The 140,670-nt window shown below is 51.4% G+C and overlaps 8 protein-coding genes across 13 annotated transcripts in view; 4 read left to right on the top strand and 4 right to left on the bottom strand.

Moving 5' to 3' along the window:
* The first annotated feature begins 7,829 nt into the window (after positions 1-7,829).
* LOC122371988 (recombining binding protein suppressor of hairless-like) lies at positions 7,830-21,763 on the top strand. 3 transcript variants are annotated; one of them, XM_043348806.1, is made up of 11 exons: positions 7,830-8,013; positions 8,774-8,954; positions 15,703-15,747; positions 16,357-16,636; positions 17,940-18,225; positions 18,547-18,721; positions 18,956-19,093; positions 19,449-19,702; positions 19,934-20,089; positions 20,371-20,556; positions 20,914-21,763. In XM_043348806.1, the coding sequence occupies exons 4-11, from the start codon at positions 16,530-16,532 to the stop codon at positions 21,127-21,129; spliced, it is 1,518 nt and encodes a 505-aa protein (XP_043204741.1). In that variant the 5' UTR covers positions 7,830-8,013; positions 8,774-8,954; positions 15,703-15,747; positions 16,357-16,529; the 3' UTR covers positions 21,130-21,763. The 3 variants fall into 3 exon arrangements, with proteins under 3 accessions (XP_043204741.1, XP_043204742.1, XP_043204740.1); XM_043348807.1 differs by lacking the exon at positions 15,703-15,747 and having other exon boundaries at positions 7,837-8,013; XM_043348805.1 differs by lacking the exons at positions 7,830-8,013; positions 8,774-8,954 and adding an exon at positions 11,251-11,792.
* A 1,107-nt stretch (positions 21,764-22,870) lies between these two features.
* LOC122371987 (spindle assembly abnormal protein 6 homolog) lies at positions 22,871-34,986 on the bottom strand. 2 transcript variants are annotated; one of them, XM_043348803.1, is made up of 14 exons: positions 34,924-34,986; positions 34,256-34,430; positions 31,579-31,766; positions 31,166-31,331; positions 30,667-30,864; positions 30,277-30,434; positions 28,904-29,025; positions 28,422-28,528; positions 28,062-28,205; positions 27,122-27,329; positions 26,788-26,898; positions 26,364-26,479; positions 24,877-24,974; positions 22,871-24,488 (listed from the first exon to the last, which is right to left on the bottom strand). In XM_043348803.1, the coding sequence occupies exons 2-14, from the start codon at positions 34,376-34,378 to the stop codon at positions 24,371-24,373; spliced, it is 1,857 nt and encodes a 618-aa protein (XP_043204738.1). In that variant the 5' UTR covers positions 34,379-34,430; positions 34,924-34,986; the 3' UTR covers positions 22,871-24,370. The 2 variants fall into 2 exon arrangements, with proteins under 2 accessions (XP_043204738.1, XP_043204739.1); XM_043348804.1 differs by lacking the exon at positions 34,924-34,986 and adding an exon at positions 34,867-34,917.
* Positions 34,987-35,862: 876 nt separating this feature from the next.
* Positions 35,863-48,417, bottom strand: LOC122371989 (galactosylgalactosylxylosylprotein 3-beta-glucuronosyltransferase S-like). 2 transcript variants are annotated; one of them, XM_043348809.1, is made up of 7 exons: positions 48,347-48,417; positions 39,137-39,307; positions 38,680-38,875; positions 38,015-38,186; positions 37,404-37,497; positions 36,729-36,932; positions 35,863-36,551 (listed from the first exon to the last, which is right to left on the bottom strand). In XM_043348809.1, exons 2-7 carry the CDS (start codon positions 39,284-39,286, stop codon positions 36,420-36,422), a joined length of 948 nt encoding a protein of 315 aa, XP_043204744.1. In that variant the 5' UTR covers positions 39,287-39,307; positions 48,347-48,417; the 3' UTR covers positions 35,863-36,419. The 2 variants fall into 2 exon arrangements, with proteins under 2 accessions (XP_043204744.1, XP_043204743.1); XM_043348808.1 differs by lacking the exon at positions 48,347-48,417 and adding an exon at positions 48,094-48,139.
* Positions 42,708-45,641, bottom strand: LOC122371992. The gene is made up of 2 exons (XM_043348814.1): positions 45,594-45,641; positions 42,708-45,194 (listed from the first exon to the last, which is right to left on the bottom strand). The coding sequence occupies exons 1-2, from the start codon at positions 45,639-45,641 to the stop codon at positions 42,708-42,710; spliced, it is 2,535 nt and encodes an 844-aa protein (XP_043204749.1).
* Positions 48,418-48,715: 298 nt separating the features above from the next.
* On the top strand, positions 48,716-64,544 carry LOC122371990 (tudor domain-containing protein 3-like). Of its 2 annotated transcripts, XM_043348811.1 has the most exons (15): positions 48,716-48,733; positions 50,260-50,445; positions 50,992-51,073; positions 51,376-51,435; positions 51,904-52,032; positions 52,516-52,692; positions 53,211-53,324; positions 53,855-53,971; positions 54,459-54,572; positions 54,959-55,154; positions 55,427-56,220; positions 56,533-56,646; positions 57,016-57,499; positions 57,554-58,069; positions 63,748-64,544. In XM_043348811.1, the coding sequence occupies exons 2-15, from the start codon at positions 50,408-50,410 to the stop codon at positions 63,810-63,812; spliced, it is 3,000 nt and encodes a 999-aa protein (XP_043204746.1). In that variant the 5' UTR covers positions 48,716-48,733; positions 50,260-50,407; the 3' UTR covers positions 63,813-64,544. The 2 variants fall into 2 exon arrangements, with proteins under 2 accessions (XP_043204746.1, XP_043204745.1); XM_043348810.1 differs by having other exon boundaries at positions 57,016-58,069.
* Positions 64,448-76,107, top strand: LOC122371991 (desert hedgehog protein-like). The gene is made up of 5 exons (XM_043348813.1): positions 64,448-64,460; positions 67,953-68,375; positions 73,821-74,025; positions 74,675-74,938; positions 75,117-76,107. Exons 2-5 carry the CDS (start codon positions 67,977-67,979, stop codon positions 75,359-75,361), a joined length of 1,113 nt encoding a protein of 370 aa, XP_043204748.1. The 5' UTR covers positions 64,448-64,460; positions 67,953-67,976; the 3' UTR covers positions 75,362-76,107.
* LOC122371993 (serine-rich adhesin for platelets-like) lies at positions 76,085-111,295 on the bottom strand. Its single transcript, XM_043348815.1, has 8 exons — positions 111,278-111,295; positions 98,736-98,865; positions 98,217-98,512; positions 94,688-98,184; positions 94,222-94,282; positions 90,321-90,505; positions 84,058-84,979; positions 76,085-76,584 (listed from the first exon to the last, which is right to left on the bottom strand). The coding sequence occupies exons 1-8, from the start codon at positions 111,293-111,295 to the stop codon at positions 76,540-76,542; spliced, it is 5,154 nt and encodes a 1,717-aa protein (XP_043204750.1). The 3' UTR covers positions 76,085-76,539.
* Positions 111,296-125,311: 14,016 nt separating this feature from the next.
* LOC122371996 overlaps positions 125,312-140,670 on the top strand; it is a 23,536-nt gene continuing 8,177 nt past the window's right edge. The window contains exon 1 of the mRNA XM_043348818.1: positions 125,312-126,450. Within this exon, the coding sequence (XP_043204753.1) occupies positions 125,331-126,428 (1,098 nt within the window). The 5' untranslated portion in view covers positions 125,312-125,330 and the 3' untranslated portion in view covers positions 126,429-126,450. The remainder of the gene's footprint in view (positions 126,451-140,670) is intronic.

A 140,670-nucleotide genomic window follows, 5' to 3' on the forward strand; every position in this document is an offset into this window, starting at 1 on the left:
CGACAAATATTGCTTTGTCTTGATCAGCTGGACAAAAATATATAAAAATTATTTCATTAAGTATCCGAGAGCAATAATGTAAAGTAAGAATGTTAGACAAATGGCAATGTTTGGCTAATGTTTGGTTAGAATGACTGCCGTGGGACACCTGGAGACTTAATACCAGACAACAGCCGGGAGCACAGCTTAGGAGTTTGATGGGATTAACGTCGCGGGGTCACTAGCAAGCACGCGGGCGCGACTGCACACTGGCACGTGGACTGGCTGTGGAAATGTGATAACAGCTACAAACGTAAGTTACACAGGAAATGTCGAATTTCACTGCGGTTTTGATCAGTCACCAGTCAACTATTCGCCGGACACTGTATCTGTTATCACTGATGACGTGATAACTGTATCTTTTATCACGTCATCACTCCGCCACCTAGCATGACCCGGTTAAATTTGTTTTACCAAACGATGGACAATGATGCCCCAACATGTGTGAGAAGTTTCATTATGATCCTTGGACTGTGGATCCTTTGATCCTTAAGACTGTGGGTACCAGCGTAAGAAAACCTCTAGACTTTGGCACACACCCCGGAAGAACCGGTCGGAGGCTGTACCTCTTTGGCATCAATAACTCATTGACCTGACATTTAGCGTCCGTCTAGGATAAAACTTGGAAGGGTCGATACGACCCACCTGCCTGTGCGAGGGTTAATTCACCATACTTGACCCGTTTTCGAAATGTATTCCGCTAGCCGCTTGTGGTCAGTAGTGTGAAACGCCCCCCCCCCCCCACATACACACATGCAATTATAAACACCGACAGTACAGGGTGGATTAAGACTCGTAATACGTCACAAATCCATACACCCCTTAAGACCCTTAATAACACTTAAATAGCTGAATAGCTGAATCAAGACCAGAGTGAAACATTAGGACATGATGTGAATATCACATTTCAGGAAGTGTTATATGTTATGTAATGCTAAAGATCAATCAAATATACAGAATAAACAACGCAACATATAAATCATTAATAAAGTTTTTTCCTGTAATGCGCTTAAATCGTCATTTTTTCCCTTCATGCGCTTAAACACGCAATTTATTTGTCATTTTTCGGCGCACTGCGCCGACAAGGGACAAATTTCTGGGACTTAAAAGCGCACATAGGCAAAAGTGCGCCAGAACTGAACCAGCCCAAAATATAAAACTTATTTTTTAGGAAAAGTATGACGAAGTTCTTATTTATTGAAGTGTTTTATGATGTTTTAAGATGAGACGAGTAATATCCAAACACTCGTTCTTCAATTTAACCGTTTTTTTGTTAAATCACTTTTCACAAATTCAGCTTAAAAGTCGAGTGGGGCTGCATGAGTTTAACATTGTCCATACAGCCAGATGGGGCGCAATTTTCCTGAAGTGCGAATAGCTGCTAGCCGAGACCAAAATCTTGATCCGCGCATAAAACACTGGTAAATATGATGAAAAGCATCATATTGTGTACAGTAACGGGTAATTTATCAGCTTTATATTAAAGAAATTCACATTTTAAAAATGTCCACTAGTATTGAGGGAAATTGCTGATTTTCCACTCACGGCGCATTTTGGTCAGTATAAGCGCACTTAAAAACATGAGCGAATTTCGACGCTGTGTTTGCTCAAATTTAATGCATTTAAGTCATATTATTACTTTGCCATGTTCCTGAGCATAATACATGCATATTTCATTCAGTGGCATCGAGCGTTTGAAGATTATGCGGCATTTTACTTTCTTTCCAGTCCAGGCGCATTTTCCTGTGCAAAAACGCAGGAAAAGCGCAGTCCAATCTAAGCGCACCGTGTACATCGGCGGCGCACTCGTTTCCTCGTAAAGCGCAATCCGATTCCCGTATAGAAATCGGCGCCGCACGCCGCCCCGCCCCGCCGCCGCCGCCGAGAGGCCAGCCTGCCGTGATGGATGGCGACCACGCCGGTCATGTCGGGATGTCCGTGTCGAGTGGGCGGAGCGGCGACGGGCGCGTCTGACCGGCGAGAAAGTGCCGCCGGCATGTCGCCAGCAGCAGCACCCCGAGCGAGGGTCGAGGTGGCCCCAGAGGGCACGGGGATCCGTAGCTCACTAATATCAGGAGGCGGAGCGCACGCCCGCCTCTGATTCTATTGCAACTCTCGCCAACGCGGCGCGGCTTGTTGCCTTGGTGTTGCAACGCCGCAGCGCCTTTCTCTTCCCAGCCGCGTCCGGTCGCGGTGGCGAATGTGGTGGCCCTAAAACGTGAGCGGTCGACCCGCGGCACGCGCCGGACCTCGCAGAAATGGCGCCGTCCCGGGGCGCCCGCCGACGGCACTTGGAGTCGCTCCGGGGGGTTCCCAGTCGCTGATGGTTTCGTCATTCGGCGCTGTTTGTGCTCCTCTGATGCAAGCTACAAGTGGGCCGCATTCTGCGCCTTATCATGCCACCAACTGCCCCCGCATGCTCCGATCATCGACCGTTGGATTCGCACCAGTTGTGTTTTCAGTCCGGTCATGATTCCCGTCTATCTGTCGATCGTTTTCTCACCGTCTCGGTCTAATGATCACCTCCCGGACTGCGGCTCCCTTCTGCGGCCGCTAATGACGCCTCTGTCTCGCCCATCAGCGCCGGCTGACGCGCGTGTGAGCGCCGCGCGCAGGAAACCCCGGCCGGCCGATTTCCGCCGTCTTCCATCTCTGTCCGCCATCAGACTCACTCTTCCTTCTTCTCAGCGACTCCTCCACTTTGTCCGTCCTCCGTGGCGGGCGCTGATCGGTCCGAGGCCGGCCGGCGGCGGTCCCCCGCTGCCTCCCGCGGCGGCGCGGCGGCACGCGTCCCCGTCCGTCCGCCGGGACCCGTGCCTTCCGCCGGCGGCGCTTCTCAGGCGGCCGGTGAGAAAGGCGGCCCGGCCGGCCACGCCGTCGCCCGGGGCCTCCGCCACCGCGCCGGTAAACAGTAATTTCTGGTAGCAGGCGAATCGGCGGCGGCGACGTCGTTCCCAGGCCTGCCGCGGCCGGCACAGCGCGCGGCCATTAGGGCAATTTGCTGCGCCGCCGCTACCGGCGACCGTTGGCGGCCGGTCAGGAGACGCGCTCGGGGCTCTGTTATCGCTGCACCAGAGATGGTGCGCGCTGTTAGCGACCATTGTGTCTGGTAATGATGTGGAGCCGGACCTGCGCAGGGCTCCGATCAAGGCTGGAGAGGAGCGCCGCTCTTCGGGGGCCGTCTCCGCGCGCCGCCGGCCCGCCGGCTTTGTAGGCCGCCGGAGCGGCGCGGCGCGGTTTTTACGTGCGCCGAGGTGCGTGACGCCGCCGGGACCCCGTGGCTATTTATTATGGGCACTCCCCCTCGGTTCCCAGGGCTTTGTCTCCGGCGAATTCGCCGCCTTGTCTCCGGGTCTTCCCCAGAAGACCTGCGCTGAATTCACTCGTATAAAGAGGCGGTCGCGCCGGGGGCTTGAACTTCTAAAAGCTGCTATTTGCGTTTGTGATTAATAGATTAGCGGTCGGTTTTGTCTCGGCGCACGGCGCTGCGGTCGCGGTCCGGAGACGTCGCTGGCTGCCGGACCATTCAGATGCTGCGTCGGCAGCGGCGCGGCCGGCTTCTGGCCGTTCCCAGGCCGCGCGCCGATGAATGCCGCTCTGTACCGGCGCACTTGATGTAACGTTGCTATTATTTTCTTTATGTGCGAACGGCGCGCAATCGCGGCGACCGCCCGGCCGCCTGGGAATGGCCGCCGAACGGTTCTCGGTCCTGGGAACGTGGCTGTGCTTCCCAGGCCGGCGCCGGCAGGTGCTTTAAAGCCCGGCGCTCGGCGCGGCGGTCGTGACGCGGTGGCGGTGGTGGCGGCGCGGTCCGCGGCCCGGCGGCGTCTGTGCCGCGGGCGGTCGGGCCGGGTGGCTCGGCAGCGCTGTCCCTCTGGACAGGTGTCCCTCGCAGCTCCCCCGGCTCAGCCCGGCCCTCTGAGCCGCCGGTCCCGCGCGGCACGCCTATTGCCGCTCAATGGAGACCGTGCCGCGCTCAATGGCCCGCCGGCGGCGGAATGCGGCGCGCGCCGCTCCGATCGCATGCGAAATCGGTGCGGCACCTGCCCACATTCCGACGGTGCCCCCGACGCGCTGACGGACGCCCTAGGGACGCCCCGAGGTCTCGGGCGGACGGGAGCCGCTCTGTGCAGCGGCCCGGCCTGCGCCTCCCCGACGGCGGAGTGCCCTTTGTTGGCCCTCCGCCGAGGCGAGATGAGCTCTGAATGCCCGGCTGGAGATGCGGCGGATTTCTCTCCGACCGACCGACCGGCGGCCCTGCCGGGTGGCTGACGGGTCCGATCGGGCGCTGGGCGAGTCTCTCGCCCTCTCCGCGGCCGCCGAGTGTTTCGAGTGACTCCGCTCCGGTCGGAGTCGGCCGGTCCGGTGTCGGAGCATCAGCTGCTCGCCGGCCGGTTACCGACCGGCTCAATGGCGGCAGCTGGCCGCCCACCGGCCGCCGCCGGGCCCACAATGCCGGCCCGTGCCGGCCGTCTTGGGTTTAAAGGGCCGTCTCGACCGCCGCCACCTGGAGCCAACGGTTTTCCTTTTGTGCGCGAGACGCGGGACGCGCGCCGGCCGTTGTCGCCACGTGCTCCATTGTGCGTCCCCGGTTTAAAGTCCTGCCGCGGCCACTGAGAACGCGCGCGGCCGTGTTCGCAGCACCTCTCGCACGACCCTCCAAGGGTGGGAGCCGGCGGCGCGGCGGCGGCGGCGGGATGCGCCACGCTCGGCGACATGTGGTGACGCGTGACGCTTCTCACGCGGAGCTTCCTTCCGAGCCGGCTTCCCACGGACGGAGGTGACCGACGGAGCTGACGGACGGAGCGGCCGCCGGACGGTGTCGGCGACCGCTGACGGACGACCGCGCCGCGCGCAGACAGAGATGAACTACTGGGGAGAGACGGGAGCAGAGAGGGCCAGAGATGGGACACGGGTGGCTCTGCTGCACTGCTTCGTCTTCCATGGATTTTTTAATGTCTCAAAGTGTAACAAAAAACACCTTTCTCTCGAAGAACGCGTACTGTTCAAACAGTTTTGTTCTTTTAATAGACTCTGAACAGCTCATGTTCTTTACAACTAAGCAGTCGCGCCGGGTGCAGGAAGAAGGCCCATGACGGCCGTGGCCCGAGATTCGCCCTCTGCGTGCAGCTGTCTGGGGAACCTCGTCGTCTCCCACCGGCTGCCGCCGTCTCCCAGGCGGGCACGTGTGTGCTCGGACGGTGTGAGACGCACACGCGGCCACACTCGCACGCCCGCCCGTCAGTGGGAACTGGAGTACGCTTTATCCCAAGTTGTGAATGGTGGGTGCCTCCTTCCCGGACTCACTGATCGGATACCACGACGGTGGGACCGTACACACGCGTACTCACGTGGCCGTGACGTGGTCCGGCTTCCTTCCGGTGTTGGTCCCAGGAGGTCCTGTCCGTGGGATTCGTGACCTCAGCTGTGGTCTGATTCACCTCTCGGGGAGTTCTGTCGTGTCCAGTGGCTCAGGCATCGGATCTGTCTGCAGTGTGGAGACGGCGGGTGCTCATGGGGACTTGCGCTACTAGCGTTTGATCACGTTTTGGGATTTGTACAATGTGTCATATATGTAGGTCGTAACATGACATCGGACCGCACGACACGCCTTCTTGCAGCTAATAGCATAACAACTTTATAAATTTCACTCATCCAGATTTATATTCCAGAAGAGCACTGTGTATCTACATGCCAAACAAGCTAATTCAGCAGCTCAGTGCATTCATCTCCCAAACATCCCACCTCAAACACCTCCAATCACAGAAACACAGTCTGAATCACGGCTCGGTGTTTCTGTTTGTCCAGGAGGACTTAGCCACTGTGTGCAGTCAGCTCAGGCTGTCACATAACACGCCACGACTCGTCTCCGGTGGCGGGGCTTTGTCTCGACCGTCTCCGGCCGTGTGCGGCACCTCCGGCTATCTTATCACGCACATGGCGTTTCTCATACGGCTGCCGTTAGTACTGCGCCTTGGGAGGCGCGGAGGCAGCCGCACCGTCATCCCCCGTCACTGAGACGGTGCAGGCTGGCAGATTGGCGCCGATGTGTGGACTTAATGACAGGTGTTCACAAAGAAAATGTTTCATTTGGGTTCCATGGGGATTCCCGTCTGAGATAATGCACAGGGTACTGCGTAGCATATGCAGTGCGCCTTTGTTTAATTCGAAGATGCACAGCACACACCTCACATGATCGTACATAAATTTGTCGCATGCTGCGGCCGATAATGATACCTCTGTTGTATTCCATCTCCCTCCTTTCCTCTCCTCTGCTCTCATCTACCCTCCCCCTGCCGCGCTGGAGAGTGGGTTCGGTTCGGTGTCGGCCGGTCAACCGCCGCCGGTACCGACGGGGGGACGGTGCGCCGTCCATTTGCCGCCGGCTGCGTGTCGACGGCGACGGCGGCGCGGCGCATTGTGGGCCGGTGGCCGGCCGACCATCGATTGGTGGCCCATCATCACCGTGAGAGCGGGCCACCTGACTGCCCCCCCCCCCGCGCTCCCTCCGTCCCCGCTCTGCCCCCGCCGCGCACCCAGCCACCGCCACCGCCGCGGCTATGGATGCAAATACTGCGCCTTGGTACCGGCACTACGCAGTACGCATCTCATGCATTGTTGATTTGCTGGTGAAATGATAGCGGAACGGGCTGTCGCTGATGTATGTGAGCACTGGCGTGATGTCGCCGCTTGTGTCGCTGCGACACGGCCGTGAAGGTGTCACGCGAGGATCAGATTTGTTCCGATATTCTGCCAAACGGTAGTTATACGCACACTGGACCGAGTGCCGGGCAAATTGGGCCGTTTTATATTTTCTCCTAGACACGCAAATGGACTTTCAGCACCAACAAATGAACAATTATTCTTCTAGTTTCTCTAATTGGTTTCCCATTATGTATAGTCGCTTCCTGTGCATGATGTGTAATTAGCTTCATTGACACTCACCGCCGAACCACACGAATTACTTCGACCGAGAAAGGACAGTCGTGTTAGTGTCTGTTTACTGCACATCAAGGTTTTTGCCGATCTTTTGTCCGCATATAGGACCACCCATCTGAGAGCCTGTCCTCTGCCCCATTACTGGCGTCAGCGGGCGCATATTGCCACTGGCTGGGTGGCGTTAATTGGTCGCGCGGCGGCCTCTTGGCTCGGCGGCTGTCACGGTGCGCCATTCTGTCGTCACCTGTGCGCCACATTGACGTGTCACGGCGCCCTGTGCCGGACCCGGGACCGGGCGCTGTCTCCTCCTGACGCCGAGGCGGCTACAGCCGCCTTTGTCCGTCGGTAATAAGCATCGACGGCTCGACGCGCATTCACAACCGCTCAGCATTGAGTGCATTTTAATGGCCGGCGGCGCTGTCCCGCGCGCCACAATGGTCGCAGCGCGGTAAGAATGCGGCGAACGCTGCGCGGCTGACACTCGGCGGGACGGCTGATTGTCTCCGGCTGTGACGGAGCTGACACGGGGAGACACGAGACGAGGGTAGGACGGAGACAAGAGAGGAGACGCGAACAGACTACGACCTCGCACAGGGAAAACTGCAGTGTGTTTTAATTCGTTCCCGAAAGTCATCATCATAACTTGTTCTCGCTAACTTTGCGACATTATTGTTTGTTAATCACGATAGCAATATGCAAAGCTCCCATCCCCCCTGTCTGGAGCAGGTGCCTCATTCACCGCCGCCGGGGCACGTGCCCAGCTGCGCCGGTGCACCCGCTCCCCTCGCTCACGGTCGGCTGCGGCCGGCGGGGAGCGATCACGCCCGCTCTGACCGTCTCCCCCTCTGTTTATTGCAGGGCGCGTACAGTTACGGCCAGTACGACGAGCGTCCTGCTGAGGTGTGGCCGCCGCAGACGCCGGACGCCGGCTACAGCACACCGACGTCCCTGGCACAGCAGCATCAGGACCAGCAACAACAGCAGCAGCAGCAGCAACAGCAGCAGACGCACACCAACAACAACTACTACCCGCAGGTGAGTGGCGGAGCGAGCAGCCGCTCAGGTGGAGAGCGGACGACTGAGCATGAGCCGCCGGGTGTTTTTTTTCAGTAGGATATCACTGCTAACAGTCCCGTGCGGTGTCAGGCTGACTCGATACCGTTCGTTAGTCCGCGCCGAGTCAGCCACCGTGCTATCTCCCGCGATGTCTCGGTTTCTCTGTCCAGTACGAATACTAGCACGCCGTGACACGGCGGCTACTGTCCGGCCGGGAGACGGCGGCTTATCTGGGCCGCTGTTTGCCCGTCAGCTCGGTAGCCGGCCTATCAGGCCTCCTCAGAGTGGGTCCCTGTGTGCGGCCGGCTCTATCTCTGGTGCTGTGTGTCCGCCTGGGTCGGTCGGTGTTGACACGCGCTCCGCCTCGCGCTGGCCTGTGACGCCCACTGTCTGATGAATAACGGTACAGGAGTCAGGCTTCTGTGGGATGATAACGGCCCCGATCCAGCCGAAACGCGAGTTCTGTTTGAACAACGTATGCTCCGATTTTCTGTTCTGAATGCAGTTATTGTGCCCGTAATCTAGTGCTTAGTTTTACTCACTTGTTATCACAACTGTCCTCTGAGCAGAAAATAGCGAAACCCATCACATTTAGACCAACTACACCTGTGAAATTCGTATAGAAAAGTGTAGCCTGTCCTTCAAACCCAGTATAAGATGACGGTATCCCAGTATTTTACCGCAGTGTTCCCATGCTGTATGCCGTCGCTCAAACTGACCATACCGCGCTCTCCGGCAGACGGACGGTATTCTGACGGAGCTGGGCGCGGGCCTCGCGCCGCCGCCGCCCACCCCGGGCTCCCACCTGCCGCCCGGCTACCCCGACAACCACCCCGTGGACCTGAGCTCGCCGCGACCCGACCTCGACTACCGGCGCGACCCGTATAAGCCCACCGGACTCAGTCTCAACATCCAGGACGGTGAGTACTCGGATCGCCGCAGCAGAGCCGCTCAGTGTCCTGTGTCTGTGTCAAGAGTGTGGGCGCCCCCAGTCCCTACTTCCGTGTACAGAGCCGCACTCCCTGGGGCATGTCCAGTGACCAGGTTTCCCCTGCCTCGGTTGCCGACCGCCACGGCATACTCTCCCAACGGCAGCATCTCACGCGAGCTGGAGCCCATATCGCGCGGTGCTTTCGCTCGTCTTTCCCACCAAGCCGCGTTGCTCGCGTCGTGGTGATGAGGCTGGTGTGAAGGTGCGGCCGGGCGCGTCCGAGTGCCGTGTAACAGGCGCGCCCCGCCCTGCGGAGCCGCTCCACGGCACCGGCTCACACCCATCGGTCGGCGGGCGACGGAGCGAGGTGGAGCCTCCACGGAAGGCCGGCCGGCCGAGACCGATCAGTGTCCCGCTAACAGGCCGCACTGACATGCTCGGGAGGCGGCACGGGGGTCGGGGAGGGGACGGCTGGATCTCGCGGAGAGCTGGTCAGGAAAATCGGGGTATCTGAACCGCTCCGGCCTAATATTAGCGCTAGTCGCCGTCCTTTACGTATCAAGCCAAGTCTATGATTATTTTCATTTCTTTGCGTTGCGGATTAATCCGAAACCGTGGCGCCCTTGCCGTGATCTCCGGCCCGGGTTTATCGATCTCCTATCGGCATCATTTGTCTTCTCCGGCTCGTCTGTCGGTTCTCACCTTCTGGGACCGGATGTCGGGGGCGGCCGTCTCTCCTATCTCCCCATCTGAGCCGCCGCCGTCAGCCCGCCGCGGAGGTTACACCATTCACTCCCGCCCGCCGGCCGGCCGCCGTCCAACTTGGCTGACCGATCGCCGGAAGCCGGCAGCGCCGGTGCGCGCTCCCCGCGGCCGGCCAACTTTTACCAGCTCCGTGTGCGTCGTTAGACCAGTCGGCCCCGTCGGTTCGTACCGGTTCAAGTTGGAAAGTGTGTTCGCCTCACTCCCTCGCAATAGGCGCACTCTGTCGCCTTTGGAAGCTTACTCCACATCACGCGGGCGGTACGAGGTTGACTCTTGCCAACACCTGGGCTTATCCAGCCCTGCCTGTCACCACGTCAAACTTGTCCCGTCCCGTCCTATATGGTGTCGGGAATGGATCTCCCTCCCACGGCTCCTCTGTTTACTCGTGGCTACCTGAGAGCGGTGGCTACCGATCCCGCTCACCCCCACTCTCAGTCTCGGCTGTGTGTTTGGTCAGCTCGCCGCGGCCGCGCGGCTCTGTTGACAGAAGATTGTCGTCGCTGGCTGCGTCAGTGCCCGCGTCAGAAGACTGGGCGGCACGCAGGGCTACCGCACGCGCCACGCGCTGGGAAAGTCTGTCTCGGACCGGAGCTGTGCCGGCGCCCCGGGGTAGTGACCACTTCCGAGTGCGCTATCCCGTGGGCCGGCCGTTTTTAGTGGCGCCCGGCGCTGTAACGAGGTGTAATCGCCGGCCGGCCGGCGGTGACGGTACGGCGCTCTGCGGCCGCCCCGGGGCGCGGCGCCGGCAGTCCCACGGCCAGTCGGGCCCGGCAGCTCCTGACCGGCCGGGAACGGTGACGGGCGCCGCCGGCTGACTTACCGCTGCGAGCCGACCGACGACCACTGACTGCCAACCAACCAATGGTCGTCTACCACCGACCAATCGGCAACCACTGACCACAAACTATTCGCCATCCAGCCCTTGGTCCGAGTGCAGATATTCGCCAGCGACCGGCGCTGAATGATGCGGTGTGTCGGAAGCAGCTGGGTGATTTGAAAGTTGATGACCTGACTTTAGGTCAATTGTCGTTGTGGTGGTGGTTTTGGTTTGGCTCGATTAGCCAGCAAGATACCTGCTTGATATACCAGAGTGTTGGGTGAAAAGATCAAGCATTCTATTTTAATAATATATGAGAAATGAATCTTAAAGTCTTCAACATTCGTTTCTTTATATCTACGAGTTAAAATCCAGCCAATGCTCAGTTAACGATGGAGCTTTATTTTCACTGTCTCCCACTCTGGCACGTCTGCGAGTTCCCAGGGCTCTCAGTGGCGGCGCGGTCAGTTGGGCAGCGATTTCGGTTCGGCGCCGATTTGGCAGTCATTTCTCTCCGTGTCTACGGAGCCGGTGGGCGGCGGCGGTGTCGGCGCGTGCCTCCGGTCGGCGCTGTAATGATCGTCTCGGTGGTCCGCCCTCAGCCGGCGGCCGGCCGCCATTGGCCGGCGAGCGGCGCCGACCGCGCTGGCCACACCCCTCGCTCTGCCGACCTCGGCGGCCGCCGCCGCGGGCACCGCCGGCCGAGAGACGCTGCCCGTCTCCGTGACTGTCCGCTGACCCGTGGTGACCCGTGACGGATTGTGACGAGGCCGCCGCCGCGTCACGGCTCCGCTCGGCGTGACGTCCAGCACAGCGGCCGCCATCGAAAATCATTGCCGAACCACTTACAGCGACGGTCATCGGCGCTGCGGCCGCGTCGGCGCCGTCGTCACCACCGACGTGGGACGGCGTGGGAAAACGCCAGGTGCCCGCTGTAATTAATGGCATGGCAAATAGATGGCGCTGGATGGGGCGGTCGGTCGGCCGGCCGGACCGCCGCCACCGCTAGCGATGGCAGCCAGTCGAGTCGCAGAGCTGACCGGCGCTCTAGTGCGTGCTCTCGGGATGGTGTTGGTGGCGGGACGCGCCCTGGCTCGGGCCGCGCGCCGCTGACGACCCGTGCCCGCCGCGCGATGGAGCGTCCCGGGGCCGGCGGCGCCGAGTACGGTCCGGGCGCCGCCTACTGGGAGTCGCCGTTCTACCCGGTGCCGGCGGCGCACTACGGCCCAGCCGGCAGCCAGGCGGGTGAGTGGGGACTGGGGAGGGGTGGAGACCGGCAGGAGGCACTGGCAGACCAGTTGGTGAGTCTGACACATGCTGGTGGGACTGGAAGACCGGCACTTGTGGCTAGACTGCGAGTCCGCCGACCAAGGAGAACCCACGGAGGAGATTCACCGTATTTCGTTCCGTTTGACCCATCCATTCTCACTGATTTAGCGTAGTAGTTAATAGATTCTCGTGGTTTGAGACTGTTGCAAGACGGAGCTAATTGCTGGGAATGCCAGTAGGCTAGCTTCCGTTCCGTTCCCATAACTCATGACGATGATTAGGACCCGAGTCCGCGGCCCGCTGGAGTCATTAACAGCTCATTTTTCACAACTGGTAGCCGATCCCTAACGGGCGGTGTACATTAGTTCGTCGTTTAGGCGCCGGTATAGTCTCACCGACAGTAGTAATTTCGTCTCAACATCTGGCTTCGTGAGAGGTGTAATAGACAGGTAAGCGGCCAACTTGTCAATAGTCTGTTTCGCACTGTTGGATGATTTCGGTCAAGTGTGTCGAACAATTTTGTTGCTGCTTATGGTTTGTCGGCAAAAAAAAAAATCAAACTTGCTCACACTTTTCCTTCTAAACATTAGATCGGTGAAATCGTAAATGCTATTGCATGGCTAGTTATTCATGAAGTCAGGTGCATACTGCATAATCCTGTTTTCCCACTGTAATGTTTTATGGAGGCGTTTCCCACTGGGCACATGATCAGCAGCTGCTGCCGTGTGTGTAATCCCCTTGGCCGACATTGCAGGACAGGTGTCTGTTTTCAGCGGCCGTGCAGCTCGGCCAGTGGCCGGGGTTCGCGAGCGTGAGAACCGAGCCCGTGTCGGCCGATTAACGTATCTGCTGGCGCACCGCCTCCTGCGAAACACAGGAGCTGGCCTCTCCGGGAAGTGGCTACCAGGGCACTAAAGAGTCGTGGCTACCTTGCAATGTTTGCAGCCTGCAGTTGTCTGCAGTTGAAAAATTGTTACAAAGGAAAACGTAAAAGATAGGACTTTCTCTAATGGAAGCGTTGATTTTTATCACGGCTGCCGAATCAGCCATGTCGAATTGCTGCCGAATTCAACCATGCCGAATCATAAACGTCTCAACTCAACTTCTACATTAATTACGGAGCGAGCGAAGCGAGCGTAGTCTTTCCTTAGATTAACGGAAATTTCTGAGTATGAGCGGCCGGCCGGCCGGCCGTGGTCACGCTTTTGCGAGGCTTATATCTCAGCAACCACTTGACCGATTTACACGCGGTAATTTTTGTAGGGTAGCTTCATTCCTTCTACCAAGTATTGCACTATTCCCGATGCATGTGGGTGACCCCTTATGCACGTGCCACGTGCAAAACCAAGAGGTGTCACTTTTGTAATTGTTGCAATATCTCGGTAACTACTGGGCCGATTGCGCTGAGAGTTGGCATGTAGGTAGGCACCCACTAGGCAATGCATATCCATGTGCCAGAGTTGGGGTGCTGCTGCACGTGCGCACGTGCAGGGGTCGTTTCCAGATCTCGAGAACGGCTGGACCGATTGCGCTCAAATTTGGTACACGGTACGGAGCAGTTAGTAGGGTGCCGTGCACAAGTCAGTTGGGACCCATTTTGCACGTGCGCACGTGCAGGGTGCCGCTTCCAGATCTCGAGAACGGCTGGGCCGATTGTGCCCAAATTTGGCACATCGCTAGAGACCAGTTAGTAGGGTGCCGTGCACAAGTCAGCTGGAGGTACTCCCTCGCAATTTCGCACGTGCAAGGCCCACCCTCTCGCTCGCTCCGTTAGTCGCCCCAAAAGGCGTTATACTGGTACGTAGAATAACGGAAATTTCTGAGTATGAGCGGCCGGCCGGCCGGCCGGCCGGCCGTGGTCACGATTCTGCGACGCTTATATCTCAGCAACCACTTGACCGATTTACATGCGGTAATTTTTGTAGGGTAGCTTCATTCCTTCTACCAAGTATTGGACTATTCCCGATGCATATGGGTGACCCCTTATGCACGTGCCACGTGCAAAACGAAAAGGTATCCGTTTTGTAATTGTTGCAATATCTCGGTAACTACTTGGCCGATTGCGCTGAAAGTTGGCATGTAGGTAGGCACTAGAGATGTCAATCGGATACCAACTTTTTGGTATACCGATACCAAACCGATACCAACTTGGTATTTGGTATTTCAGTCGTAATGTGCTTGGTATTTTGTTGGTATCATGAACCCTCACTAATGTATAAGAGGTTAGGAAATCGGTAAAAAGTTGGTATTTCCGTCATATTCCCAAATTGGTTTGGTTTCGGTATTTCTCCACGGTTTTGGTTGGTATTTGGTTTGGTATCGGTATTCCGATTTTCCGTAATTGACACCACTAGTAGGCACCCACTAGGCACTGCATGTCCATGTGCCAGAGTTGGGGTGCTGCTGCACGTGCGCACGTGCAGGGGTCGTTTCCAGATCTCGAGAACGGCTCGAGCGATTGCGCTCAAATTTGGTACACAGTTAGGGACCGGTTAGTAGGGTGCCGTGCACAAGTCAGTTGGGACCCATTTTGCACGTGCGCACGTGCAGGGTGCCGCTTCCAGATCTCGAGAACGACTGAGCCGATTGTGCCCAAATTTGGCACGTCGCTAGAGACCGGTTAGTAGGGTGCCGTGCACAAGTCAGTTGGAGGTACCCCCTCGCAATTTCGCACGTGCAAGGCCCACCCTCTCGCTCGCTCCGTTAGTCGCCCCAAAAGGCGTTATACTGGTATGGTAAATTGTTATCGAATGAACAGTGAATGATTTAACGCGAAAGATGTAATGATCTTGGTGAAAAGTGGTGCAACAAGAACGTCTACTAACGAATGAAATTGGAAAAGCTACAAATCGGTACTATCTGCGATTTTCTGGATGAGATGCATCAAACTTATTCAATAGCTTACTCGTATGTGCAACTTTTGCGGTCTTGGATATTCTTGGACTCCTCCAGACGTTATTCGAGTTAAATCCTCTGGTGGCATTTGCAGCGCGATTCTGTGGTGTCCGCCCACGCGTCGGTGACACCAGCTGTGCACGTGTCTTCGCCGCGTTGGCACGTGCAGCAGATTACCGAGCCGGGTGGCGACACGTGCGGCTCATGTCGCGGCACGTGTCACCCGTGTTCCCGTGCACGCGGTGACCCGTGCTGAGCCATGGTGACCGTCCTACGGTGTCTGTTTGTGGGCGTGAGTCTCGAGATGAGCCAGCGGTGGCTGCGGCGCCCCGTCCGATCCGCCGGCCCGTCCGGCCCACAGCCGGAGAGAGAGAGAACTATTGATTCGGCGTCGGACCGGTGTGAACGCCGCAGCTGACGGCCCGCGGCGGCCCCGTCGGACGGGCACGGCCGCGCCGCGAGAGAGCCGGCGGGCCGACAAGTCGCCGATCCCCGGCCGGCGGTCAGAGAGGCCGCCGAACGGACTCAGCCGCTCGGCTGGACCGGCGGATGACTGAGTGAAAGAGCCGGTCAGCTGGGGCTCCATACTTGTTCCGCAGTGTTCTGTGGTGCGCATCATGTGCCTTTGTCGCGGCTGAAGTATCGAGATACGGGATTATCTTTGTCAGTCTCACGTATTTGCGTCTTTTTGCAACTTGTAGCCTTTTTGGGCTTATTGGTCATGCTGTTCTTGTGCTTGTTCTGTCCTGCCCTGCGGAGTTTGTACAGCTCTCGATTTTCTTCATCGCTGGCAGCGCAGGGGCTGCTTGGCTGCACATACTGATACGCCCACCCTCCCATACTAACACCCTCCCGTGGCTTGCAGGCATCCCGCCCCCCGTTTCCCAGTGTATCCAATGCCAGCAGTCCTGGGGGATAATGCCGTTTGCCCTGCCCGTGTGTCGCCCAGTGCCGACGTCTATCACAGGTATTCTGTCTCTCTCTTCCGCAGATTGGGCCAACCACGATGTCAAATACAACGGCGCGTACAACAGATGTGAGCGCCTATTTATCTGTGTTAGCACTGGGTCTCTGTGGTAGTCGATGGTGGCGGGTCGGCGGCGGCCATGGACCGGGGCTTGGTGTCTGTTGATTCTGCGGATGTTTCGGCTTCATGCATGATTTCGAGCGGTCGCTTTGCATCCCATGTCAGCTTGCACCCTAGGGGTGCAAAGGCTGGCCGAGACTGTTCTCGAAAGCATGTTGGACCGTAATTGTTGGTGTCTTCAGTGCTGGTGGCTGGCGGGGAAGGATGTGCCTGATGATACGGCTTCGATACCTTGCTGCTGCTTTGGGCTGCCGGTGGTGTTATTAACCCTATTGCATCTCGATCGTAATGGTATTTTTAAGCGATTACCTCTAATCAAGCACGCCTGTTCTTCAACTAGTGAAAACTTTGCGCATTTCGCTAAGGAAAAGTAACCTAAAAAATGTTTCGATACTTCAATATGTTGCTTGTGGCTGTTCGATCTCATATGGCATGGGGCAACGTGAGACTGAACTTGACTTGTATGTCAGCGTAACACGCTGTACCGTCCTAGAGCTGCCGTCACTCCGCTGTGCGCCGCCGGCCGGTGCTGACGGTCCTCCCCTCCCCCTGTTACAGATCTGAGCGGCGGCCCGCTGCTGCCCGGCTCTCTGACGCCACCCGACAAGCTCGGCTCGGAGCTCGGTCTGCACCCGTCGCCGCACCACCCACACCACCCGCACCACCCGGGCGGGCACCCGGCGCAGCTCGCTGCCGCCGCAGCCGCCGCCGCCGCCGCCGGCACCCATTTGATGGGTGTGCCCGGCTCGGGGCCGCTATCCGTCAACACCCTGTCGAGCATGCAGGCACCGCCCAGTCCGCTGCCCACACCGAGCCCGCCAGTGCCCTATCCGATGGCGTGAGTACCCACTTCTGACCGCGAGCGAGCGGAGGGTCGTTTATTGTATGGGTGTGTTGCATTCAACGCAGCAGGTGCTTTATGCAACTCTATTTGCGGTAGCATGGAAATGTGTGCGCTTGTTCGGTTAAGATGCACAGTCATCTCAATGATTTCTCATATACCTACATACTGTTTCCTAAACCTTTCGCTCTTACCCTTTTCATGCTACATATCATTCCTGATTACGATATTGTGACATCCCAGAATGCAAGTTCTTGTGTGTTAATAAAAATTTAGGAGTGTAGGTAGCTTCTTGGCACCCCTCCCGCCCGCTACATTTCTTCCCCCGCCGTTTACCGACCACCGGAGTCGCCGCTCGGTCCCCGTCACGGCCGCCGGCCCGTCACGCACGCCGCTGCTCGGGCGTCATGAATTGTTGACGCCGGCCGCCGGCCGCCGGCCGCGCCCGCTGAGGATGGGGTAATTGGCGCCGATCGTATGGTTAATGCACAGTGTCATCAGGCTGACCGCGCCGCTCCGCGAATTAGCCGGCCCACCGACGGGAACATGCACAGGCTGCGGCGCTGTGGGCGATCCGCACACATGACTGTAAATTACCGGCTCGTTGGACGTCGACCAAAGTGGCCTGTACAATTAGCGAGCCGGTTAATGAGCCGTGTTGATACACGGCTGTGACGCTGCTGTAGGCGGGCCGGGCTCGGCCGGCGGCTGCCCGGGCCGGTTCTTATGTCCGCGTTTCTCGCTCCTTTTCGAGCTGGTATCGAAGTCGACGTGCGGGCGCCGGCTCGGAAAATGATGGATGCTTTCACCACCGACCAATTACGGGCCCACGCGCGCGCTGTCGGCGCCATTTTGCATGCTCGGCCGGTGCCACCGCCGCCGTTGGGACCGGTTCTGCGCGGCTCGGACGTCCTCTCGGCGGCCCGTACCGCCGGCGGCGGGTCGGTGGAGGGCCGGCTTACTGGCACGTGCCGCAGAGCCGGCCCCAGTCAGCTCAGCGCGATAATGGCGGTTGTTGAGTGGCTGGGTGAAGTGGATGACAATTTTGAAGTACTAGACGTCCCTGACGGTTAGGACATAAGTTTTAACGTGCTCTGGGCTAAGCAGTGTTATGCTTATTTTCTGTTGCATTAGTAAATATCAGTATACTTCTAGCGAAGCGGCACAGCCGTTCCATAGCGAAAATCACACCTCATTCTGCTATCTTAGAACATGCTAGAACTTACATGGTAGAGGATGCGGTCTCCCTGTTCTTGTCACTGGGAATGAACCTAACCTCCCCGTCTCCTCCTCTGGGCAGTATGAAGGACCAGCGTCTGACGCGGGACGCCATGAAGCGCTACCTGGAGGAGCACGGTGACCAGGTGATCGTCATCCTGCACGCCAAGGTGGCGCAAAAGTCGTACGGAAACGAGAAACGCTTCTTCTGCCCACCGCCCTGTATCTATTTATACGGCGACGGCTGGCGGCGCAAACGGGAACAGATGCTGAAGGAAGGAGAGTCGGAGCAGGGCGCGCAGCTGTGCGCCTTCATTGGCATCGGGAACTCAGACCAGGACATGCAGCAGCTCGACCTCAATGGAAAGGTACGTGTAGTGTGGTGCGGAGGAAGCGGGGTTGATAGGGGTGACGATGTGGCAGTGTGAATCATCCTTTAGCTAATGATGGACTATTATGCAGCGGAAATGTTTACCCAAGGTGCCGTTTTGCGGGCTAGTGTGGTTCTGCTGTCGGAAATGACTTCCTCAGTAATTGGCTGTGCAGCGTAGGTTTCGGCTTAATGCCTGTTTTCGTTGTTCATTAATGTCTTCCTGTCAATTAGCGTAAGACTGTTACGGCCTGAAGTGTTGTGTATGCGGACAAAGCTGCACTTGTCTGACCTTACTGACGTGTGCGACCATTCACAGCACTACTGCGCGGCCAAAACCCTGTTCATCTCCGACTCGGACAAGCGGAAACACTTCATGCTCAGCACCAAGATGTTCTACGGAAACGGCATGGACATCGGCGTGTTCCACAGCAAGCGCATCAAGGTCATATCCAAGCCCAGCAAGAAGAAGCAGTCGCTGAAAAACGCGGACCGTAAGTAGAGATACATTCTGCATGCTTAGTGCGATCGCCGTTTTACTGTCGGCATTTTTTCCCATGATTTGCATAAAAAACATTAGGTACTTAAGCCGTTACTACGTGCCTTTTCTCCGTCTCTTCGTTCGCTGTTCGTTTCACGTTGAGCTGTGTCCTAACCCCGCCTTTCTCTCTCGCCAGTATGTACCGTTGAGCTGTGCTCTAACCCCGTTCTCCTTTCTTTCTCGCCAGTGTGTATCGCCAGCGGCACCAAGGTAGCGCTGTTCAACCGGCTGCGCTCGCAGACGGTCAGCACGCGCTACCTCCACGTGGAGAACGGCAACTTCCACGCGTCGTCCACGCAGTGGGGCGCCTTCACCATCCACCTGCGTAAGTGACGAGTTCACTCTGACATCAGTCGGACAGGGGATGGGGCCGCCGAGGGCCGGTGTCTAGCGGGCCTGTGGGTCGTGGTTTGCATTTGAAACGGGAGTGTGCTATTAATGTCGATGAGACGCTCATGGGTTGCACATTTTCAAGTTTTGTTAATGGGCCTCGAGACAGGAAAAAAAAACTCGAAAACACCAGTCCGCATGATGAGTGAAAGGTTGGATTCTGTCAAGCCTCCAGGCTGTCGGAGTTATTATGTGCCTGTATCATCTTGTTGCCGTACTTCGGCGGCAGCGGCTTCATATTCTCCGTACTCGCTCCATCCCTGACCGCCCATTTCCTCCTCTCTGCGCAGTGGACGAGTCGGAGTCGGAGTCTGAGGAGTTCACCGTCCGCGACGGCTACATCCACTACGGCAGCACGGTGAAGCTGGTCTGCTCCGTCACCGGCATGGCGCTGCCGCGACTCGTCATCAGGAAGGTGGACAAGCAGATGGCCCTGCTGGACGCCGACGATCCCATCTCGCAGCTGCACAAGGTGGCCTTCTACATGAAGGACACAGAGCGGATGTACCTGTGCCTCAGCCAGGAGCGCATCATTCAGTTCCAGGTGAGGACGGCGCCCGTGGGATGTTCAGGCTTCAGATATTATATAGTGACGTCAGCTCACGAATTAACGATCCTTGTGGAAGTTACGTGCTAGTTTAACGTAACGAATTGTTTGACAGAGATAATGCGGGGCAAGTATCGATAGATTCCTCTCATCTCCCTCAGGACACGGAGGCATAGCATGTAGGAGGCACTCAGTTTTAGCCCTCTGACGTCATTCTCGCCCCCGCAGGCGACGCCGTGTCCCAAGGAAATGAACAAGGAGATGATCAACGACGGCGCGTGCTGGACCATCATCTCGACGGACCGGGCCGAGTACACCTTCTACGAGGGCATGGGCCCCGTGCGGACGCCCGTGACGCCCGTGCCCATCGTCCACAGCCTACACGTGAGTGTCAACACACGACCGGAACACGACCGCCGCCACTCACTTAGTATGGGTTCGATTATAGCAGTTTTCAGGCTCTTTCACTGCGGGTCAAAGTTCTACCGCTTTTGTTTATGGTAATTCGTGGTTCGGTCTTGTAAGTGAAGTTACTTGCATCTAGTTCAATCCAGACGAATATCCATACTGCGTCGGGAACTGGTATCACGCAGTTCCCAACAACAACGTGCCCCTCCACACCCTCCCTCTGATCATCTCTCTGACCTCCGGCCTCTGCCCCTCAGCTGAATGGCGGCGGCGACGTGGCGATGCTCGAGCTGGCCGGAGAGAACTTCGGCCCCAAGCTGAAGGTGTGGTTCGGAGAGGTCGAGGCCGAGACCATGTTCCGCTGTGGAGAGTCTATGCTGTGTGTGGTACCCGACATCTCAGCGTTCAGAGGCAACTGGCAGTGGGTGCGGCAACCGACCAACGTGAGTGCCGAGAGGGAGACCGGACGGGTGGGGTCGACGGCGCTAGGGTTTGTTAGTTCTCTATCGCTTTCATTTCTCGTTCAGTAAGACTCGTGGAAGATGAAATGAGTTGATAGATAGGCTCATGGCGTTGTAGTTACATGGTACATGGGCTCATTGTACTTTAATATTTCATTGACAATGACGAATATTGTTTTGGGTAAAATCTGATTTCTACTCTTGTTGATTCAGTTAGACAGACATTGAAACCGTACCATTACCAGCTGCTATGTTTGCCTGTGAAATCGCCAGCGTCAGGCTGGTGCCTGACCGGTGCCTGAACTGTACCTGACCGCAGCTGTCTGTCCCGCTCCCCAGGTACCGGTGTGTCTGGTGCGGAACGACGGCGTCATCTACGCCACGGGTCTGACGTTCACCTACACCCCGGAGCCAGGGCCGCGGCCGCACGTATCCGGCGTCCACGACGTGATGCGGCCCGGCGCGCCGCCGCCGCCGCCGCCCCCCGCGCCCGCGCCGCAGCGCATCGCCGCCATCGACAACATCATGCCGTACGACACGCCGCCTAGTATGTAGGCGGCCTGCCCCGGCCGGGCCGGGCGGGGCACGGGCCGCCCAGTCGTGGGGACGGCGCTCAGTGATGGGTGACGGCGGCGCGCGTGGACAGTGGCCCGGGACGGACGGACAGACGGCCGACCGGCCTCGGCGCCGGCGCGTTTCATGTGATATTGAAATATTATCGTGGTGCACCGACGCGGCGCAGACTATGTGGCGGTGCGCGCGCTCGTTGACCTGCCGAGTGGTGTGTGTTTGTGTATGTGCCTGTGAGCGTGCGGCGGCGCGCGCCGGACGCGGTCGAGTCTCAGCGCGCGCGCGGAACGGCGGCCGACAGAGCCGTCAACTGTTTGGATGTACAAACCTTGTTATACATAATATGCTAGAAGTGTCGTCGCGATCTCGGTGCGTAGACGTGTGTGTGCGTGCGTGTGTGCAGAGGCCCGCCAGTGCCCAGGCGGGGAACAGACAGCTAACAACCAAAGGTTTCACCAGCTGTCGTGCGGCGCTCGGTCGCCAGAGGCGCCACCGTCGCCCACTAGGCAGGCCGGCGCTCGGCCCCTCTCAGATCCTGCGCACATATTTATTTCATCTCGTTCTGTACATTGCCGCAGTTTTTCTAAGCAATAATAAATGCGATGCGATTGTTTGTGCAGTTCTGTGTTTCGGAAGAGGCCGACCAGCGTGATGACAAGAGACGCTGTGAAGTGGTTGGTGGTTGGAGTTTCTGTCATCCTTTCATGGACATTATCCAGTCACTCAGAGGGCCTCAAGAAGAGGTTTGATGTCACCAGCAGATCACATTCGATACAAATCTAGACCTGGCACTGCCTGACTCTCGGATAATTTGTGCGCCTACAACTTAAGTTAATGAATCAGCCGAAAATAAAGAGTGGCTGCACAATGAACATTCCTTTGTCATGAATTTTCTGACTTTCTGAGGGTCGTGCTGTTGCCAGGTTATCGGCCGGTGGATTTCGATGCAATCATTTATCCCACCCATTCTAGTGAATCTAAAGAATTTCTCGAGGCATCGACCGCAACACTTTTTACTTTCATTGCCTGTTCAGTTAGCTGTTACGTCATCTCCGCCTCTCATCCTCAGTATTTTTGGCGTAGCACCTGATCTTGAAACATTCCATCATAGGCATGTATAAGTTAACGAAATAACCAAATCACGACCGTTGCCTGGTCTCATGAAACCTCGAACGGAAGTGGTGGTAATTGGATCGGATGTGATGGGAATGGGTTCATCTTCGTGGTAACGTCTTTGCGCCCCTGTGCTTCTCGGACCTAACCGACCCTAGCTAGTACTCCATCTACCTCAACAGAGACGGGACCTCCCTCCGACCCCTAGAACTCCAACTATCTCGACAGAGGCAGGCGGGATCACCTTCCAACCCCTAGAACTCCAACTATCTAGACAGAGGCGGGACCTCCTTCCGACCGCTAGAACTCCATCTATCTCGACACTCGACAGAGCAAGGCGACAGACAGGACCTTCCTCCAAACAATCAGGATAGTTGTGAAGTGTGACCGTTCAGTCGTTGAAAGCCACCATCAATGACCAGCCCTTTCATTTGGGCGTTGTTTAATGCCACGCTAATTCGTTTCTGCTTTCTGTGGCACACAGCTCAAGACAAGAAGACGGAACGTACCTACTCCTGAATTCCACCTGTTTCTTTACTTGAATAATCCGTCCGACTACCCCACGACGGAAGCGCCGGATGACAAACTATCTGCCAAAATAACAGTCCGTCCGTATAAATGAGCGTCATGTATTTGGTCGGCGTCGTTCTGTACATGTGCATGTGAGGGCAGGCCCGGTCGCACGGCCCGACGTGACTCCGCAGGCTCATACTTTCAGACGTATAAAATTAGCATAATGGAGCGCCTCCGGTCGTGAGAACAAGTATGAGCTGGATACTGTAATTATGTACACAACCGCAGTAGCGCCGCAGCAATACGGTGGGAACTCGTTTAAAACGAATCGTTCAAATGTACCAGTCAGAAGCAGATTATTTCAGTCAGTTGGATACGAATGCAGGGTTATGGAGGAGCAATGTTTCATAATTAGACTACACCTTTTTGCACTCAAAATAGGCATCTTTTCATTCAATTTCGGCGAATTGCATTCAATTTTAGCGATCTCTCATTTGCTTCGAATAGAGAGATCGCTAAAATTGAATGCAATTCGCCGAAATTGAATGAAAAGATGCCTATTTTGAGTGCAAAAAGGTGTAGTAGCGAGTAATGTTCTGAAGAATGTTGTGGTTATGCAATTTTCAATGCATCGTGGGAACTAAGGCTATAAGCGAACGCCAGCAAGACATCGACAGGAATCAGCAGCACTCTCTCATACAGTCGACAGCCAGCCCTCCCGAGTCCCGAACGCTCCTCGGACCCCGTGGATACTAGCAGTAGGCCTACATACGGTATCCCTGACACACGTCACGCACACCCAGCCGTTGATCTATCCTAAACTCGTCGAGCTCGTATCACAGACAATGCCCGGTCGCAGACACAGTGGCGGCGTTGGTCGCTACCCTCGTCAGTCGTCAGATGATCACCCACAGATGGACCTAGCTGGACCGTACCCGGGCGCCGAGACTCTTATCGTGTCAGTCATCTGAGCGGTTTCGGTCACCATGGGGTCGCCACTGGACCAGACTATTCTACAGTACGATCTCACACTCAACGCCGTACACTAGCGGGGCTCTGCTGAATCAGTCAACTAACGCGCATCACTGTACAACGAATATCCTGCGGAAGACGTTTTGCTTACACAATATACATCGATTAGTGGAAGCAGCGGCATGCACATGAAATATCGCGCAGTTCTAAACTAAATATAACTTCGATAGCATTGATAACGTGTTTCTATAATATGTCGTTCGCATTCATGATGAATAGTTATGAGTGTGATGATGCGATGATGTTGATGATATGAAATTTTCGAGCGACTTTGTGGCCTAACGCGAATGGTCGCATGTTATCGGCACTATGAAACTATTTCGTTAGTCGAATCGCTAGCAGGCATGTTCTCGGTCCCCAACAGTCCTATTTCTTTAGTTTATACAACAACCACTCCCGTTTCTGCTATGCGTCGCACTCCAAGTCCAAGCTGCATCCTAATACAACAATCTCAGGAGAGCCCCCGATCAGACCACTGCACCTTTAGTCCACAGAAGTCCCAGCTCTCAATGAGCCGTCTCACCCAGTCCACTACACACAGCGGCACTGCCGTCGGACCCCTGCCCTCTCACTGTGCCGGGAGCGGTCGCCGCACCAGGCCCGCTATCCGCACCGGCTCGGCTGGCTGCCGGGGCCGCTCCCCCTTGGCCGCCTGCAGGTACCGCGCCGCCAGAGGCTGGTCCGTGCTGGAACACAGAGACGCAGTATGTCATTGACTGGCCAGTGATAAAACACAAATGTGAAATGCGGCAGAAGCTATGCAATATGTATGTCAAGCATCGACTAAAACGGACAACGGTGCAGGAAATATAACTGATTAAGTGAGACTGGCTTTGTCAAGGACATTGGGAGCTACTGCTTTAATTCCAAACCACACAGTCGAACAGTTTCACAAGTTAACTTAAGCTCGACGTTCGGCATTCAACAAATGAGCAACGACACTTCATTATTCATCACATGCTTATCGACTGTTACAAACTACTGCATTATATCACATGAGAACCACACCGGTCAGTCGACCTGTGAGGGCAACCCGTTCGCCGCCGCGTGGTAGCCTGTTCCAGTGCCACTCACTTTGTGGCGTCCTGCAGGGGCGGTCTGGGCGGCATCCCTCTGGGGGCCGGGGCGGTGCCGATACCCTTACTGCCCAGCGTGTCCGAACGACTGGATGTCTGACAAAGGGACAAAAAACGTCATAAAGTGTGAGAACAGCTGGCGATTTACTGGTATCAGAGGCTGGATGGCCGATATCAAGTAACTTTAACGTAACGTAAGCAGCCCAAGACTATGACGGACACCATACTCGTACAATCACTAAAACGGTTGCTAATTCCATTCAAATACAAACACCCGCGCATTTCACCCTCGCCGGACCTATTGGTTTTCTACATACGCGCCGGCCGAGGGGGGGGGGGGCGGGTACGACCCCCCTCGCCGTTTCGCCCCTGGTGGAGCTAGAGCATCGCGAAAAAAAGAGCGTGTGCGCCGTTAAGAGACGCAGAGATTGGTACCCGATTTTAAGGTCCTAGGTCAACCGGTGACCTCTGAGGTCAGGTCAAGTGCCCCAAGGCCCAAGGTACGGTTCAGTTTTTGGTAACTTCGCAAAAAAAACGGCCGCAGAGCCGCGATTTTGGCAGCATCGTGTTCGCCTCGCTCAGGCGCGTCGAATGATATACTTTTTGTTTGGGTCAGGTCAACTTAGGGTGTTGACCTCAGGTCACGAAGTTGGTCGAAAGAGGTCATGTCGCATATCATTCGATTCGGCAGGTCTTCCTGAGTCTATTGGTGGCTTTCCCGACTCGCTAGCTCAATTTGATTGGGAGTTATTGACGAATAACTAATATGACCTTGATGACGCCATAAATGACGTCACGCAAGGTCAAAATTGCAAAAGTGACGCATCTAACCTTGCAAGGAGTGTATCAAATCACGATTCTGTGTGTTTGAGATAGTTGGAGATCGTTCCCGGCGCCAGATTAGCAGTTTTCATTTTTCCCCATTTTGACTTATAATGGTGAGGTCACGAAAATGACCTGACCTCATATTACCTTTGGGAAAAATCCGAGATATACAAGTTGTGAGACTCGTAATGGATACTAGATCCTGCAAGTTTCATTTCCCTGTGAAAGCTCCTCTGGCAGTGAGGGCGTTGCGAAGTTGCGACATCTGAAGACCGTGCAGAGGTTCACTTATGACGTCATAGGTCAGTGACCTGACCTGACCCAAAAATGCGGTTGGTGTCCAAAGAACCGGCTTGAATCAAAGGTCAGGTATGCAAAGTTTCAGCTCTCTATCGCCAGCGTGTTCGGAGCTATCGCGAAAAAAAAACACTATGGGGGGAGGCACCCGCCCAACGACTTTTTGGATTTGACACCATTTAACCCTCGCCGGCCGAGGGGGGGGGGCCCCCTCGGCCGGCGAGGGTTAAATGGTGTCAAATCCAAAAAGTCGTCCAGCAGAGAAATCGCACTCAACATGGGCCCCTTCCGGTCCATTTCACCTGCCCCAACCGGGCTCAGCCTGTCAGCCGGCCTGACGGACAATCAACGGAGCGTCCTCACCTGTTCCCGGGGCGGTGCCGCCGCGGAGTCGGCCGGCGGCTCCCTCAGCCGCGGTGTGCTCAGGGACGACACAGGAGTGGAGGCGCTCGGAGCCGAGCCCAGCGTGGTGCGCAGATCTGTCGGAGGAAGACAGCTCGTCAGTGGGGGGGGGGGGCAGAGGGAAATGGAGGGGGGATTGGCAGCGGCACTTGCATGTGGTGACAATGATGCGGTGATCCCAGCGAGGAGGGAAAACTGTCATTTGGCAGCATGTGCTGCCACAACTGATAAGGTACTTGCTGCCCAGAACTGATACCGTACTTGACAAACAAGTCTTCTTCAAACGCATGTCTCCAACGTAGAGTACAAGCGTCACCCTTACAGTGAAGGCCCGCCAGAAATACACACTGCTCTGACTCCAAAGTGAGGACCTCTGTGTACTGACCTGACGCCGATGTGAGTGACCCGGCCTGTCCGTGGAAGTAGCCGGCCACCGGCGGCCGGCCGCGCGGCTGGGACTGCAGGTCATTCAGCTGCTTATTCAGCCAGTTTATTACTGCCGACAGTCACAGGATGAGACGTCAGTTCACACCCAGCATTTTTGGGGCAGGGATACACACGTAGGGATCGATGACAACTGGGAGTCAACGATCTAGAAATAAACAATGATTCATGCACCCATGCAGACGGCTCCATCAAACACGATGAAGTATCCGCTCGCCAATGCGGAATGCAACACCGATCGACTAGCTCTGCGGCAGGCTGCGGCGGCGTCTCACCGTTCTCGTTGGTCTTGGCCAGTTTCTGGGCGGTCTCCAGTTTGGCCTGCAGCTCAGCCACCTCCGTCTGGAGCCGGTCCGAGTGGGCGGCGGCGGCCGTCTGCCGTTCGGAGGTCTCCCGCAGCTGCTGCTCCAGCTGCTGGCGCTGCTCAGCCGCCTCCGTCAGCAGACGCTCCTGCTCCACGGCGATTTGGCTGCGCAGCTTCAGCTGGAACACGGAGACACGCACAGCTGGGTTACGGAGCCCACCAAATAGACTACGACCACCCGCTCCTGCCTCAAAGTGATCTGGCTGCGCAGCTTCAGCTGGAACACGGAGTGGCACAGCTGGGTTACAGAGCCCACCAAATAGACTACGACCAACCGCTCCTGCCTCAAAGTGATCTGGCTGCGCAGCTTCAGCTGGAACACGGAGTGGCACAGCTGGGTTACAGAGCCCACCAAATAGACTACGACCAACCGCTCCTGCCTCAAAGTGATCTGGCTGCGCATCTTCAGCTGGAACACGGAGTGGCACAGCTGGGTTACGGAGCCCACCAAATACACTACGACCACCCGCTCCTGCCTCACAGTGATCTGGCTGCGCAGCTTCAGCTGGAACGGAACGGCAAAACATGGGTATAGAGCACACACGTAAGAATGTAGCACAAATGCAATAGGTACCCGAAACAATAATTTACCAGGCTTCCAAGTGTTGTAGCTATACGAAAAACGATTAAAACTGGAGCCAATAATGGAAACATCTGGACAGACACACCTTAAATGCCAATGAATGGATGAAGCATGCCTGATTGTGGTGATTGTTAAAAATGCTTACATAAAAAGTGAACCTAACAACGTGCTTTCTACTCCTCAACCTGTAATAACCGATGCTCTTTAAAACCAAGGCGCCCACCAGTAAGTTTGGAAACGGGTGGTCTGACGCTCGCCCACGCCGTACCTTGGCGTGGTGCGCTTTGGTCTCGGCCTGCAGCTTCCTGATGATGTCGTTGGCCTTCAGCAGGTCCTGTGACACCGTCTTCACCGTCTTCTCCCGGCGTGTCAGCGTGCTCTGCAGCTCCGTCACCTGGCTCTCCAGCCGCTCCTGTGGTTGGCGGAGACGGAGAACGGAAAACAGAAGGGGATGGTGAGATCGACGTCGCTGGATATAAGTCGACTGAACAATGTAAGCAAGTGCTCTGAACGTTCTTCGACGAATAGCCAACACAATGACGGCGAAAGTAAATGGTGCTGTGGCCATCACGTCCAGCAGAAATATAGGCCAGGCCACGGTGTTGTTTCAGGATGTGGATATACGTACCTTGGACTGCTGTGCGGCCTGCTGTAGCTGCTCCTGACGCTGCAGCAGCTGCTGCTGGTCGCGCACCTCCGTCTCCAGCACGGCCACCCGAGTCCGCAGCTGCTGAACTGGAGCAATAGACAGAGCAGAAGTCACAATAAACTCAGCTCCAGTCCCACATACAAACTCCGCCTCAGGTCCACAAGTGTTGCAATGGAGTTACACAGAGAACACAGGTCACTAGCGTGAGTCGTGACAGGCAAAGTCAGTCTCCAGCGCGGATATTCGTTCAAAAGATGTTACATCGAGCTAGCACAAACCTAACAAGTCAGGATACAACCAACGTTTCCCTGGCATGAGCGGTGGTACATAGAAAGACGAAGCCTCATGGTGCATGCACGAGTTCACAAACACACTCCAAATGCGTTAAATTCATACCAATCCCGTTACGTGTCCCTCAGACCAGCCACCGCACAACTCACCGCTCAAACCCATTGACCGACCTGATTTGCTTTTTCCGTGGTACTCCTCGTCCAGTGAGGCATTCTGCCGCCGGAGGGCGGCCACCTCCTGTTTGAGCTGACGGTGTTCGGTCTCCAGCGACTTCAGCTGGCTCTCCACCTCTCTGGTGGGGAAAACAAGAAGAAAGTTACAAGTACATCCTCAGTACAGTAGGCTCCCCAATCTCCATCTCCCTAGCAGGGTACCGTCGGGGGAGAGACGAGAGGTTTCTTAACCCTCGCCGGCACAGGCCATTTGGCGTCCTTCGACGGCGCAAGTTGGTACGACCCCCCTCGCGTTTGGCCCCTGATCGAGCTACAGCTTCGCGGAAAAAAAAAACGAGCGTGCTGCCCGTCACGAGAGAAAGCCGATGATACCCAATTTTAAGGTCCTACGTCATAGGTTGACCTTCCAAGTCAGGTCAATGACCCAAAAATCGGGAAAATCGAAACCTGTTAGAAAGTCGTAATTTCGTAAAGTGTGGCTGCTATGGGGTTTTCCGGGGTGCTGATCACGAATATCGTGTTAGTTTTGATCACAGATGATGTCTTTAAGCATTTTGACCAGGTCAGATCAGGTCAGGTCAGGTCAACCGGTAGGGGTCGTGACAGGTATTCGTAGTATGTGTCAACCGTCTCTGACAGCTTCGTAACATGTTACGAAGGCACCAAAACTACTTCGCAAATGTTCAAATGGTTGCTAAATTCGAATTCAGCTCCAAAAACTAGCCTAGAAACATGTAAAACTCGAAAAAGTGAACCGAGGTCACCAAAGGTCAATGACCTGACCTGACCTTCAGGTGACCTTGACATCCACCCTAATGCATGGGAGCAACATCAAATCACATGTTTGAACGTTTGAAACCACGAAAAGCTGGCAAACGCGCGGCTAATGCGAGCCGACATACGCCGAAAGGCCACAGGTCATTTGGGTCAGGGCACAGATACCAGTAGTGTAGTACAGGTCAGTTCAGTAGTCAGGGTCATAAAATTTTTCAGGTACGTGTAAAATTGATTAATGCGAGGGTACCGAAAGTTTTCGTCACGATCGACCGTTTTTTACGCGAGTTATTCGCGAAAAACCTTAGAGGGGGGGGGGGGGGGGGTTGCATCAACCGGCGAGGGTTAAAGTCAGCCTCACTAGCCCCAACTGATTGTCTACCTAGTGAGGTCACACTTGCAATTATGGCTTGTTTGCTTCCCAGCTCTGAAGTCTAAGTCAAAGCTACCAACGGAGTCTATCGAACGCGTCGTGCACTTAGTTTGAACTCGCGGAGCAACGGCCACTGATAGCCCGGTACTGGTCTGGCAGGAGTCCCTTCAGCTCCGGTCGGACCGGGGTAGTGCTGGACCAGGAGTGTTGTCCGCGCACCGACCTGCAGCGGACCTCCTGTTTGTACTTGGTCTCGGTCAGCTGTCGGCACTGCCTGTCCAGCGTCTCGGCGCGCTGCTCCAGCTGCTGTGTCTGTTGCCGGTGTTGCTCCACCAGCCGCTGGCGCTCCGCCTGCTGCTTCTGCTGCTCCTCCCACTGCGCCTGTATCAGTCACAGCCAGACGTCGTCAGTGAACAGCCTGTGCAGCCCCGAGTCTATCGGTTCGCAAGGAGGGGAATGCTTACAGCAGTGTCCAACAATCGGGAATGTCGCCGATATCGCGACGCTAGTTACATGTTCTGTCGGCGACAGCTACATAACTGAAGCAATTATTAAATTTCAAGTAAAACAAAGGTAACACTGTTAAACACGCCTGCTCGGCAGTCCCTCGCACCTGTCTGGCCTTGTCCCGCTCAGCTGCCAGCTGCTGCTGCAGCTGCGAGCTGCTGGTGGTGCTCAGCTGCTGCAGCTCGGCGCGCAGCTGCTCCAGCTGCGAGCTGCGCTGCGCCAGCAGCTCCTGGGTATGCCGCAACTGGCTGGTGTGGCTCTGCTCGGCGCTCGAGCGCCGCTCCCGCTCAGACTGCAGCTCCTCCTGTTGGAGCACACGGGGTAGGTCAGATCAAATCAGGTCAGGGACGGTGGGAGGTCAGCTTAGTTCAGTTAAGGTTGGGTCAGATCAGGTTGGGCTAGGTTAGAGACGACGAATGGTGATCACGATAGCAGCCTGTGAGACGTGCTAGCTAACATACACAAGAAAGCTAAGAAGTCTGCCACAGCCTCTTAGCAAGTGGGCATGGGATAAGTCATGTGAGCGCAAATAATTAACGACTAAATTTCTATGATACATGATTCAACTTCACGTCAGTCGTCACCACCCGTCACACCCGCCGCACCTTGATGGTTTTGATTGTTTTGGCGAGGTAGAGTTTGAGGTCCGAGTCGGAGGCGGCGGCTAGCCTGAGCGCGATGTGAGACAGGTGTCGGAACGGGTTCACTTCGACGACTTCCAGCAGGGCCTGGCGCTCCCCACACCCGGCCGTGTCCACGTGCAGTGAGAACCTGCGGAGCGGGGGACGGGGTCTGTCAGTGGGACAGCAGCGACACTGGAGTACACCGCAGCAGTGTTAGAACAGAAACCACGCAGCACGGTAAGAATGCTACGATCATCACCTCAACAATGAGCTTCTTTTTGCGAGGCAATTACTTAATCAGAATACCAAGTTTAAGGGTATTTGTTTATAGCAAGCAAACCATATGTATGATTCTCAAACGTCAAAGTGGCCGCACCGACCGATCCCAGACTGACCTGGGGCTCTCTGAGCCGGTCGCCTCTCCGACGCACTGTTCCACCAGCTCGGTGAATTTGCGCGGAAACTGAGCAAAGTCCACCAGCAGTCCCTGGGCCGAGCGCAGCTGACTGAAGCTGTCCTCCCGCAGCGTCAGCACGTAGTGGAAGAACGGGTCCTCGTCAGAGGTCAGCATTATCTTCAGCGTCTGCGGACGGGGAACCAAAACAGATTCAGCCATTGCTGATACAGGCATTACAAGGTTGATATAGGCATTACAAGGTTGATCACATATCAGCATTGCGTTTCCTACAAGACAAAGACATAGACACTGCTTGGACAAAGGTTACTGCTTTTATCACATGTATGTTTCACAAGTGTTTTACTGGTGTGTCTTTATTCATTTATGTGTATGACATGTATGACGTGGCCATGATCTACGCAGTGGGGGTGCCGAATAAATATCTGTATCTGTATCTGACAAACAGTTCGGCTGGTCAGCCATGAGACTGCAAGGGTCACCCCATAGCTCCGTTGTTGAAGCCTCGGGCTTGTGGTCATGGTTCGAGCTCGGTAGGGCGCTCAAATCGATTGATACATACGACTCCTGACGGGGATGGTCTATTGTTGATGGAAGCCTGAAGCGGCCCCTGCCAGTTGATGGCAGATTAGGGAGGACAATAGTGTTAAGAAAGGCAGTGTTGAATGATCGCTAATGAACGACATCCACCGAAATCTTGTTTTGGGTTCATCTTCGTACGTAGACCACGCAAAACATTGTCGGCAAACATTTCCTCAGTCCCATATCAAATCAGAACCATGTCGACCCCTTATCGCGGACTCCCGTAGGTATTCCCATTAGCTTGCCCTCACCAAACACCGCCAAAGATCCCAGAGGCCCACTCCAATGGCCCTACAGGGTGGGGCAGCATAATCGGGAATGCTTTTTGGGCTCTGATCATGAGTAGGCATGGCATTATTTTTATAAATTATATTATGGCAATGAAACGCCCAAAAGTTGTGCATCATCTGACATGACTACATCCATGAGCATGCAACTTCCTGGAAAAGAGCAGCAAAATAGTTCGACGGTGCTCCAAGTGCTTTGCGCGCGCCCATAGACACTAATGTTAAACAAGTAAAACAAGAACATTTTGTTTAAAACCCTGCAATTCCACGTAAAGGTTGCTGGGCAGGTCAACGTGTTATCACGGACGATAAGGATTGTGTGGGGATACTTAGGACAACAGGTTAACGTAATCGTCGTAAAATAACTCTTAGCAGAGGACATACAAGATGACTCACTTGAATATAAGGAAGAAGCACTTGAGCATATTAAAAAGAAACAATGTTCAAAACTTCAGCGACAAAAAATCTTATCACCGACTGGAATACGATAAAAAAGAATGGCATGCCATATAGGGGATTGTATCGAGAATATTCCAGCGGTCATGCAAAGTAAACATCCTGTTGGGGTGATGGACCTATGGGTGGTCTTCAAGGGAGGTGCACGTGGTGCACCCTACTTCATCGAGCCCGGATAAAATGAGCACCTCTGGTAAATACAACCGCACTCTGGCAGACTCACGTGGAGCCGTCGGAAGAGAGGATCACTGACGGTCCAAATCACGTCTTACGAGGACTCTGTCCGTGCTGGTACTGCAGTGAGGACGACATGTTATTGTGTAGGGCACCTCCACCTGAGATGAACCAAAAACTTCTGGTCCTTCAACTCCGCCGATTTAAATCCGACCAAATTCTTTACATGGAGCGTTTTTTGGTAGAAGTTTAATGAACAACTTATCATTAGTAAAAACAGTCTTCAGTGCAAGGTTCGAAGCTGATGGGCGATCATGGACAAGCAGGAGGTTGCACGTGCATGCGCGTGCTTTTGGACCCGCCTTGAGAAGGTCATCGACGCCGAGGGCGGTCAAATAGGATGAGGGATAGGTAAAAGGTGACCGATTGATAGGATGTTGCTAAAATAGTGCTTGGAGCTATATTTTTAGATTCATGACCAAATAATCTCGTTTAATATTTATTCCCGATTATGCTGCCCCACCCTGTAACTGACCTTCCTACCCATAGCACCATACTTCCAACTAATAATTGCCAAAACGTACATAACATATCTAGACCAAGGTCAAGCTGTCCTCATTCTGCTTCATGTTGTAATTTCTGTCGTACATCACACTTTGGACTAAGGAGGCATGTCTCATCACCCGAAAGGAAATGCTGATCAGCTCAACAGCACAGACTGACAACAGAGTTTATCATTATTCCTTGGGTCTATAACATGTCCTGCTTCAGGTCCAGCTATTGGGGGGGGGGGAGGGAAGGAAACAGTTTATGGCACCTGGGCCCTGGATTGAGAAAACAGGTGGCCTTTTGACATTGTATGACACTCCTTAACAGGGATGTCATGACACACTCCACTCCTTTGGTTTCTTGCCCATCTACCACACCCACTACATACTATCACAGTCTCAAGTGGAAGGTGCACTCTGCTAGGGTGCACTAGGGTACCAAGGGTTGGTGATTGGTAGGTGAGGGTCTGAGCTAGTGCATTAGGCATGCTAACTAAAATACATGGGGTAATGAAGATTCACAGAGACAAAGAAATGTTTGACAATGAAAAATGAAGGCTACATGTCCTGCAGTGCAATACATAGGTACCATTTAGCAGAGTTCTATTACCTTGCTGGGAGTGTTGACCATGGCAGACTGGTCAATTTGAATGGTGATGTCACTCCTCTGCTGCTGCTGGTCCGGACCATGCTTGTGCAGCACAGGACAGCGCAGTGTCTGCACGGAGTCCATGCTGAATGATGGGTTTGAGTGAAATTCTCAATAGCGCCCACTACCCTGGTCCCTGAAAAAGCCCAATTTTACAGTCAAATGTTATAAGTACAGCTCTACAAGGTTATGCCACAGTCAAGGCAATAAGTGATACTTTTCATGACTAGGTATCAAGTATCAAGGTTTGGTGAACATCAAAAATTAAGTCAAAGTGAAAAATTAACTTTTTCCGAGACATCTTTGATCTTAACCTTTATCCTAGTTCACTGAAAAGCTGGATGTAGTAAGTAGTAACATAAAGTGGAAGTGCCAAATTCATGCAAATTGTAATAATTACAGATTTTATCATCTATGCCAAGATCTAGGCATCCAATAATGAAAATGACCCTTCGTAAAAATGCACGTTAACGCCGGGGGCCTTCACGGGTGTCTTCTGAGCGGAACTGCATTTGCAAACTTGAAAACCAAATTGAAGTATACAAAAACAAGTAAAGAAACTTCGAGTTCACCCTTGAATTGAAAATATGAACGAAAAATCGCAAACAAACGACTTAACTCCCTCTTACCTTTTCAATTTCCGCGCGACGGCAATCTCGACGCACCACAAACGTATTTAGGCAATCGACAAGGATGTCGGAAATATCGGAGATGCGTGAAAAGCAGTTCTTATAAAAGTGACGTCATTTGAAATAAATACAATATTTCTCAGCGATCGGGCTTCGGCCGTCATAGCAGCTTGATGTTTCTTTTGTTTATTCACCCTTGCCCCTAAGTGGCTATCTGCGTCCGTTTACAGGAGGTCTACTGCTCCCACTTTATATTTAGGATATGGTAGTGTACGAGCCCGTCCTTAGGTACCCTTGGACCCTTGGTCGCGCAGCTGAGGACGGAAGACAGTCGGGTTGATGGGCCGCACCAAGCACATGACCCCAGTCCCACCTCCAAAATAACCCCTCACAGAATACGCCAGCACCATATTTTCGTCGTCATCGAAGTAGATGGTAACGGTTGCCATAATGCGCTCGCCCAAACCGCCGAGTTCCCTCTTAGCTCATTGGAGACCCCGCCCCTAAATCGATGAGGGCAACTGCTCGTGCTCTGACTCTACCGTCAAGCTAGTGTGTCAGTCAGCCGACAGGCTCGCTGTCCCAGAAACAGCACAGCTGAGCTCCCTCAACGACGGGCCCTCATTGACACCTGAGCCATCAGTACAGCCGTCGCGAGAACGACCCCAGAGGTCACGATTGGATTCCGATCCTCCGACCGTCTCAGAATCGATCTCCGATAGAAATTTTCCGCCCCGTCCACCACTCGCCTGGGGCGGCAGAGCGCCGTAGAAGCATACCAGTTACTCACAGACCACTGGTTGGGCTCCAGAGTCGACCTTCACAGGATCGGCCGGCCCGCTTCCCCTCTAAGAGCTGCGACAAAAGCAGCAGTATAACCAGTGCATGACGGGCGCGCTGTTTCATCTGCAGGAAAGTGGCAGACAGGCCAGTCCACGCTTGTGCATGTCGAAGTGTTTATTCATCATGTATGAGCCATGAGGCAGTCGAAAGTGAAATGCATTCATTCCTTTATCTCCAACTAGAGTATACGTTTTGCATAAGTAAATACAATTATATGATTGTGAAAGTGAAGTGCTCCATTCAAACATACGGACACACGGGATCAACAAACAAGCTCAGAACATACACAACAAACGAAAATGACTACCACCAATATCACACGAACAGTCATCCACAGGCAAACAAGCACACATCGCGGTTGCCGCAACGTGCAATACACCAAGTTTGTTCTGGTCGTCTTCAATCTCACCATTGTATCACACTATGAACGTGCCTATCTCGAGCTCTGAGTATAACTCTGTTCGGAAGCACCTGGATTACACCACTGCACAGCACAGGCTATGGCTACAGTAACACAATCATAGGTTATGGCTACAGTAACACAAAGGACACTCGGCCCCGTTCCCCACGTCCGATGCACTCAATGCATCGGCCACATTAGCTGTCGACTGACTGTTCAGTTTTTTTTTTTCAGCGCTCAGAGTGCTGAAGCATCACGTGGTTGCCATGGCAATCCGTTCCATATTTTCCGCGAGCGCCGCTATGTTGCTATTGGGATGACTAGCCACTTCCCGTCTCAGCGACGGCGGCTGATTCTTCTTCGTCTTCGTGTGCCATACCAGGACCTGTTCCAAAGAGAAAAAGGGGAAGATCAGAGAAAAATAATATGTTCATTCTTGAAGTGAGCATTATATGACACACTAGATCTGGAACCCACCTCTGTGCAATGACCGCCCAGTGACTCCCGCTCTTATTCCGAACGCTTACTAGACTGACTCACTCAGTCGCTCGATCCCACCTACCTCTGTGCACTGGTTGGCCAGCGGCTCGATCTCGTCCATGGTGATACCGAACGCTCGCAGCAGCTTATCCTCCTCGTAGCCGGCGTGGTAGGGCATCAATGCGTCGGATGCCATCACTAGCGAGAGGTTCACCGCGAACCCGGCCATGTCCACGGGGAACTGGCGGTCCACGATCCAGCCGTCGAACCAACCCGTCACCCGACCCTGGGACACCAGAGAGAGCCGTCAAACTGGGGAGCAGGGAACGTCAAACCCGGGAACTGGCGGTCCACCACCCAGCCGACGAACCAGCCCGTCACCCGACCTTGGAACAGGGGAGGGATCGCCGCCAAACCCGGGAACTGGCGGTCGCAGACATAGCCGTCAAATCAAACCAACCCGTCACCGGCCCTGCACCTGCAGTATCAGATAGATAGCTGTCAAAACCGGGAGCAGGGAAGTGATATAAGGCACATATCGTAAATAATTACGACACATTTCGTGCTCTGAAGTTATTTGATAAAAATTTACTAACCACGTAGCTGAGGTCCTAGCTGCCACGTAACTACGTCTTAATTAATTAAGAGGACACGTGCAATATATATGCACAAAACCTCACACACCCCACGTTGTACCACCTTGTTAGACGCCACTGACCTTTGTTTCGTTCGCGGACCACGTCCGCCACAGACTCACCTCCTGCACGATTGGAGAGCTGACCAGGTAGTCGGCCACCAGACCCACGGGAAACATAGACACCTTCTTGGTGTGGCGCATCTGCTCCAGCAGTCTGGGACGCGCACATAGGAAACAGTAAAACGGACGCCGACACAGACAACACAGAAACAGGCGGATTGAGGGCGCAGGCCCGCGACTGAACAGAGCAAACGCTGACAAGCGCGTAGCAGTGCCGCAAGGTCGGCTGTGAATCGGCCTCAGCCGATATAAGCATGGTTAACGAAACATTTGTTAATAATAAATCATAAACTCAGACCTACGCGGTCAACTGGACCTGGTCACTGGTCCCTGTTCCACGGCATGACGCTAACTGACGCTACCTACCGGTACCGTGGTATTGGGTTTCCATGGAAACATCAGTAAACTCGGACGCTCTAAATATTTAGAGTGTCCGTATTTGTTGATATTTCCATAGATTAGAAACCCAATACCACGATACCCTGGCAACTGAAGCAGTATGGAATTCGTGATGCTTGATCGTTACTGTCCTTAAATGACCGCTTAATCACATTCTCAACAAATGGCCGTGCAAAGATGGCTCCGGGCTCTCCGATACCACCGGCGTGTACCTGATGTCGATCGTGTTGTCGTCGTCCAGGAAGTACATCACACCGGTGGGCTGCGGGCTCTGGTCACGCAGCCAGGACATAGCCGCGCGCCGGTTGGACACGCCGCGCGGCACGTACCTCTCGCTGCGGTACTGGGCCGGCATGGCGCTGGCCAGGTGCACGTACGGTATGCCTGAGATGGCAGGGTGATAGGGGACGCGTCAGTGAGATGGGCCGGCGGATAGGGAGCGTCAGTGAACTTGCACGACAGACTGATGGGGAACGCCAGCGAAAAAGAACGGCATAAAAATGTGGGTTGTCATTGCGGCAGGACAGACAACAGCCCAGGGCACATTATATCCAATATACGATGAACAACCGACAAAATACAGATATTTATTCGCAAAAGGTCCACACAAAATGTGGCTTTTCGCCTTCGCACGTCACACAATAAGACATGAGTAGACACACAAACGCAGCTATGTAAACAGGGCTAAAAGGTTTAAAATGAACTAAGAAAAATATTTATAATAAAGAGCACAAGGAACACAAGAAAAAAGGCGTATAGTATACTGTGCACCAATCATCATCTGACCACAATCCTCGGTCCCCACTAAACACCAACTCTACAAATGATCACACATCCTACCCCTGCCATCAGTCTGTCTATCTCGCTGGCCTCTCACCCAGTCTGTCTAGCAGCGCGGCCACGTGCGGCGAGCACGCGTCGGCGTCCTCCACCACCATCCAGACCAGGTGAGGGACGGTGAGCAGCGTCTGGCCCAGCCGCGTCAGCTCGGGCACCTGCTCCACGCGCCGGTAGGTGGGCGTCACCACGTACAGCACCGGCCGCGGATCGGCGGTCGGCAGCTGGCGCCGCTCCTGGGACACGGCGGAGTAACAGGACAAAAAGGGGTGACCTGAACTTAGGTGATATGGAGTCGACACTTTTATATGTAATGCAAAAGTGATGTGTTTAAAGCTATGCCAAGTTTCCAGGTGATGCATGCCACATGGTTCTCTCAACCCAGTTGGCAATAAGACAAAACAACAGTGGTAAAAAACACACACTAACAGGGCAAAGTTATCGGTCTTTTCAGAACTATCATAAGCACATAGGTTCATCAACTCGTGCCAACTCACCATCAAATCAGACTTGCATTTTACAGTTTTCTCAATATGGCCTGGTTCATATGGTGGAGATTTTGATTTAGTTAAGACCATGGCTAAAATTCCAATTATGCATAACAATGCTAGCAAGTATTTCATAACAGAAATCTTGAGATAGGACATGTCTTGATTGACAAAATTTTCCTGAAATACGAAGAAAAATATCACACACTACACTATAAAAATATATGAAAATCATCCCAACTCTTTCTTGACTGTAGGTTGCTGGTAGACTATGAAGTAAAAATGCATGTGGTTGCAAGCAATTAACACAAAAATTGATTTTAAAAGATTCTCACAATTAAAGGAAATATACCACTTTTAGCATTGAGTCTTGAACTGCAAATAGCAGATTTGTAACTTGAGCTCAGACTAGCACAAAAGAAAATTTTACGCACCAGTGATCACCCTAGGCAAAGATATTCCTTTTTTGTTCCAAAGAGTGCCTTGTGGAGGAATGCGTGCCTTGCTGAGGAATGCAGCCACCTCAACATCAGCCAATCAGCATGGAGCTGGTCTAGGTATGCAATATGATTGGTCAATGGGTAATACCTAATAAGATTCCACAGCAAACACTATTTTATGTAGAATATTCTTAGTTCCTCCCATAATTCTTTCTAGATAAAAGTTTAAAAATTCCTTTTGTTACTACACCTTTTTGCACAAGCTTTTGACCATTGGACAAAACATTTGTACACATTCTCCATATAGGTGACACTACAAATGGGCGGTTTAACCCGCGCCCCGTAGGGCTACCGGCGGACCCTACCACCCGTAGGGGGGGGGGGGGGCGTTTCGGCCCCCCTAAGATCTCGGAAAGTTACCGGCCGATTTTCAAAATTCAAACGGCGTTCGATAGCCCCACCCCGGAACTACCTTGTGACCAAATTTCATTGACCTAGGTCAAACCGATGACGTCACAGGTCAGGTCAAAGGTCAGATTTTCACCGTTCACAGGCAATTCAAGAAATGTGCTGTGAAAGCGAGTAAATTGGTAATTTATTGAAAACCATCGATGGTACATTGTTCGTCAAACACATACTTTGCTATCTGAGGTCACTGATACCAGGTCAGGTCACAGCGAGGTCAGGTCACCGGGGGTCACAATATGAATGTGTCGTGTGATGCATGTTTTATGGTCCATTTTACATGACAAATGTGATTATGTGGGTTAGGCAGCCTTTGGGGCCAGCCTAGGTCACGTTTTGGTGAAGGTCAGGTCAAGGTCAGGTCAAATTAGGTCAAATTTCAATGTTGATATTTTTGCATAAAATGGGCATCGATTCGATGCAGCTCGTCACGGGGAGTCTAATGGTGGTCTTCGTTTTGCTCTACGAGTTCTAGAATTGCCAAAAATTGAGTTTGAAAATTTGACGTCATCATTTTTGAACAGTTTTTTCGCTATAACTTGGCCAAAAAACGAGGTATCGATCTGAAATTTGGTATGTAGATAGAAGACGGTAGGCACTATCACATATATTCCGGTTTTTTCGAAACTCAAAAGACTTTTTGGATTTTTTGGCGAATATATCCAAAAAAATGCTTTTTTGATTTTTGGGGGCCAAAACTCAAAAATTTAAAAAATTCGAGATAGCGGTTTTGTAGCCCTGTCAATTCTACACCTTTTATACTTGATCATTTTTCTGTATCTTCAAAGCTGTAGTCCTGACAGGTCTTCTCGCGAAGGTCTTTTTTTCGGTCGAAAATGACAGAACATGACGTCACTCTGACGTCATTTGTGGCCAACCTATCATAGCCTCTGGAAAAATTTTTGGTCACAATGTGTAAAATTGATGCCCGGAGGGGTCCTGAAAGTTTGGTGGCGATATCTCCAGCCGTTTAGGAGATATCGACAGAAAAGGACAGGGGGGCCGTTTCGGCCCCCCCTACGGGGCGCGGGTTAATATATTCCCATACCTGCTACATTGCATGATTAAATCGAGACATCCAGGCATTTAAACGGCACGTGCACTGTACCACACTTTTCAAAATTTAATGCAATGCTTTAATACCGTGCCGCCGTGTAATACAATATACGTGTAATACAAGCCGTGTGGTTCAAGGGGTGTGGTTAAACACGTTGAACCACACGGCTGCTGACGTCACTATCATATAGCTGTGAGCTTTTTGGCAGGTATGGGAAACATCTTCCAGCCCTAAGGCCGGGAATTCAATAAATGTCACCTCGCTTTTTTAGCAAAATCACCTCGGGCCTAACGGCCCTCGGAGTTTTCGCTAAAAAACCTCGGTGACATTTATTGAATCATCCCAGCCCCGGGCAGGAATATATTTTCCTGCCCGGGGCCGGGATGATTCAATAAATGTCACCGAGGTTTTTTAGCGAAAACTCCGAGGGCCGTTAGGCCCGAGGTGATTTTGCTAAAAAAGCGAGGTGACATTTATTGAATTCCCGGCCTTAGGGCTGGAAGGTGTTTCCCATACCTGCCAAAAAGCTCACAACTATAGGATAGTGACGTCAGCAGCCGTGTGGTTCAACGTGTTTAACCACACCCCTTGAACCACACGGCTTGTAATATTAAAGCATTGCATTAAACTTTGAAAAGTGTGGTACAGTGCACGTGCCGTTTAAATGCCTGGATGTCTCGATTTAATCATGCAATGTAGCAGGTATGGGAAGTCACAAAGAATCACCATTGTGCAAAACTATTCGGTGGTCCTGCTCTACAACGTGACATTGAGCGAATGGTTCAACATTGTGCAAAACAAATCGCCATTGGTCATAACTATTCTTCATATGCTGAGCTGGCTGATGACTGATGAGTGATTACGGAGCGAGCGAAGCGAGCGTAGTCTTTCCTTGGATTAACGGAAATTTCTGAGTATGAGCGGCCGGCCGGCCGGCCGGCCGGCCGTGGTCACGATTCTGCGACGCTTATATCTCAGCAACCACTTGACCGATTTACACGCGGTAATTTTTGTAGGGTAGCTTCATTCCTTCTACCAAGTATTGGACTATTCCTGATGCATGTGGGTGACCCCTTATGCACGTGCCACGTGCAAAACGAGGCGTCCGTTTTGTAATTGTTGCAATATCTCGGTAGCCACTAGGCCGATTGCGCTGAAAGTTGGCATGTAGGTAGGCACCCACTAGGCAATGCATATCCATGTGCCAGAGTTGGGGTGCTGCTGCACGTGCGCACGTGCAGGGGTCGATTCCAGATCTCGAGAACGGCTGGACCGACGGCGCTCAAATTTGGCACATGGTTAGGGACCGGTTAGTAGGGTGCCGTGCAAAAGTCAGTTGGGACCCATTTTGCACGTGCGCACGTGCAGGGTGCCGCTTCCAGATCTCGAGAACGGCTGGGCCGATTGTACTCAAATTTGGCACATCGCTAGAGACCGGTTAGTAGGGTGCCGTGCACAAGTCAGTTGGAGGTACCCCCTCGCAATTTCGCACGTGCAAGGCCCACCCTCTCGCTCGCTCCGTTAGTCGCCCCAAAAGGCGTTATACTGGTAGCTGTTGTTGTTGTTGTTGTTTGTTCCCTTCTTCTTCTTCTTCTTTTGCACCTCACCCGTCGCCCCCCTAGGGGGACGACGGCGCAGGCGGGTCGACCGGAGGGTCGGTCCGCCCGACAGCCCGGATGAATTCAATCACCAACGGCGCCGGTCCGCCGAGGACGTCCCCCAGGCTCGGGTTGAGTCCCCAGCGGCGGCGCCGCGCAGCCTCGTAGGCCGGACAGTCGGTCAGCAGGTGGGCCGCGCTGTCCGGCTCGCCGCACGCAGGGCAAGCCGCGTCCACCGCCAGGCCTAGGCGGTGGGCGACGTCCCGCGTGAGCGGCGATGCGCCCGTCCGCAGCTGGGAGAGGGTACATGCCTCCCAGCGGGACAGGTCGTTGTGGCCCGGTGTGGGCGCCGGGTGGGGATGGGACGCTCTTGTTCTCGCGTCGACCATCGTCCCCACCCGGCGCCCGATCGCGCTTCTGGCGCTGGCGAAGTCGATCTGGACGTCCGGCTGCTCCGCAGCGGCCGCTTCGCCGGCCAGCTGGTCGGCGTGTTCGTTTCCGTCCAGGCCAGCATGCCCCGGCACCCACTGGAAGGTGACGGTGGTGCCACGCTCGCTGAGGGTGTGTAGGCACTCCCAGATGTCGGCGGCCAGGGCGGTCACCTGGCCGGCCGGTCCCCTCTGGAGCTGCTGCAGGCCGGACTTGGAGTCGGTTAGAAGGCGGACTGCGCGGACGGACTCCCGGTCTTCTTCAGGTAGAGAGGTTATCACAGCCAGTGCTTCCCCGATGGCGGTAAGCTCGGCACGCAGGCTGCTGCACACTGCGCCGGCCGGGGCCCTGATACGTTCCTCACGGCCAAGGCAGTGGAGCTGGATCAGCGCGCCCGCGCCGCCACATGTCGTCCCCTCTCTCGCCGACCCGTCCGACCAGATGGTGACGTCTGCGGGCGGCAGGAGCTCTATGGCCCGGAGCGCCGCCTCTCTGCGCTTGTCGGGGGGGTCTGTGCGACGCGTGGGCGCGGGCAGGTCCACCACAAAGTGGGCGGGGGTCCTCTCCACTGTCCAGGGCGGCCGGCACTGGTACAACGCCAGTGGTTCAGTCGGCAGCTGCTTTAGCCCGGCTTCGTCGGCGATCCACCGGCCCACCCGCCTGAGACACGGCTTCTTGGTGAGCACCGCGTCCTCGTCGGGCGGCTTCGGTGGCGGCCTCCGCGCCGCCTCTGCCTGCGTGCAGTCTCTCCGCCAGGCCAGGTGGGCTCGGTACTCCAGCCGGGACCGCACCTCCTTCTCCAGGAGGGTCCTGGCAGGATCGAGTGCGGGGAGTCTGGCGAGGCGCTGGCACTCCTGTCCGGCCAGCTGCTTCGCGCGCAACGACAGTGGCGGGAGGTCGGCTTCGGCGAGCAGGGCGTCCGTGCGAGTCAGACGGATGCAGCCGGTGATGAGGCGAGCACACTTGTTCTGTTCGGCCTCCAGTCGCTCCCTGACGGACGGCGCTGCATGTGTGCCAACTACGGCGGCGCCGTAGTCAAACAGCGCTCGCACGTAGCCGATGTAGGCGGTCCGGAGAGTGCGACGGTGGCTGCCCCATGTCTTTCCTGCCATCGCCTGCAGACATCGTCGTCGTCGGGCCATCTTCGCCTTCAGATCGGAGACGTGTTCAGCAAAGGTCAGCTGCGGATCGAACTTGATGCCGAGGAAGGTCGGGTGTTCGGTGGCGGTGATCTCCTGTCCGTGGAGCTTCAGATTTGGCCGGACTCTTCCTCTCTGTTGTTTGGGGTCGAGCGAGAAGAGGGTGCTCGTGCACTTGGAGACGCTGGGCGTCACCTTCCACCGCGTCAGCCAAGCGCCGATGCTGTCCAGACACGGCTGGAGGTGGGCGTCGCACTCTTCCGGCGTGCGGGCGTCGGCCAGTAGCGCCACGTCGTCCGCGAACAGGGATCGCGACACGCCCTCCGGTAGGCCCTCGTCGATGTCATTGACGTAGATGAGCCATAGGAGGGGTGCCAAGACACTACCTTGCGGGAGGCCCTCCTTGAAGACACGCGAGTCCGACTGGGCAGTTCCCCATCGGACTCTAGCACGGCGGTCGGAGAGCAGGGCCTTGATCCAGCGGATCACACAGCCGGGGATGCCCAGTCGCGCCATCTTGCAGAAGAGGGCTGCCCTCCAGACCCGGTCATAGGCGCGAGCGAAGTCCAGGAGGACAAGCACGGCCCTGTGTGGTGGCTTCTGCTCGAAGGCGTCGAAGGTCTGCTGGGTAATCCGTCCGATCTGGTCCATCGTGGAGTGGCCGCGTCTGAAGCCCGCCTGGTTTCGGTTTAGTTTCCCGCTGGTTTCGAGCCAGTGCTGCAGCCTCCCCTGCACCAGCCGCTCCGCCAGCTTACTGGTGCTGCTCAGTAGGCTGATGGGGCGATAGGAGGACAGTTCCGACGGCGGCTTTCCCTTCTTCGGGATCGCCACTATCTCCGCTACCTTCCAGGAGGCAGGCACGTCGGCAGCGGACCACGTCCTGTTCAGGAGGTCCAGGAAGTGGCGCTTGTTTGTTCCCTCCAGGTCGACCTCAGTCGACTGTAGCCTGACGGCTCTACAGGGTCCTGAACGCGGCCGCCAGGGCCGCGACAACTCCGTCGCTCCGCACCTCTTCCCTGTTGGGTCTGATTGTCCCGGTGAGTCGCAGCCTGGCTCCCATCAGGGCCGGGCACTCGACCAGGACGTGGTACGGAGTATCCGCTGTCTCTCTGCACAGGGGGCAGCGGGCACCCTGGCAGTCCACGTCTTCGCACTGCGGGCAGTGTCGCGCGACGGGTTCCGGCCGATTCGGTGGAGGTACTGGGCGGAGCCCGACCAGTGCCCCCTCGCAACTGGTGCACATCCACCGCCGCTGCTCGATCCAGGTGTCTGACTGGTCCCGGCAGCTTCGCTCCCATGAGGCTGCGGTACCATCCGCGCGGTCAGTCGCTGACCCACTGGGCCCGCGCCGTGACCCGTCCTTGCCACCGCGCGGTACACCGTCATGGCGTCGATGGGGACTTCCTCTTGGTCCAGTGCTGAAGCTTGCTTCGCCAGCTCGTCCGCTCTCTCGTTCCCGGGCAGGCCGCAGTGAGAAGGTACCCACTGCAGGTAGGTACTCCTGCCGCGGGCCGACAGCTGTTGAAGCGCCGCCCAGATTTCTCCTCCTATGAGCGTTGTTTGTGAAGAGGAGTAGTAAAGTAATCTTGGTGAAGAGGGGCCACCCCGGAGTGCCGCCAGTGCTGACTGGGAGTCCGTGCATATCACGATCGGCTCAGGAGGGAGGGTTTGTCGGCAGTGCTGGAAATGAGGCCTCTTTCTCGTCCCGACGTTTTATTCTCCGGGCGGGTTACTCTCGTCCAGCGTTTAGCCTTTCGGGACCCACTCAGGGTCGCAGTTGTTTTCGCCGCTCACCCCAGTCGAGATGCAAAGTTAATAGTTACACCAAGCTTATTTAGGGCCCCCCAAGCCAGCCTAGTCTGGAGTTACTGTTAAATGTATGCATATATATGAAAGAAAAAGGTTTTGTAGAATCAATTAATTTCGAAGTCGTATATTCAGAGGCCCCAAATAAACTTTGTGTGACTAGCAACTTTGCATCTTGAATGTGACGAGCGGCGAAAACAACCGCGGCTCTGAAATGGTCCCGAAAGGCTAAGCGCTAGATGGGGCTAACCCACCCGGAGAATTAAACGCCGGGACCAGAAAGCGGTCTCATTTCAGCACTGTTTGTCGGTCCAGCAGGAACTTCAGCGCTTCTCTGAGGGCTACCATTTCAGCACGGTAGCTGGAGCAGATGTTCCCCGCCGGCACCGTGAGTAGGTGCTGAGTGATGGCTCGCTCAATACCAAAGTCATGGCGAAGTGTCAAACTGTTTTGCAGATCACTCATTTCAGTGTTAAATCTATTTTGCTGAATGGCTGAAATGAAACACACAATGCCGAAAAAGTGGTGCTCGATGCTGATTGTCGAAATGGGTCCTCAAACATTATGGCGAATGGTTGAATTCAAGTGCAAAGAGGTGTATCAATCATTTTCTTTTCTAAATCATTTCACCCTACTTTACCTTTCCTTACCTTACGGTATCAGGATTTTTAGGCTTAGAGCCTGTCATACCCAGTCTCATCGAGCTCCTGGTATTTTGCTTGTCGAGGATCAATCAGAATCGGGAATGGTGTATTGTAAGTGGCACCAATGTGCATCCAGCCTCGCCTTGAAGCATGGTTGAGCGATGGGGCGCAGACCACCTCAGACGGGAGTCGGTTCCAGTCGTTCACGACTCGTAGAGCGAACGAGGATCGTCGCACTCTCGAGGTTGCCGGACATTTGCTGACTTTGCATGGATGCCCACGAGTAATTCCATCGGCCAGCGTGACGAACGTCTCAGGGTCGGTATCGACTATCGAGCCCTATCCTTGTATTGGGTTAGGCCGTTAGGGCGCGTAGCAGCGTGGCTCTTGCGTGGGGGCTGCGTTAATTTAACCCTCGCATGTGTAGGGGGGGGGGGGGGGGGTCGGATGGACCCCCATGGTTTTTCGCGAATAACTCGCGTAAAAAGCGGCCGATCGCGACGAAACTTTCAGTACCCTCGCATTGATCAATTTTACACCTACCCTGAAAATTTCATGACCCTGACCCAAATGACCTTTGACCTGTGACCTCTTTTCCGAGACCATGTTTGGCCGGAATCGCGATTTCGCGTATGTCCGCTCGCACTAGCCGCGCGTTTGCAAGCTTTTCGTGGTTTCAAACGTTCAAACATGTGATTTGATGTTACTCCCGTGGGTGTCAAGGTCACCTGAAGGTCAGGTCAGGTCATTGACCTTTGGTGACCTCGGGTGACCTCGGTTCACTTTTTTGAGTTTTACATGTTTCTAGGCTAGTTTTTGGAGCTGAATTCGAATTTAGCAACCATTTGGATATTTACGAAGTAGTTTTGGTGACTTTGTAACATGTTACGAAGCTGTCAGAGGCGGTTGACACGTACTACGAATACCCGTCACGACGCCTACTGGTTGACCTGACCTGACCTGACCCGGCCTGGTCTAAATGCTTCAAGACATCATCTGTGATCAAAACTAACACGATATTCGTGATCAGCACCCCGAAAAACCCCTTAGAAGCCACACTTTACGACTTTCTAACAGGTCCCGATTTTCCCGACTTTGGGTCATTGACCTGACCTGGAAGGTCAACCAATGACCTAGGACCTTAAAATTGGGTATCATCGGCTTCCTCTCGTCACGGGCAACTGGCTCGTTTTTTCCGCGAAGCTCTAGCTCGATCAGGGGCCAAATGGCAAGGGGGGGGTCCAACCGACCCCCCCACACATTAGAAGCTGGCAAACGCCGCACACATGCGAGGGTTAAAATACGGATTCTGAGCAGTAGTCGCCACGCACTTTGTATGTGGATCGCTCTTAAATGTAAATACAATACAATACAATTAACTGCGTAACTCGTTCTTGTTGGACTAGGGCGCGTAGGGCCTTGCTTTTTTTTAGTGGCCCTAACTTACGTTACCGGCCTCGCGAGGAGGGCGGCGACCTAACTACGCCGCGCAAAAGAAACCGGCCGTCCTAACTAAGACCGACCGGTGGCCACTTTTACTGCAAGACAACATGGGAAAACCCATATCCATGTACTATGCCATGAATATGGGGAAAAACCCATGAATTTACGTTAAGACACATAAATGACCGTGAGACTTACCGTTAAATTGATGTTAGGGCTTGCGTAGGGGGCTGCGTAACGAATGTAGCGAATATAGTTTGATCAAGGATAGGAAAAATATTGTTAGCAAGGCACTTAAAAATATTCAACGGGCACTTTAAAACTGACGTCAATATATATATTTTTGAGAATGTTTCAAATCAATATACTAATTTATGCCAAATTTTATGCTATAAGGCTTAAAAATATTTTTTTATTTATCCTAATTGTACATTTTTCTTTCAATTTTTCCATAACAATTGTGCATGACATCATTTTGATGAGGGACTGACTGCATGCGACCGATGCGACCTACGAATATTGACGAGCCTTGACATCGAAGCGCGAGGGGGAGGTTCGTGTGTGGTTCGTGTGTGGTGGGCGTGCGTGGGTATATTCGGAGGGCTGTTCACCCGACTGGAAAAAATGCCTCCACTACGCTGAAGTTCTCGGCGGAGGTGATGCGCCGAAATTTCGGCGCAAGGGTTTATGCGCCGAAATTATTTTACCAAGCCATGCATCATGCGCCGAAAATTTTCAAGGCTTACTGATGGCTGCAGGCTGTAGCCACGCACTTTTCGTCGAAGGGGGGGGGGGGCTGGCGTGTGTGTGTGGCTGTCTTCCAGTGACTACTGTCTACAGACGGTTGTTGGCACGGTCGACAGGATCGGGCAGACAATAGACATCAGCAGGCCATGCGGGACCGAGCACCAGCGTTCGCTATCACAAAATCTCCTGACTCACAAACTCACTGGCATGTTCCATAACGTAACCTTTATTTTGTTGCCCGGCTCTGATCAGCAGTAGTGCCCAGCCCGCAGCCGGTGACTGACGCCTGACGGGGCCTTCAACAGGCGTGGTGCAAGCACGGCCGATGGGATCGGGCAGATACCAGGCCACGCGGGACCGATTGCCAGCGTCCGCTCGCAAACCACACGCCGGAAATACAGGAATCACAACGGTCAATACGCACACGATAGCATACGTTATCTGAACTAGGGAATCCGACAATCCATAACCTCACTCTCGACCGGTGAACTGTTCCCGCCGTGGGAGAGTCACAATGAGGTTCACTGAACATGACTTAAATACCCTGAGACGAACACGAGACAAGATAAGTGATATTTAAGATGTTTAACTCCCGAAGACATTTAATCCTCGCCGGCCGAGGGGGATTGGTGCCACCCCCTGACGTTTTTTTCGCGATTTACGCCGAAGTACGCCGAAAATTTCGGCGCAAGCCGTCGATTTACGCCGAAGTACGCCGAAAATTTTCGGCGCAAACGCCCAACTACGCTCGAGTTCTCGACGAAAGCGTGCATTTTTTCCAGTCGGGGCTGTTCACGGGTCCTGTGTGCGGTCGGACCGCACACAGCCTCCAAGCTCCGCCCACTGCGTCCCTACGTCAGCCTTCCGTCACCGCACACAGCGACCGCTGTGGCCGGTCGGGACTGGCCACAGCGGACCGTCCACCGCACGCAGCCGTGACGTCAGAGCCGCCTACCCATCCCCTACCCCCACGCCTGCTGGACGCACCGCACACAGCGCACGCAGCAGTGTGCGGTGCCCGTGAACACCCCTCGGTATATTGATATAGGACCTTGTGTGTGCAATTTATTTTTTTTTTGTCAAATATTTTTGTAGTTAGGTGTGATTCTAACCTGAAGTTCGCTTATGACCGAAGAATCGCTTATGATTCGATTCTTCGCTTGATATGCAAACTTGAGCTAATATTTTCGAAGAGTCCAATGGTGATGTCACGTATTTTTTTTGCATGGTCATGGTACCGGTACCAATCAATTATCAACTTCAACTACAATTCCTGTTCAGCTTGTTCTACCTCAACTTTGTAAAACATGTACACCCAATGAAAAAATCCATGAGAAACAAGTAGAACCCCTTCCCTATTTCAGGTTGGTGCAGTGTGCCACAGGTGTACCTACCGAGTACAAGGGCTGGCTAAGTGAAGTGACCTGTTCTGCTGCCACATGCTATAGCATCATAAATTAGTTTTTCAAGAAGGGGGAAGGGGAAGGTGTCTGAAAGAAGTATTGAACAACAATGGCCACAGATATTGAAAACCTCAGAAAGCTTGGTTGGTATGTACCTAATTGGAAATTGGAATGACTTTATTTAAACCTGCATATATTATTTTATGTGCTGTAATGCCAGATTGTTCTATCATAAATATGGAGTAGCATATTCTGCAAGTGCCAAGCACCTTGGCCTCTCAGCCCGCACCTGCACCACGTCCACAGGTGCCCTCCACCAGGTGGCACTTTCTGGTTGTCTGATAAAAGGCTGCCTGCCTAGGTACCTATTGTATGAATTCCTGTTAAACAGTTCATGAATTCTGTTTCATGAAATAAGAGGGAAGTAATCATTGCATGTCCTACTTTAGACTTTTTAGATTTTCTCATTGTTCTGGTTGAGACTGAGGTCTAAGAGTCATCAAAATGTATATATCTAGGTAATTTGTTAATAGGTCTTGCATTTTGTACAAAATTCCTTTTAACTTGTAGCTGATAGGTGGGTCTGAGCATTCAGATAGGTACCTAATTATTTTTTATTGTCCACTCCACTCCTTCAAAGCATGTTGCAAAATATACATACATGGTGATGTACTTAATTATTTTCTGTTTCAGGTATATGACTGAAGCTGGTTTGAAGAAGCTTTCTGGAGGACAGACACTCTCAGAGTCTGAGATAATAAAGATAGCTCAAGATGTGAGTCTGGAATAACATACAGATGTTATTTACAAATTAGGTATAGGTTTGAGGGTAATTAGTTGGATTAGGCAGTTAGATTGGCACTCATATTATCATGTAAGGCTATTGGATAGGATGGTCCAAGAGGCCAGAACAGCTTTACAGCTATATACACTGGTACATCTCTTAGTATGCAACTTTCTATTCTGATTTCTGCACAAATCACTGTTGGTGGAAGGTAGAATATTTAGGCATGTTTTATGATATGCAGCTTGTTAAGCTCAAAGCTTTTATGACTGATTTTTTAACTCATTTTTCAGACAGATATAAGGGAATATGGAAAATGCCACATCCCAGAGAATTGGAGCAAAAAGGACATGGTAAGCATCAAAGAGCGAACTAGACAGCACTGTTGATTGCTGCTTTTTGATGTGCCTAATCAGTTGTGTAACACCTGCTTAAAATGCCTACATAGATTCTGATCACTATGTAGTTCCTTTTAGTCTATTTGGTATGACACATATGTATGCTTCCCTTTCTCATCATGTTGCAGTTGCTACAAGCTGAAAGTAATCTCAAAGATTAGTTATGATATGTGCTTCATCAGCTGGTTTACAATTTCAGACTTGAAACACTAATTGGATGCACTATTGCACATATCCCTTATCCTGATACCTAATATTTACATGCAAAAAAAAAAAATGGAACACTTCATCTGGAGTTTGCTACAGAAGTCACCATAGAATAAGCGACCTCTACTTCGATTTCACCATTCACCATTTCAGGTCACCACCTGGTCATCATTCACCCCTAACTCTTTGACCTCACACCCTCTGACCTCTCGCCAGGTCACGATCGATGGTGTGCTCCAAGTACAGAAGGTGCGGAACGTTTCCGCTCCAAAGACCAACGAGGAGAGCCAGGCGGCGCCGCGGCTGCTGCGCGTGACGCTGAGTGACGGCGCCTCCACCGTCACGGTTAGTACGTGGCGTGACTGACGGTCCCATGTGACGTCTGCTGGTGGCGACCATATGGGTAGGACGACGGATAACCACGGTCAAGGCCGGCCCTAGCAAGTAACCACAATAGAGTGGTGACTGGCTGGCGTTTTGCCCTCCGACGGCGCAGCTGTGGGTAATTCGTGTTGTGCTGCCCGTTCGTTATTCGTTTGTATCCGGTGTAGCGGTGGATGAGCCTTGTTCAATGCCGGAAGGAGAGATAAAGAACGCTGCAGAGAACTCATGAGAGCAGAGAAAGCTCTCTCGGACTTATGTTGCACAGTGCACAGTCAGTAACGTGCTCAGCTCCGTTATCACGTTTGGGATCTTTGCCGCATTTTACTCTACGGTGTACTATGAGCGGACATTTTCAAACTATCTGTTTGACTTCTCTTCACCACATATTTCGTGTCTGTTTTTTACCGACTGTCCGACGTCTGACGTCTTCCTATGGTCCTGCAGGCGCTGGAGACGGACCCGCCGTGGAGCCGCTTCAGCCTGCGCACGCCGCCCGGCACCAAGGTACGACTGCGGCAGCCGGTACCCGTGTGTAGCGGCTTCCTGCTGGTTCCCGACGAGGCGCTGCAGGTGATCGGCGGTACTGTCCAGCAGATGGTCGACAAGTGGACCATGAACAAGGTGGGTGGTGCTGTGTGCAGGGAAGTGGAAGGGATGGTGTGGGACTGGAGCTGGGGCTAGTGTGGGAACTGGAGTGACTCGGACAATATTATGGTATGAACGATCCTGTCCTGGGTGGTATGGGTGGTATCGCTGGATGCGGTTATACATACCGGCATATACTCGTATCTGTTTATAATGAGTGAAAACCATCATTTATCCTTCACTTGTACATAAATGCTCGCGATCATTCGAAAAGTAACGCATCACTCCGATAGATACAATTTACGATATGCATGCCCTTCCATTCCATTATTATTGATATCGATTTGCACCTTTGACGCACACCTCTAAATACCCCTAGACGTGTTGACCGTGCGGCTCACCCAGGTCAGGTCACTACGACACTGGTCTGCAATGTGATCTCCCTGTATCAAGTGTCATGGCACCCCCATCCCCCTACCATATCACCGATACTCTCCTCCCCTCCCCAGCCCCGTCCCGCTCCCCTGCTGACTCGACTGGGTCGCTGTCTGCAGGCGTTTGCCTCCCAGCACCTGCGGCCCGCGAGCGGGGTGGCCGGTGGACCGCCGCCCTGGGTACCGTTCGGCAAGAGCATCTCAAAGGCCCACGAAACAGAGAAAGACTTCAAGGTGAGTTACTTCTGGTGTAGGAGACAGGCGGTCTGTGGGCGTCGAAGGACCGTTGGTGTCGGAGGATGGTTACGCCATCGGACAGGTCCGTGTGTGTCTGTGAGACGGACTTTGAGCTGCGCTGTTGCGTACCGGGCGGTTGGTCGGTGGTTTCCGGGACGTGTGATTCATTCATGATTTAGTTATCGCGTGGTGGGTGGCTTTGATGTGTGCAGCTTTGACCGTGAGTTCACGAGTTCACGTTTATTGTCATTTGCAGTTCTGATAAGTGTTATGCTCTTTATCAACTGTACAGTGCACAACTGATAGGGGAGCTGTACAGGGTGCAGTCTTGCTGTGCCGATACAGCTGTGTAGCTACAGAAACGTTACGGTTTGTGTTCAGCCGCTCTTGTGCTGTAAGTGTATTTCATCGGGAACCGACTGATTACCATCGTCAGAGCGAGGCGTATCCTGAGTGCAGTATCTCGTATATCTACCTGACTATCACCTGCTGCCATTCTACTCTGACCCCACCCGTGTCCCGTACAGTCACTGGCCGGTGTCAGCGAGACACCGGTGGACTCGGAGTTCGAGGCCCAGCGGCAAGCTCAGATCGCGCAGGTGGCCGGCGCCGGGCGCAAACAGTTCGGCGGCGGAACCAAACAGGTGGGTGGTACCGGGTACAGAGGGACCAAACAGGTGGGTGGTACCGGGTACAGAGGAACTGAACTGGCGCCGGGCGCAAACAGTTCGGCGGCGGAACCAAACAGGTGGGTGGTACCGGGTACGGAGGGACCAAACAGGTGGGTGGTACAAACAGTTCGGTGGAGGAACCAAACAGGTGGGTGGTGCAAACGGTAATTCGGGGGTGGGGGTGGGGGGCAAACAGAAAGTGGTATTGGGTACAAACATTGGAACCAAGCAGGCGAGTGGTACTGGCTACGAAATGACATCAAATGACATGTTTGGTCGGAGTTAAGTAGCTGTTACTCATGCGCCGCACAATGACAAATGGGCTAAAAAGGCATCATATCCAAGTTCACCCGAGCCTTGGTGTCCCGTGAGCTGATTTAACTCGTTCTGATCGCTGACCTACGCTAACCCGTGCTGACCCGTGCTGACCCTGCTGACTGCTGACCTCTGTCCACTTCAGATGACGGACGCTAATCTACAGACGCTAATGGGCGCCGGATTCACCCAGGAGGAGTCCGAGGCGGCGCTCCGCTACACCGGCAACGACGTGGGACGCGCCCTGCAGAACCTCCAGGTACGGACTCTCATTATGGCCAACCTCAGGCTGGCTGATCGACCCGCCTCGTGCTGATCACAATTCACATCACGTTGGATCGAAATATGTTTATGCTTTTCGGTGCAAACTTTATTACATTTTTCTTCTTTCTGCGTCACCACATTTCAGTTACAGATCAATCGGTCAGTTACTCTTGTATCTTACTAACGGCAAGAGAACGGTTTTGTATTGTTTAGTATCTCTTTTGTATTCGGTGTCGATCGTCGTGCATCCTCTATCCAGTCTCTCTGGCTAGTGGCTATCATATCGTGCGCACTGCACTGCGTATCCCGCTACACACTAGGCGGGGGGGGGGGGGCTGACATACATTGATCTCACTTCCCCCCCCCCCCCCCCTCCCGCAGAGGTACCGTGCGCGGCGCGACGGCCGGGACGACTCGGACGCCGACACGGGCCGCGGCAGGGGCAGGGGACGGGGACGGGGTGGCCGCCGCGGCCGGGGCCGGGACAGGTACGAGGACGAAGAGCCCTCCACTCGCCCCAGCGAACCCATCACACTGCTCGACTTTGTCAGCCAGAAACTGGGCGGCGACTCGTCAGGTATGTTTCGGCGTCTCTTTGTTTGATGCTGTGCCTTTCTTGCCGCTGTGGTTGATTACCAGATCAGATTCCAAGTCTACGCTTTGTGTATTCGTGTATCAGACCTACTTTTATCACTGGGATTTCGGTCATTTATATGCGTATTCATTCCTATCATGGCTACCACTGCTGTCTTAAACACACGGAGAGCATCGTCCTAAAGTCATTTATTAATTATTATTCGCTCTTACGTCGAAATCGACTGACAGCACTGTGTCCCTGTTCGTTCACAGCCTCCTCCAACCGGGCCCCGACACCCCCCGACGACGAGCCCGGCGGCGCCACCGGCGGTCACTCGTACAGCGACCGTGACAGAGGCTACGGTGGACCAGGCAGAGGCTACAGCGACCGCGGCAGAGGCCACGGTGGACCAGGCAGAGGCTACAGCGACAGCGGCAGGGGCCACGACAGTGGCCGCGGTGGTCCGGATAGAGGCTATGATAGGGGCCGGAGCGGCTCGGATAGAGGCTACAGTGATCGCAGTGGACCAGACAGAGGCTATGGTGTTGGTCGGGGTGGCCCAGACAGAGACTACAGTGGTGGCCCGGATAGAGGCTATGACAGGGGTCGTGGCGGCTCTGACAGAGGCTACGGCGGCTCGGACAGAGGCTCTGGCCGCGGCGGTGACCGGGGCGCCTCGGACGGCGGCTCTGGTGACCGGGGCCGCGGCGGGCGGGGCGGCCGCGGCCCCCAGCGGCCGCATGTCTCCTCTGACGAGTTCGTGGAGGGTCGCCGGGCGCGGGACCGGCGCTGCGGGGCCGGCGGCGGCGGCGACTTCCGCACCTGGTCGGCCGGCGAGCGGCCCTCGTCGGTCGGCCGCGGGTTTGAGGTGTACTCGGAGGACCGTCAGCAGTTCCCCGCCCTGCCCGGCGGCGAGGCGGCCGGTGGCGAGCCGTCGGAGGGGGACAGTGAGCCGGCAGCGGCTGCTCCGGCCGCGGTACCGGCCGCGGCGGCTCCGGCGGCCGCCCCCGAGCACCGGTACACAGAGGGAGAGATGTGTCTGGCCACCTACTGGCAGGATAAACAGGTGAGTGAGTCCTGGCGGATGGCCTGTTCAGAGACCAGCTTAACAGTTTCCTCACACTAATTGCACTTTTTTAACGTTAAACGTTTAGTATACCGCAATTTTGCCCATCTCTTCGAACTCTTAAACTGTTCTTCACAGAAATGTGTCTTATTTTCTCTCGGGGATACCATAGTTTTGTTCATTTGATGCCTCTCGGTAAACAACAGGCATTGCCACACGACGCGCTCGATAAGTGACCTCCAGTGCCTTTTGTTGGTCGGCATATTATGTTCTCCGTTCACCAATGTAGGTATGTCTGTTGTTTCTCTGCAGATGTACCTGGCGCGTATCGTCTCCGTGGGCGAGCGGACGGCCGTGGTCAACTTTGTCGACTACGGTGAACACTACGAGGAGGTGTTCACGGCCAACATGCGACCCCTCGGATTCGTGAGTACATTCTGTTGGTATTGTAACGCCTCTTTGCTTAACTGGGTTGGACTTACACAATAAACATGTGTCCGAAATTTGCGTATTACGTTACCTCAAGTATTTCACAGCGTACGATTTATTTGCCTTTTGGTTGGTTTATTGTATATACGTGCACAATGCACATTTCACGTCTGAGTGAAATTTTCTCGAAATCGATAGCTTATTTCCTAGAGTTGCAATCATCCCTTCATGCTATTTATCTACCGTGCAATACACATTGACTTTAAATATCGTACATGCTAGAAATAAAATTATACATAGTAGCAAGGCATTTCCGACCTGTAGGGCGTTTTTCATGGTAATTGCTCAGAAGTTGTATTTTTTCAGGAGGAAGAGGAGACGACGTCGACTCCTGTTCAAAGCGAGGAACCCTGTCAAGAGCCGAGGCATAAGGACTTCGAGGAGTCAGATACGTCGAACCTCTTCAGTCACAAGCGACACACGGCCAGTCTGCGAGAGCAGGACGATCAGTTCGGGTATGGTAACCGGCCCTCACGGCACATCGGCGCAGAGAACGGCGACGACGCGTACAGGGACAGACAGGCCGGCGGTGATCGCAGGGATCGCAGGGATAATCACTATGAAGATCGGGGTGGCCGCCGTGACACCAGCTATCGTGGTGATAGGGGCCGCGACACGTCCCACCGAGGTGGTAACCAAGGCACCTATCGGGATGACGGGGGCCGCGACACGTCCTACCGAGGTGGAAACCAAGGCACCTATCGGGATGACGGGGGCCGCGACACGTCCTACCGAGGTGGAAACCAAGGCACCTATCGGGATGACGGGGGCCGCGACAAGTCCTACCGAGGTGGTAACCAAGGCACCTATCGGGATGACGGGGGCCGCGACAAGTCCTACCGAGACGATCGCCGTGACGACTATGAGAGTGGCCACCGTGAAACCCACCGAAGTGACCGCCGCGACACCCGTCGCAACGACAACAGCGAGTCGTTTCGGGGTGACCGCCGCGACACCTATCGGAGCGACAACAGCGACACCTACCGAGATGATCGCCGCGACACCTATCGGAACGATAGCGAGTCATTTCGAGGCGACCGCCGCGGCGGCCGAGGCGGCCGCGGTCGGGGCGGAAGAGGACGAGGTTACGGCGATGACCGGCCGCCCAGGTTCCAGCGGCAGGACCGGGACAGGGAGGAAGGGTACAGCGGCGGCCGGCCGGCCGGTCAGGGGTACCAGGCGCGCGACAGGGACCAGTTCGAGGACCGGCCGCGGCGCGGCGGGCCCCGCGGCCGCGGACAGCGGGGGTACGAGGACGGTGGCGAGTCGGAGGGGCAGCGGCAGTGGATGGACACTGCCCCCGTCAAGGGACGCCCACGAGGCCGGCCAGGGGACGACTCGGATGACGTGCCATTCACAGGTGAGCTCAGATCAGGGAACTTACAGGCGTGTGCGGCATACACCAGCCACCAGGGCACCGTTTTCAGGGTTTGGTTGCGGGGTAGACCTACTTGGACTATTGTTCTTCTACGTTGTTTGTTCCTCAGGGCTTTCCTGATTTGAGTTCGTTGTCATGCCTGGAATACTGTAAGGAAATAATTGTGCGCACTCATTTGTTTCTAGACTTCACGCATCGAAATCGCCCTAGATGACGAGTTATTTAATATTTTGACACATGCCGCTACTTTTGATGTCAAGCACATTTTCCAGACACGTCTCTAACCGGAAGATTGGTTTAACGATCAAAGCCATGATTGGCCATCCTTCTCTCAATCTGTAATTTCCGTCTGCCCGATAGTGTACCCCGCGGTCTGCTCCTCGGCTAGTCCGACCTCAATCACATTCTGCAGGCATATCCGGCTCACGCCCCTTTTCTTATCTCTCTGTGAGACATCCCTCGAGGGGTATTATAGCCGGTCCCCAATCGGTAATGTGCCGATCTCGATAATACGCGGCAGACTTGGTTGCCAACGAGCCAACCTCCAGGGATAAGTGGCCGCGAGGGCACTTTTGCAGATGACAGGGGTTAGACTTTATCTGTGAGGATCCGGGAGGCGAGGCTGACCTTTATTACTGTTGTCCCGGGTGGATACACGTGGGCGTAGAATTTGTCCAGCAATCTATCCTGTCAGGCGAACCGTTACTGAACGTGAATAGGCTACTCAAAAGCTTTGCTGCTCTTCAAACGTCTTGTCTGGTGAGGCAATTTGTGATCGATGCTATTGCTAAGGTAAGCATGTCGCACTTTCAAAGAAAAATTTCTCAATGAATGAAATTCCGTCAAATTACAAAAGGTAATTCTAAATCCCTAACCTGTTTATATCTGTTCTACAAAAGATACCGTAAACCAGAGCAACTTTGTACCACTTTTTAGGTTTTTGTTGAATATCTTTTTTAATTGTTGTCCAATCTGGCTAGTTTTTTTGCAAGGTTGAAGCTACAACCTTTGTCAACAGTTTGCTCTAGAGTAAAAGAATGCTAGCATCTTGAGTTATTTTATTTTTTTTTATTGAACAAGTGGTCAAAGTTGTAGAGGGGTTTTACAACTTTGTACCACTGATTATAATCCTATTTTATTCAATGCTAACGAATAAAATGGTATTTTACAGAGCATCTTTGGTCCACATAAGTTCTTTTAAAAAATATCCTGACACACCAGGACTTCAACTGGCTGAAAACAATCACAGAAACACTGGTTTACAATGGGGCAACAGATTCACAGTGAACGGCTGTTCCGGGCTTTGGATGGAGTAAAATCACATGAGCACTCTGGCTTTTAAATGAGCGGCTGAGTAAGAACCACAAAACTCAGCACCTTCAGAAGTCACTTGACAGTTCTCTAACAAATGAAGGTGAATTGTCCACGGGTGCCAACCGGGATGGGAGGCTGGAGCTTGCGGATGACATCGCTGAATGAGTAGGTAAGAATATCATCATGCCCCTAGGCCACTTAAACCTATTACCAAACTGCTCCATGGCACGGATCATATTGGATCATATTGATCTAATATGATCCATGCCAAAATCATATTGGATAGGTATGGAATACAACAGGCTGGGAAATAATCTGGATTTGGAGGGCTAAAAATGAAATATAGACGCAGCAGCATAACCAATCGACTATCAACATCAATAACTTCTAGCATTGACTGTCATAAATGACGAAAAAAGTATGCTATAGTGATGAGAAGCTTCCTAAGAATGATTTCCTGGTGGACCAAAGTTGTAGCATTTTGACGGAAAAAGTGCTTGCAACTTTGACCACCACCCCTAAAAAATGACCATAAAAAGAAAATGGGGGTTTTCTTCCTCTAAGCCTTTGGAGAACTCATGTACCTACTTACTGTCTAGATAGCCAGTGTCGCTCCAGTTCTTACCAGTTCCGCTCCTTACATCATCCTAGCAACTTCTGTTTTTTGCGCCAAAATCAAGGCTTTTATTATAAAAATTCTGCTGCTGTCAAGGTCACATAACAAAAGCAGGTCTGTTCACACATAGTTAGGGCACATATTGGGCTAAATTGCCTGCATGAAAAAATGTCCCAAATATTACGATGGATTTTTTAAAAAATCAGCAAAGTATCTTTTCCACGGTGGACCAAAGTTGCACCGATGGACCAAAGTTGCTCTGGTTTACGGTACACTTTAACCCGCGCCCTGGTGGGGTCTGTTTATAACGCGACCTGGTGGGGGGGGGGGCTATTTTTTGCCCCCCCCCCTCGTATCTCCGAAACTACTGGACGGATCCGCAAAATTCAAACGGCGTTCGAAAGGCCTGTCAAATTTGTCGAGGGAAACCAAGTTTCATTGACCTCGGGGTCACTGATGACGTCACAGGTCAGGTCAAAGATGACATGTTTCACCGTTCACGGGTCATCTAGGGAATGCGCTATAACACCGAAGAAAACGCATTTTGTCGAGATTCAGCGATAGGGCGTCAGTTGCCTAGTAGATATGTTGCTATTAGAGGTCACTGACAATACCAGGTCAGGTCACAGGTCAGGTCACCAAGGGTCACAGGTCAGGTCACATGAGCCCAACTTTACTAAGGTTGTGTGATGCATGTTTTATGGCCAATTTTTCATTTCCAACTCAATGGTGTTGGTTATAAGACTATCAGGTATGGCTTAGGTCACTTTCTGGTGAAGTTCAGGTCAAGGTCAGGTCAAGGTCAGGCCAAAAAAGGTCAAATTTTAAAGTTGATATTTTTGCATAAAATGGGTATTGATTCGATGCAGCTCGTCACGGGGAGTCTAATGGTGGTCTTTGTTTAGCGCTACGGGGTCTAGAATTGCTAAAAATTGAGTTTGAAAATTTGACGTCATCAATTTTGAACAGTTTTTTCGCTGTAACTTCGCCAAAAAAAGAAGCATCAATCTAAAATGTGGTATGTGGATGGAAGGCGGTAAGGACTATCACATATATTCCGGTTTTTGCGAAATTCAAAAAACTTTTTGGATTTTTCGATGATTATATCCAAAAAAAAAATATTTTTTGATTTTTGGGGGTCAAAATCCAAAAATTTAAAAAATCCGAGATAGCAGTTTTGTAGCCCTGTCGATTCTACAGCTTTTATGTCCTTATCATTTTTCTTTATTTGCAAAGCTATAGGCCTGACAGCTCTTCCCGCGAAACCCTTTTTTTGGGTCGAAAACGGCAGAACATGACGTCACTCTGACGTCATTTCCGGCCAACCTATCATAGCCTTTGGAAAAATTTTTGGTCACAATGTGTAAAATTGATGTCCGGGAGGGTACTGAAAGTTTGGTGACGATCGGCGCAGCGGTTCTGGAGATATATCGAAAAGTCTAGAGGGGGGGGGGGGGGCAAAAAATAGCCCCCCCCCCACCAGGTCGCGGGTTAAAAGTAGCGTCTTAATTAAAACATAATTCAAGTTATTCAGGATTAGGCCAGATTGAGTGTTATCTAGACTAGAGAGAGGAAAAAACATCCGACTGGGTGAGGTGATATCATTTGTATTAAACTGCAAGTTTTGAAGGCTGCTTACACTTGTATAAACCAACGCACGTCTGTAGCTTACGATAAATCAGTAGTCTTGATTTGACTTCCCGAAAGAAATTCATAGACGTAACAAAGTAACTCAATCTAGCTGATCACCGTGTCTTTCATTCTCTGCTTTTATCATTTGTATCCAACTCGTCCAGCGTCCCCCTCATGACTCATCCCCCGCGCCATCGACCCCTGCCCCATCCCCTCCATCCCTCCTTGTCTGGTTCCGTCGTCAGTTAGACTCGCTTCTGGCAGGTGACCGCATTTCCTTGTCGGTGGCGGCATTTCCGTTTAGCTGGGGTCGTCGTCTCGCGCGGTGGCTATTTTCGCTCACACCTTCCACCCACGCTGGTGGGTCATCGTTATGTTCCACCGCCCGGTCACTCCCCTGGGGCTAATTATGGGTCCGCCGGGACCCGGCGATATGTCACGTGCCTCAGCGCAGCGTTACGTATTGACACGGGACACGTGGTGGGCGGGACTTTGATAGATCACGTGATTTGGGGTATCTGCGTGATATCATATGAGTCACTGTCACAGGAATGGGGAGGATGGTGAGCAGGCAGCTGTTTGGAGTGTTTTTGTAACGTATTTTTAGTGAGCAGTGACCCTTTGGCGTGGTGATCATTTCGCAGAGGAACGTCATGCGTCAAAGACTTGCCATTCGAGAAGCGAACACTTACCAGTCGTGGTGGCTGTCGGTCAGAGTCTGATTCATGACTTGCTGGTATTTATTCATAACCTATCGAGGATTGGGTCGAAAGTACCCCTGCATTCCGTATATCTCTATGTATATTTCAACTTTTCTTTTTCACTTTCACTCGTTTGAATCTTGTTTTGGTATTGTGTGGTACTTATTATGCACGTTTTGGTAGTTCTGCGTGTTTGTAACCAACAACGTGGAAATAGTTAAACTTGTTTTAAAGTGCCGAAAGACGTAGTCGCCTTTCGATTCTCTCAATAGCGACTTTGGTTATTATACTTGCACTTTGATTCTTCATTCGCCACCAGGCTTTGACCTCAATATACCACTTTTACCGTCCAAAAGCTGAAATGTATCGAAAGGCAATTTTGTCCAAGCACTGAATCGGATCCAGAAGGCCTCGACAAAAATAGGTTGTCATGTCTTTGTACTTCAAAATAGCCATGAGAGGCCATATACGTTGATGCCTTTTGAATGACCTGTGCAATCGCGACCCTGTCTGGACACACTGTCAACGATCAGTTTCATTGTGCTGCCTGTTATTGGCAATACGTGTTCCAGAGTGACAAATGACTTCACTTGTATTGCATCCAATTCGGACCCACGATCTGTTTCAGCGGACATTTCTTTGCTAACACGAACAGCTAAAGCCGTCTATTTGTCTGACATTTGCCAAAAATGTCAAATATCACAACAAACTCCTACGCTATTCGCAACGCCAGTACCACCGCATTTTGAACTGCATCTCTCTAAATAATGACGCATATGTCAACTAAGAACTGAAGTCCGTCCCGGAACTACCTTATCCACCAGCCACCAGTACATATGATCGTCATGTTGTACAGCCCTCAGCAGACTGCGTGGTAGGTATTCTTTTTTCGACAAAACCGGTAATAACTCAGAGGCTATGCTATCAGTCGGTCAGAACTCACTGCAAATAGATGCCCCATGCTCCACTCCTTCGATTAGGTGTATCACTAAACAAATTATACGCCTTGTGTGGCAACAAAATGCAGAAGTTTATTTTGGGGGCAAATATAAGCTTTTGGATTTTGTTGCTGAACTAGAAGGAAAATGAATACGGTGATGATGCCAATCTAAGGTGCGGAGTCTCGCGTGTCTTCCTGTTACGATTTGCGAATGACCGATAGCATAGTATTCGCATTATTCTCGTTCTTGTCGAAAAAAGAATACCTACTACGCAGTTTGCAGAGGGCTGTACGTTCTTGCAGGCCCACACGATGTGCCCGCTACCCATCCCCTGTCTCTCGGTCGGCCCGTCCTGCTAACTGTGCCCTGTTCGACAGCAGCTCGCCCCTCCCGCCGTCCTCCCGTCCGCCCTGCACCTTTATGGACAGCTGCTCATCCCCCGTCCGTCCGTTTCAGGGACGATGGAGTTCCGTCGAGGCGGTCGGAGACCGTTTGTACACCGAGGCGACAGGAGCAGTTAATTGGCCGTGGCTCCTGGAGCTCAGTACGGCTCCCCTGACTCAGACCTGGCTAATCTGGGCTCTGTTCTGGCTCATCCGAGCTTCGCCATGGCTTGTCTGAGCCCAGTCCTGGCTCAACTATGCACAGTAGTGGTTCTTCTGAGCTCAGTCCTGGGTCTTGTGAGCTCGTTTCTGTGGCCATGTGATTGCCCACCTACTTAGTGATAGGTCTTGTTGGACCGCCTTTACGTGTTGATGCCGAATTCGGCTTGTGATTCTATGCACTGTCGTTACATTAATTCGAAATGCAGTCACGAGCCCGTTAAACTTGATGCCATGTAAACTCGCCGTATTGAACTGCCGCACATCAAAGACTGCCAGTAAGGACGACTAGCCTCGTGTCGCTAGCCGTAGCTCTGTCTCGTGCCATTTGTGCCCGGTCCCACCGACTCACCGTCTGCGTGTGCGTGTCACCATCACCGAGTGCGACTCACCCCGCGCACTGGGACGCGTCTCGCTCGGGATCGGTCGCCGTTGGCAGTGGGATAAGGCGCGGCGCCTCCGGGGACCCGGCGACGGCGCGGGGCGGGCGGTCAGCGGTAGGAGGGACGGTCAGTCGGACGTCGCCGCCGGCAGACGTCGGTTGTGCACCGTCCCATTACCAGACAGGTAAGACGGGGGAGGTAGTGCTGTGATGTTGTTTGCTTTACTAATCGGGTGATATTATAATAAAGAATGCATTTGTTTCTAGAACGGTTGTATTTGCGATTGATTGGTTAGTGGTTAGTGTAACGTACATTTGAATGTGATTGTTCGTATACTTGTTGTCATACTCACAATGCCCAGTGGTATCGACTATGGGAGCACCGTCAGTGGCCCCTGATTAACCATGGATCCGGATTAAATCACAACTCTGAATTTAATGGGCGCAAAATGATCACCGCAGTCGACGCGCCATCATTCCAAAGATCATTCATACCAAACACCGTCACGGAAATGGAACCAACATCCAACTTCAATCCGACAACAACCTTGCCTTTGTAAATGGCATCGTCGAACTGTGGGACTGCCCTTCTCCCCCTGCCCTGCGCCCGTTAACACTAATAAACAAATGAACTCTGAATTTAGGCTTATCCCAGAGGATCCATGATTCTATTTCCTAGTTTGGATTCAGCCTTGAGGTCACTAAATACATTACCTTAAGTTTAGGTTAACGATTAACGTAAAAGCGATTTTCAGGACAGGTGGCAGGGGAGGGGGGAAGGGCATGCGGCAGGGTCACGAAGGCCGATCTCGCAGGTCATCAGGGTGGCGTCAGACTATGTGGGCACGCCACACTTCGGCGTCGCATTCTCCCAACGTGAACTTATCCGAGCGACTGGTATACAGGCGGAATAAACATTGACATTGGGAGAAAATTGAATAGGTAGTGACGTTTTTAAAGGACACTCATGACCCCATGCATAGTTCTGAGGTCATCGTATCTCATGGATGGTAAATAGCAGTTTTTCGGCAATGATCTTTGATAAACACTTTGGAGTGGTAAAAACATGGAATGTGTTCATTTTGATGGTACGGATCGACTGGTGGGCAAGATGACCTCCGGTCAGGTCATGACCTTGACCTTATGTCAAATTTTCAAACTAAATTTTTAGGCTAACTAACACCTATCATTTGACGCGTTTCCACGAGAGGAACAGGATGCCGGTAAAATGAACGTATTGCACGTTTAGTGCCAAAAGTTATTGCAAAAAACATTTACTGTAAAAGCATCCATAAGTGTTCTTCCTCTAGAGGCAGTTGACCTTAGGTCATGTGTAAAGCATTGCTCATTAATAGCTTTGAAAGAGCTATCGAATTCGCTTTTCCGCGGCACTTTAGCTCTATTCGTTATCGATTTATGCGCCGATTTGTCAAAAAGTGTCGATTGGCGAGATTTGACCTTTGATGACCTTTAGTGACCTGCCTTAAAAATTAACTGAATTGCTTTCTTCATGATTTTTTATGCTTTTCAGAATTCTGCTCACTACCCGTCGCTACGTGGCTCAGAATCCAGGTTAGAATTTGGGGAGGGGGCGTTCAAACTCCCCCAGTCCGGCGCGGGCTAAGGGTCTGTACTAAATTGCTACTTTACCCCACCCCGCTGGGGTCCTGGATTTCCACGTCCTGCTGGGGGTTGAACATCCCCCTTTTAACTCGGCTCCTGGGCCACGTATAGCGACACGCCATAGGCGGCGTTCGAACGAGCTTTAAAAAAAAATCACGAAGAAACTGCTTCAGTCGTTTTTTAGGTAAGGTCAAAGGTCAGGTCACCAGAAGTCACGGAAAGTAAAACTTCGCCACTTCCCAGGTCAAACTTCGATAATTTTCGACAAACCGGCACATAGCTCAGGAACGGACGGAGCTACAGCGCCGCAGAAAAGCGCATTTGACGGCTATTTCAACGGTCTTTCTGTACTTATCTCTCACATTTGACTTTAAGTCAACGGTTTAGCCTGCGGGGATAAAAACTGCCAAAATAGACGTTTTTTACGGAAACGGTTTGTTTGCAATAACTTTTGACTCAAAACTTGCACGAGCTTACTTTAAGCAGTATCGTGTTCCTTTCGTCAAGAGGCATCGAATGAACTATAAGCTGACCTCGAAAGGTCAACTTGAAAATTTGACCTCAGGTCAAGGTCATGACATAACTGGAAAGGTTATGCTGCATATCGGTCGATCTGTATTATCGAGATGAACACTGAGGCATTTTCAGCGCTCTAGCGTGCCTTTATCAAAGGTTATTCGCGGAAAACTGTTAGATACCATTCGTGACCTGAGATGACCGTCCTCAGGGACATAACAAGGGGTCACGGGTGCCATTCTCCGCTTCAGTGTGTCATATTGACGTGTACTTCGATATCTAAAAGTGTTAAGAATGAATTTCGTCCAAAAGAGGCTCCTTTCAATTTTCTCCCATTGACTTAGGTATAATAGAGAGGTTGCAAAACTGACCTGACTATAGACCAACGATTTAAATTTCCGAGATATACATTTTGTAGGTACATGCTGTTATACTTATCAATTGCTGTTAAAAGTTACATACCTACTGTTGATCGGTCACTCAGTGTAGCTATGGCAGGCATTGGAGCTTTTTAGGCGAGGTCACTTGACGTGACCTGGTGACCTGACCTTGCTTGACCTTAGTCTGTTTTTTTTTTCAAAGTATGTGCAGAAAAGATGTGCGATAAGATGTGGCCGCCGACAAGTTGGAGGGGTGCTTAACCCCCCTCCCCAGAGTGGCGCGGGTTAACTGCGTACCTCTCGCTCAAGAATGTCTGATGAATCGTCTCTTGCCTGCTGAGTGCCTATTCGAGTGAAAAATCCTTGGACGGGGACCTACATATAGGAAAATGATGGCAGATGTAGGTATGTTACAAAAAGCTGTAATGTAATAATTGGACCAATCCCTCTGTTCTGTCTATCTGTAAGGTTGCCGTGCATCAGAGCGGGAGAAAGCGTAAGTCACGCTAAATCAAATGTAACGTAACAAAGACATGATAAACCACTACTTGGGCGGAGACAGCACTGTCCGGCCTGTCTCCCCAGGGATCTGCAGCTCCGTAACTAATGAAAGTGATGGCTAAGACTGCCGACAATTCCTTCCAGAGTGGCTTCTGGTGTAGCGTTGAGCGCTAACGCCGTCAAATATCCCCCTGGGGCAGGTGCGTCAGCCGTGAGCACGCTCACGCTACTTAGCTGACAATATAATGCTGCAATTACTCCACTGCGCACGTATCGCGACTTACCGCTCCCCAGTTCTTGATCCAAAAAGGAAGGCGAGTTACAACTTACACTCATAACTAAAAGGGTTGTGTGTTCTGGAAAGGATATTAAAACATTCCTTTGATATTCTTTTTTATTGTTTCCTACGGACCCAGATATTAATAGCGAAATTGAAACCATAGAAATCAATGATGTGCCTGGCACGCAATAAAACGTGCTACCTTCTTTCAGTTTCGATGTTCAACTTCGGAAACGTGCTTGACCATCCGAATACGCTTGAAAAAAATCTAATCTAATCGAGCTGCTGTCACAATCGCAGCCGGACAGTATCGCACCCGACTGCAGGTCGCCCTAGCCCTACCTACTACTGTGGCTGCACCGCCCCGTTCCCCTCAGGGTGCAGTCTCGCCGCTCTGCAGTATGCCCTCCCCGGCACGTCTGCTGCCTCTGCTGGCTGTCCTGCTCTCCGGAGCCGCCGCGTACATCAGCCAGACGCCGGAGCCGCCGGGCGCCACCATCTACGACCGACACTGGCCGTACCTGGCGCCCGGGGGTGACTCCAGCTCGTGGCGCTCCTGGCGACCGGTGTGGGAGCGACACTGGTACTGGCGCCGACAGCCGCGAGCGGACCTGGGGCAGGGGCAGAAACAGGAGCAGGGACAGGAGCCGGTGGAGTCGGGACAGGAGCAGAACCAGCAGCAGCAGGGACAGGGACTGGACGAGGACGGGGACCAGACTCCGCTGCACAGCTGGCCGGACTTCCTGGAGACGGACGTCACAGACGAGGGTGAAGCTGACCTTATCTCCAGACAGCGACGGGTAAGGCTGGAAACGGATGAATATGCAACTAAGCCCATTTATCATTATGCGTTTGTAAATATATGTAGGTACATACTTACAGCGCATTTACCTATATACATCGTCGGTCACTTGTCAGCTCAACGTGCATACTGTGAAGCATTTCACCCCTGGCTGTTACGTAGACTGTGCCGCAATGCTCCTCTGGTGGCAAACTGCTGACTTTCATTACACCTCTGCTGGTAGGTAGACTGTACCGCATTACACCTCTGGCTGTTATATAGACTGTACCGCATTTCACCTCTGACTGGTAGACCGTACCGCATTACACATCTGACTGGTAGGTAGACTGTACCGCATCACACATCTGACTAACAGGTAGACTGTACCGCATCACACGTCTGGCTGGTAGGTAGACTGTACCGCATTACACCTCTGACTGGTAGGTAGACTGTACCGCATTACACCTCTGACTAGTAGGTAGACTGTACCACATTATACCTCTGGCTGGTAGGTAGATGTACCGCATTACACCTCTGGCTGGTAGGTAGACTGTACCGCATTACACCTGACTGGCAGGTAGACTGTACCGACTACCGCATTACACCTCTGGCTGGCAGGTAGACTGTACCGCATTACACCTCTGGCTGGTAGATAGACTGTACCGCATTTCACCTCTGACTGGTAGGCAGACTGTACCGCATTACACCTCTGGCTGGTAGGTAGACTGTACCGCATTACACCTCTGACTGGTAGGTAGACTGTGCCGCATAACACCTCTAACTAGGTAGGTAGATTGTGCCGCATTACATCTCTGCAATCTGCCTATCCGTCTACTGCCTATCCGTCTACGGCTCATGCGGAGTCACCCAGCGCGACCGTGTACCAGTGTTCGCCACGGGCCGGGCCAGCCCAACGGGCCATGGGCCGGGCTGGGCTATGGGCTGGGCCGGGCCCCCAAATATCATTAGTTAACGGGCTATGGACGGGCCGGGCCAAGAGCTTTGTGCACTATGGGTTTTGCGACTAATGTCAATTTAAGAAAATTTGGAAACTGATGCAAACAAAACCCACTGGGAAAATACAAAAACTAAACCAAATTTAAGGAATGTGAAAGAAAACCTACTTGATATTGAATTTTGGGAATCTTGAGAATTATCCAATACCTATCACATCATGTCACACATAGGAGGGTTTTCATAAAAATTCCGCAACCAAAAAGATCAGAGAATCTCTAGCATCATTAGTTTGTAATAAAAGTTAAAATGTAGTCATCAGAATAACTTACTTAGCACTACAACTCCAAAAACTAAGAAGCCACTCAACAATGATGGGCCACAGGGCTACATTAAGTTTAACACTTATATATGGCGATAGTGAGACAATTCCAACACAGTCTTTTTTCCTTCACCGACGGCTTTTTAACGAACAGAACCTTAAAAGGATACTCACAAAACACACTGTAAGTAACGAGGAACTCTACAGAGTATTTCGCGATGAAAGCTTCTTTAAATGTCCATAAATTTGTCAAAATAAGTCACAACAAACCAGCCCCTTCTCAACAAAATTTGCAATCATGGCGGCGGCCATGCGGCGGCCCTATGTTTATGTGGCGGCATCTAGGTAATATACACAACAGTATATCAAATAAATACGTTTTTAAAGTAAGTATCAAGGTGAAAAACAAAATTAAACAAATAAAAAATAAAACCTAAATCACGAAGTCTGAAAACTCGAACGAAAAACAAAACAAAAACTTGATCATATATGTTTTATTATACAATTGGTCAAAATCGCTACCTGCCGCAGCTGCGACAATAAAGAAGTGTTCGCTCATTTTTGATTGATGATGATGATGCGTAAAAGTCGCAAAAGTACCCAATGACATTTCAAGTTCACCATGTTTTCTGCTTACGCTGCTAGCGATATCAATATCTTGAAAAGAGCCTAACATAAAATAGCAAGGAAAGTAGCAGATAGTTGTCCACAGAGATTTGGTTGACACGTGGGCGTGAATTGAAAATAGATAAGATCAGTTTTGCTGATAAATGGATGGATTTTCTCTTTTTTTTGGAAGACAGTGCTAAAGTTAGTGTCACCTATTTTGTATGCTTTCTCAGGCTTTTGATATTGCAGCATCTATGGAGTGAATTTAACAGCAAGGTCAATCCCAGACAGATTCATCAATTCCCATAAGTCAAGCTTTTTTTCTGCTGGTAAGTGCTGGGAAGTATAGAGTATGTGGCAAATACTTCCTTCAAGTATGCATTAGAGTCACCAATTATGAATGATAATGTTCACACACATCAGCTTGCAAGATAACTTTACTCATAGAATGTAGTTAATATAATCATGTAAACTTTTTATAGGTGTGTAATCTGTCATGACCTAATTGACTGAGGTGCTTGCTGTTACTGTTAAAATTTGTGCCATAGGTGCTTGAAATGATTATATTCATTGAAAAGAAGGGAGTCATGATTGCCATGTTAATATTCATGCAATTTGAATTGTTCTCAAAATAGTGTAATCAATCATGCTTATTATAGCAATAGACTAAGACAATAACTAGATTGCTATTTTTGCCGGGCCGGGCCGGGCTGGGCTTGGAATATTTGCCAAGAGCGGGCTACGGGCTGGGCCGGGCTCTGAACCCATGGGCCCGGGCCGGGCTGGGCTGGGGATTTTGGGGCCCGTGGCGAACACTGCCGTGTACAGAAGATTGTCAACTTCTGTGCCCGTGTAGTGACAGGGAAGCGCCGTTTCGACCATATTAGCGGTGAGATACAGCGGCTCCGTTGGCTCAAGGTAGAGCAGCTGATCGACTACCACACCGTGTGTGCGCTGGCGAGTGTTATCGTGACCCAGCAGCCTGAGTACCTATGTGGAACTATTGGACCGAGATCGAGCCAAAGGCACACCTACAGAACGAGACAAGCCGATCTATTCAGCCGCCCCAACATACGCACTGAATCCGGTAGGCGGAGAATGTGTTACCGTGGCGTGACACTGCTCAACGGTATAGGGGCAGATCCCTGTGAGCCCGGGTTCCGTAGAGCTGTCAGAGCGGTCGTCGGATCTGTCGATCCTCAGTGATGATCGGAGTGAGTTGATGTATGAGTGGTATGCGTGTGGAACGTGAATGTGGCCTAAATTCGTCCTTTTTGTACTTGTAACTGACGTGAAAGAGTGAAAAGCCATGGTGAGTGGACTTCTTTTGAATAAATCTGAATCTGAATCTGCTGGTAGGTAGACTGTACCGCATCATATCTCTGACTGGTAGGTAGACTGTACCGCATTACACCTCTGACTGGTAGGTATACTGTACCGCACTACACCTCTGACTGGTAGGTAGACTGTACCGCATAACACCTCTGACTAGGTAGGTAGACTGTACCGCATTGCACCTCTGACTGGTAGGTAGACTGTACCGCATTACACCTCTGACTGGTAGGTAGACTGTACCGCATTACACCTCTGGCTGGTAGGTAGATTGTACCGCATTGCACCTCGACTGGTAGGTAGGCTGTACCGCATTACACCTCTGACTGGTAGGTAGACTGTACCGCATTGCACCTCTGACTGGTAGGTAGACTGTACCGCATTACACCTCTGACTGGTAGGTAGACTGTACCGCATTACACCTCTGACTGGTAGGTATAGACTGTACCGCATTACACCTGTGACTGGTAGGTAGATTGTACCGCATTACACCTCTGACTGGTAGGTAGACTGTACCGCATTACACCTCTGACTGGCAGGTACACTGTACCGCATTACACCTCTGACTGGTAGACCGTACCGCATTACACATCTGACTGGCAGGTAGACTGTACCGCATTACACCTCTGACTGGTAGGTAGACTGTACCGCATAACACTTCTTAATAGTAGGTAGACTGTGCCGCAGTACACCTCTGACTGGTAGGTAGACTGTACCGCATTACACCTCTGACTGGTAGGAAGCCTGTACCGCATCACACCTCTGACTGGTAGGTAGACTGTACCGTATTACACCTCTGACTGGCAGGTAAACTGTACCGCATTACACCTCTGACTGCCTGGTAGGTAGACTTTACCGCATTACACCTCTGGTAGGTAGACTGTACCGCATTACACATCTGGCTGGTAGGTAGACTGTACCGCATTACACCTCGATTAGTAGGTAGACTGTACCGCATTACACCTCTGACTGGTAGATAGACTGTACCGCATTACACATCTGACTGGCAGGTAGACTGTACCGCATTACACCTCTGACTGGTAGGTAGACTGTACCGCATTACACCTATGACTGGTAGGTAGACTGTACCGCATTACACCTCTGGCTGGTAGGTAGACTGTACCGCATTACACCTCTGACTGGTAGGTAGACTTTACCGCATTACACCTCTGACTGGTAGGTAGACTGTGCCGCATAACACCTCTGACTAGGTAGGTAGACTGTACCGCATGACAGCTCTGAAGGTAAACTTTGCCGGGCGGCTCCCTAACCAGGGCCAGTCAGGCCGAAGTGATGATCGCATGTAGGCTGGGTTGGCACGGCCCGGTGGATAAACAGTCACCACCGCGTTCCTCTTGATATGGGATGGATACTTTACTTGCCTGTCTTTTTCTGCGAACCTATTCAAAACAAATATCCTTCATATATATCTAACGATAGACACATATAGGCTTTAGCATCTGCTGATGGTTTCTAGGAAAGCGCATACAGCCCTCAAAGGTGTTATTTTTGTGTCATTTGCTGTCAATTTTCCCTAACTACTACACTCATCTGTCACAAGGGCTATTCAGTCAGTCACTCAGTATCCGTTAAGGGCAATTGCTGATGCTATAACCAGCACTGCAGTAGCGAAGGTATCAATGACAAATTTGTTATTCAGTGGTATTCAATGGTATTCACCCCACTGAATGAGAAACAAGCTGAGTTATTTCCAAGGAGCAGCGCAGCGCCCTAGCTGTTGTTTCTACCAAAGTCATTGGTGATGACCATTGACCAAGTCCATTCAGTGACGACATGAAATCGGAAGAATAGGCTGCCGGTGATTCTGCTGACCACACCACATCGATGTTTTTGCATTCAGCGGTGTGTTATATAATATATTATGTAATATATAATAGCCGTTTTCACGACGGCCATCTGGTACACATTTGGTGCACATCTGGTGCAGATCAGGTGCAGATTTGGTCAAATCAGGTTCAGTGTGTCTCTTAGTAGCTATCAGCTAGGGTTACACTAATTGCTCATATGCCTGCTTTGTCGTATTATCAGAGAGCGTCATCGATTAAAACACTGAAATAAATTCATAAAATGAAGATATTTGCTGTAAAAGAAATAAGGTGCAGATTTGGTCAAATCAGGTGCATTCGCCGGAAAGCCCGTCGTGAAAACGGTTATTAGCTATTTATAGTTTACGACTATTGCTCGGGACCACGCGGTACGATCTCAGCTCGATTGTCTCGCCCGCAGAAGCACAGCCGCCCGCAGCGCTGGAGGATGCAGCGGCTGTGCGAAGAGCGCGGCGAGTGCACGTGCCACAGCCCCAAGACGCACGCCACCTTCTGCTGCGACTGCCAATGGGGATCCTGCTTCCCGGCGGCGGCCAGCGCACTGCTGACCGACGGTCGTGTCCGCGGCATGGCGCAGCTGACCGCCGGAGACCGTGTCCTGACCGGTCAGTATAGCGGACACCGCCGAGAGGCTAATCCGGGGCGGTTCGTTAGTGGCGAACGAGTGCCAAAAATGGCACACCGCAGGGACCTCCCGCCGAGCGGAAACGATATTGCTGTAGCTGTAGGTGGGTACGAGTACCTATATTGGAGATAAACGCTAAGCTTACGCGCTGAGTGGGCTAATATTCATCGTCGAAATAAGTGGCAAAGCAATCAAGGCATATGTATTGTCTTGATTAAAACTGCACCTATTACATATTTGGAAAGTGTCGCGACGCTTAAACGTAATGCAATAGAACGCTGGAGAATAGATTTATAGTAAAAAATCTGAATAATGTGTTTGGCGATTCTTTAAAAATGCTTTGCTGCTTCATAAAAAGAAAGGGAAAAATCAAATCGGTATAGAGCTATTAAAATGTGATTCAGACACTTAAACTCCAGCTGCATTTTACATCAGTGCTTTGAACCAGTAGCGGCGGAACATCTTTAATTAGGGGGGGGGGGGGGGGCACTGCCGACTTTTGGTCCCATTCTTTCCATGCAACGCCCATAGGGCTAATGTTAAAATGCCAAAATCAAAGGGGGCACGGTGCCCCGGTGCCCTCCCCGTTCCGCCGCCTATGCTTTGAACTCAAATATCTCCGTCCACAGTGGACGCCAGCGGATCTCTGGTGCCCACCACGGTGCTGGGTTTTCTGGACCGCCGTCCTGCCGCCGCCGGGGAGTACCTGCACGTGCAGCTGGTCTCCGGACACCTGCTGCGACTCTCGGCCAATCACGTGACGTTCGCGCGGCGGCGACCGGAGGGTCTGTTCGCCAGCGAGCTGCGAGTGGGTGATGAACTGCTGACGGAGGCTGGGAACGGGACGGCCGCCTACAGCGCCGTCAGCAATATTACATACAAGATCATGGCCGGTGAGTAAGACCCGGTGGGCAGTCATTTCTACGGGTGATATCTGGACAATTTCTTGAAGATTGTATGCAATTATCCAATGCATTCATTTTTGTGCCGTCATGAGATGCCCTTCCCGTTGTAACCGGAATCACACGTGCGTTGCTCTCACGTGTCCTTACGCCCCTCGCCATTCCCCAGGCGCGTTCGTGCCTCTGACGGAGCACGGTACTCTACTGGTGGACGGTGTGCTCGCTTCCAACTACGCCTCATTCCCTCACCGTCTGAGTCACGCGCTGACGACGCCGCTCCGCCTCTGGCCAGCGCTACTCTCCGAGTGGCTGATGGTCAGTGAGAAGAACGTGCTGGTCGGCGGCCTGAAGGGCCTGGGGAAGCTGCTGATGGAGACGCCCGCCTCCGGCGTCCTTCGTCTTACCTCGCTGTGAGACGGGAGGTCAGCGGGGGCGTCACCGTAAGACGCGAGAGGTCAGCGGGAATATTGTTCGAAGAAATGTCGCTTGTGGCGGCTATAAGAGGGATGTCGGCTGAAACTCTAGTTAGGAGAGGTAAGTCTTCGACATGCCATGGCAGAGAAATTGGGGAAATATATTGCTAGTAAAACGCTCAGGCCAACAGTCTATTGTATCCACTGAAATGGATGCACTTCTTGGTAATTAAGACCGGCTTTACCGAGGCCATACATGTAAAGAAGGCTTTACCGAGGCCATACATGTAAAGAAGGCTTTACCGAGGTCAGATAGATGGTTCAGCCTTGTTTTGTTTGCACCTAACGCTTATTTATTTATGTTTACGCCAGTTGTTTTGCAACTAGATCTCAAGAGTCAGGTAAGGTGACTGTATACGTTTTAACGTTTTAGTTATTTACATTAACTGTTCGTCCAGTACACATACCGTATTGTTGCATGTTGCGATTGTTGGCTTGTTATTGACCTAGTGGTTTCCACATTTGCATTAGGTAGGTAGGTATTGTTTCAGTATTTAAATGTTGTCGGAGCTTGAACTAGAACGAAGATGGAAATATATGTAGGTACTGAAAATATGTTGTCAAATTGTCATTTTCGGAAAGCCTGAAGGTTTTCTTCTTGTGCCGATAACTTGTCCTTATGCCGCAAAAACCCAGCATTACTGCATAACATATCCAGGCTTATATAGCGAATATTATATTCGTTGTATTCACACGGGTATGGCTCACACAGACGTCAATATAAAATAACAATATGTTAAGTCTACACAACTGGTAACCCAAGAAAGCAACGGACAAGGAATGCTTTGATTAACGATTCCATCTGACTGAGGATTCCTCGACAAATCCGGGACAATCTAACCACGGCTTCAATCCTCCACTCCCGACGTCACTAGATCCTCTACCGTTTCCAGTCACTTTCACGACCTCTCGCGACCTCTCTCACTGCCAGATTCGCACACGTTCAGCGAACAGTTTGTACATCCCACACAGAGGAGTCCGCATGTTGAGCCCGACCGACATTTCTCGTCCGATGGTCGCTCTCGGTTCGCAGGCGGAGTCTCGAGCGGACTAGTGCGAGCGCTCGAGCCCGCCGGGAGTCACCGGGACGATAGTGCCACCGTCTTCAGAGGTGGCCAGCTAGCCCCACGTTCGCCCTCTCCTCAGAGCGAGCCTCCTACGACGCTGGAGACACAGGACCAGAGTTAGACGCATAACAAAGGAAGCACAAGCGGGGCGAACACAGCGAGGCGAGGGAGGATTCTTACTCGTAGTTAACAACCAATAGTTTAATACACAAATAAGGGAGCAGATTATGCATTCGACAACATTTAGCGCTCAGTTTATTTCGTCTAGGGCAAAAGTCATTGGAAAAGTATGAGGGAAAATATTGAAACATTTAATTTACTACTAAGTCACGAGCCGAGCAATGTCAAAGTAACGTCGAAAGTCTGTCTCGAATTACCTCGTCCAGGTCATCAGCCAAAGCCCTGTATATACACAACGGGGTACGCTCTGTCTGGCGATCGGTCAGTGAAGTCGTACGGTCGTTCGAGGACGTGGAACTGCTGGTGTCGGGATGGCAGGACGGGAGAGTCGCCGACCCTGTCCGACCGGCCTGAGATCGCTGTCGACCGACCCGGCTGGTGCCGGGAGCCGCCAGGCCTTTCCGGTCCACCTGTCGCTCCTCTCTGTAGCCCAGTCTGTGTTCGGGAGGACGGGCGGTGTCTCCTGGTAAGCTCTGAGAGGGGTTTGAGGACGGAGGAGGGGTTCTCTTTGTCCTGCCGCGGCGGGAGCAGACGAGCCGAGTCCAACGGCCATCGCCAGCCGGGCCGGCCCGTGTGTGCTCTGCGAGGGGACGAGCTCCATAGCCACTCGCGCCGCTCAGTGTCCGCTAGAGACAGGTCACCATCTTCTCCATCTCTATCTGAAGCTGCATCGCCTTTAGAAGCATCATTTGTGGCATCACTGGTAAATTCACCAGTGACGCCCTTAGGTATCGCCAGTGTTCCTGAGTTTGCCTGCTTTTGAGATGAAGGTGACGTCGGTGGTTTGCGTTTGGATGTTGACCTGAAGCGATCTCGAGGGAAACTTTTCGGTGCAGTTCCGTCATTTGCAGGCCAGAGCGGACTCCGCATGGTGGTGCTCTCAGGGGACCTAAAGGTAAACTCTCTCACAGACAGACTGGGAATCGAAGATCGGGTAATACCGGATGTTGCCTTGGCAGCACTTTGCAAGGCACGCACCGTATCCGTCGCATTTGCTGCCTTTGGAGCAGCTGTAGGTGAAGCCGACTCTCCACCTCCAGAAGTTGCTGTAATAGTCAACAGCTGTCGCCACCTATCGAAGAACTCTTGCGGTTCCTGGGGCTGAGTCGCCGAACCTTTGAAGGCCGGTGCATTGAACTGGGGCTGCTGATGAGGGATAGTTAGCCTTTGTAACTGGGAAGTGATCGTCTCCCCAGAGAATGGGATATCCCTGCTAAAGATCTTCTCGGACATTCGAGGTCCTAGTTGTTCATTGTCATTTTGTGATATCTTATGCATTCTTAATTTCTGGAATACAGCACCGGCCGAGGTTCGTTGCGCGTTAGAGGTCATTGAGGCTTGCCTTACAGCAGTTGCAATGTCAGCTTCTCGCAAGTTTGTTGCCGATGAACTTGACGGCCTGGCAGAATTCACATTTTGCCCAAGTGCTTCATTCGTCATTGCATTATTCTGATTCATCCGTTCCTGGTTCAACATCAGAATGAGACGGCCTCCAAGCGAGATAGTGGGATCTGTTTTCTCTTGCCCTGCTGCATTCAGTGCCTCACGGACATTTAAAGCAGCATCTTCCTCTTGAACATTGTTGCTCTTTGGAGGCCGTCTTGCAACCTTTTGCCTGAGAAATTCTTTTAGGACATCTAGCTCATTGTTCATGTGAGACATCACAGTTGGTTTCGGCTTATTACCGGCGCTAGGCGCCGAAGGATTTGGAAGCGGAGTGGAAAGCCTTTTATTCTCAGATTCGTTCTTAAGAACCAACTTCACTGCAATCCGCTGACGCAGCTGTTCTCTCCAATCTGCCAACATTTTCTCCTTAGCGGACAGCTCTTTACGCATACCCAAATGTTTCGGTCGAACCAAATCGATCGATACTTTTGGTGTGGTTGAAGACGGTGACATATTATCCGCCTTGTTCTGGCTGGCTATCTCTTGAAGCGTTCTCAGTCGAAGTTGTTCGGATAAGGACATCACATTACCGCCGGCATTGCTGTTCAGACCTTTTACATTCCTGGTCCCATTTCCGAACGAAGATCTTAGTGCCTCCATTCTAATAGCGCCATCTCCTTCAGGGGGCAGTGGTTGCTGTGATGAAACAGATGATTCAGAGGGCACTGTTCTTTGAGCGGGAATAAGTGGTCTAGCATTTGATGATGCTTCCGAAGTTAAAACTTCATCAATTACTCTTCTGAGTTCCTTTCTTCCCTGTACTGAAGCAGCCAATTGTGAAAGCAACAACACTGGACGAACGTGATCTGCAGCAGACATTATTTGATTCGCAAGTGGGATTTCAAAGCTGGCCCGCTGAGAAGTGGACTTGATTGGTAGTTGAGCTGTTCTTCGGAACGAGGTCGGCAAACCCTCTGTAGGGATCATTCCTAGGACAGAGAGAATCTCTGTGATGTCATGCGTGGTTGATTGGTTGGTCCTTACGTTGGGCTTTGAGGCTCTCACTGGCTTTCCAAGAGACTGCATTGACTGTAACGAAATCGCAGATGGCCTGCTCGTCAGCGTAGACGTAGCTTCTCGAGTGGGATTTACAAGTCGCTGGAGACCTGGGGCTGCCCGTATTGGGTTCGCAGATGGAGAAGTGGTTTGCAATGGTAAAGGTGACTGGCGAGGAGACACTTTTTGTCTGAGGCGACCAACCTCCCTGGTATTAGCTCTGGTAGTCATCGTTCTCTCAGCGACATTTGCAGGAATCCGAGCACGAGAAAAGTTCTGTCCATTAAAAGCGGACAACACTTGGGCCCCGGCTCGGATAGGTTTTCTTAGTGGGGATCTGATTGCTCTTGGCGTGGTGCCCAAGGACGTCCGTTTCTGTGACATGGTGTCAAAAATTGTCCGCCCTCTGAAAGTCGGTCTGGCAGCCGTTCTCCTCCCCGCACCAGACCGACTGGTCGAGGAGCCACGGGTGTTGGACTGGAGACTGGTGCGTCTCAGAGCATCCGCTAGAGATGTGCCAAGTCTCTGTCGTGTTTGGCCAGGTTCAGGAGATCGGGTTGCTGCCTCTGGTCTCCTAAGGCGCTCGAAAAGTGGCCGCGAGGAACTCGACGATTGCACACCGTCTTCGATTCGCTGGTCACGGGTTTTTGCAGTTCTGCTTTCCTCTCCCTGCTCTTCTTTTAACTCCTTTTCAACTCTGCGCAACAATTCTGACAGAGCCATGGACTCATCTGGCATGCTTACGTTTGATCGCATCTGAACTGGTAAGACGGGCAAAGGTGAAGCTGTCGCATTCGCCGCTTTATTCCCCGGTGTTGTGGTAGATACCATCTCACGATTCATGATGTTCAGGATCGCTGACATCACGGCAGGTATTTGTTCCAATTTTACTACCACGGCAAGAGGAATTGATGACAGTAGTTGGACTATATTTTGGCTTTTCATAGATTCCTCACTATCAATAGGTGTTTCGGCCAGTCCTTTGATATCTGCTAACGTGAGGGGTGCTTCAACTGGATTTGTTACGGTGAAATTTCGAAGAGCATTGGTTAGAACTTCGAATGACTCCGGAGAGCTGTTTGCAAGGTTTAACTGGCTTGTGCCGGAGTTGGCTGAAAGTTTTTCTCGATTGAAAAACCCAGTGCGATTTCGACCAGCTTCGCTTATCATGTCGCTCAGTCTCATGCTAGGACGACTGCTATCCGCCATTTGGTCTGAAAGCACTGCCTGAGGTTTAGTGATCTGAGTTTCTACTTCAGGCCTTTCAACGGTTTCGTTGAGACGTAAAATGTTTTCAGAAATGGAAATATCATCGGTTGAATCATCTGGTAATTTCGAAATGGCCTGAAGTTGACTGGACAATGCTGAAGTTGTTTTGAACCGAGGCGATGCAGACGTCGAGTTAGAAACTTTGAGTTTTAATAGCTCTACTTGATCACTAATATCGTCGCTGTTTCCGATTTTATTGGATGAACGGAAAGGCCTGTCTTCATCGGCTGAGTTGCTGTTAATCTTTTCCATCATCATATTTATAAGCGTCTCTCGGGTCTTTTGAGTCATGTTCTGAAATTCTGGCAGGATTTCCTGTATTATTTGCACCATGTTTCTGATCTGTGGTGGCAGCGGGGAAGTCGCGTTATCTGGTTGACGGCTTACGTCTACCTCTGCCTCGGTGATCTTATCGTGAACGTCATCTCCCCCTTCACCAGCGGCATTGTCAGGTTCTGACGTTTTGACGGAGTCATCTGCAGTTTTGCCTATTTCTTCACCCTTGTCGTTATTTTCCAGCTCAGAATCCAGCTTTGCCAGCGCCTCCAGTGCAGTCCTTAACCTCAATCTGGTAGCTAGAGACAGCCCATCCAAGGCACCTCCTCCAGGCTGATTTTCCTCACTGTCATTTTGTGCCACCACAAAGGTACTGACCGGTTGCGAGGCTTCTCCAAAAGCCACTTCTCCGTTCGCCCTCCGACGTGTGGATTCTTCTGGAATATCTATTGTTTCTAGCATGTTGTTCCGTCCCAGTTTGCGAACCTCGGCCACTTGCATCGCCTTGATCATCATGTCTGCTGTGAGGTCAGCTGTTCTCGCTGTAACGTCCAGCGGGATTGCTGGAGCCTGTGTGGCCGCCTCTGATGTTTCCTGGTCGCTGATGTGAAGACCATCGGGTAACCGGTCCGCCTCTGCGTCCAGCAGCTTAGTCGTCATGAGCATAAGGTCAAGGAACTTGGCCGGAGGCGTCACACCGAATGATGCCGGATCAACATCAGCCGGTTTCCCAAACGGACTGGTCATGTCAGTTTCGATCTCATTGGCCTCGTCAGGGTCGGCGAACAGGAGAGGAAAATCATCTTCGAGGTCATCGGACGAGGACAGGAGGGCAGACGTAAGTGAGAGCTCGGCAGGTGGAAAACTTCTGACTTCGGAGAAGTCGGATGGCGCGGAGAGGCCCAAGGCGGTGGGGAGTGATGGAAGACCGGAGTTAGAGGTCCACGAGTCCGAGTTGGCGTCACGTCGGCCGGCGTCCCACAGGTCAGTACGGGGTCGGTAGGTCGTGACGCGCGAGATCGCCAGTCCTGCGAAGCAGACATGCAGTTTACGGATGCAGGCATGAGGCAGCTGAGGTGATACGGCAGGTGCAGCTTAACAGCGTGAGCGGGATGCAAAGCACAAAGAAATGCGGAGAATGTAACAAAGTGATGGAAGTTGGTCAGTAGCATGCATGCTTACATGGGGTTCCTGAAGATTACTCTGTAATTATTTGAGTCAGTTAGGTTCAGTGCGACCATGGTTAACGTCAATCATGGTCACTCAAGCGCGGTTGGTAGCCATAGTTCACAGCGTAAAGGTGACGTTAGCAGCACATCATACATACATACACGCATTTAAAGGGACCCTCCCACCTTTAAAAAAGTTTATGAATTGGCATGAAAGTGATGTCGCTCGGTTCAGAAAGAGCGAAAACGAATATCTACCAAATTTGACCGAAAAATATTCACCGGTTTTCAAGATATTAGACTTTTACTTTTGTTTACTTTTTGGGATCTCCGCTGTTCCTAGCGACTTTATTTAAAAGTGCGGCATTTGTTGCGCGCAACGCAGCATATACCACCGCGTGCTACAAAACGTTTTAGTCAAACATTTAACGGACGTTCGAAAGCCTGATGACGTCATCAGATTTAAGTGCCTATACCAATACATTGTGGCACTTATTTGCACAGATGTCAAAATCAAACTCAAATTTCTTTGCGATGAAGTAATTGCTGGAGAAACGGTTTTCACGGCACTGATTTTCAAAGAACGTCCATCAAGATGGCTATCTCAACTCAAATCTAATGTTAAGGTGGGACAGTCCCTTTAACCGGGGTCATAGGTAAGTATAATGAGTAGACTTATGCTATAGCTTACATATAAAATTAAGCTAATGAGATATATGTAAGGCATTGAAAGTCATGCTTTAGCATCAGTGCAACTTTTACGGTTAAGAAGAAAACGAACAATATAGTTAAATGTTTTAAGAATATGTGCAAATACATACTACTAATGTGTTTTATATTCAGGCTAAGAGGACTACGTGTTGTTCAAGCACTACTACGCCGTTATAAATAAGCTTGGCTGGTATGGGGTTGACACGCATTGGTTCCAAGATTGGTTAAGCGGTCGCAAACAGAGAGTTCATGAAGGTTCTCTTGCCCATGTAACCCACGGTGTGGTGCAAGGGTCCTTGCTCGGACCTGTACTCTACTTGCTGTACGCAAATGACTTTGCAGAGTACATAAGCGATGCTGAAGTCGTCATGTACGCAGATGACGTCCAGTTTCTGCATGCTCACTCCAGTGCCGACCTAGCTACTCTGCAGGCGCGGGTGGCGAACACCCTCAGTGAAGCGCAGTCCTGGTTCGTCAACAATAGTCTTAAAATTAATCCGAAGAAAACAGAAATCATATTGTTTAAGACACGCCAGCGTCGTCAGATTGAAGAGTTCTCTGTTGACTTAGACAGTGTTATCTTACGTCCTTCCCCTTCAGCAAGAATTCTAGGGTTGGACATTGACGAACACTTATCATGGAAAGCGCAAGTTTCTCTTGTAGTGAAACGGTGCTATGCAACACTTCATGGGCTATCAAAATTCTGTCGTGGTCTATCAGCTGAAGTTAAAACATTTCTGATAGAGGCGCTTATTTTTACGCACATTTTATACTGTTTGAGCGTCTGGGGTGGATGTGGTATCACCCAGAAGCGTCGCATTCAGCGTGTGATTAATCATTGTGCCCGTATCATCTTCTGCAGCCGGAAGTCAGAGCATGTCTCACCACTCCTGGCATCGCTTGGTTGGTCCACCATTGACGATTTGATAAGCAAGAGAGACATGTCGTTCATCAGCAGACTGATGAGCCACCAACATGCACCACAGATCCTACAAGAGTCGCTTGTTTACCGGCACGATGTATCTGATAGAGGTACCCGTTCTACTTCAGCTGGCCTTCTACAATTGCCCCGCGTGCGTACGGAACTCGCAAAGCGTTTCTTCAACTACCGTGCAACGGCCCACTGGAACGCCAGTCGTAACGGGTAGCCGTGTGTGACTAATGACTATGCATGCATGCATTCATGATGTGTAATGGGCAATGTTAAATGTAGTATTTGTGTTTACAAATCCGTACATGCGCGGTCTGAAAAGCCATCACATGGAGACCGTACGCAAATAAATACAAATACAAATACAAAGTTATCTGCAAAAGTCTTGTTTGTTGAAGGGACATGCCGACGATTCTACAAAGTGTTGAAGACCGCTAGATCACCACTGCTAGTCGTCAGAATGCGATGGTAGGAGCTGCTGTCGCCGGTCGAATGCGTTATGGTCTGCTCAACCAGTTGTTCAGTCGCGTGAGTAAGTCGAAGCGAAAGCGTTGTCGGCCGGCGCATGTTAATCAGGAGGGACCTGAAATACCTGCTGGAGAATGGCGCGAACGTCGAAGTCGGGCGCTGGGGCATCTGTCGGCGGCGGCAGGTACTCGGAAGGCTGCGGCTGGACCTCTTGCTGCTCCTGCGCCTCCCCTGCGGCCGGGGCTGCCTCGGAAGTGGTTTCCTCTCCTCCGAGGAGTGGCACCTGTTCAGTCACCACCGGGTCCTCCACTACCTCCACCAGCGCCTCCTCGGTCGTCCCGTCCACGAACGAGCCGACCGCGGAGGCCGCCGAGCCGACCGCCGGGATGTCCGCCACCTCGGAGGTAGTCTCTGACACACCGGAGTCGATCACCTGCGTAGCGACCTCCCCCGAGTCTACAGAAGACGTGCTGACCGCAGCTGCTTCCTCGGCAGGCGAGGTACTCTCTGAAAGACGGTCAGCGGATGACCCGTAGGCTGCAAGCGCTGGTAGCGCCTCCGTCAACGGCGCTACGCTGCTGTCAAAGTCATCGACCTCATCTGTCGACGTGCTAGCCCCTGTGACGCCCAGGCCGGATTCGGAGCTGGAGCTGAAATCTGAAACGGATGTTGAGGTTGAGCTGGAGTCGGTGGCTGATCCACCGACCAGGACCCCGGGAGCCGTGTTGTCGTCCACGAAGGTGCCGTCGACGTCTCCGCCTGTCGAGAACGCCTCGTAGTCAGAGGCAGTGATGTCATTGCTGGATGACACGTCCTCAGTACCCGGTGAGCTGATCTCACCGTCTGTAGTAACGCCCGCGTCTGTGACCTCTCCGGCGAATGAGGTGATATCATTCTCCGAAGAAATAGTCTCACCACCACCGGCGCTGGCATCGAAGTCTCCTGTGCTGGATTCTTCGAATCCAGGTGATATGATCTCACCAGTCACTCCGGAGCTGTCGCCTTCGAAGGTTTGCTGGACGTTTCCAAAACTGTCTTGGATGACGCTGAAATAGAGGACCACATTGTTAGGACATTGAAGGGCAATGCAACCTTGTGAACAGACACATTCAAGTGAATGATGCAGCGTGAGTGCACAACGTGTTCCATCAACAATTTGTAGTGGTGTTCCCAAAACGTGTAGCATCTGATTCAGTATGTGCCCGGTGCTGACATATCACTGCCAGAGTCATTATTCATGTGACACATCAGCCGCCGTTAGCCTGTGGAAGGCAGTGTAAATCATGCAGTGGGAACAACCCGTCCACAACGTGCTTAGTGGGTGCATCCCGTCACGTCCACCCGGTCACAACACCTCCAAGAAGCACAGTCCCCGGTCAGTCACACCCGCAGTGCGTCACACTGAGGAGTGTCGGTCAGTCCACCTGTCGGGGTGGCGCGTCACGGCGCGTCACGGCGCGTCACGGCGCGTCACGGCTGGTCCGGCGGGAGGTGACGGAACCACCGCACCCGGTGTCGTGTCCGCTCCGACGGTCTCTCGGTGCTGACCGCCTGCCGCGACCGCCAGGGTAGCCTCAGGCGGGATCGGTGTCGACTGGATGGTGAAGAGGACGAAGAGGGCTCAGGAGAAAGGGTAGGGGTGGATGAAGAGACGATGGCTGTTGTAGACGCCGTTGTAGACGTCTCGAGAGGTTCTATGCTATTTTGGTCTGCTGAAGACTTCGTCGATGCACTGGAATTTTGTAATGAGATGGGAGCTTCTTCAACGTCTTTTAATGCCTCGACTTTAAGCGTTTCGACAGTTTCTTCCAAAGAGTCGGAGGTTTCCAAGGCGTCTGACGGCTTCTTCTCTTTTTGGTACCTAGGAAACACTAAAGACGACAGTCGTCTTGTGGGACGGTCACGGTCTGGTGCTGTGGAATAAGTTTTGGGGGACTTCGTGACAAGCCTTCTGCTAGGAAACCGCGGTCTGAACCTTCGTTTCACAGAGGCAAACACTGTGTTAGACTCTGGTCGTTTCTCCAATAGATTGTTTTCTTCGTTTGGTTGAGAAATTACATTTGCATCGTTGTCTGTGCTTTCTTTTTTGTCTTCCGTCAAGTCTTCTTCGCCGTTCTTTTCTATTTCGGGAGCATCTGTAGACTTTGGACGAACAAATCTTCTACCTGCGGCCCTGCTGCGCGTTCTTGTATTGCTTAGACTGTTTGATAGCTCTGTACTTGCTTTAGGGTCTGAATGCACAGGTATTTCTGTAGTTCTAGACCTATACCTGAAACGAGACTTTCTCCGTTTGTACGGAGAAATGATTCGGCTGGAGTTGTTACTTGGGTCTTTTTGTTCTGTAACAGTCCCATTCAACGTGCTTGCTGCTTTTGCTCTTGCTGGAACAGATTTAGCTTTGTGTCCTCTCGTTGGTATCCTTCTGTGGTGTCTATTCTGTCGCGAGGGAGGAACATCATCCGAAACATTTGTTTTCTCAACAGCTGTTGCATTTTCTATCTTTGACGCCAAGGAAGCAATGACGCGCTGCTGAGACCTAAAGTGAGTTCGGCGTCTTACATACGGGTTTTGTCTCGTGGCATTAATATCATCGCTTCGGGTCTGGTTTTCGCTACCTACTACCACTTCTACCTTTTTCGTCTCTGCCTCATCCACTTCTTTCGGAGATGCCGCTTTTTCTTCGGCTGAAGTTCGCAATCTATTTCGTCGCCGCTGATATCGACCCCTTATTCTTGACCTAATGTCGTCGACCTTTCGTTTCCCCTGCTCCTCGGTCTCAACCCTGTTATCCGCGGCACTGTCTTCGGTTAGCGGCGCGGAGGTAGTGCTCGCTCTGGTCCTCCGGGGAAGTCCGGGTGGCCTGCGCCGCGTGAACACCGATCTCGGCGTCACTGTCTTCAGAGTCTGCTGCTGATGTGCCCAAGGCCTCACGTTAACTACGGGATGCTGAACCGTGGAGGATCCACCATTGGCCAATCGGAGGACTCCGAGCACTGAGTTGGCCGTGGTGCCTGGAATGGGACTCACGGTGGTCTCAGCGGGGAAGTAGGTGCTGTTGATGGTGGTGTGCGGAGGTACTATTTGTGATGAACTATCAGAAGAGTAAACGTGCTTCGATGCCGGAAGAGACGGTGAGGTGACCTCGTTCGCATTCTCGATCTCATTTGTTTGTGGCGCAGGTGTTGTCAAAACACCATACCATCCCGGTTGACGCTTCTTGAAACTGAATCCAGTAGACGGCGTTTTAGACGAAGACGTTGCTTCCGTTGGGAGCAGGTTAGAGCCAGTGTCCTCTACGAGGTTCTCCTGAGCCTTAGTGTTGTCACGAGTCGAATATGCCGTGGGTGTAGTCTGTGTTACCCCTGAAGCACGGTCATCTTCTGGAGGCAGGTACGGCAGGACCAGGGATGGCGTCACGATCTGCACGGCCGGGCGATTGGTGCCAGCAACAGGAGCTGACGTTGTGGCCGTTTCTGCGCTAAGTGCTGTTGTTGAATAGATATCAGTAGTAGGGAAAGTGGTAGAAGGCTCTGAATTTCCGGTCGCCCCCGTTTTTCCGCTGTCCTTGATTGAAACGACGTTTGGAGTAGAAACAAGCACAGATGAAGTCGGTGACGCTACATCTGCTTCCTGTGTTGATGCCGGAAGAGGGGGAAGGTACTCGAATGGAGATGCTGTGGTTGTCTGTGTATCGGACATCAAAGACGAGGAGATGGTAAAAGGAGATCCCTCTGCAGCACTGGTTGCGCCAGTGGTGGATATATGTCCCTGCAGGGCCTCGGTGGTTGAAGATAGATACGATGGCGCGACAGTGGCCTCCGGACGGAAATACGTTGGGGAATCCAAGTCTGATTCAGATTCTGGGGAGCTGGACTCAGGTGCCGGGGCACTCGCGGCAAATATGTTGGGAAGGGGTTCTTCCGTAACGGAGTTTGAAAGCGGATCCGCGGACGAGGGCACAGGCAGGTAGCTGGTTACAGGGAGGTTAGTAGTAACTTTCAACTCGCCGATGGAACTATCTGAGTGTAACCTTGTTGACGATTCTTCCGGACTGCTGGTTGTTAGCTGGGTAATGTCTGCTGGCTCATCTAAGACAGGAACTGGAGTCGTGGCCACGTCACTATCGCCAAGTTCAACGTCTGCTGTAACATCTGTCTCCAGATCAGGGGATGTGAACGGTGTCGTAGCTGGGTCTGGGGGCAGATAGTTGAAGGCAATATTCGGAGTGCTTATCTCAGCCGTGGTGGTACCAAAGCTTTGCCTCAAAATGCTGCTCAACTTAACCATATTCTTTCTTAAGCTTTGTTTCGCTGGGGTCTTGCTTGTTTGAAGGCTATTGCCCAGACTTTCAGCAGGGCTTTCTGTCATTTGTGAATTATCGTTCAGGCTGACTTGAAGCTTTTCCGTTCGAACATTTTCATTGTACCTTGTTGGCTCTTTCGAGACTCTGGTGCTTTCCTGTTTGGGAGCCACTAGAGGTGGTGGCTCAAGATATTCATACACTCCCATTTCCTCCCTGAACCGTACATCTTTATCTGAACTCGATATCGCGGGATCGGCTACATTTGATTCTGGATTCGCTGGAGGAGCACTTGACGTTAATGGTTTTGATTGTCCTTCCACATTAGCCTCGATCTCCGAATTTGATGCGCCTTCATCGTCTTCTAGTGGTGGAAGGTAGTCCCTGCTGGCATCCGCACTTGCGATTGTTGTTGACTCAAGTCTGACATCAATCTCAGGTGGTTTTGTTGAGATGATCGGCAGAGTTTCTGGTTCAGTGGGGTCCTTCAGATCCGATTGACCTTCTGTCGGCTCGATAAAATTCGTCGCTTCATTTAGGATTTCTTCAGGGTCGGGAGGGAGGTATCCCAGAGGTAACTGGAACTCTGCGACATGGTTTGAGCTCTGCGACATCGCTATTTCCTTGGATTGCTCACCTTTGACGGCCTGTCCTAACGTCGGCTTGGCGTTATTCCGTTCATCGCTAGCTCCGGTTCCTGGCCACACGAACTTCCCTGGTCTGCCTATCGAATTTCGCGTCAAGCTGCTAGGCCTTCGGGCATCCAAGGGTTTAATTGTAGGTCCTTTAGACTTATGCTTGCGAGTTACGCTATTTACATGGCTCTCCGAGCTACCTTCTTGACTAGTTTCTGTAACGAGCCTTGAACTATGTCCTGCATCCGGTCTCATCCGCACGTTTTCTGATACACCCTTTGGCCTTCTGGCTCTTAATTTCTCTCTCCTGTTTGCCACAGTTTTCCTCCTTCCAAATGGTCCAGCCAGCTCATCAGCAAGCTTCTCCTTGTCCCCAGCAGGCTCCTCTGCCCTCTGAAGCCGCCCTGGTCGTCTGACCCGTACTCGGAACTTCTCCAGGGGCACGGGCGGGCTGAGGTGCAGTCGCACCGTCTCCGTCGGTCGTATGGCGGACCCGTCAGCCGCCGTGAGCCGGACGCTGGCTCGCAGCACGGTGCGCCACCTACTGACTCCGGTAGCGCCGCCCGACGAGGGTGTCCCGATCCCCGGGGAGGCGGCGGCTCGCAGAGAGGCCATCGCCGAGCTGTGCCGAGAGGTCAGAGCCGCCGCCAGCCGGCTCGAGACGTGCGGCAGGATGGTGGAGCGCACCCGGGTGGTGAAACGCAGCACAGAGCTGCGGCTGAGGTCTACCGATGGCGACTTGGTACGCTTCAGGATGTCTCCAACGTCCAGGGACACGGTGATGGTGCTGCGCCCTGGGGAGCGTGACGGCGATCTCGGCGAGTCGGGGAGTCGCGGCGGTAGCGCGGAGGAGGGTGAGGGCGGGCGGGGCAGGGGCGGGGTGCGGAGGGAGCTGGAGAGGGAAGGGACGGGAGCTGAGGCCACCTTGGCGCCGAGCTTCGGCCAGTTGAGTTCGAAGTCGTAGATCTCAACGCTGGCGGGAGTATACCGTCGCGTCAGTCAGTGTTATAGGTGCCTAGCAGTCATTCTCGGTACGTAACAGTTAGTAGGCAAGCACCACTAGGCTAAGACAGCACACGGAGATCAAGCATTATATTCGTATCCACATTTCAACTCTATAATATGACAACTACATAGACGGACAGAAATGCAAAAGCCACTCCGAACTAGCACTTAAGGAGAAATAATGTTAACATTTTCATGCGCTAGCAGAAGGGGTCTAACAAAATTAGCAAAGATTACATGATCCGGTACAAAGAGAGGCGAGAGTTATTTGTTACGCATTGAAAATAACGGACGTCACATAGCCCTAAGCTTACGAACGGTCATGCCTCAAAGGTCACATTTGCACTACAGATACGGCGGTTAGTAAACTAAGCATGCGCTTCAGCCTCAACTACCAACTGACGGCCACAGAGAGCAGGTTATGAGCAGGTCGAGGGGATCGCCCACCTGGTCTGCTGCTGTCCCTCCTGGAACTGGCTGGCCGGCGCCGAGTAGTCGTACTGCTCCTCCTGCTGACCCTGGTCACTGACCGAGGTCAGCAGCTGACCCTGGGCCCGCACGTCCAGACCCGAAGAGCCATCAGTGGAGGTGAAAGTCTGGTCGCTGACAAATCCGCCGTCGCTGATAACCGTCTGCTGGAAAAGAATGGAACAGATGGCATGAAGCGCTTAGGTGGGAAGCTAGAAACTATTTTGATCGTTTTAATGTCATGGTAAATGAGGCCACAAGACCAGGAAGGTGTAGCCCCATAGGAAGATCTACAAAGTGCACTGAAAAAGACTAAAGTTAACTAATGCGCCTACAATGTGTGATTGCTTACGACGAAATAAACTGCAATTTAATCCCAAATGGCACCTTAGGATGTCTAAAGAACATCCTAAGGTCATCCTAAGTCTAAAGAACATCTAAAATTCCTTACAACATAAATCAAACATCCACCAATACGATCGTATCTGGATGAGACTTATATCCAACGTCACTTTTTATCATCCGTATGCAGAGAGTTAACCCGCGCCCCACTGGGGTCTGTGTATAACACGCCCTACTGGGGGGGGGGGCTATTCATAGCCCCCCCTCCTGACTCCGAAACTACTGGGCCGATCGTCAAAATTCAAACGGCGTCTGATAGCCCCGGAAAAACTGTCGAGCGAAACCTAATTTCATTGACCTCGAGGTCACCGATGACGTCACAGGTCAGGTCAAAGTAAAAATTATCAGCACTTTGGCTTGTTCACATTTTGGGCTCTGGCCGCCGTCTTACAAGTCAGATCAGGCCCATTTTTGGTTTCCACACTCGTGAACAGATGCTCTAGATACCTTGAGGGTACCAAACTTGTACCTTGATTTTCAGGTCAGGGTCAGGTCATCACAGGTCACGAAAATATTATATCATGCGTCGGTCACGTGACACATATTTTATGGTCCATTTAGGCCATAGATTTCGAATTTGATGTCGTCTGTGTCATTCGAGGTCATTTTGAGTCGAATTTAGCTTAGGTCAGGTCACTTTCAGGTCAAAAAAGGTCAAATTTTGAAGTTAAAATTTTTCAACAAAAAAGGTGTCTATTGGAAGCAGTTTGAGCTCAGGAACACGATGGTGCCATTTATATTGGTGTACGATGTCAAATACGTACTGAAAAATTGATTTGAAAAATTGATAATTGTGAATTTTTTGCAATAATGCGTATAACTTGGCCATTTTTGAAGATATTTAGCTAAAACTTGCTAGAGTTAGTCATAATAATGCGTTCTGTCACATATATTCCGGTTTTTTCGAAAAGCCAAAATTTTTTAGAAAAAAATATAAAAATATAAATTTTGAATATTATTATATAAAATTTTCGAAATTTTCAAAATTTTGAAAATCCGAGATAGCAGTTTGATAGCGCGGTCAATTCTGAATCCTTTCATGCAAAGAAATTGGATCTAGCTTAAAAACTGAGCTCTTGGGAGCGATTGCCGTGGTTCAATGTTTTGCGTCGAAATCGGACGAACATGACGTCACTCTGACGTCATTTCCGGCCGACCTATGGTAGCTACGAAGTTCACATTTTGACACAAGGTGTCAAATTGATGCAGCCGAAGGTACTGAGAGTTTGGCGTTGATCCGTCAAGCGGTTTGGAAGTTATTGCAGAAAAACGGGAGGGGGGCTATAAATAGCCCCCCCCAGTGGGGCGCGGGTTAACGAGAACGAGAGCCGCTCGTGAAACTTTCAGACAATTACAGGATTTTCACATTTTCCACAAGTCGTTTGCAGTTACCTCCATGATCCGAAAAAAACGAGGCTTAGCACCGCACCAGTTCCCGCAATCCGAGCCAACCATTTATCTGCATGACTAACTAAAGCACGTTTCACACCGTTTCTGTATTTCCGCTCGCCGCTCGGCTCTGGCGGCCGTGGAAACCCGACCGCAGGCGACACCACATTAAACTGAGCGCGATATAGCATGTCACTCCAGTCGGTAATTGTACAGGGAATCTCTCCTCGACACCTGTTAATCTAGCGAGAGAATGTGCCTGCCGTTTTCGTGGGCGAGGCACCCGGGCGAACCGCTTGTACTGAGTATACGATGAGTACTGCCCGGTAACAGAGTGGGCTGTGAATCACGTAATTGTGATCGACAAGCTCTCATCGTGGGGCGACGTGCGCCCTGGGAAACCTGAGGTGAGCTGTGTCACAATAGGCATTGACGCCAAGGGACGGTTGATTACGTTCAAAGCTGGAATTAATGCGGCTCAAAAGGAAGATAATATGTTTAAATCAGTGAAATGCCAATGTTCCGGGCAACGTTACCTACATACATATAATACCTATCAAATGTTTCAGACATATTTGACAGTCGGAGCCTCCCTTTTCTGAGGTTCCTCAGGCAAGCCAAAAGACTTGAAACGTCTCCGATGATTGGCATAGCTGCGGCGAACGCCTCTTTGCTTATCGCATGACGATTTCGCCACTAGCCTAAGGCGTTTCGGCGCAGCCGGGGACAGTCTGCCACGACCACGGCGGACTGTTACTGTTGAGGGTAGACTGTTACCGGTGGGAAACCGTGGTCATTACCGCGAGACTGCTGAAATCTACCGCACATGTTTAATTAGCCACTGGTGCATGGAAGAATGTCACGCTCTATGGATCTCTGAATCCCAGCATGACAGCGACGGAAAGCAGAAATACGCTACTTAATGAGACGGTAGTCGTTCAACTGCAAATAAGCCGAGGTGAGAGTCTGCAACTGCAAGGTTGATCTGAGACTCTGCAGCAGAGACAAGGATACAAATTCATAAAGTATTTTATTTGCAATCATTGGTTCCAATAAACGAGTCATGCCTACCTATTTTGACAATTACCTAGCTAAAATGCAATGAGATTAGGGAGAGTACAGTGTAGGTACCTATATCAGCCGTTACGAAAATTAAACCGGATGCCGGTCGTCCTGTATAATTTTAGGTAGGTAAGTATTGCGATATTGCTGAAGCAACGACGCTAGCCTGGTGACGTGACAATGACGTATCCTTGTTAATGGTAACAGTGATAAGGAAGCGACACGCCGTTCTCTATGACGCCAAGCTGTCTCTTGTCATTAAAGTTCCCATCAGCTCCCAAATTACTCTTCCCCGCTCCAATGCACGTCTGGGAAAACCAGTCAAGTCTAACGTCCGAACTAGAGGTGGCAAAAGATGAAAATTTTGGGAACCAGACTCGAACCAGACCCGGCTGGACATTTCTGGAACCAGTCGGACCCGGTCTTAGTTGGAATCGGAACCAGTTGGACCCGTTCCCCAAAAGTCAATTAATACAAACTACTTGTAGGTATAATTAGTTGCATCATGTAAAACAGCCTATTTGCCACTCGGGATACTCATGAGCTACTGTGTGCAAGAAACATTCACTTCATTCACTTCATATTTTGCAATAATGTGCAGTGTGCAAGATGGGACCCGGTTGGACCCGTCAGAAAATTTCCAGGAACCGGTCTGGACCCATATGGGTCCAGACTGGTTCTTTGGACCGGGTCCTCGGGTCCACATTTTGCCACCTCTAGTCCGAACGAAAACGAAACTGGGGAACAGCTGTAGAAAGGAGAAGTGTTCATTAAAAAGTCGTTTGTTTCAATGTGTGTTTCGATTCTACAGTTTACCGCTGATTGTGTTACGTAATCAATGTAGGTATAAGCCAGGACGGCTGGGCCTTGATGGAGTTGCATTTGGTTTTCTGACAAAACATTGGCAGTCAATAGAAACTGCGCTGTACTTGCACGAATGTGAGGCATGCTGTGATAATAAATAATTAAGTCTACTTGTAAAGGCTTACGTGGGAATATCTCGCTGATAAATCAAGGGAAGACTCACCTGGGATGCGTCTTGGGAACCGCCCACGCTGGTTTGGGTGAAACCTCCATTATCAGTGGTTCTGGCGAAAAATAAAATCAACATTAAACACGCTATATTACACAACGATGACTATGATAAATGCATCTCACGGGCTGAATGCAAAATGTGTAGGTACCTAAATTTTGTCATACATTTGATGAATGACAGATTTGTGTGGACTTTACTACATGCACGAAATAACTGTCGAGGGAGGGTTAGAGCATTTCATAAGCACTAAATAGGGCAAAAGCGTAAAAACCACGCAAATAAAGTAGACCCGAATACTTAATCTGCATATTTAATGAGGTAAATAAATTATGGTAATGTTAACATTGATGAAATAAGTACTAAACAATTTCATTTTGTCACAGCTCACCTTATAAAAGCTCTTTAAATACGAGACAAGAAACGTTTAAAATGATGCAACAAAAACTGCATCACTCACTGCGACTGGAAGCCGTCAGACGCCGTGAAGCCGTTGTCGTCCTGACCGGTGACGACATCTCCAAAGCCGGTCTGCAGAGCGCCGTCCTGCTGGTCGGTGGAAGATCCGTCCACGAACACCTGACTCTGCTGTGAGCCGCCGTCGCCCTGGATAAAACCACCGGCGAACGATCCCTGCACCTGAGTCTGACCGTCACTAATGACGCTCCCACCAAACACGTTGCCACCGACAGCGCTCTGGCTGCCGCCGATTACGTTGGTGTCGAAGGAGCCCTCCTGGCTATTCACAAACGTAGTCTGTTGTCCGTCGGAATTCGAGGTGGCGTCGATGAGGACGCCGTTGCTTTGTTGCTGTACCTGGTTCTGCTGTTGCTCAGCCTGGTCGTCGTATGAGGTCTGCAGCTGGGAGCCCGAGACGGGCTGTCCAAACAGGGCCTGCTCCACCTCTTGCTGCTGAGAGCCGTCACCGAACGCCGACTGCTGCTGTTCCTGGACGAACTGCTGCACAGCTTCGGCTCCACTCTCCACCGACTGTTCCTGCTGCAGCTGCGACCCGGTGCGGATGTCGGTGAACGCTCCCTGCTGCTGGCTCTGCACAAACTGCTGCACGTCCAGGGCTCCAGCCTCTGGTGACGTGTCCTGCTGGTACTGCTGCTGATCCTGTTGGATCCCAGAGTCGGTGAACACGTCACCGAAGGCCGCCTGCTGCTGAGCGTCGACAAACTGCTGGACGTCCTGCGCTCCGCTTTCGACAGTCGTCTGAACTTCGCCCTGTGCCTGGATCAGACGGGTGCCGGTGATGATTTCGTCCTGTTGGGGCCTCTGCACGTCCTGCTGCAGCTGATTGGCCGTCAGCACCTCCCCTAGCTGCTGCTGCTGTACCTGGCCCTGCTGTGCCGTCTGCTGGACGTTCAGGGCACTCCCGCCGCGGATGTCAATGTCCAAGATCTGACTGTTGCCCTGACTGGTCTGGCCGACGGGAGAGTCAATCTGGTTTCCAGTCGGAGGCAGGTAGTCCTGGACAACGCTACCATCGCCGCCAGGGTTGGCGATGAAGCCCTGGTCCAGCACCTGGCTTGGGCTGCCACTGAGGCTTCCCCCTGACAGACCTCCCTGCACTTGGTTCTGCGCCACGAAACCGCCGCTAGCGCCACTCGAGATGTCTCCAAACGAGCTCTGATCGCCAGTGACGACGCTGTTTCCCGTCGGGGGACCGTATCCCTGATAGCTTTCCGTCGAAACAGCGGCCTGGGCCTGTGTATTTTGTCCCTGTCCGAAAGTCGCCCCTTGGACGTTCTGCTGAGCCTGGAGCAGCGGCTGGGTGACCGGAGCGGGGCCCGTCAGGACGCTGGACTCTGAGAGAGGACCGAAGCCGTTGACGGCCTGTGTCGCGGAGGCGGTGGAGCTCTGCAGAGTCCCGCCAGAGGACTGTCCCCCAAGCAGGCTGTCTCCGGCCGGAGGTCCGTACCCCTGCCGTGGCGGCTGGGAGGAGGACGGCGACCGGGCGGAGCTGCCGATGACGGACACCCCCGCCGGCAGGGGTCCGGTGAGGATGTCGTTGGAGACGGGAGGTCCGTACTCCTGACCCGGCTGACGCCCGGAGGAAGACGCTCCATTACCAACACTCTGTGCCGTGGAGCCGACAAACTGGTTTGAAAAGCCGCCCGGCTGCGCAGAAGACGCCTGCTGACCAAAGCCTTGCTGAGCAGAGAAGCTGTTGGCCTGGAATTGGCTGACAATGTCTTGCTGCTGCGGCGCACCGTAATCCTGGTTCACCTGCTGGCCAAAGCTCTGCTGGGAGCCAAAGCTTTGCTGTTGCGGTGCAACGTAGTTGGTATTCGCTTGCTGGTTGAAACCTTGCTGAGAGCCCAGACTGCTGACTTGATTCTGATTGACAATATCCTGCTGTTGCGGGGCACCATAGTCTTGGTTGATTGGCTGACTGAAGCTGGATTGAGAGCCAAAGCTCTGTTGGGAGCTAAATTTTTGCTGCTGAGGAACCGCGTACTGCTGATTCACTTGTTGACCAAAGCTCGACTGTTGGGCAGCAAAATTGTTTGTTTGTGCCTGACTGATCACATCTCCCTGCTGCGGAGCGCCGTAATCGCTATTAATTTGCTGACCGAACGTCTGTTGGGCGCCAAAGCTTTGCTGCGAAGTGAAGCTGTTGGCCTGTGACTGGCTGATGATGTCCTGCTGCTGAGGAGCTCCGTAATCCTGGCTCGCCTGCTGAACGAAGCCAGAGCTGGAGAGCTGCGGCAGTGGCTGTGGCTGCAGACTGATCGGCTGGCTGACAATGTTCTGAACTTGCGGGGAGCTGTAGCTTTGCTGAGGCTGGGCTGGCTGAGGGGAGCTGTAGCTCTGCTGAGGCTGGGACGGTTGCGGGGAGCTGTAGCTCTGTTGAGGCTGGGAAGGTTGCGGGGAGCTGTAGCTTTGCTGAGGCTGGGAAGGTTGCGGGGAGCTGTAGCTCTGCTGAGGCTGGGAAGGCTGGGGTGAGCTGTAGCTTTGCTGAGGCTGAGACACTTGAGGGGAGCTGAAGCTTTGCTGAGGCTGGGAGGTTTGAGGGGAGCTGTAGCTCTGCTGAGGCTGGGAGGTTTGAGGGGAGTTGTAGCTCTGCTGAGGCTGGGAAGGTTGAGGGGAGCTGTAGCTTTGCTGAGGCTGGGAGGTTTGAGGGGAGCTGTAGCTCTGCTGAGGCTGGGAGGTTTGAGGGGAGCTGTAGCTTTGCTGAGGCTGGGAGGTTTGAGGGGAGCTGTAGCTCTGCTGAGGCTGGGACGGAGGGCCGTAGTCTTTTTGAGGAGTGGCTTGCTGAGGAGCTCCATAGTCTTGCTGAGGCTGTGCTGGCGCTCCGTAGTTCTGTTGAGGTTGTGCTGGAGCTCCGTAGTTTTGCTGAGGCTGTGCTGGCGCTCCGTAACTTTGCTGAGGTTGTGCTGGAGCTCCGTAGTTTTGCTGAGGCTGTGCTGGCGCTCCATAACTTTGCTGAGGTTGTGCTGGAGCTCCGTAGTTTTGCTGAGGCTGTGCTGGCGCTCCGTAGCTTTGTTGAGGCTGCTCAGGAGCTCCATAACTCTGCTGAGGCTGCTCAGGAGCTCCGTAACTCTGCTGAGGCTGTGCTGGCGCTCCGTAACTTTGTTCGGGCTGCGCTGGCGCTCCGTAGCTTTGTTCGGGTTGTGCTGGCGCTCCGTAGCTTTGTTCGGGTTGTGCTGGCGCTCCGTAGCTTTGTTCAGGTTGCGCTGGCGCTCCGTAGCTTTGTTCAGGTTGCGCTGGTGCTCCATAACTTTGTTCAGGTTGTGTTGGTGCTCCGTAGCTCTGCTTTGGCTGTCTATTGCCGCCACTCGGTCCCGGAATCGGCACCCACTTAAATTCACTGCAAGCCTTACATGAAGCAGATACGTCGATGTTTCCTCCCGATCCCCCGCCGTAGCCTCCACCACTGCTTCCACTTCCTCCGCCGTGTCCGCCGCCTCCGCCTCCACTATATCCACCGCCTCCTCCACTTCCTCCACTGTGTCCACCGCCTCCTCCACCATGTCCACCGCCTCCTCCACTTCCTCCACTGTGTCCACCGCCGCCTCCTCCACCATGTCCACCGCCTCCACCTCCGCCATATCCACCGCCTCCTCCACTTCCTCCACTGTGTCCACCGCCTCCGCCTCCGCCATATCCACCGCCTCCTCCACTTCCTCCGCTGTGTACACCGCCTCCTCCGCTGTGTCCACCGCCTCCTCCGCTGTGTCCACCGCCTCCTCCGCTGTGTCCACCGCCTCCTCCGCTGTGTCCACCGCTGTGTCCACCGCCTCCACCTCCGTGACCACCAGAAGGAGCACCATAACTAGTGGAAGGTGGAGGGCCGTAGCTCGTGGAAGGTGGGGGACCATAACTAGTGGAAGGAGGTGGACCGTAACTGGTTGACGGAGGTGGTCCGTAGCTCGTAGACGGAGGGCCGTAACTGGTTGAGGGCGGACCATAGCTGGTCGAGGGTCGTCCGTGACCTCGCCCCCTGCCGCGCCCGCGTCCCTTGCCACCGTGACCTTTACCCCTGCCTCGGCCTCTACCGCCATGTCCGTGGCCGCGCCCTCGGCCGGAGCGCTTTTTGCCGAAGAGTCCGAAGAGGCCTCGCCTCTCGCGGTGGTGTTCCTCGGCTGCTGTGGCCACGCACGCGGCCACGACAGCCAGGAGGAGCATCTGCGGAGGAAGGAGACAGCCGTCAGTCGGGGACAGAGTGGCGCGAGAAAAATACGGGGCAAAATCAGTTTGATGATACAGAAAGGTCTCAAGTCTGTGTAGGCAAGAAGTGTGCAAATGATTTGGTTTCGTAAAATTTGGTTCATCTTTGGGCATGTATGTTCTAATAGATAGCGTTGTCGACAAATTTATTATGTTAAGTCATATGTAGGTATTGTGCTTCGGTGTGGACACACAAACGGTTAAAAAAAGTTCCTCGTCATAATGTCTCATCATGATCTCTCATGAGTTAGGCGCAGGGCTTGCTCAACTGAAGTTCAGATGTTTGGGCACAGGATATGTGGTCGAAGATACTGTCTCGGCGCCACCTCTGTGAAATACCACCCTCGTGGTGCCATCACCCCATGAATTATGCATATTCCACCAGAGTTACGGACAAACACCAGTCCCGGTTGGGCAACAATCATCATTTGTCTCCGTTATGAAGTCTGACCTGTGTCGTCATAAGGTCTCCGTTCGGGGTGAGGCTGAACATACTAGACGAGTGACGACTGATTGGACGCCGTGTAGACAGTCCTTTCTATGCTCTTACGTGACAAACTTTCTGGCTGTGAATAAGGTGTGTTTGCCCAATTTATTGAGACCTTCTCCCGGGAACTAAACATATAAAACGATTTTAATCGCATTTGTTCCATCGGTTTTGTAAGCTCTGGGACCCGAGTCATAAGTAATGGTAATGGACGGACATAGGTAAGGTGGAACGTACATATACATTAAACACCTATGTATTATGTTAAGATCAAAGCAAAAGGAAAATAAATACGATACTTGTTCATGCAGCATTAGGTATTTATCGACATATTTAATTGACTATGTCACGGTGATTTATAAGATATACGCCTAATAACACTTATGTGGTCTATTAACAACTCTGCGAATGCGATAAACACGACATAAATACCCTCATAAGCGACAGTTAATGCTCGTCAGTCAACAACAGATTACCAAACTAACCGCGGCTACCAATTACCAGTTAAACTTGACCTCGCCAATGTTTACATGTCATCCATCCTCAGTCCAGTGACCGCGCTGTGACCCAGAACTCCTGGCCATCAGTGACGCCCTTCCACGGCCTTTGTGGGCTCGTCGTCACCATTCCCATCCGGTGTGTAGCCCCGCAGCACGGTAGAGCGCCTACGACCCCTGTGTCTACCACTGTGTCACCCGCGTCACACCTCATACCCAGTGGTCACAGCACGTGACCGAAGGAACCGACTCCCACACTGTCGCCGTCTGACCACGTGACCGGCTCGATGACGCGATGACGTCATTTGTTTGTGGTACTGTTCTGCGGTCAGCAGGCCGCAGAGCCGAACGGATGCGCGGCGCCGAATCGTGACGGATCGTCTTGATTGGAGATGATGAGGACCACCAAATGGACGGGGATGCGTCACTGATGACGTGAAGATGACGGGACGGCCTCTCAACCGTCAGAAGTTGCGCTAATGCTGGAGGAAAGACGATTATGCTCGGTTCGTGAAGGACTTTCAGATTCAGTGCGTTTGTGGTTAGAAAGGATCTCACTCTAGGATAAATCGAGAATAAGACAGAAATTGGACGGATTAAGTCGAAAAGAGAAACTAAAATTCAATCGTTCAATCAGGGGACAGAAAATGAAATAAACTTGGCCACAAAGCATATAAGATTTTCAGCCACTCCGTTTATTGGAGTTACATTCTTACATGACGTAAATAAACGGCAAACATAGCGGGATACTCCCAGTGAGCCACCCGTCTCCTGGCCTGCTGATTTCTCCCGTCTGGCACGTAGCGCCAATAACGAGGGGCGGGATATCGTCCGCTGTCCACCAGACGATCACAGAGAGCCAATGATGGAATGATGGACACTAATGGTCGAGGATGCCGCGTGCGTGCCGACTCCTCCCGCACCTCCACCGTGGGATCCGCCGCCGCCGCCCCCGCCCGCGCCGCCCGCGCCACCCCCGCCCAGCGCCGACTCAGGCAGTGAAACTGAAGCGTGAGAATCTCCCAGGAAGATGTATTTTGCGTTCACGCAGCCGAAACGGCCGGTCTCGTGTGTGCCGGCCTGGGTAGTGGTTGTCGTCACTGCCGCTGACGAACGCTGACGCCGCGAGCGAAACGCTGCGCAGGGGAGCATGGACCCTTCCCAGGTACAATTTGTGGGTTATGCATGCAATGGCCGTGTAGCTTAGACAAAATGGGAAGGTCATGCTGGCATCGACAGTAGATTCATTGTTCATACATGTTGAAAGATAATGATGGTGATTTAAGTACTTAACTTAGATTGATGGAGTTTGCAAAAGGCAGGGCTTGGAGTTGCAGTCAAGGTCAATTTCACAAGACAAAATAAATCCCAGCTTGAAAATAAAATAAAATAATAGTATTCTGATACACAGAGATTGCACACACTACCTACATGACTCGTAATTTTCGGTAAATAAATTACCTCGGATCTAAGGGAAACTCGCTGAATTTTTGCACATTTTTCACCTCCCTAAGAATGTGTCATCGGAGCCATTATAGAAGTCATGTTACAAACATGACGCCTCTGCTGGAAGCTGCTGGCCTATGGCAAGTCATTGTACCGCGCAGATTGCGCCTGTCTGGATACCGGGGGTGACATTAACGCCAGCACTACTGTGTAGTGTGTATACCGCGTCACACTCGCCAGCACGCTGAAGTGGTATTTATTAAACTTGAAATAAAGTTCCCAGCACGGTGTCATTTTCCACCCTGCGCGTTTTCACGGGTCCGTCATATTGTCAGAGCACGCTTTTCCAAACCGCATGTGGTTGCCACCGCATCGTTCATCCGCTGCCTCTGCAGTTTTTCACGTGGCGCTTGTGCGGTAAACTAAAACCACATCGATTACGAAAGTTGCAGAGGCCAAACATGTGATTTAACCACTTATGACCACACTGTCACACCATGCTCTAAAGGTGTTACACTGCTCTAAACTCGAGCATCACTCGGCACCAATAAGAGTGCGAGCGTTCAGGCACTCCTGGCATAGACGAGCGCTTCTTAACTGGCCCGTCCATACCTGTTTGGCGTTTTAATTCAGTCGATGTTACTTTATAAACCCACCTTATGATAAACCTATATCTTTTTTTGTGCGATCAGACTGCGTGCTTTCGCTTGATCGTTTCATAAACACCACTTAGCGACAACACTCGCTACCATAACCACTTCGTTCTGGACATCCATTAGCTGTCGCACCTTCCAGCGATTGGAAGGCTCACCTTACCAAGCCGTGCCGTTGTGTCACATCTGGGCCGTTGTCTGGCGAACAATTTTGCAAGCCCCGCTTTCCGGTTGACTGAGCTGACATAAGGCGGCGACACGGACACTCATCCTGGTCTCTGTAGCCCATGTGGCCATTACCTGATCTGACGCATTGTCGCCTTTGCGAAACGACTGTCGACTTCACCGGTAGTTTACCTGTCCGTGATAAAACGGCGACAACGAAGCGAAGAGTCGTCCCTCCACAAGGCGATGAAGCTTAAACATCTGTCACGACGCCGCATTTACGAAATGAGCGATCGATAATTGCGAGTGGCTGCCTTGTGCCTCAAATGGAGTAGCGTTTTCTTGATGCTAACATGGCCTCTCGTAGGTGATCACGAAGCTTTCGGCTTTTCTCACACTCTCACGATAATATTCACCGGAAATCGCCGTGCTTTGCATGAAGCCGCGATACACCGTGTCACGGCGAGACTGCAGCTGTAAGATTTGTGTTCCGTGCATACAGTAGCAGCGCAGGTGGCTCCTGCTCCGCTCCTGACTCGGACCAGCCGGACACTTTCCCTCACACCCCGGCCGGACCGATCAACACAAAAGGTTTGTCCGCAGTCCGATTCGCGGCGTGCCCGTGCCCGGCCAAGTGGAAATAACAAATTGTCTTGGAATGATGCCGAGGACGGGTGCCATGTAGTTACCAGGTGCGGTATGTAAAGTGAGACATCAATGCACAGTGAAACTAAATGTTATTTTGTCAACAACTGTGTTTACATGATCACTTGGCTGGCCTAGCGTCACACAATAAGATCACGGAAATGGTTGAAAATTGCACACTGCTGCTCTGCCTGTAAGTGCAGTGTGCACTGAGGAGCCACAGTGTTCAAGTAAAACAGCGGAACCCGAGCAATGGGTTGAAGAAAGACCAGGGGCGGAGAAACCGACCGTCTAGCCCTCGGACTCGGTTCCGAAGCCGGAGGTCGTCGCAAATCCATCCATCGTGCTCAAAACCAGAGCGACAAGCGACCCACATGGATAATTACAGAGCTACTGCGGTCGCTCCAAATATCCAATCATTCAGAAAGCGTAATCCGTGTGAACATCCCACCGGGTGTTCTGACACGGACAAAGTGGGCACCGCGTGCATCCTGGTTCTGCCATCAGCGATGGCCCCTTAGCAGCGCACAATAGAGGTGGATGAAGCCAGGAGCTGTTGTGACCAAGCCTACCGTAACTGGCCCTTTAGTGAGGGACAGAAAGGGAAGTGATCTCTGCGATCACCCTCCTCTATTGTTCCACTGTTCCTCGCCGCGATCACGGCACCTGACAACTTTGTCCGCGTCCGTCTTTACACTTCCCGTCACTGTTTTCCGCGAGACATGCCGCGGGTCTGTCACCCTCCCTCCACATCCCTTCCCAGCGGCACGTGTGGCGGGCTTATCCCCCCCGGCCAGCACCCCCCCCCCCCTCCCAGCAGCACGTGTCGCGGTAACCGGCGGCCGCGGTGAAACGGGATGAAAGCCGGCGGCACGCCAGATGGTCATCTCTCGGGCCATGTGACCACCCGCGCGGCGGCTCCATGGGTGTGTATGTCTGTCTGCCTGTCTGTCTGCCTATCCGTGTGTGGAGAAGACGGCTGTCTCCGTGTTGTAGGCTTGGGTGAAGGCAGGGACGAAGGAGACGCAAGATGACGTGGAAGGCTGCCGTCATCGGTTATCACTTTTGCGGCTGCGTATGGCGCGAGAAACGGTGACGTTGAGCGCATGGACCACGGGCTGCTGCGGGTGTGTGTAAGATGAGCGCTGGCGCAGATTCAGGGCAGACTAGAGCCATCATCAGCTGACATCTGCCGCGCACTGCGATTTCTCTGTCTCTTTTAATAATCAAATGTCATGCGAAAATGATATATGAAGGACGATTTCTGTGCGCCTGACAATTGACATGCAGCTGGAGGAATTGAATTGAAGCTGGAGGAACTGCCAACTGCCTAGTTGGCAGTTGAATGCTAATACGAGCCTACGACATCTTAAAACACAACATCTTTGTGCCAGGGGCGCAGTGCGATGCACCGGCTGTTCAACATTTTCATAGACCACGTCATTGCACGAAACAACGTCATGGGTCGGCAAATCAAAAGTGAAACTGCTATGTTGTGCTGCGCTGTGCGTTGCCGAGGAGATTTCCATGAGAACCTCATTTTGTCATTCATTCTGGGGTTCCCAGCATGATGTTAAGACTTACTTTCTACGGTCATTCAACGCACAACATGCTATCAGTCACATTACTTGGGCCATGATCGCTGACCGCATATGCGTCAAACGCTTAAAAATAAGCGAACGGATGGTGATTGAAGGCAGCATTGGACAATACGTTAGATCAACCGAGCAGATGTTAGCCGATTTTTCTCATGGCGATTACCACGGTCTGCGAGTACTGCCGAGTCGATCGAAAGTGTCTCCTTAGGCTCTAATGCAAACGCCCCATGTGGCGCTCGGGTCTTACACAATGTTTTACCAGTTAGTCAGTGCAGTGACGATGATACTGCGTTAGAAGGAGAGTCAGCTGCAGCGCTTGAGTAAGGCGGGCAGACGGCCTTTGGCTACCTTCACTGCCCCGATCGTCCTTCAGGCATGTTTGCAGACACACGGCACTTTCAACGCTTTGTGATCACAATGAAACGCACATTCTGCAGCGGGACACCTACCGATCTATGTATTTAATTATCGAGATAACATATTTGTTACTTTACTGTTGCCTTTCATCCTTGTTTAATGTAAGAGCAGAGCCTTCATTGCAAAACTTTGACGATGTAAATTGGGAACTGAGCTGTGCCAAGAAACCTTATTATATTATATAACCACTGTTGCAGCTGATCGGAAGCGGCATTCTCCGCGCCGATCACACCATCCGACTCTCCACGCCCCCTGACCTCTGACACCTGACCTCTGACCTCTGACCTCTGACCCGAGCCGAGCGGCAGCGGCAGAGCGGCTGAGAGTGAACGTTCCCTGTCCCACTCACCGCGCGGCGCGGCCGGTCGGTTAATCGACAGGTCACAGGTCAAGGCCGGGACGCCGCGCCGGCCGCCAACGAAAGGTGCTCCGTTACCAAACGGTGCCCGAGGGAGAGGATGGGAGGGGAGGGGAGAGGGAGGGAGGTTCCGGGCCATCCGCCGCCGCCGGCCGCCGCTCTGTAGGTCATTATCTCAGACGCTGTGCGTTCGAAATGCGATGGGTACCGGCGACGCCGTACGCAACCGGCTCAGCATTGCGTTACTGTTTGTTGGAGTTCAACGAGCGACTGTGTCTAGGGTCTCGTGAATCATGCGGGTATGTGCAACATGACCGACCTTGTTTCTACAACACAATCTCTTCAATAAAAGCGCGGGACAATAGGCAAATATTTCACAGCAGAAAGGCTTCCGTGCACTTTGAAATGACGATGCACCAGCCCCCAATGAGCTCACTAAGGACCAGACACATCCACAGGTCCATGCCATCTCACTATCATCATCATCACGGTCATACGACATCTAATTAGTCTCGAGCGAGGGTAAGGCACGCTACCTGTTCATTGAGGTCGCTGCATGCCTACACTGATCTGGCTGTTGGAATACCGCACAAGGCTGTCTGGCCAGAGAGGCACAGGCCTGTCACATACTGAGACCAGCTGCGAGAAAGCTCCTCGAGCCCAGAACTCGGTCCTAGTCACTGCTGGGCCCGCCACGGGTCGTCAGGCAGCTGGCGGGAGACTTTGGAGACTGAGGGCCCAGAGCGGCGTCCAGGGAGGCTAAGAACGTGACGGTGCTATTCTCAGCATGTAATAATCACCAGGGTCGGTTGCAATGGAGCAGTTGAGAGTTGGCTAATTATGATGTGTAATTGTGGTAATGCTTTAAAATACTGCATGTCTTCTTACGGTGTTAGAACTTTGTATTATGTAAGTTAAAGAATGAAAAATAAGAGAGACAGAGAGAGAGAGAGAGACAGAGAGACAGAGAGAGAGAGAGAGAGAGAGGGAGAGAGAGAGAGAGAGAGGGAGAGAGAGAGAGAGAGAGAGAGAGAGAGAGAGAGAGAGAGAGAGAGAGAGAGAGAGAGAGAGAGAGAGAGAGAGAGAGAGAGAGAGAGAGAGAGAGAGAGAGAGAGAGAGAGATATGAGTGATGATGCATCCCTTGCCACATCGAAGTCATCGTGCTAGACCCAATCTGGATACGTAGATGACGAGGACAACAGCTGATACACCACATACATCTATTTCTTATGATTTTCTCTGTGAAGTGAATTCTAATTTATTACTTAAACTTTGTGTGTTCTATTTATACATCAAATGGTTCATTCCTTGACTGAAAATAGTCGCTACCTATAAAAGGAACAGTTCCGGAGCAGTTTGGACGCAGCTGATGAACTCCTTTGCAACTGCAGAAACATTTTACATTTTGTACTGTCCCAAGCACATTGTTCCTGGCGGTTTTCCCACGCATAACTACCAGACCATCAAACTAATTAACTCCCTCACTGCTGTTGATGCCTGGCGGACATACCTTGTTAAACAGCTGGAGCTCCGTCTTTGGCGCTCCAGAAACAAATGTTTGTTTCCCTGTTTGGGAGACAAACAGAGGCTGCTGAATTTTTCTCGAGCTCTTTAACAATGGCTACGTTTCCATGGCACAAGCTAAGCCGATTTTGATAAATGGATTTACTCCATCATAGCATTTAGGCATAATTTAAAAATGTAAATATAGGATTAGGTGCTAGCTAAAACCATATATACGCTCATTTTTTTGCATAAGGTAAATAGTTTCCGAGAAAAACGCACGTGGAATTTCGCTAAATCGATTTAGACGTGTCATGGAAACGTACTGAATATATATGCAAGAGGACCCGAAGCAATTCCTCTTTAGAACCCTCTTTAGAAATGAAATACCTCTGCATACATTTCCTTCTATGCCTCTGACACTTAACCTCAGATTCTTCAGATTCGTGGTTTCACCAAATTAATCTTGGTTGCACTCATCCTTTTTCCTGAGGAAGTTCCTAAGGAAGACGCTTCAATTCAGATAAGCTATTGCGTCCAGATTTCACCTACCTGTGGATGCCATCCCATCCGGTTGTACCTATTGATTACAGCCCACTGTACCATGTTGTACTGCAAACTTACCACGGCATGCGACAAACTCATGAATCACCCCGAGGCTCTCCTTTCTATCTTTCCCTCCTTTCCCGCGGAGTAGCGCGCTAGACTTTCTGCTCGCCCACAGTCGAAACGGGAGCACCCACGTCCGCAAACAGTCCCGAGTTTTCTCACGCGCTGCACCGTTTGCACCTTCGCCCGGAGGGGAGACCGGGGGCGGTGCAAGTGGCCAGCGAGCGACTGCCTCCCCCGCCTCCTTCCCACCCCTGTTAGGCTAATCCGTCACTGAGCGCATCCTCACCGTTTCCTCAATAGCGAAACGACAACGCTCCCCCTCTCCCGAGCCGAGGCATGGACCAGGCGGTCCATGCCACAACTTCAGCTCAAAGTCCTTATCCCGGCCCCGCACCGGCCTGGATGTGGGTCCCATACAATGGACCGTGCTCAGCCCGTAGCTCGGCCCGGCACCAGCCTTTTGGTTTGACCTCAGGCCGCACCTGTAGTTCCGGTCCAAAGTGCCGCCTATATAAATCAGTTCCTTGTCGCGCCTGCCCAATTCCACCAGCCGAGGTGAAAAGGAAAGCGTCGTCCGTCTGCCCGCGTTCCTCATATCTCGGCGGTTGTAACGGGCCTCTCACAGCGGCTGCACAACAGCTGTGCGTGATAGCTGTCCAGCAGTCAGTGACGACCGAAATTGGCGCGGATCAGTCGGCGATGAAAACCGGTGACGGTCAGCGAGTGACCGAAATTGGCGCCAGTGACCAACGATAGGTCAGCCAGTGACCGAAATTGGCGCCAGTGACCAACGATAGGTCAGTCAGTGACCGAAATTAGCGTTGGGGTGACCAACGATAGACCAGCCGGCAGCCAGCGACCGAAATTGTCGGTGGGTGTCCCGATGGTGGCTAAATGCCGACAAAATGAGGCGGATGATTTGACAAGCTCGATGAGGTGTGAGCGATGTGAGCGATTCACACTTTGGATAACTCGCCGGCTAATCGATCAGAATGACTTTGAATGGGTACGACTGAAAGCGAAAGCGCCTCTGCATTGAAGTCTGTCATTTGTCTAGCTGTCTCAGCAGGTGTCTCTCATTCTTACTTGCCCACTTATTGAGTGCTTAGGATGAGGCACCACCAATCTGAAACTGCCGACAATGCCTCCAAGGAATGCACAAAAATTAGCGCCTGGTGTTGCAAGATGCACCATGCGCGCCTAGTGTCACGCCGTCAGTAAAAATGTCTCCTTCAATTAGCACCCGTGGGCCGTCCAACAATGGCTTGGAGAGACTCGCGGAGTCGAGTGCGCACCACCGGCGGCACGGCACATTGCATGCGGTAGTGATTAACGTCAGTGAGTTTTTTTAACACGCCGCCGCGCCGCTACACAGGCGACCGCCGAACAGCCTCAGGCAGGGAGGATTGTATGTATGGATGTGCATACACACATGCTGTCCAGTGAAGCCATGATGACATAACCCGCGTGACAGCGGCAGTGAAGTGATCCACCGTGACTGATTCTCGACACGAGCGGCGCGTGGTCACTGATCTGTGATCCTGTTATGTGATCCCACTCACACACGCACGCCATGGGTGTCAGGAAACCACCCGGGCCCATCGGACGGCACGAGCGGTGGTGACCAGCGCCCCGTGACCCCAGTGGCGACAGAGGCATCCGGTGTCCAATGGCATAGAGCTCGTCACGACAGCGGGGTCGGTGTCTACTGTCCAGTGACAGCGCGTCACGACTGAGGACTGGCACACTCACGGACGACCACAAAGGTCACGATTGGATCGTGACGACGCGGCAACACGGCTCGTGACGCCGTAACGCCACGGGTCGTGACGATGAGTTGGCCGTGAAACGGGGGATAAAAGAGTTGTTTGCTACCTTTGGTAGCTGTGTTTTGTTACGCATTCTTTATCGTTTGGCAGTGTTTTTCGGTGCGGTAATTGCAGAACAATTATGTCAGCTGATTTTGACATAATTGTTCTGCAAGTTTTTTTTTCAATTACAAGATAATGTTTGACTTAGTTTTTGCGTGATTCATCGGGAGCCTTATAAAGGTAAAAAGCACATCCTGAACATCAAAGATCGAGGACTGTCAACTAACTGCTTATCGAAGATAAACGTTTTTAGCTGTCAAAGAACCGAGGTATGCAAAACAGAGTGACCGCAAAACCCAATCGATTGTGCCACATAGGGCTCCGAATTCGGAGCTGAAAACACCTGCTGTGCCGGCCCCTCATTTTGGACTGACGACCACCGCCGCAGTGAGCCGCGCACTCCCATTTAGGAACAGAAGACGACCTCTGACCCGTCTGTCCAGCCCTGCCCCTGTGCGTGAGTGAAGCCCCGCCCACCAGTCACGCACCGCATGGGTCGCACGCGGGTCACGTGTCTCGCGTCACCAGGTCGGCGGACCGGGCTGCCGGCCCGTCGGTGGCAGAGCTGCGGTACGGTGAAATGCTGCTCAACTTTGATAATTATGCAACACTCATGTGTTTGCCATTGGTGAAAAGCAAACGACCTCAACTGTGATAAAGGAAAAGCAATGCCTCAGAAGTGACTAAGGAAAGGCACATATACATAGGTATAATGTGTGTTGGGAAGTCTTGTAAAATCACAATGCATCAAATTTTCTTCAATAATGACAGAAAAGAAAATGCTTGCAATTAGTAAATGCATCACAAAGAGACTATAACCATGCAATTTGATACCCAGCAAAGTTTGGTAGATACATCATCGGACACAACTTGGTGGGTTGTTTTGGTCTTGGGAATGAGCCTGCCTGAAAGGAGAAAGGAGAGTAGAATGGGAATGTTCAGATAAGCGGACTTAATATGAACGTCTGGGTGCGGAGGATGATTCAGTACCATTTTATGCTGGCATGGCATGCCGCTCTACATTACCGAATAATTGGTAAAATGTCACATACTCTCCAATAAAAATCAATTATGTTTTAAGTAAGAATTCTTATCTAGTTTAGCCTCTTATCTTACATAACCTCTGCCGTAGTCGAGTGCCGCAACTATCATGATGTCTCAAGAGACAATTCGTCCTAACATTAAAAAAAGGTATGCGTTATTCGGTGTAAATGTTTAATGTGCCATTGCAAATGCTCTGAAAAGAAAAAAATAAAGTTATTCAAATCACATAAAACTGACTGGCGAAATCAAGTAATTTACATTTGTGAAGTAAGAATATGAAAAAATGCAAATAAAATGTTTTTTTTTTCCGGTAGTTCAAGGCACGGGCACAGTGAGCAAACAATTTAACCCAAAAGTTTTCCCGAAAACAAACTGTGGCTTGCTTTCTTTCATATTCATTGGCATTTCATTTTCATTTTCATTTCACTTTCATTGCCTTCTGTTTGTGGTTATAGGAAGGCACTGCTTTCGTTTTACTCTACATACTTTAATGGTATACCCCAGCTCTAAAATTCATATCGGCATTCGACGGCACCACCTGGGTGGCTGCTTAAGTTTGTTAGGCATTGATCGTACAATTGCGTCCACCTTTGCTTGCAAGAAAAAAGGCATTGATTTTACGTTTAGTTTGAGCTTTCATGTTTTATATAATTTAGTAGAAAAATATCAAACACTCAGTATCACACTGATTTAGCTATCCGTAGTTCTTTCAACGCCTGAAAAGGCTACTAGGGAATGATGGAGACAGGAAACAAATCCCACTTTTATGACAAATGCTTATGAAGCACATGCGATAACCGGCCAGAGTGTGGACTTGGCTGGTTAAGACGTTCACCTACCTACCAGTTTCAGCCTCTTTCCAATTACCCACTAAACGCACCTAGAAACCAGTAACAAACCCATCCCGAGAACCCACCATAACATATGGATGTCTTATTTCAATTGATGAAATAACACATGGCATATATCTTGTATCAATTATCTGAAATCACCCAGTGCCAAAGCTAGTGCCATTCCCATCCCGAGGACCCGTCAGTGGAGCAGTCAGCGCCAGCGCCATCCTCTGAACTCACCCAGTGCAGGAGCCTCATGTCCGCAGTGGTGCGGCCCGGCTGGCCGCTGGCGCTCGGAGCTCGGTCCCGCTCGTCGGCAGGCTGGGCGGCGCGTCGGCTGACCCCCGGCACCGCTCGTCGTTCGGTGGCCGGCACTGGCGGAGCGTCGCAGCGTCGACGGCGGCGGCTCGCGACGGTGTGCGCGCCGCTGGACAGGCAGATCCACGGCACGGGCGCCTTCTCTCTCTCTCTCTCCCACCCCGAGTGGGTGCGACACTTTCTCCGTCTGTGGGCTCGGCGGCGGCGACCGGCGACTAAACGCTGCCCCAGCCGCCCTGGGCGCTTTATAGCCGCGGCCTTTCGATCCCCCTCCCGCAGGTCGGGGGTGGTTAGTCCATCACGGTGGATGGTTAGGCGGGGTCAGGTCACCGATGCATGCTTAGTGCTTACAAGTTAGGCTGAGTCTTTGCCAAAGAGGCTGATAGAGGTCATATATCCACCCCCCCAAAAAAAAAAAAACACTTACGAAAAATCGAAGCCTTAATCCAAATTCAGCATCTATTTACCTACCTTGGTTTGCTCTTATATAACGAGGTCTTATTCGACCACCCATTTGTTTGTGCCCGAACCAAGACCATCCAAACTCCGAAGTGCATGAAATGGTAAATTCACACCCTCCTTATTGGGCCCAGTGCTTAGGTCTTTCCTTTTGAACATTGCGTGAGGTCTTGAGGTCACTTGCTATCAGCTCGGAGTTGCTCGTTGAAACTCTTGAGCAAACTAACATGGAGAGTTGAAACTGGAAAAAGCACAAGTCTCCCACAGACAACACATTTCTTCGATTTTGGTCGAGTACCTAAAACTTTTTTTATTTAACGTCATAGCCCAATGACCGGACTTGTCGGTACCTAAACGAAAACTTTCAAGTTATGTGGACAAATATTAAAGACAAAGTTTTTTGAAATCTTAACCCGAAACTTATGCGTTTTTCCTAGATATCCCCTAAAAACCTGATGGTGTTGCATCACGACTTTTCCAGCCAGGGTTTAACAGCATAAATGGATCTTTGCGTCTCATCACCACACGGGAGTGGCAGAGAGACCGATTCTGTTGGCACGCGGGTGGTTTGACTAGTAATGGTCACGTTTTCACGCTCCACGCCGTCTCTCAAGCCTCCCTTACCTATCACAATTCCACCGCGTGAGAATATGGAGACTAAGGCTCGTGCGCATGCATTAGGCGCGGACGACCGCGCAGCATCGAGATCTCTCCGTTAGATATAATGATTGGACACTGAGTTGCGGTAGGTTTCACGGCAAGAGGCGCGCGCTAATTGTTACCGACATAGCAACACATCACATTCACCTTTACCATGATAATCACCATTCACCAGTATAACGCATTTTGGGGCGACTAACGGAGCGAGCGAGAGGGTGAACCTCGCACGTGCGAAATTTCAAGGGGTTACCTCCAACTGACTTGTGCACGGCACCCTACTAACCGGTCTCTAGCGATGTGGCCAAATTTGAGCACAATCGGCCCAGCCGTTCTCGAGATCTGGAAATCGGCCCAGCCGTTCTCGCTTCGTGCAAAACTTTTGCGCGGCACCCTGCTAACTGGTCCCTAACCGTGTGCGAAATTTGAGCGCCATCGGTCCAGCCGTTCTCGAGATCTGGAAACGACCCCTGCACGTGCGCACGTGCAGCAGCAGCACCCCAACTCTGGCACATGGATATGCATTGCCTAGCGGGTGCCTGCCTACCTACATGACAACTTCCAGCGCAATCAACCAAGTAGTTACCGAGATATTGCAACTATTACAAAACGGACACCTCTTCGTTTTGCACGTGGCACGTGCATAAGGAGTCACCCACATGCATCGGGAATAGTCAAATACTTGGTAGAAGGAATGAAGCTACCCTACAAAAATTACCGCGTGTAAATCGGTCAAGTGGTTGCTGAGATATACATAAGCCTCGCAAAAGCGTGACCACGGCCGGCCGGCCGGCAGGCCGCTCATTACTCAGAAATTTCCGTTAATCTAAGGAAAGACTACGCTCGCTTCGCTCGCTCCGTAATTACCATTCAGAAATATTTGTTTAGAGCAGCCCATTTGAAAGCCGCAAAAAAAACTAACATAATGATTTATGCAAAAAAGAAAGAAAGAAACGTACTGCTTCAAATAACCAACTGCTTCCTTTCTTCTAACTATGTATATCCTTCCTACAAGTTCTTTTATCCCCTGATCAATCCAGCGGATGCCTCATCCCCCCTCCCCTCCTCGCCCCGCGGCGTGTTTGTCCCCCGCGCGCCGAGTAGGTCACACGGCGCCGGTCACGAGTCGCCTCGTCATGATCGTACTACCGCACGATCCGCAGTAGCGTCGGTTCGTCCCTGACCGGCCTGCGGGGCTCACACCGGAGGGTCAGGTCACCACAATGGACGGTCGGGCTCGCCAGCTCAGCCCACACGCGGTCAGAGTGTGCCACAAGGACCATTCACCGCGCCATCCGAAAAGCGGCGTCAAACGAAACGTGCTGAGTGATAAGTTGTCCGAAGGTCGGCGGGATAGGCGTTTTTGATGTCTTGCCGCTTTGTTGCTTTAGTGGCTTTTGTGTCGCGAGGAGTGAATTAACAATGAGGAACTGTTCACAATAACCGAGTTTGATGAGTATTGCGTAAGTTTTACCTGTATTAGTGCTATTTGGGGGATGTTACAAAACTTCGGGACAGAATGCGCTCGGATAGCAGCGTGCATCGTTATCTTCAATAAGTTGGAAAATGTGCTGATCAGCCGTTGTTTGCATGCAGACGTAAAATCATATTGCACAAATAGACCTCGTGCAACCAACAACAGCTCTTAGCTGTGAGCATCACATTAAGCATATGCAGCACCGAAGTGATCAATTTTAGTGCTCGAGGCACAGTTTGGCTGTACTGCATCACCCATAAAGGCACGATCCGGGCTCATCGGTTCAATAATCAGACGTTTGGCGTCGGGGTACCGCCTCTCTACACCGCTCGTTTGAACTCTTCCTGGCGCCTCTAATGTCTGAGACCATGTCCGGACGAACTGAGAAGCGACACCATGTATCCCGTGACCCGACAACCCCGATATCGCGCATGTATACCCCGGTACAGGCGGTTACACAATACAAGCATGTGCTTTCAGTTGCTCACTCATAAATCTAGCCAAGCATCGATTAGCCAGAAGATAACTGGAGCTGAGTTATGTGGAATAAGCTGGCACATTTGTCGTTGATGTTAGCAAGAAGGAGCTACGGCGAGACGGCTGGTCATTGCCTATGTTCGATATGAAGTTGACTGTTGATTGGTCATATATCACAGATGGAAGACAAGCAAAATCATATTCGTAGCTAAACTGTGCTCACGTTACCTTCTTGCAATATATAAGGAATTACCGAGAGTTTTATTGCTTAAAGGGACCCTCCCACCTTAACATTAGATTTAAATTGAGATAGCCAAAATGGGGTCCCTGGCTCACAATTACCGGTTTCGGCACTCACAACATCGAGAAATGCCTTAAATCGGAAATATTGAATTTCAAAATTGCAGCATTTTGATTCAGAGGGGCTAATGCATAGGAATACCCCTCTGAATGTGTGACGTCAGCGCAGATATCTAACGATTTTTAAATGTTTGACTAAAACGTTTTGTAGCACGCGGTGGTATATGCTGCTTTGCGCGCAACAAATGCCGCACTTTCAAATAAAGTCGCTAGGAACAGCGGAGATCCCAAAAAGTAAACAAAAGTTAAAGTCTAATATCTTGAAAACCGGTGAATATTTTTCGATGAAATTTGGTAGATATTCGTTTTTGCTCTTTCTGAACCGAGCGACATCACTTTCATGCCAATTCATTAACTTTTTTGAAGGTGGGAGGGTCCCTTTAAAAGGACTATCCCACCTTCTAAAATGTTGTTAAAACCAGTTAAATTGTGCCCGACTTTATTGATTGGATGACCAGGAACACGGTTCTGGCATTTGTTTTTCATTAAACATCTTAGGCTTCCCATATTCTAAACACAAACTTTCAAATATGTGACGTCACAGCCCAAAATTTCAAAGACCAAGTTTTCAGCGATTTTTCAACGAACAAACCCATTTTAATCAGAATGACTAAACGAGGTGACGTCACACTAACGGTCGCTCCATGTTGAAGATAGGGCCTTGTACAAGGCCCATTTTCAAATGAAGGGAACGAATTTCTTCAACACCAAGAGGCCGCGGGGGTTGCAACCTAGATAGATAGTGGTTTCTGAACCTCGCCGCAAACTTGGCTATCTCAAACCCCATGTTAAAGGTGGGATAGTCCCTTTAAAGAGTCCAAAAGCTTTGGAAAACGAAAAACAATAATACTACAAAATGGAACATGACTAGAACACTATAAGGTATTATCTCCTAAATAGACAATAATGAAATGCAAAGAAGTCGTATTTTATGAGCATATTTAATTGACCGAATCTTCAATAGAATCTGAATAAATTGACCAAATAACACAATTCGAGCATATACGATCACATATCTTTGTCAACCGATCGAATATACGAAGATCGGTTGAGAAAGATCTGCGATCGAATATACCCGAATTAATTGTTATTTGGTCAATCTATTCAGATTCAATTGAGGACTCGGTCAACTAAATATGCGCATAATCATCATGATGATATTCCTCACGACACTTAACTCTTTGAAGTCGGATTTTAACTCTTTATTGGATGAAGTAAATGGAAACATTTCCAGATCATTCTCAACCAGAATAATTGTCCACCACTCAACACACATTGCTTCATTTATTGCATTGATGAATCATGAATTCACTGAGATTACGAGTACCTTCCATTTCTTCAAATGATTTCTGGATGCGCCCAATTAGGCTTGGTTTTGATCTGCCAAGCCGCTATTGCAGTAACACTATTTCATTATGATATTAACATTGGCGGCATTTATTACTTTTCTGCCATGAGAACCGCACCAGGAAAACAGACACCCTCTGCCGACTTCGTTATCCACAATGAATTAAGTACCACTCATCGCACCCCCGCGTGTTCTGCAATGTTGCACCAGCACTGATAATGGCAATTGCTAACGGTGGCGAAACGCACCCAGCCGTGCCCACTCCCATAGCCAAGTAGCTGGGCGGCACGATTTTCTGCTCACGGTGTGTTTCCTTCGCGCAGAGCCTGCCTACATCAATCACTCCTGGCAGTGATAGTGCAACACTGCCCGCCGGTCGGCCCTGCGCGCGGTGGGAAGCGGACGGTCTGATGCCGGAGTGACGCGGGCCACATGAATCAGGTGAAAACACGGCGATTGGTGGGCATCAGACGCCAAACCAGCCATACAGGAATGGTAGCGTCAGTAATGATGAACGGATTATCGCCAGTGCTTCTGTGAGTCGCGGTATTTGAATGAAGTCGTCTCAAACTGTACTTGTCTCAAAACCTGTGCATTGAGAGAGGAGACAATTTGTGCGTTTGGACGCAATAAAAAAGGCGGTTGCCTGGATACCTACCCATATCCATGGAGTGTTCAATCGATTACAGCTGGTACGCAATACGTCACCCCCATTGACCTATGCCGTTACCGTCTTTGTCTCTGCCCGAACCATGGACTTCCCGCGCGACTGGGTCCAATTATGTGCCATCTCAGTAATTATGTAAAAGTGCGCGGCGCGTGATCACGGGAATCTACCGGCACTTGGGGAGCGTGGCTGCATTTGCGTAACGGGCTCGGCATTTTTATATTGCACCTGGGCCGCCATCAGGGGTCAAACGATCCGACTGCGCGTCGGATGTTACCAAATCGACACGGATGGGGAGATGACACTCTCGGGCGGGCGGACCAACGACCTTCAGTCGGCCTAAAACAAACGCCGTAGCTGCCAAGGAGGCGGACCGTTTGTGAGGAGCCACGGCGTCTTGCGATGTGCCACGGCGCATCTCGTTTGCTGGAAATGACTGGGTATGGAGGAGACCCATTGTGACAAATCAGAATGGCCATTCACTCAGCCAAGTATAAACCGTCGATGGAATAATTAAAGCAAAGGTCACAGAGAAAACGACGTGGCCTTGAACTGAAGAGGCATCAGACCATGGTGCTGCTTTTCAGAATAAATTCCGACTGTCTTGGTCGACGACAGCGCATTCAGTCAATGGTGCAGTAAGAAGTCAATGTTACCGTATTTATCAGTACCGAATGCAGGTTAAGGCCAGTTTTGCATTTGTGTTTTGCATTGGCAACCTTGAGTTGGCTGTCCCGATTCTCTTCACAAAATATGTGGCCCTTTGGATTTGGGTGAATTTTCTTTCCGATGATTTCTTACCAACTACTTTTATCGACGAGGACAGGTCGAATTTTTAACCCTCGCGGGCCCGGGGGGCGTTTTTCGCCCCCCCTGGCGAATATTTGCGATAGCTCTCGAACACTTAGGGATAGGAAAGCGAAACTTTCAGTACCTTTTTTCCCATCAATTTGACATCTTCTGAAGTAAAAAATTTGGACCTAGCCCCCTTGATGACGTCACACTCACAAGGTCCATTTTTCTAGACCCCTGCACGGCAAACTTTGACGTCACAGACTCAAACTTCAAATAGCTGCTAAAAATATAGTTTTAGAGATACAGACAAATTACGAGCACGGTTGTGTAGCGTTTGACCTAGAGAAAAATAGAAAATTGGTTTTGGTGACCTGAGGTCAGAGGTCAGGTCAACGACCCCGAAATGTGGTTTTAGTTTTTCGCAAATAACTTCGACAAAAATGGCCCTATAGAGCTACGGCAGTGGTACCATCGCATTCGTCTTGTCAAGCCGCGTCGAATGATATATAATTTGTTCGGAAAAGGTCAAATTTTATGTTGACCTCATGTGACCTCGAATGACCTCTGGTTGACCTTGACACATGAAAGGTCGTTTATGAAGGATTTGTACCCGCTGATGACGAAGGCTTAGAGGATGTACCTATTTTCCTCTAAGCCTTCATTCAGAGTGGCAAAATTGTCTTATTTATTATTACTAACTTGAATCAGTGAAATAGCCTCTAGCAGGGATACTCTTCTGTGACCTTGACCTTTGAGCAGCCTTGTGTCGTAAGATGAACCACAAATAGGGAACTGATAAGCCTCAAAACATTTCAAAACATCTTGGAAGTTAGCACGCAAGATGTGCGAAAAAGTGCCAAGTTTGAGTTAAATTTTGAGCGTGACCCTGACCTTGATCTTTAATTTTGAGCACATTTTCGGAATCTTCAGATTCTTGTCCTTCGTTTGACACCCAATTTTGCCGGTTTGATGCAGCCTGCCGTCCTCTAGAAGGCTTACTTTGAGATCACTACACATGTGTCGGTTTTTGCCTTTGACCTTGACCTCTGACCTTGAAAATTGACCTGAGGTCAAAAATTTTAGGTGCTTTAGAATTGTCTCGTAAAGATCTTTCGTTTGGTATCGCTTTTGTTTCCGTAGCTCCCTTATTTACGGAGTTAGACAGGGGGGGGGGGGGGCGAAAAACGTCCCCCCCCGGGCTGCGGTGGTTGGGATTACCCCCGGGCCCAGCCGGGTTAAACGCTTTACAGATTTAGCTCGTTGAGTCAATTAATTGCACATCAGACAGTAGCACGACTTTCGTCCGGAAGAGAGCTTCACAAGGTTTTGTCCTCACTCTAAATGTCTACGAAAATTGCATAGAATTTCTGACTCTCTCAATGTTTCGATTTTTTTACCTAAAAGGTTTACTTGAATTGAAACACAAGTCGCTATCAGAAAACTAACTGAAAAGCGGACAACATTAAATGCACTGTCAGCCTTACATATTTACCCTCGACATGTGGTATGCCTGGCGACGATGGAACGGTTCCATCAGGTATCCAATCGGAGCAAAACGCTTTCTGCAATCGATTCGGCACCGGAAGTGAGCCATCTCTCGCGGACCATTCTCCATAACTCCTCTTCAGCTATCTGCGGCATCCGCGGCGTTCCAGTGGCACCCGTGGCGCAACTCGATTGGACTGTGGCGAAAACGCCTCTGAAATGGAGACGTTGCGGTTGACAACTGCAGCGGTCCAGGAAGTGGCCGTTTTGAATCCACTGATGCGTCCCAGATCACCAGCAATGTGACGCTGCATACCGCCGTAAAGATCCACACAGAGTGCGTATATGATTGGGCCATGGGAACCGGCCTCAGGTAAAACTGGGATCTCTGTTGTGTAACAAGGTACCGCCTCCAGTGGGGTTGCCTACATGTGTAGTCCTTCATAGAGCTGCAACTGGCTGCTCTGCAGGTATTTTGCTGACATTTAGGCTTTATGAAGAGAACGCACCAAAATAGGCATTAGCCACCCTTTATTCATTTAGTTATTGCTCGGGCACATAGTCACCCTTCACGTTCATTCATTCATTCACCAGGCCCAGGGTGATATATTCTTAGAACTTTTTATCTCACTCTTATGTGCTGAAAGACATGATGAATATTTCTGCATACTGCATAGGTATGCAGTTGCACTCATCCCGTCGCTAGCTCGCCGATGCCGATGGTCGCTGTAGTAGCGCGAGACGGGCTCCGGGCACGAACCCTTATAATAGTCGCAGTCTCTAGCCATGACCTACCTACTATCATCACCCCTACATAAGACTCGCTTCACTAACCACTTCCATCCGGTACTACACCGTGACAACGAGCTGCCAACGCGACCATCAGTGGGGCGGAGACGTCCTGACGAACCACCGGCGACACGCTGCCTCGGGCGAGGCGAGTCGCTTCCTGTGAGCTCGGCTCGGGAAGCGCGGGCGGCGGCCGCCCCCAGTTCCACTACCCTCAGCGTGGGAGCTGCCGCCGGCACGAGCCTTCAGCAGCGCCGCCGCGCAGACCGGCGCACTTTCGCTTTCCGAAAGGACCGACTCGGCCGCGAGGATGGAAACGGAAAGTGTGGGTGCGAGTGGGTACGCGAGAAACAGGGGAGGGGGTAGACAGGGGCTGAATGATTGAATGGTATAGTGGAATCAGACAGAAGGATAGTCTGATCAATGAAAATGGAATGGGCTTGAAATGATCTCACGCATGTCAAAGTGCTTTTATTTTAGGCAAAATAAATATCTAAAACCAAGGCCCTCTAACCAGGTATGGACATCGGCCAATCGGGGCGAATCACGGCCGGCGGGAGGATGACGTCATCGGCCCATTCTCCGCCGACTCCGCCCACCCACGGCAGCGAAACTGAATGGGGTTTGCGTCAATTGTTTCGTGATCGATTTTATCCAACTGGAATGCAATAAACGTTCAGCGGCCTCTTAACCGTTTGACTCAATATCCTTGCAACCTTTCAACAGCAAAAATTGCAGCCAAATTGCAGCAAATTGTACCTAAGCCGTAAGCCCGCCCGTAGCAAACGGGTAGACAGAAATATTCAGAAACGAATTATTCGACACCAGTAATATGTATATGATCGGTAGCTTTCGGGGGCTGCTGCCTCCTTCATCAGCCTGCTTTTTAAATGCATTAGAACACAAGACAATACGTTTCAAACATGTCTACCAAAAAGTAAACCGCCACGAGGAAAAGTTGTAACGGTACGTCTCAAGCATAGATGCACAAAACAGTTTGATACATGATAACAAATAATAACACATAATTAAGTCGCCATCGTCCGTAACATCCGTAATAAAACATTCGACATTAATCGTGATCCGTGGTCGTAACAATCGAGTTCGTGATCCGTGGTCGTAACAATCGAGTTCGCACAATCGGGGTCATGACATATTAATCGAGTAACAATCGAGTTCGTAATAAAACACTCGAGTAACAATCGAGTTCGCACAATCGGGGTGATAACACATTAATCGATGGTAATCGTTATAGGATCGTAATCGTTACATACTCGCAGGCGCACAAGCTTGCATAAATTCGCTCTGATAGCCACACGCCTATACAACAAAACAATTTTCAACAATCCAAAAGCAAGTGTACCTATTTTTGACAGCTCACTCAGCCTCATCGAAAAGCGCCTTACACACGTAGTGCCCGGTACATATCAGGCACCTCCCACCCAGGTAAGATGTTAATGCTATTGTGTCTATCTACCCTGGAAATGTAAAAACCCTCCTTCACCTTTCGTTTACCCCAGTTCGTTTCATAATCCAAAATTTTAACTTCGTCCCATTTGATAGAGTGCCCTGTCTCTAGCACATGTTTAGATATCCCTGAGTGATCCCGGTTTCCGTTTACTATAGCTCGTTTGTGTTCCGATTCCCTCGTCCTTAGCTTTCTCCCGGTTTCTCCTACATAAATTTTTCCGCACTGACACTTATACTGATAGACCAGCCCAGCCTTCTCCTTCACCCCCAACCTGTCCTTAGGTTTGACGAGTCTAGCACTAAGGTTGGCTGCAGGCCTCGTGCTGACCTTCGCGTAGGGCCGAAGGACGCGCGTTACCTGTTCAGTCACCCCCTGGATGTAAGGGATACTTACATAAGCCCGGTTGTCCTCTTCCGCTCCCCTAGCTGTCCGTCCGGAACCCTCCCCCTCCCCCATCCTAAGCCGTTCTTTATTCTTTACCCGCCTCTGAATACGTCGCACCAATCGCTTGGGGTAGTTGTTCTTCTCTAGTGCCCGTTCTATTTTCCCTGTCTCGCGTTCCTCGTCTTCAGGTGTTGTCGTGAGCCGTGATGCCCGTGTGAAAAGTGTCTGTGGGACTGATGCTTTGTGTTGTGTGCTGTGGTGTGACTCAAAGTGAAGGTACTTGTCTGTGTGTGTCGCTTTTCTGAACACTTCGGTCTTCATGGTCCCTTCATATACATATTACTGGTGTCGAATAATTCGTTTCTGAATATGGGTAGACAGAAACTAGGTGACCAAAACACAAAACCAGCTGTTTTGTACACGATCATTAGCATGTCATAGGTTGATATAAATGCCAAGCTATGCACAATGCACATTCGTGGCTAGACAGCATAGAAGTTAGAACCAAAAATACTGTCAACAAAATACTGTCAACTACTGAGTTCAAGCGCGGATCCAGCTTGGAGTTGGGGAGGGGGAGGGGGCAACTGTTCATCGACGGCGGACACAGTGACTGTGTGGAACTCAATGTAGTTTTGGTTATCGGCTCGGGAACGGTCGACGGCACTGTGCTGCTGCTAGGTGCCTCCTCAGTCGTTTGACGGGGCTCTGGAGCACCTGCTAAGCTTTGACTAACCGCTGCGGCTCCGGTGCCATCGGCTCAGAGACCAACAGGCTGTACCGGCCGGAACTGATCGGCGATTCTGATTATGTTAGGCTGATTAAGTGATTCTGTTAGTGCGGGAGAGGCAGATGGAGCCTGGCCGGTGGGTTCTGCCTCAACGCGGGGCTGATGGGGTAAGGTGCAGCCCATATACAAAAAAGTAAAAGCGTTGGAAATATCGCTTCACAAAGTCAGAGCATTTAGCATGGAAACGCTATGGCCCTAGGAACTGAATGTCGTGGCGAATTTCGATGCAACCAAATTTCGGCGGGGACTTGCATCCACCTGCCGCTGGTCAGCCGTGCCACGGACGCTCTGGACTTGTCGCTGCCGGTGCTGGCCGAGCTGGCCGCGCTCTGGGCCGACTGCGCCGAGCCACTGCGGCCATGGTGCCCGACCTGAACCAGTAGTAGCTGACGCCGGGGCGGCGCTCGGCGAGGCCGGTGCTAGTCGGAGATGGGGCCGCTGCCGGCTGCGGTGTCGCGCGGTGCAGCTGCTCGGCACGCTGGCCACGCCGCCGCCACCGGCTTGATGGCAGACAGCTTGCAGGCGCAGCTGGCCGCCTGAAGTCAGCGGCCTGTGCTTGAGCTGGCCATGCCATTCGGCATTCGCTGACATGAAGACCAGCCAGTGACCGTATACATTCCTGCCGCGTGTCGTCCAGCTGGCGCTCAGCTCCGGCAACGCGGAGCTAAGACCTCCGGGCTCCGCGTGCCAGCTTGCTGAAAGCCGTGACCGCGTTCACACTAGGTGAACCGCTTGCTACACGGTGCTATCACGAATAAGGCATTTACGCGATAATAACCAGTTCAGAAGTCTTGTACTTACGCGAAAAGCTGAACGAAGGGGTCCAAATGGGTGAATTCCAGATAAAAAGGTCAAATTAGGTCACGCTGGGTCATTTCAGGTCACAAAGGTCACTTTAGGTCACCTCAGGTCACCCTGGGTCAGGTCAGGTCACAGAGGTCACCCAGGGTCACGATGGGTCAGCCCAAGTCACAGAGGTCACCTTAAGTCGCAATGGGTTGGATCACATTGGTCAGGGCTATCATGGGCCGATGACGTCATTCCTGCTCATCAGCTGGCTACAACATCGGCCTATGGCACAGCATTACGGTGTCACCCCCCTGTCTAAAACAGTAAAACAAGCTTTCGGCATTACGCCATCATCAAGTTTGAATAAATTAACATGTTTTCGATTTTCAAAAGCTAGAGCACAATCATATTGTTCCAGGCATCCTCATAGCAGCTCACTTTTTTAAACGTATTGCAATACGTTGCAAATAGTGTGGTACATTGCACATGGCAAGTAAATAATGTACAACAATGTATCATTACGTACGCTACAACATGACATGCACACAATATATCATAGGTACAACAAGGTCAATAAATCTCATCTCAACATCAGCCGCATACATCATCAACACCCGGTTGCAGTAAACATTGACATTATAATCATATTGAAAAACATTGCCGCTGTTCTTAGCTCGATTCCAGTCAACCAGTCGTGAGTCGGGCAAGTCAGTTAGGTGCATGTGTACGTGTGCGTGTGCGTGGTAGAGTAAACATGTGAAACAAAGGGTAGAGATAAGTGAGTGAGTGTATAAGTTTGTGAGAGGGTGAGTGAGTGAGAGAGTGAGTGTGTGAGTGAGTGAGGGGTGAGTGAATGAGAGAGAAGTGTGTGTGTGTGTGTGTGTGTGTGTGTGTGTGTGTGTGTGTGTGTGTGTGTGTGTGTGTGTGTGTGTGTGTTATGACCTATGGTTTACGAGCGAGGGGCCATGAGCTTTTCATCATGTTTAATGTGGGCCTTAGGTCTCTAATTTTGATGGATTCAGTGATTTTTAGTTCAGCAGAATCCCGTCCCCAACCGATTATATCAATAGTAAAGGCGGAGTTGATTTCAGTGCTACTTGCGTTAAAGTGCGAATCAGCAATATGTTCACCTAGTGGGGTGTCTGGTTTTCTCAGGCGAGCGTCACTTAGGTGCTCGTTGAATCGATAACGTACGGGGCGGGTGCTTTCTCCGATATAAAATTCAGTTCGTCCGTTTCTTTCACAGAGGCTACAGGTAATTTTATAGACTATGTTTTTCTTAGTACACTTACCCTTCAGCCCACTCTCACAGGTGTGACAGTGCTTAGTCCCGGCTGGGCAGGGCGGTTTAGAGAAGGCGGAAGAGATAAGTTTGTTTCCTATTGTGGGACCACTAATCCAGGCTACTTTGATATTAGTTTTAGATCTTCTCAAAACACCATTGACTCTTCTAACGACGTTTTCGTCTAAATAGGGAAGCCGCATGAAAATCTCGTTTTCTTTGTTGCGCCGAGTTTTACGTTCACTACGCTTGCGAAGGTTATTCTTTATGCTCGTGTCTAACATGGCTGTTGGGTACCCGTTCTGCTCAAACAGAAGTTTTACCCGCTTTACGCTGCGATCCCTCGTTCGGTCGTCAGATGACACCCTCATCGCTCGCTTGATCTGGGAATTGAGAACGGCCTTCTTGGTACTCATGGGGTGGGCGGACGTAAAGTGGAGAATGATCGGGGCTGCCATCGGTTTAAAGTATAATTCCGTGGTGTACTCACCGGTGGGGTATACTGTTATGAGGGTATCTAAGAAAGGAAGTTGACCGGTGCTGAAGGTAGACTCCATTGTGAAGCTTATGGATCGGTTGTAAGCATTAATACAGTTGAAAAAATGGTTCAGGCGATCAATCCCATGTGTCCAGACCCCGACAATATCGTCAATGTAGCGTAAGTAAAGGACAGGGGCAAATTCCAAGCTCGACATAAATCCAGTCTCTAGCAAACAAAATATTCAAGCAAACGTCAGGCATCGCGATGGGAAACAGGATAGCCCCTCCCGTGGCGATCACCTTTATGCATATACTAGAGACTGGATTTATGTCGAGCTTGGAATTTGCCCCTGTCCTTTACTTACGCTACATTGACGATATTGTCGGGGTCTGGACACATGGGATTGATCGCCTGAACCATTTTTTCAACTGTATTAATGCTTACAACCGATCCATAAGCTTCACAATGGAGTCTACCTTCAGCACCGGTCAACTTCCTTTCTTAGATACCCTCATAACAGTATACCCCACCGGTGAGTACACCACGGAATTATACTTTAAACCGATGGCAGCCCCGATCATTCTCCACTTTACGTCCGCCCACCCCATGAGTACCAAGAAGGCCGTTCTCAATTCCCAGATCAAGCGAGCGATGAGGGTGTCATCTGACGACCGAACGAGGGATCGCAGCGTAAAGCGGGTAAAACTTCTGTTTGAGCAGAACGGGTACCCAACAGCCATGTTAGACACGAGCATAAAGAATAACCTTCGCAAGCGTAGTGAACGTAAAACTCGGCGCAACAAAGAAAACGAGATTTTCATGCGGCTTCCCTATTTAGACGAAAACGTCGTTAGAAGAGTCAATGGTGTTTTGAGAAGATCTAAAACTAATATCAAAGTAGCCTGGATTAGTGGTCCCACAATAGGAAACAAACTTATCTCTTCCGCCTTCTCTAAACCGCCCTGCCCAGCCGGGACTAAGCACTGTCACACCTGTGAGAGTGGGCTGAAGGGTAAGTGTACTAAGAAAAACATAGTCTATAAAATTACCTGTAGCCTCTGTGAAAGAAACGGACGAACTGAATTTTATATCGGAGAAAGCACCCGCCCCGTACGTTATCGATTCAACGAGCACCTAAGTGACGCTCGCCTGAGAAAACCAGACACCCCACTAGGTGAACATATTGCTGATTCGCACTTTAACGCAAGTAGCACTGAAATCAACTCCGCCTTTACTATTGATATAATCGGTTGGGGACGGGATTCTGCTGAACTAAAAATCACTGAATCCATCAAAATTAGAGACCTAAGGCCCACATTAAACATGATGAAAAGCTCATGGCCCCTCGCTCGTAAACCATAGGTCATAACACACACACACACACATATACTTGTAAGCGCTCACTCGTCAGGACCATGACACCCCACCGACTTGACAGGACCGGGTGATTTACGGAGGGTAGTTGCTTTTTAAGATCGAAACATTTATTTACAGCACATATACAAGAATCAAAAACATTTTGAATCAATATTTCTCTCGTACAATGATATCGATATTCTGCGTGTAAGCACCGACCCGTCAGGACCGACCGCCCGCTGGGTGGTTGACAGTCCGTCAGGCAGGTGCGGTGACCCTAATTAGGATCGGAATGTGAAGGGACAGACGGTGGCTCGGTCGGAAGGCAAATGAGGTAAGGTTTAAAGAGGGAGTAAAACGGGCTGGCCCCATGCACGTGTAAGTTCTCCCGGCGTACCGCTCGCCGGGACAAGGAGGGAGGAGGGGAGTGGGGGGGGGGGGGGGTCAGCGGCCCGTAAAGTTGTGAATATATATGCAGAGCGGGTAAGCCCATCAAATTACGCGTAACATCCCTACGCCATACAACATAATTCGGCCACATAACTTGATTTATACTATCCTGATATATAATAATTGAATGAGGACATTTACTCCACAAGAAATCGTTCGGGTCGGAGCTTTCGAATTGTATTACAAAGCTTCGTCAGCGTATCGTAATCGGGTTCGGGGGTATCGGTCGCATCATTTAGGGCGATTCGTCTTTGGCAGACAAGGACATGTCACAGAATACAGATAGTAAAATAGATAAATTGCACGTGACATTCTATGATAAAACATTTAACGTATATGAAAAAGAAGGAAATATCTCATAAGCGATATACATTCTAATTATACCTAAATCTGTTAAATAACAAAGGTTATATAAAGTGATTACGGAGCGAGCGAAGCGAGCGGAGTCTTACGTAGAATAACGGAAATTTCTGAGTATGAGCGGCCGGCCGGCCGGCCGTGGTCACGATTCTGCGACGCTTATATCTCAGCAACCACTTGACCGATTTACATGCGGTAATTTTTGTAGGGTAGCTTCATTCCTTCTACCAAGTATTGGACGATTCTCGATGCATGTGGGTGACCCCTTATGCAAGTGCCACGTGCAAAACGAAGAGGTGTCACTTTTGTAATAGTTGCAATATCTCGGTAACTACTGGGCCGATTGCGCTGCAATTTGGCATGTAGGTAGGCACCCACTAGGCAATGCATATCCATGTGCCAGAGTTGGGGTGCTGCTGCACGTGCGCACGTGCAGGGGTCGTTTCCAGATCTCGAGAACGGCTGGACCGATTGCGCTGAAATTTGATACACGGTTAGGGACCAGTTAGTAGGGTGCCGTGCACAAGTCAGTTGGGACCCATTTTGCACGTGCGCACGTGCAGGGTGCCGCTTCCAGATCTGGAGAACGGCTGGGCCGATTGTGCTCAAATTTGGCACATCGCTAGAGACCGGTTAGTAGGGTGCCGTGCACAAGTCAGTTGGAGGTACCCCCTCGAAATTTCGCACGTGCAAGGCCCACCCTCTCGCTCGCTCCGTTAGTCGCCCCAAAAGGCGTTATACTGGTAAATAGTAATAAAGACCTACCTATATATATATAGCAAGTGATATAAACATGTATGCAACATCAATAGATAATAGGCTAACAAAGGTACCAGGTATATAAAATACACTATAAACGACCAAGGTTAAGAATAAAAATGATAGCAATGATCAAAAACACTCCATCAATAGGCTAGAAAATTCACAACAAATAACATTAATAAAAGGAGGATATACAGTTCACGAGAAAAGTAGCCATATGCAACAACCAATGGGGGGGGGGGGAGGCGTGAAATATATAAAAAAGACAAGTCAAAATCGTACAAGCTTTTAGCGGCAGGCAGTAGGCACTGCGGATAATGGGTAGCCAGCGTTCCTGTAGCATAGCACCTGAATTCCAGTTCAAATTGGCATCATTTGAATACAATTCGAATCATTGAATACAATTCGAAAGCTCCGACCCGAACGATTTCTTGTGGAGTAAAGTCCTCATTCAATTATTACATTAGCAAACTCCACATCATGCCCTTTAGTGTATCCTAATATATTTTACCTCAGTTTATATAGCTATGCCGTCATATGTTGGCCCGAAATCTGCGGTTCTCATGATGTATGAAAAGTTCCTGCCCGCTTATGAGTGCATTGGTGGGATTGCATATGATATAAATGATGCCAATAATAGTGTTAATACGATGTCACATCCCACAAAGGTCTCATTGGACCGAAGAGGTCCATTCCATCACAGCAAATACGAACCCAACCTACTCGTACAATATGTAGGCTTTCCACTCATAAAGCATGAGCCACTTTACAGCGACTTCTGGCCATGCTGTGTTGTACACACACAGCAGAGCTGAACAATCGATTTTGAATATGTAAGGGCATATTAGTGTTATATTGTTAACTGGCGGATCCAGGGGGGGGGGGGGGCGGGGGGCAGGGGCTAAGGCCCCCCATTCGTAACTCACCAGGGCGGCAATATAAATTAGCCCCCCCCCCCAATGCACCGGAATTGGTCATTAACCTTCACCCCAGTGCCACGATGGGACCACCGCCGGAATTGGCGCGACATTGGTGGATTTGCCGACCTTTCCCAAATTTAGTTAAAATGTATCACATAGTTCAGAAATGTCCATGCACCACGAATCTGCAAATATTTTTCGTCCATGGTGTACAGCGTCCACGCCACATCAGCCCAAACACAAAGTTCCTTGACAAGCATCGTAGACCCCTTTTCGCACGGAGAAAAGTAGCAGCTAATTTAGGCCAAAAAAAATATATATTAGACGGCTTCATCAATATTTTCGGGGTCTAGCCTGATAGTTAAGACCATGGGTTTCACGATGGAAAGAAAAACTTATAACGGAATATATAAATACGCTTCACATGTTAAGTTTCCTTAGATGTTTTTCAAATTGTGAGTTAATTCTGTTGTTATAGATATTCTGGAATGCCGATATAAAAAGTCCCGCTAGGTCCCGCTCTTCTTTTATCTTTATGGTGTTAACTAATTAATTACCTTTCAGAAAATGTATAGTTCAGCTGCCTCAGCCTGCCACAGCGAAAATGAGGGCCATTTTTTATTTTAGGTCACCGGCGCTGCCCGTGCGCGGTTACCGCGAGACGGCCGGAAGCTGTGAGTAACAGAACCTCAGGAGTTATACAAGGTTGACAAGTGCCAACTAAAGTTTTGTCCGTGCCGCCCCCTTCCCATAGGTTTTTTTTTGCGATAGCTCCGAGTACACTAGAGATATAGAGCTGAAACTTGGCATATCTAATCTTTGATTCAAGCCAGATTCTTTGACACCAATCGCATTTTTGGGTAAGGTCAGGTCACTGACCTATGACGTCATAAGTGAACCTCTGCACGGTCTTCAGATGTCGCAACTTCGCAACGCCCTCACTGCCAGAGGAGCTATCACAGGGAAATGAAACTTGCAAGATCTAGTATCCATTACGAGTCTCATAGCTTGTATATCTCGGATTTTTCCCAAAGGTCATATGAGGTCAGGTCATTTTCGTGACCTCACCATTAAAAGTCAATGGGGAAAAATAAAAACTGCTATTCTGGCGCTGGGAACAATCTCCAACTATCTCAAGCACACAGAATCGTGATTTGATGCAATCCTTGCAAGGTTAGATGCGTCACTTTTGCAATGTTGACCTTGCGTGACGTTTTTATGACGTCATCAAGGTAATATTAGTTTTTCGTCAATAACTCCGGATCAAATTGAGCTAGCGAGTCGGGAAAGCCACCAGCTAGCGACTCAGGAAGACCTGCAAAATCGAATAATATGCGACATGACCTCTTTCGACCAACTTCGTGACCTGGGGGCGCTGACCTGAACGAAGTTATTCACCAAAAACTGAACCGTAACTTGAGGCACTTGACCTGACCTCAGAGGTCACCGGTTGACCTAGGACCTTAACCCTCGCCGGCACAGGCGGGGGTTGATGCAACCCCCCTAAGGTTTTTAGCGAATAACTCGCGTAAAAAGCGGCCGATCGCGACGAAACTTTCAGTACCCTCGCATTGATCAATTTTACACCTACCCTGAAAATGTCATGACCCTGACCCAAATGACCTTTGACCTGTGACCTCTTTTCCGAGACCATGTTTGGCCGGAATCGCGATTCGGCGTACAGGTGTCCCATAAGTTCCTTCTCACCTATTTTTTTTTCTTTTAGAGACTCGTATTTAAAATCATGCTTAATTTATTTTGTAACTGAGCTTTTGGGGTTGCCATGGCAACTGTGAATACGCTCCACGGTAACTTATTCGTCTAGAAAAAAAAAAAATATTTTTTTTTTGCTATAGAGAGTTCACACTCAAAACTTTTTTACTACCTCCTGGAGGGTTCATTTTCATCAAACCAGCAAGATAAGAGTATATTGAAAGGGTAACTCTTTGCTACCATTATGTGCATAGTAACGGTACGTGGTTAATATGAACTTATTCGCCAGCAAAGAGTATTATTACCATGTAAATATCAATATTACTCTTGCGATCAAGAACATCACGAAAACTCTTTCCTTCTGGGTATCGTGACTCGTGTACAGATAGTCGTTTCATGCGTGGATCTTGTTTACCCTCGTGAAGATGATATTTGAAATGGAATCACTCAGCCAATCAGAAACGAGATCGGCCGTTTGCGGTTTGAAGGCCGCGCGCATCTGTCAGTTTTCGGCCGTTGGTCTCCGAGAGCGGATGTGAGCAGTGTCGGTGCCGCGCGGCGTGGCCGTTGGTGATTGTGCTTGTGTGTTGTTCATCGCCTATAGAGCCTCTGTGGACATTTTATTGTAAGTACCAATGTGCTAGAGCATTGCATGCCGTTGAGTGGTGCTAATTTGACCTGGTTAACAGGACCCCGTGCACGGCCACGTGGCCTAGGTTGTGAGTACGTACATTAATTTTGTTGTGATGCTACAGGTTTATGCATTTTGTTGGTGACTTTGAAAAAGCCTTGCACTGTAGTGATCCATGGTCTCATTATCTCATGCAGACGGGCGACCACCCAGGAACGCCGTCGCTCTCTTCAAATATTGTGCGCTGTGCCTTATCCAATATGAGGGCGCTGAATGTCTTGTATTCACATTCAAAGTGCATTCAAGTTGTATCGTGGTGTTTATTTACCGCTTGTGCATTGCTGAACGCTTCGTATAAATTCGTATGCATAAGTGAAGAGTCTCACAATGTTCATGGCTGGTGTGCCCCTCGTATTGTTTGTACGGAAGCCAAATATACATTGTTGCTCTTGAAGCATGTTTTTTTAGTTGGTGAGCTCCGGTTAACAGAAGCTTCGTGAAGCTTCTGAAGCAAGCGTCTGTGAGTCTGTTACCATCCTCTGGGGGGTTTACACTAAAGGAAAGAGTAAACGTTACCATGTGACAAAGGGTAGGCCAGAAGAATATACTCTCTGTAGGAGGGTAAAGCACAGAGTAGACGATGCGTTACTCCCTAGAAAAGGGTTCCGTTTAAGATTTACCCTTTCAAAGAGTGTAACCCAAAAAATGTTACACTATAGACAAGAGTAAATCAAAAGAGTTTACCATTCAGAAGATGGTAAAAAACGTCTGTGTGTCATGTTACCCCTCCCTGGCGAGTTTACTCTTCATGAAAGAGTAAAATTAACCATCTGGAAGGTGGTAAAAAACGTCTGTGTGTCAAGCTACCATGCTATGGCGGGTTTACCCTTCAGGAAATGGTAAAAAAGTTTTCAGTGCACTTCCTGTGGAGACGGCTTACGCCGGAACATAGAGGTCTCCGATACGGGTACGTCTCGGTATTTAGTCCGCACGTAGGCTATTCGCGACGGTTGAGGGTGATTGAGGCCATCCAGTCTGTAGCCAATGTCTGTCGCTAACTGAACGCACAGTCAACAAGTGACGCAGATGATTTGTCGGCAGTCAATCGCTGCAAGTTTATGCTCTTTTTTTGTCAGCTCTCAGGAGTGATCCACGTGGTCAAAACTGTGTGGCGCCAAAGTAGTGGCCGTCAAAAAAGTCTTAGCGTTAGAAAGTTGGTAAGCAGGCTTTTCAGAATGGATTGCCAGCTGTCTAAGAGTATTATTTCGGGGTACATGACTCACGGTCACCTGGGCTTAAACTTAATGGGGGACGCAAAACAGTTGAAAATGTCTTAAAATGGCCAAACATGTGATTCGTTATGCCTGAGGCACAGATAACAGTAGTACTGGATTGGAAACAGAATATTGGCAGTTGCAGTAAGAGGCCGAATGTTTTTATGCGACGGCGCCAAAATGAGATTCTCGCGTGCTGCTGGGTGGATAATTTGTGTGTTGTGTATTGCAAGAAATCGTCTTTTTTGCGTTTTGTCGTTTACGTTTAAAATCGAAGCTACCAAAATTACTTTCATTTGCTTGAAAATTAAAGTATTTCACTTTTAATTTGATCATTTAGAGGGCACAATGCGTGGTGTTTTCTTTTGAAAAAATTGTGGTGCAAAGCCTTACATACGTATAGGTACATCAACAATGGAGGAGGGGAATGAGTGGTAAAAACCTGCCGTTCTGGCTACAACCCAACGAACCAAGAGGAACAAAAGATTAGAACAGGAGATGTCTCACATGCCACCTATTCGCTTTTCTCACCGAAACATCTCTACGGGCTCAGTGGGTTGGCGCCATGGGTCACCGTGACCGGGCTGAGTGGGATCAGGACTATTCCGCTGTGTGTGAGCTGCATTTCAGAAAGGAAGATTTCGAAGAAGATCGGTCATTTCGCACCGGCATGCAGAGACAGCGCCGTCGGCTCAAGAGCGGCGCAGCCCTGTCAGTATTGACCAGCGTGGATTACGCGATGCCCCCTGTGCACGAGCGGCCAGCGAAACGCCATGGCATCCGCACGCCACTCACACCAGAAGCAGGTTATGAAGGGCCAGACCGATGCGTTTTTCACGAATGACAATATCAGCTATCAGGTGGCAACTACAACTGGTCGAGTGTCCGACAGTTCCTGGAGAATGAGGCGGTACTCCGGGTCACTGGTCACGTTTCAGCCCGACCGACGCCTCCGCCCGAATGGCACCATCACAGCAGGAGTGACAGCAGGATGGTGCTCTTGTCATCCAGGAGCTAGTGGCGGCGGTGGCGAAAGCCACTGAAATGGAGGACCTGGATGACAGCGCCAAGGCCTCCCTGGGACACAGCTCCGGCGCCTTGGCACGCTCGGCTCTGCGCTCGGCCACCAGGCGTAACAAGTACGGTGCCTCCGCCAGCCTGCTGATCTATCATGGGGCTACGCCGCTGGAGGTACGACTGGAGAAAGACAAGGGAGACATCGACCTCACCGTGAGGATCTGCCAGATTTGGAGGCAACTGCCGAAGACGGAAGCTAACAGGTACCAGCTGCTGGTCTGCGATCAACCAAGAAGTGACGCAGAAATGACGAAGATAGTCGTAAACCGAGATGTCGAACTGACCGGAAGTCGTTTACAATGATAGCCACGACGTCCTTAGGAGCCTCCTTCCAGAGATGTATGCGACGGTTTTCAATCTATTTGCTGGAAAGTGTGGAAACATGTTAACTGATAAGTGAGACAGGCATTCAAGACAGCGCTGTCCATCGAAAGTCAGGAAGCAGACACCCCAGCCACTGGTGCAACCCGATCGAGGACCGACAAGAGGCCAAAGCTCAGCAGGGTCAAGAAGATGTAAGGCGGGGAAGTAAGGTCGCTGACGAAATTGGGAGGGCAGGCGAAGCGAAGTGACACTTGAAGGGGTGTTTTGTGACGTTGGTTTGAATCGTGACGTTTGGATGGTTCGTTGTGACAGGACTGGTATCGATTAGCATGTAAATAAAGAGATCAAACTCCCATGTATGTACAAGTACTTTTTGTGGATGAGAGTGAGAAATCATTATAATCAAATCAGTGGCATACGTTCCCTCACCACGGTGAGGAAAGTGTAACCAGCAACGTTTAGTAAAATAAGTTGCCATTATGCAAAAATGCAGCAATAAACACAAGCACGGCTAGTCGATTGCTTCTTTATAAGTTTCATTCACATAAACCAATATTTTTTGTTGCCTGTGAGAGGAGATATCGAAATATGGGCACGATATATTCGGTTCTGTTTTCGGCCTCTTACTGCAGCCACCGGAATCCTGTTTCCAATCCAGTACTACTGTTATCTGTGCCTGAGGCTAAAAACACTGGAGGGCCGATGACATCAATGTGGTCATCTGGACTACCTAGTCCGTGTTCGAGATAAAACACCCGTTCAAACCCCAAAACGGTCCCATATGGGCGACGGAAATGGCCTTCGTGTCATCCTGCCTTATTCCTATGCAGAAGGCCAGCGTCAAGGAAATGTGGGGTAATATGCGACCAGACGCTGATCAGGTTGCGATTGATAGTCCAGAAACAGTATTGGGACGCAGAATGCTTCTCCAAGAAGATCTAAGAGGAGTTTCAGCCTTCTAGCTTAACTCGAACCGCAAGTATGAACACATTTTTGGAGGAGAAAATGGCACCCGGGAGGTCGTAGGCCCATCTTCAAGCAAGACATTGCATCAGTGCACAGGTCAAGCAAAGCTTAAAAGCAGTACCAGGAGACTGTGATAGGCGTCTGTGGCAAGATCACATCCCAAGCAACTCATCGGATCCAAACTTCATAAAAATGTGTTGGGAATATTTAAATCGAGGCTCGTCGAAGCGAAGCGCTGTTCCAGCCTCGAGGAGCTCACGGCGCATGTCAAGTCAGTCTGGGCTAACTGCGTTTGCAGTTTCTTGGTGGTTTCAAACGCTCAAACATGTGAAATGATGTTGGTCCCACTCCTATCCATTGTGGTAGGTGTCAATGTCACCTTAGGGTCAAGTCAGGTCATGGACCTTTTGATGACCTTGGTGCTTTTTCGAGTTTAACACGTTTCTAGGATGGTTTCGTCTAGCTGATTTTAAATTTAGTACCTATTTTACAACAATTTGAACATTTACGAAGAAGCTTTGATGCCTTCGTATCATTGTGTGTTATCATGTTACGTAGCTGCCTTCGTATCATGTTACGTAGCTGCCGGTGGTAGTGGACACCTGCTATACGGACGCCCATAAGTACCCCTACTGGTTGACCTGACCTGACCTGACGAAAAATAAGTGGCCTAAATCCGATGAGAAAACAGGATTTAGGGGTACCCTAGGCTTGGTTCCTTGCATGAGTTGCCCCCCCCCCCAAAAAAAAAAAAACGCAAGACTGGATCCGCCAGTGTGCAGGAATATTGTTTCACATTTCTTATTGCAACTAAGTTGCTTATAACTGAAACCTACCTATCAGGCATGTTCTTCTTTCAATGAAATGCCACCATGCCGTGACACGTACGGTGTCTCGTGATGGAGCTTATCGTGTCGCCCAAACACGAGAAATTCCTCGACCCCTCGCCATTGGCCTCCCCACGCGGTCTCCCCAGCTGACGGTGACCGGCGGTGAGTGACAGCGGGTGATGCATGGCTTAGCGCGGTCAGCCGGCGACCCTCTGCGACGGCTGTCCGCGGCGGCGGCGGCGGCGGCGTCTCTTTGTTCCCTTCGGCCCGGTACAGGGGAGCCGACTGGCCGGCCGGGACCCAGGCACACGGTATGCCAGCGAGAAGTTGGAACCGACCCGAGCATCTCAACAGTCAACACCCATGCGTCTGGCTCGGAGCTATCGTACTGCTTCACAGCGAGTCAGTGACCTTGAGTGACCTATAGTCTGACAAAGCTAAGAAAGAGCGAATTTAACCCTCGCCGGCCGAGGGGGGCCCCCCATAGGTTTTTTTTGCGATAGCTCCGAACACGCTGGCGATAGAGAGCTGAAACAAGTTGTAATGGCATAGTATAATGATGAAGAAGTTTTGAGTTCCCATTACGTCCTTGACTGAAGTACACGGACTGCTGTATTAAACCATAAAATGCTCAGAACTACAGCCATAGATGAAACACATACAATAACTAAGGAAAGGCATTATTTTTATGCCTATCTATGTACATTGTTAGGTCCTTTACGCATGACAACTATCTGTTCTTTTTATTTCTTAAATCGTTACCATTGCAGTAGGTATATAGAACGGCACTGTTCATGAAAAGTTGACTTTATATTCCTGTTATACAGGCACAGGATACTGTTATAACTATGTAGGTACTGTTCAAATGTAGAATATAACCTTTTTACCACAAAATCTGAGCTACGATCAATGTCAGATAAAAGACAAAACACATTAGTATGTAAAGTTATTACGGAGCGAGCGAAGCGAGCGTTAAGTCTTTCCTTAGATTAAAGGGACCCTCCCACCTTAACATTAGTTTTGAGTTGAGATAGCCAAGTTTGCGGCCAGGCTCAGAAACCACCATTTATCCTGGTCGCAACCCCCGCAGCTTTATGGTGTTCAAGAAATTTCTTCCCTTTACTTGCAGGGTGGGACCAGCGTGGTCCCTATCTCTTAACCATTACGGGAGTCTGATGACGTCATCAGGCTTTCGAACGTCCGTTAAATGTTTGACTAAAACGTTTTGTAGCACGCGGTGGTATATGCTGCTTTGCGCGCAACAAATGCCGCACTTTCAAATAAAGTCGCTAGGAACAGCGGAGATCCCAAAAAGTAAACAAAAGTAAAAGTCTAATATCTTGAAAACCGGTGAATATTTTTCGATGAAATTTGGTAGATATTCGTTTTTGCACTTTTTGAACCGAGCGACATCACTTTCATGCCAATTCATTAACTTTTTTGAAGGTGGGAGGGTCCCTTTAACGGAAATTTCCGAGTATGAGCGGCCGGCCGGCCGGCCGGCCGGCCGTGCGGACGCTTTTGCGAGGCTTATATCTCAGCAACCACTTGACCGATTTACATGCGGTAATTTTTGTAGGGTAGCTTCATTCCTTCTACCAAGTATTGGACTATTCCCGATGCATGTGGGTGACCCCTTATGCACGTGCCACGTGCAAAACGAAGAGGTGTCAGTTTTGTAATTGTTGCAATATCTCGGTAACTACTTGGCCGATTGCGCTGAAAGTTGGCATGTAGGTAGGCACCCACTAGGCACTGCATATCCATGTGCCAGAGTTGGGGCGCTGCTGCACGTGCGCACGTGCAGGGGTCGTTTCCAGATCTCGAGAACGGCTCGACCAATTACCCTCAAATTTGGTACACAGTTAGGGGGGCAGGGGGGGGGGGCATACGCAGGGGGGGGCATCAGGGCCATGGCCCCCCCAAAGCCAAATCAGGGGGGCCATCATATCATTTGTCCCCCCCCAAACAACCGACGGGCCCCCATGGCCGTATGGGGCCCTGGCCCGTATTCGATTGTCACGAGGCTCGAGAAACCCACGCCAGCTATTAATAGCTCCCATACCAGTCTTTGAGGGTCCTACACTGACCTCTGAGGGCCTTTCAGTGGCGGTCAAGCGTCTACATTGACCGCTGAGGACCCACATTGACCTCTGAGGGCCCTCCACTGGCCTTTGAGGGCCCCTAAACCGGCCTCAGAGGCCCAACCGGCGTCTGAGAGCCTCACACCGGCCTCTGGTGGCCCCATTTCTGTCTCTCGAGTCCCAAGACTAGACTTTAAGTGTCTTTGAGACACTGGATTCTGAAGACCAGATGCCGGCCTCTAAGAGTCCGCATCGGCCTCTGGGGGCCCATCTTGGCCTTTGAGGGCCCTCCGCTGGTCTCTGGTGTCCAACGCCGGCCCATGCCGGCCTTTTAGGGCCCCACACTGACCTCTGAGGGCCCCATGCTTGCCTGTAAGCCTCTGAGGGCCCCCGCACTGGATTCTGAAGACCCGATGCCGGCCTCTAAGAGCCCGCATCGGCCTCTGGGGGCCCATCTTGGCCTTTGAGGGCCCTCCGCTGGTCTCTGGTGTCCAACGCCGGCCCATGCCGGCCTTTTAGGGCCCCACACTGACCTCTGAGGGCCCCATGCTGGCCTGTAAGGACCCACATTAGCCTCTGAGGGCCCCCGCACTGGATTCTGAAGACCCAATGCCGGCCGCTCAGGGCCCGCATCAGCGTCTGAGGGCCCATCTTGGCCTTTGAGGGCCCTTCGCTGGCCTCTGGGGTTCAACGCCGGCCCATGCCGGTCTTTTAGGGCCCCACACTGACCTCTGAGGGCCCCATGCTGGTCTGTAAGGACACACATTAGCCTCTGTGGGCCCCGCACTGTATTCTGAAGACCCGATGCCGGCATCTAAGGGCCCGCATCATCCTCTGAGGGCCCATCTTGGCTTTTGAGGGCCCTCTGCTGGCCTCTGGGGTCCAACGCAGGCCAATGCCAGTCTTTTAGGGTCCCATTCTGACCTTTGAGGGCCCCATGCTGGCCTGTAAGGGCTCACATTAGCCTCTGAGGCCCCCCCCCACTGGATTCATAAGACCCGATGCCGGCCGCTAAGGGTCAGCATCGGCTTATGAGGGCCCATCTTGGCCTTTGAGGGCCTTCTGTTGGCCTCTGGGGTCTAACGCCGGCCCATGCCGGTCTTTTAGGGCCCCACACTGACCTCTGAGAGCCCGTGCTGGCCTGTAAGGACCCACCTTAGTCTCTGAGGACCCCGCACGGGCTTCTGAAGACCCGATGCCGGCCGCTCAGGGCCCGCATCGGCGTCTGAGGGCCCATCTTGGCCTTCCTCCGCTGGCCTCTGGGGTCCAACACCGGCCCATGCCAGTCTTATAGGGTCCTATTCTGACCTTTGAGGGCCCCATGCTGGCCTGTAAGGGCTCACATTAGCCCCTGAGGGCCCCCCTACACTGGATTCTGAAGACCCGATGCCGGCCTCTAAGGGCCCGCATCGGTCTCTGAGGGCCCATCTTGGCCTTTGACGGCCCTCTACTGGCCTCTGGGGTCCAACGCTGGCCCATGTCGGTCTTTTAGAGCCCCACGGTAACCTCTGAGGGCTCCATGCTGGCCTGTAAGGACCCACATTAGCCTTTGAGTGCCCAATTCAGTCTCTGATGGTCTCAAACTGCCCTTTGCAGGCCCTGTACTGGTCTCTGAGGGCCCTAAACTGGCCCCTAAGGGCCCAAACCAGCCTCTAAAGGTCCCACACCGGCCTTTGATAGCCCTGTATGTTCTCTGGGGGGGGGGGGGGGGGCTCAAGCCTTACCTTTGGGCGTCACGCACTTGCCTCTGAAGGCCCACATCAGCCTCTGGGGCCCTACCTGGGGCCTTTGAGGCCCTTTGCTGACCCTTGGGTCCAACGCCGGCCTCTGGGGGGTCTGACACCGTACTCTAAGGGCCCCATTGCAGCCTCTAGGCGATAGGTATCGCCGAAGCGCTATCGATGGGCCCATAAGTGTAGGAACCATGGGTGCAGTGGGCGCAGTTGCACCAACAATAATTCTGCAGTGGGTGCAGACAATGTATTCTGCATCCACAGTAATCTGGAACAAAACCCCCTTTTCTCAGCAACACTACTTTCCATGCAGCATGACAAATTTAGGATATTTGGCCCACTATCCATCTTCTGAAGTATTCGCTACTGTAATGGCCTTCGAAACTTACATTTGTGCTCAAGTAAAAAAAAAAAAGATGAAACGGAACACATGTGATTGAACAGTGAACAGATACCGATGACCCACTGTCAAAAGTTTTAGCACAATGATCTTAGAAAATGGCAAAGTTAGCCGCGCCGCCTTTACTTTTGCGGTAGTCCATTCACAGTTGCGTGAATTATTGACAATATCAATGCTTCAAAATGCACTTATCGGTACCTTTTCGACATGGTACCTCCTCAAAGCTCGCATTTCGCAATGAGCCTCCTCTCGGATGCCGCTCACTAACCCCCCCTCCCCCGCTTCACCGGCCATGGCCTGGATTTCTGCACTCGTGCACTACGTCCGTGGGCCCCTTTAAGCTAGCACCGGGCCCCCCGGGTCAGCGCAGGGGCCCCTTTGACAAGTTGCCCCTCCCCCAAACTCCAAGTCTGCGACCGCCCCTGGTCAGTTGAGACCCATTTTGCACGTGCGCACGTGCGGGGTGCCGCTTCCAGATCTCGAGAACGGCTGGGCCGATTGTGCCCAAATTTGGCACATCGCTAGAGACCGGTTAGTAGGGTGCCGTGCACAAGTCAGTTGGAGGTACCCCCTCGCAATTTCGCACGTGCAAGGCCCACCCTCTCGCCCGCTCCGTTAGTCGCCCCAAAAGGCGTTATACTGGTATTTTATAATACCTGATAATAATTCAACGACATCTCGATGTTTGTATTACTGCTTTTTAGCATTTCTACGTAACTTGGCT

This window comes from Amphibalanus amphitrite, unplaced genomic scaffold (assembly GCF_019059575.1).
Source record: "Amphibalanus amphitrite isolate SeventyFive unplaced genomic scaffold, NRLGWU_Aamphi_draft 001304F_arrow, whole genome shotgun sequence".
Classification (NCBI taxonomy): domain Eukaryota; kingdom Metazoa; phylum Arthropoda; class Thecostraca; order Balanomorpha; family Balanidae; genus Amphibalanus; species Amphibalanus amphitrite.

What these genes read in the sequence shown, in the direction of transcription:
- LOC122371988 (XM_043348805.1), top strand. Translation starts at nt 11,489, where the DNA reads ATGGCATGGCAAATAGATGGCGCTGGATGGGGCGGTCGGTCGGCCGGC. An exon ending in CCCAGCCGGCAGCCAGGCGG is followed by an intron (nt 11,793 to 15,702) that starts GTGAGTGGGGAC and finishes TCTCTTCCGCAG; the next exon opens with ATTGGGCCAACCACGATGTC. An exon ending in GTCGCTGAAAAACGCGGACC is followed by an intron (nt 18,722 to 18,955) that starts GTAAGTAGAGAT and finishes CTTTCTCGCCAG; the next exon opens with TGTGTATCGCCAGCGGCACC.
- LOC122371987 (XM_043348803.1), bottom strand. Translation starts at nt 34,378, where the DNA reads ATGGACTCCGTGCAGACACTGCGCTGTCCTGTGCTGCACAAGCATGGT. An exon ending in ACCGGCTCAGAGAGCCCCAG is followed by an intron (nt 31,332 to 31,578) that starts GTCAGTCTGGGA and finishes CCCGCTCCGCAG; the next exon opens with GTTCTCACTGCACGTGGACA. An exon ending in GGCCAAGACCAACGAGAACG is followed by an intron (nt 26,899 to 27,121) that starts GTGAGACGCCGC and finishes GACTGTCGGCAG; the next exon opens with TAATAAACTGGCTGAATAAG.
- LOC122371989 (XM_043348809.1), bottom strand. Translation starts at nt 39,286, where the DNA reads ATGTCCTATCTCAAGATTTCTGTTATGAAATACTTGCTAGCATTGTTA. An exon ending in AATGCAAGTCTGATTTGATG is followed by an intron (nt 38,876 to 39,136) that starts GTGAGTTGGCAC and finishes GCCGTGTCCCAG; the next exon opens with GAGCGGCGCCAGCTGCCGAC. An exon ending in TGGCCAACCAGTGCACAGAG is followed by an intron (nt 36,552 to 36,728) that starts GTAGGTGGGATC and finishes TCTTTGGAACAG; the next exon opens with GTCCTGGTATGGCACACGAA.
- LOC122371992 (XM_043348814.1), bottom strand. Translation starts at nt 45,641, where the DNA reads ATGACGGTGTACCGCGCGGTGGCAAGGACGGGTCACGGCGCGGGCCCA. An exon ending in CGGGTCACGGCGCGGGCCCA is followed by an intron (nt 45,195 to 45,593) that starts GTGGGTCAGCGA and finishes GTCAGGCTACAG; the next exon opens with TCGACTGAGGTCGACCTGGA.
- LOC122371990 (XM_043348810.1), top strand. Translation starts at nt 50,408, where the DNA reads ATGGCCACAGATATTGAAAACCTCAGAAAGCTTGGTTG. An exon ending in ATTGGAGCAAAAAGGACATG is followed by an intron (nt 51,436 to 51,903) that starts GTAAGCATCAAA and finishes ACCTCTCGCCAG; the next exon opens with GTCACGATCGATGGTGTGCT. An exon ending in ACGGCGCCTCCACCGTCACG is followed by an intron (nt 52,033 to 52,515) that starts GTTAGTACGTGG and finishes ATGGTCCTGCAG; the next exon opens with GCGCTGGAGACGGACCCGCC.
- LOC122371991 (XM_043348813.1), top strand. Translation starts at nt 67,977, where the DNA reads ATGCCCTCCCCGGCACGTCTGCTGCCTCTGCTGGCTGTCCTGCTCTCC. An exon ending in TTATCTCCAGACAGCGACGG is followed by an intron (nt 68,376 to 73,820) that starts GTAAGGCTGGAA and finishes TCTCGCCCGCAG; the next exon opens with AAGCACAGCCGCCCGCAGCG. An exon ending in CGGAGACCGTGTCCTGACCG is followed by an intron (nt 74,026 to 74,674) that starts GTCAGTATAGCG and finishes CTCCGTCCACAG; the next exon opens with TGGACGCCAGCGGATCTCTG.
- LOC122371993 (XM_043348815.1), bottom strand. An exon ending in GTTCCCAAGACGCATCCCAG is followed by an intron (nt 90,506 to 94,221) that starts GTGAGTCTTCCC and finishes CTTTTCCAGCAG; the next exon opens with ACGGTTATCAGCGACGGCGG. An exon ending in TTCGCGCCATTCTCCAGCAG is followed by an intron (nt 76,585 to 84,057) that starts GTATTTCAGGTC and finishes CTGTGTCTCCAG; the next exon opens with CGTCGTAGGAGGCTCGCTCT.